General features: G+C 38.1%; 1 protein-coding gene and 1 pseudogene across 1 annotated transcript; both read right to left on the reverse strand.

The window, feature by feature from the left end:
* Nucleotides 1-15,049: 15,049 nt before the first annotated feature.
* Nucleotides 15,050-17,397, reverse strand: LOC127445690 (serine/threonine-protein kinase pim-3-like; annotated as a pseudogene).
* A 17,350-nt stretch (nucleotides 17,398-34,747) lies between these two features.
* Nucleotides 34,748-91,577, reverse strand: hs6st3a (heparan sulfate 6-O-sulfotransferase 3a). The gene is made up of 2 exons (XM_051707657.1): nucleotides 90,804-91,577; nucleotides 34,748-38,593 (listed from the first exon to the last, which is right to left on the reverse strand). The coding sequence occupies exons 1-2, from the start codon at nucleotides 91,337-91,339 to the stop codon at nucleotides 37,849-37,851; spliced, it is 1,281 nt and encodes a 426-aa protein (XP_051563617.1). The 5' UTR covers nucleotides 91,340-91,577; the 3' UTR covers nucleotides 34,748-37,848.
* Nucleotides 91,578-120,514: the final 28,937 nt, after the last annotated feature.

A 120,514-nucleotide genomic window follows, 5' to 3' on the forward strand; every position in this document is an offset into this window, starting at 1 on the left:
TACCCGCTCAACACTAGTTTCATGTACAACAGTAAAGAGAAGACTCAGGAGTATATGCAAAGAAATGGCACTTTTGAAACAGTAAAACAAAAAGAAAAGGTTAGAGTGGGCAAAGAAACACAGACATTGGACAACAGATAATTGGAAAAGAGTGTTATGGATCTTAACCCCATTGAGCATTTGTGGGATCAGCTAGACTGTAAGGTGCATGAGAAGTGCCTGACAAGACAGCCACATCTATGGCAAGTGCTACAGGAAGCGTGGGGTGAAATGTCACCTGAGTATCTGGACAAACTGACAGCTAGAATGCCAAAGATCTGCAAAGCTGTCATTGCTGCATGTGGAGGATTTTTTTGATGAGAACACTTTGAAGTAGTTTAAGAAGTTCTGAACATTTTTTTTCAAATTGTAATAGCAATTTTTCACATTATTTATGTCCTGAGTATACATTGTGATCAGTTTAATGCCACTTTGGTGAATAAATGTACCAATTTCTTTCCATAAGAGCAAAATCTGTACATTATTCCAAACTTTTGGCTGCCAGTATATATATATATATATATATATATATATATATATATATACAGTGGTGTGAAAAAGTGTTTGCCCCCTTCCTGATTTCTTATTTTTTTGCATGTTTTTCACACTTAAATGTTTCAGATCATCAAACAAGTTTAAATATTAGTCAAAGATAACACAAGTAAACACAAAATGCAGTTTTTAAATGAAGGTTGTTATTATTAAGGGAAAACAAAATCCAAACCTACATGGCCCTGTGTGAAAAAGTGATTGCCCCCTAAACCTAATAACTGGTTGGGCCACCCTTAGCAGCAACAACTGCAATCAAGCATTTGTGATAACTTGCAATGAGTCTTTTACAGCGCTGTGGAGGAATTTTGGCCCACTCATCTTTGCAGAATTGTTGTAATTCAGCCACATTGGAGGGTTTTCGAGCATGAACTGCCTTTTTAAGATCATGCCACAGCATCTCAATAGGATTCAGGTCAGGACTTTGACTAGGCCACTCCAAAGTCTTCATTTTGTTTTTCTTCAGCCATTCAGAGGTGGACTTGCTGGTGTGTTTTGGATCATTGTCCTGCTGCAGAACCCAAGTTCGCTTCAGCTTGAGGTCACGAACAGATGGCTGGACATTCTCCTTCAGGATTTTTTGGTAGACAGCAGAATTCATGGTTCCATTTATCACAGCAAGTCTTCCAGGTCCTGAAGCAGCAAAACAGCCCCAGACCATCACACTACCACCACCATATTTTACTGATGGTATGATGTTCTTTTTCTGAAATGCGGTGTTACTTTTACGCCAGATGTAATGGGACACACACCTTCCAAAAAGTTAAACTTTTGTCTCGTCAGTCCACAGAGTATTTCCCCAAAAGTCTTGGGGATCATCAAGATGTTTTCTGGCAAAAATGAGACGAGCCTTAATGTTCTTTTTGCTCAGCAGTGGTTTTCGTCTTGGAACTCTGCCATGCAGGCTATTTTTGCCCAGTCTCTTTCTTATGGTGGAGTCATGAACACTGACCTTAACTGAGGCAAGTGAGGCCTGCAGTTCTTTGGATGTTGTTGTGGGGTCTTTTGTGACCTCTTGGATGAGTCGTCGCTGCGCTCTTAGGGTAATTTTGGTTGGCCGGCCACTCCTGGGAAGGTTCACCACTGTTCCATGTTTTCGCCATTTGTGGATAATGGCTCTCACTGTGGTTCTCTGGAGTCCCAAAGCGTTAGAAATGGCTTTATAACCTTTTCCAGACTGATAGATCTCAATTACTTTCTTTCTCATTTGTTCCTGAATTTCTTTGGATCTCGGCATGATGTCTAGCTTTTGAAGATCTTTTGGTCTACTTCACTTTGTCAGGCAGGTCCTATTTAAGTGATTTCTTGATTGAGAACAGGTGTGGCAGTAATCAGGCCTGGGTGTGGCTAGAGAAATTGAACTCAGGTGTGATAAACCACAGTTAAGTTATGTTTTAACAGGTGGGGCAAACACTTTTTCACACAGGGCCATGTAGGTTTGGATTTTGTTTTCCCTTAATAATAACAACCTTCATTTAAAAACTGCATTTTGTGTTTACTTGTGTTATCTTTGACTAATATTTAAACTTGTTTGATGATCTGAAACATTTAAGTGTGACAAACATGCAAAAAAATAAGAAATCAGGAAGGGGGCAAACACTTTTTCACACCACTGTATATATATATATATACACACAGTTGTGTTCAAAAGTTTGCATAGCCTGGCAGAAATTGTGAAAGTTGGCACTGATTTTGAAAATATGACTGATCATGTCTTTTATTTAAGGATAGTGATCATATGAAGCCATTTATTATCACATAGTTGTTTGGCTCCTTTTTAAATTATAATGATAACAGAAATCACCCAAATGGCCCTGATCAAAAGTTTACATACCCTTGAATGTTTGGCCTTGTTACAGACACACAAGGTGACACACACAGGTTTAAATGGCAATTAAAGGTTCATTTCCCACACCTGTGGCTTTTTAAATTGCAATTCGTGTCTGTGTATAAATAGTCAATGAGTTTGTTAGCTCTCACGTGGATGCGCTGAGCAGGCTAGATACTGAGCCATGGGGAGCAGAAAAGAACTGTCAAAAGACCTGCTTAACAAGGTAATGGAACTTTATAAAGATGGAAAAGGATATAAAAAGATATCCAAAGCTTTGAAAATGCCAGTCAGTTCTGTTCAATCACTTATTAAGAAGTGGAAAATTCGGGGGTCTCTTGATACCAAGCCAAGGTCAGGTAGACCAAGAAAGATTTCAGCCACAACTGCCAGAAGAATTGTTTGGGATACAAAGAAAAACCCACAGGTAACCTCAGGAGAAATACAGGCTGTTCTAGAAAAAGACGGTGTGGTTGTTTCAAAGAGCACAATATGACGATACTTGAACAAAAATGAGCTGCATTGTCGAGTTGCCAGAAAGAAGCCTTTACTACACCAATGCCACAAAAAAGCCCGGTTACAATATGCCCGACAACACCTTGACACGCCTCACAGCTTCTGTCACACTGTAATTTGGAGTGACGAGACCAATATAGAGCTTTATGGTCACAACCATAAGCACTATGTTTGGAGAAGGGTCAACAAGGCCTATAGTGAAAAGAATACCATCCCCACTGTGAAGCATGGTGGTGGCTCACTGAAGTTTTGGGAGTGTGTGAGCTCTAAAGGCACGGGGAATCTTGTGAAAATTGAAGGCAAGATGAATGCAGCATGTTATCAGAAAATACTGGCAAACAATTTGCATTCTTCTGCATGAAAGCTGCGAATGGGATGCTCTTGGACTTTCCAGCACGACAATGACCCTAAGCACAAGGCCATGTTGACCCTCCAGTGGTTACAGCAGAAAAAGGTGAAGGTTCTGGAGTGGCCATCACAGTCTCCTGACCTTAATATCATCGAGCCACTCTGGGGAGATCTCAAACATGCGGTTCATGCAAGACGACCAAAGACTTTGCATGACCTGGAGGCATTTTGCCAAGACGAATGGGCAGCTATACCACCTGCAAGAATTTGGGGCCTCATAGACAACTATTACAAAAGACTGCATGCTGTTATTGATGCTAAAGGGGGCAATACACACTAAGAACTAAGGGTATGCAGACTTTTGAACAGGAGTCATTTCATTTTTTTCTTTGTTGCCATGTTTTGTTTTATGATTGTGCCATTCTGTTATAACCTGCAGTTGAATATGATACCCATAAGAAATAAAAGAAATGTGTTTTGCCTGCTCACTCATGTTTTCTTTAAAAATGATACAGATATTACCAATTCTCTAAGGGTATGCAAACTTTTGAGCACAACTGTATATATATATATATATATATATATATATATATATATATATATATATATATATATATATATATATACTGTATATGCAGTACTGTGCAAAAGCTTTAGGCACTATTTTTAGCACAAAAATAATGACATAAATGGCTTTATGTCATACAAAGTCCAGTAAACATAAAAAAGCTAAATCAGTATTCAGTGTAACCACCTTTGCCTTTATAACAGCACCAATTCTCCTAGGTACACCTGGACACAGTTTTTCTTGGTTGTTGGCAGATAGGATGTTCCAAGCTTCTTGGAGAATTCACCACAGTTCTTCTATCTGTTTAGGCTGTCTCAATTGCTTCTGTCTCTTTATGTAATCTCAGACTGACACGATGTTCAGTGGGGGGCTTTGTGGGGGCCATGACATCTGTTGCAGGGCTCCCTGTTCTTCTATTCTAATCTTTTCTATTTGCAAAATTAATGTTTGGGAGTCTAACATTTATATTTCCTATTGACACACTAAAGCTGAAGATATAAATAACCATCTTAAGACAAATGCTTTTGTGACACTATATATATATACAGTACTGTGCCTAAGACTTTTGCACAGTAATGTATATATATATATATATATATATATATATATATATATATATATATATATATATATATATGCAGTTAGTAGTCATCACTCAGCAACACATATGCGGTGGGAGAGGTACATGAGGCTGGACCTGAAGCTGGAGCTGGCAGGTTCTGTTAACCAAATGGTCGTCCCGAGGTAGAGACAGGGAAACAGATGAAAACATGTACTAAATGTAAATTAAAACAAATGCACTACAATCCTTTATTTTCTAAAGTGCTTTTAAAAACTATTGAAAATGTATGTAAATTAATAGAAATACCACTATTGTAATCCATAATCGTTGGTAATCTCATGTGTTGGTCTTATCAGTTAAATTCCAGTTGTGTCATCTTAGTTGCTCAGCAGTCATTCCCCAAACAAGTAAAAGTAGGTTTAGGGTAAGGGTTGGGGTAGGGTTGGGTTTAGGTTTAGGGGTAAGGTTAACAGTGTAAATACAGATGTAATTATATGCAGTTACTTTAACTGTAAGTACAATGCAACAGCACGTATGTCATAATTAGTACATTATAGCAAATGCTTAAGTAGATACAGTAGTTAAAGACACCTAATATAAAATGGGTCCTTATTTACCTTCAGTGTTATATTAAGGTAGTGAGTCTTGCTGTCACTGTCTTGGCGTAGGTGGGTAGAGACATCATGGTGGTGGCAGGACAGAGGACTTCTGCAAATAATATAAAAGCATGTGTTAAAACAGCTGTGATTTTAAACATTCTGTGTAGTATGCAACATCACTCACTGTGATAAGCAAAAGGAGAAGCAATCTATCTACAGGAGTCTGCAGTTGCATGTAAGTGTGTTTATTCATTGTTTTACTTTGTTGAAGAGTGGTATTCATTGCTAGACTTGTGCTGTTTGTTTACTGTCTTGAACTTGTGCTGTTTGTTTACTGTCTTGAACTCGCGTCACTTAAACGTAGGTTGGTGTGTGTGTGTGTGTGTGTACTATATTGTTTTGACTTGTCCCAGGTTATTCACTGCTAGATTTAGCGTTGGTTGTCCAGTGTGTGTAAAACTATTGTGGTTTTTAGTGTCTATAAACAGTGCTTCACTTGTTTTAGGGTATTATTTATTGCTAAAGTACAGCATAATTTATTTGCAGTGCACGGAAGTTTCTGTTGACCACGTGACTAGCTTTGTTGTGCTAAGTAGCATTAAGGCGTGTCCTGCTCTTTTCCTTGAACGGCTCATTATCATCGCATATATATTTGACTTGAATGCTGACAAGGAAGCGGCAGCGGAAGTGGTAGCCCTCATGTAAAGCCCTCCTCGTGTGAAGACCTACTTGTGTAAAGACCAACGAGTCTACCTGTGCGAGTCCACCGAGCAAGGACACCGACAAGGCACCACTCAACATAGCACTTAAGTATCTTGTTATTGTGTCTCTTTTCTTATTGTCCTTCTATATACTAACATGCCTACTTCACGAATAACACATGCCTTCAAGCACATCCCTGTTATCTGTTACAGACCGTTTACACGATATCGATGCAAGACCAAACGCAACCCACACAACCTACGGCCACTTTGCACCTCAGCACCTGCTCCGCTCTCTTTCTCAGTGGGACTCTGGAACTGCCAGTCAGCTGTGAACAAAGCTGACTTCATTCCAGCCTTTGCCACGTAGTCCACCCTCAGCATCCTGGCACTGACAGAAACATGGATACGTCCAGAGGATACAGCAACACCTGCTGGTCTCTCCAACAACATCTCCTTCTCTCACATCACTCGACACACCGGTAGGGGTGGGAGAACAGGTTTGCTCATTCATAACAACTGGACTTTTTCACCACACTCTTCACCATGTAACAATACTAGTTTTGAATTCCATGCTATTACTACAATTCAACCCACAAAGATACATGTTGTTGTCATCTATCACCCTCCAGGTCAGCTGACAAACTTTCTTGAGAGTTGGATGTCCTGCTGTCCTCCTTGCCGGAGGATGGTAGGTCACTTGTGGTTCTTGGTGATTTCAACATACACCAAGATAAGCCCCAGGCCACTGAACTGAATACTCTCCTGGCCTCATTTGACTTGGAAAAACTACACACCACAGCAACTCACAGATCGGGCAACCTCATCTTTACACGTAGCTGTACCAACTGAAATATTTTTGTTACTCCTTTACATGTCTTTGATCACTACTTTGTTCAATTCAACATGACCTTCCCATCTACATTAAAACAGACTCCACCTTTGGTTTCCTTTCACCGTAACCTCCGTTCTCTTTCACCCTCTTGCCTTTCCACTGCTGCCTCTACCTCTCTTCCTACACAAAATGTATTTACCACGCTTAATGTAAACACTGCCACAGACACACTAAGCTCTACTTTAACAACCTGTCTAGACAACATCTGTCCTATCTCCTCTAGGCCAGCACGTGCTACACCACCCAGCCCCTGGCTCTCTGACGTCCTTCGTGAACATCGGACTGACCTCAGGGCAGCTGAGAGGAGATGGCGGAAATCTAAACATCCAGCAGATCTAGGTAAATATCAGTCCCTGCTTGCAACTTTTTCAGATAACGTTAAATCTGCAAAAACCTCCTATTACCAGAACAAGCTCAACAGCACCACAGACACTCGCAGCTTGTTTAGAACATTCAACACACTTCTCTGCCCTCCCCCTCCACCACCAGACACATCACTGACAGCAGATGTCTTCGCCACATTTTTTACTAATAAGGTTACAACCATCAGCAATACATTCTTAGCACCACACCCTGTCAAACACCTGTCTCCTGTATGCAACTCTTTTGTCTCTATGTTCTCTCCTCTGACTGACACTGAGGTCTCTAAACTCCTCCTCTCCAACCACCCCACCACCTGTTCTCTTGATCCCAATCCTTCTCACCTTCTCCAGGCCATTTCTCCATCCATCCTACCTGCACTCACACACATAATTAACACATCTCTACTTACAGGCACTTTTCCCACTACATTTAAGCAGCCTCGAGTAACCCCGCTGCTGAAGAAACCCACACTTAATCCCACACAAATAGAACACTACAGACCAGTCTCTCTCATCCCATTCATGGCAAAAACTCTTGAAAGGGCAGTTTTCAATCAAATCTCTGCCTATCTCCCACAGAACAAGCTGCTGGATGGCAATCAGTCAGGCTTCAAAAGTGGACACTCCACCGAGACTGCCCTGCTGTCTGTCACTGAGTCGCTGAGACGGGCGAAAGCTGAATCCAAATCATCCGTCCTGATTCTGCTGGACCTTTCTGCAGCCTTTGACACAGTCAACCATCAGATCTTACTCTCTACCCTCTCCTCGCTGAGTATCACAGGAAATGTGCTTGACTGGTTCAATTCCTATCTCTCAGGTAGGTCCTTCAAGGTAGCCTGGAGAGGTGAGGTATCCAAGCCACATCAGCTACTTACTGGGGTACCTCAGGGATCAGTGCTTGGGCCACTTCTCTTCTCTATATACACAACATCACTGGGACCCATCATTCAGGCACATGGTTTCTCTTATCACTGCTATGCTGATGACATGCAACTCCACTTGTCTTTCCAGCCCAACGACACCACAGTGACTGCTCGAATTTCTGCCTGCCTGGCGGACATCTCGGCCTGGATGAAGGAGCACCACCTGCAACTCAACCCAGCCAAGACGTAACTCCTTGTCTTTCCAGCCAACCCTGCTGTTGAACACAACATCACCGTGCAGCTGGGTGCAACTACAGTAACGCCTTCCGAATCGGTCAGAAATCTAGGGGTAACCATAGACAACAGACTAAATTTCACAGACCACATCTCAAAGACCGCAAGATCATGTAGATTTACACTCTACAATATCAGGAAGATAAGACCCTTCCTCTCTGAACATGCCACACAACTGCTTGTCCAGTCACTTGTCATAACTGACTGGACTACTGTAATGCTCTCATTGCAGGCCTCCCTGCATGTGCAATTAGACCCCTGCAAATGATCCAGAATGCAGCAGCACGTCTGGTCTTTAATGAACCAAAGAGAGCACGTTACACCACTCCTTGTCTCTCTCCACTGGCTGCCGGTTGATGCACGTATCAAATTCAAGGCTCTGATGCTGGCATACAGAATAGTTACTGGGTCTGCTCCAGCATACCTAAAATCATTTATGCAGAGCTACGCGCCCACTAGAAGCCTGCGGTTGGCTAAGGAACGTCGCCTTGTTGTACCAACACAAAGAGACACCAAAACACTTTCCCGTACTTTCAGCTGCATCATACCACGTTGGTGGAACGACCTTCCCAACTCCATCCGTGAAGCTGACTCACTCTCTGTCTTCAAAAAATGACTAAAAACACATCTTTTCCATGAGCACTTAACCAGTCATTGAAAAAAAAATAAAAAATAAAATAAAATAAAATTCCTCTTGTACTTTATTCTGTTTTGAATACTATTATGATGCTAGTGATACTTTGTAATACAGCACTTTTCATACCACTGTCTCCTAAGATGATTATGTTTTCCTCTTTTGTAAGTCGCTTTGGATAAAAGCGTCTGCCAAATGAATAATGTAAATGTAATGTAAATGTTTGGCTGGAAAAGTTATGCCAAAAGACTCAACGCAGCAAGCTTATTTCATGGTGACTGCAGGACAGAGGACTTCTGCAAACATCATAAAAGCATGTGTCCTAACTATTGCAATTGTAAACACTTTATTTGTGTATTTTCCAACATCATTCACTGTTTGGCTATAAGTGTAACCAAATGACTCAAGGCAGAAAGTGTATTTTCAGTGTTGAAGGTGCCCGCTGAGTCTTGCTGTTACTCCTTGGCATAGATGGGTCATGGCATCATGGTGGTGGCAGGACAGAGGACTTCTGCAAATTGCACAAAGGCGTTATAACTAGTGCACTTTTAAACAGTCTATATGTGTAGTCTGCAACATCACACCCTGTGGCTGGATGTGTTATGCCAAATTATGTAATTTTTTTTGGATGGAAGAATGGATGGATGAAATGTAATTTTCTTGCCTCATAGAACCTAGAAAAACTAAATGGTAGAAGTAAACAGTTTAAAGATAAACTCTGTGAACATTAAAGTCTTTCTACAAATTCTGTGTCATTTTGTTTTCTGTTCATGTACACAGCAGTGGGCAGGTGGATATGGATGGACAGACAGATAGATAGATTGAGATTCATATTAACAGTATATCAATAAATGGTGCAAGCTTCACTTTACACAATACTATTCTAAAAGAATGTGTATTAATTTTTAAGAAAGGAGAGATACCACTCTTTGACAGAGGAACAATGTAGAGCCTTATGAAAATGGAACTTTAAGTCGCATTATTTAACCAATCAGATCACAATAAGCTGGTCAACGAAAACCTAATCTGATTGGTTACAAGAAGCAGGTAGACCTGTCTTCCCCCTCATGCTTGCAAAATGTATTTGAGTGAAAATGTTCTGCAAAAAGTGTAAGCACAATAAAAAGAAAGATGGAACAATATATATCAGATTATTTCTGGAAAATATTTTCAAATAAATACATGTCCTTTATACTTTTGAAATAGTTTATTTTTACACAGACAGGTTAATTCTACATGGTCAAGCCATTTTGCTGTTCGATATCCTTTCTTTGCTTGCACATTGCTGTTTATAGGTTTGCAATATGTTTGGCCATTTTTTAGGTGAAAAACAGTGCCATAAATGTAAGTGTGAAAAAAGGAAGTCAGAAGAATACAGATCAAATATATTTTGTGGTAATATCAATTTACAGATTCACAAAACATGAGTTACACTTGTGCAAAACATAAAAATACTTACGCACTCTGCATATTTTATGCTTGCAATTTGATTTACACTTTCACAAATCTTACTATTGCATACATTGGCATAATATTATCACAATTTTTTTTTTTTTTTTTTTTGACTTGCCCCTCCTGTTCTTTATAAAAAGCAAAAATCTGGGTTACAGTGAGGCACTTATAATGGAAGTGAATAGAGTGCCTACAAGACACAAACAATATGCATGATAACATGATTTTATTGTGATAAAATCGCTCACTAACCTTTTCTGTGTAAAGTTATATCCAATTTCAAGCAGAGCACCTAAATGGACGTCATATATCAAATGAAAGCTCTCATTCTCAGAAATGCAACTGTATAGTTTATTTTGTTGCCCTAATACTACAGTTTGAAAGATTTCCAAAAGAATCACAAAGTGAAATATGATTTCTGTAAGTCATCAAATACAAACGTCTCTTTTATTTGCTGATCACTGCTACTATAAGCCCCAAATAGCTAAACTCTGCTTTTTACCTTAGGCAGTTTTCTAAAAAATTAGCCTTTGTCTACTTGTCTGTGAGCTTGTTTGGCTGAACAATCTAATGTTATATCTTAGATGTCCAGAACAAAATATGCCATCCAGCAGAAAAAGCATGCTAAACAAATCATCAGAAAAATTCACTACTGGTCAAAATTTTGAAACACTTGACTGAAATATTTCTCATGATTTTAAAAATCTTTTGATCTGAAGGTGTATGCTAAAATGTTTGAAATTAGTTTTGTAGACAAAAATATAATTGTGCCATCATATTAATTTATTTCATTATAAAACTAAAATGTAATAAAAAAATTAAAAAAAAAGTTTTTGAAATTGATGACTTGGACCAAATAAAGAAAAGCAGCCATTAAGTGCCCAACATAGATGGGAACTCCTTCAATACTGTTTAAAAAGCATCCCAGGGTGATTCCTCAAGAAGTTGGTTGAGAAAATGTCAAGAGTACATGTGTGAAAATTCTAGGCAAAGGGTGACTATTTTGAAGATGCTAAAATATAACACAGTTTTGATTTATTTTGGATTTTGTTTAGTCACAACATAATTCCCATAGTTCCATTTATGTTATTCCATAGTTTTGATGACTTTACTATTATTCTAAAATGTGAAAAAAATGATAATAAAGGATGAGTAAGTGTTTCAAAACTTTTGACCAGTAGTGTATGTTTTCGACTATTGATGATGAAATGTTATATCATCACAAAGGGGAGGATCTAGTCCACTCAGAGGCCAAGATATTCGATGAAATAACAGGGTGGTGCATGTACTGAAAATAGACTGAATTTCTATTTACAAGCACATCTTTGAGGGCTAAAATGCATTAGAGCGCCACCTACATTTCAGATCTGTATGTTATGATGCAAAGTGATAGAGAATAAAATATTTTTTCTAGTGCTTGCTGCCATCTAGTGGAATAAAATAATCCTTTTCAAATTTAGGGCAACAACAATTAAAAAAATAAATACATTTTTTTGTTTATCATAAGATTATAAACACATACAATATTTTTTATATTAAGTAATTTTTTTATTTTATTTGGGGGAATTTTTAAAAAAAATAGACCAATTTTTTGCAAGTAGTCCACAGTATATGTGAATGGTGAGCTTTTAAATTTGAGTGTGAAAAACTGCGGGCTGCAGCCCAAAAATGCACCAGAGTTTAAGGGGTTAAAATAAACTTTGAGAGGCAGTTTCAATCCAAGGACCTTTAAAGTCCAATGCCACTACTGTACTTCCTGAGCCACTGAATGCACATGAAACTGTGGTTACCCAGTTACATGCAGAGGTGAGTAGAGTAGTCAGAAACTGTACTCAAATAAAAGTACAATTACTTAAAAAAAAAATACTCAAGTAGAAGTTAAAGTACTAACATAAATAATTACTTGAGTAAGAGTAAGAAAGTTTCCAATTAAAAGAGCACTCAAGTAGTGAGTAACTCGTTACTTTCACAAATGAAATAATGGATGTTAACTCCCCTATATTCCATTACATAATACACATTTAACATGTATTACAGAATTATTTATATTATTATTATTATTAATGGAAATTCTGTCATCATTCCCCATCAGGTTGTCCCAAACTCGTATGACATTTTCTTCCATGCAACACAATAAGTACTATTTACTTTCAGTGAATGTGTTTTTTTCTCTCCATATTTTGAAAGTGAATGGTGACTGAGACTGTCAGTCTCTAACATTCTGTCTAACATCTTTTGCATTCCACAGAATACAGAAGGTCACACGGGTTTGGAACAACATAAGGGTAGGAATATTGATGATGAATATTAAATTATGGCTGAGCTATCACTTTAAAGGGAAAATTCTCTCATCATTTTCTCACCCTCATGCCATCCCAGATGTGTATGACTTCCTTTCTTCTGCAGAACACATATTATGATTTTTAGAAGAATATTTCACCTCTGTAGGTCAGTACAATGCAAGTGAATGGTTGCCAAAATTTTGATGCTCCAAAAAGCACAGAAAGGCAGCATAAAAGTAATCCATAAGACTTCAGAAGTTAAATCCATATCTTCAGAAGTGATATAATAGGTGTGGGTGAGAAACAGATCAATATTTGTCATTTTATGCTAGACATTCTTCTCCCTGCCCAGCAGAGAAGAATGATATGAAGAGAAGAATGTGATTCAACAAAAACACAAGAAGAAGAATGAGAAAGTTATCTGTTTCTCATCCACATCTATCATGTCGCTTCTGAAGATATTGATTTAACAATTGGTGTCTTATGGATTAATTTTATTCTGATTTATGTGATGTTTTTTTAGCTTTAAAATGTTGGCACCCATTCACTTGCATTGTATGTACCAAAAGAGCTGAGACATTCTTCTAAAAATCTTCATTTGTATTCAGCACATGAAAAAAAGTCTTACACATCTGTGATGGCATGAGGGTGAGTAAATAATGAGAATTAAAATTTTTGGGTGAACTATTCCTTTAAGGGCTCTTGTCAGATCTGGATGAATTTGTCATTAAGAAGAGAGGTTTGGAAACATTTCTAGTAATTATTACAGTGAAACCGTGAGCACGAGCGTGTGAGAGAGAGACGCCAGTTTACAGCTTCGTACACTCCTGCAATGTTTTATTTCATGCTGAATGTATTATGTATTGTATGTATTTTTGACAAATCATTACTTGATTAAAATAACATAATAACCTATAGAGAGGCAAACCATACAGATACATTTTAAAACGTACTCTTTTTTTATATTTATACACAATTTTGCCATTAAGCTGAAGAATTATTTTTTTTACTAAATAATTCACTGAGGTGATATTATTTTAACTCAGGAGACTGCACACAGTGGAAATGATAATTCTATGGATGATTTAAATATTCGGTTATAAGATGTAGGTTATAATAATTTGGTTGGATGAGAAATGCTACCCAGCTTGTATTGGAGTTTAAAGATACTAAAGTGTAACAAATAAATACAATAATGTACATTTGATAAAATGTGTTACTCTTTATATTAACATATATATTAAAAACTTACAAACAGAATGAAGATTTATTGTATTAATATATTATTTAATAAGAATAACAAATAAGGCCCAAGTATTTTAAAAGTTCATATGTGACGTTGTTTCTGCGACAGCCCCACAGCTCCGACGCTCAGTGTATATGTCAGCGTCCGAATTCACTCACTCATTTTGTTCACTTGATTCTGAGATATAGTGCACTCACTGCCATTCACTATATAGGAAAGAATGAGTGAACGATTTCGGACACAGCCACTCTCTTCGCCATACGATCACCTCGCGCCATATGATCACACATCTCTCACGCGCGCGCCCCATGCACCTCGCTGTGCAAGCAAAGAAATGCTTTCTGCTCGTGCTCCAGTTGTCAATCACGCGAACGGCAGAGCAAAAGGCATTTATTTTCACTTAACTTGGATGTTTACATGGATTTATACAGTTCATCAGCCCGAAGTAGCCATGATAGTTTCCAGTACCCCCGTGAGGGCGTGGGTTAAATGCGTAAATACTGCTCATGACATGCGGGACGTGGGACAAAGAGCACTGATATATTGCTGCACTGATTTAAAAATGTACACTTAAAGATTTATGTCTGAAGAGCCAATATTTACAGAATCACCCTGAAAATGACCATCACCATGTTCCAGAAAATCCTGTGTTATCATTAGGGCCACAGCTTACCTTAAAGTGCTGCCTTAAGTTGGAGCTTCAATTTAGTCTTGAAATTTCCGCTTGTTTTGGTGTTAAATTAACATATGTGACGTTGTTTCTGCGACAGCCCCACAACTATCTTTTTTTTTTTACTGTGCAGAGTGAAGAAAGTGTTTCTCTTAGTTAGAAGAGCATGATGGTGCAGCAGTGATAGACTCGTCTTGAGTGACAGTCTGTGTCATCGCGCGCAGCTGTGTGAACTTCCGCTGTCGTAAAAGTCCCATTCAATAATTTCTCAATAAATTACACATTAATTAAAATTAAAATCAGTAATGTAACGACAGGAACACTGCCCATTGTAATGAAGTAAAAGTAAATTTTTTCATTAGAAATTTACTTGAGTGAGAGTAAAAAGTACTCACTTTTAAACCTACTCTAAAAGTACATTTTCAGAAAGTTACTCAAGTAAATTAAGAACCGCCAACTTAGATAAGAAACGGACTGATAAAATCTGTGTACCCTTACTTTCGGACCCCCAATCAGTGTAAACCCGCAATCAGATTAGGGCTTAGACCGAGAACGTGATTTCTAGTTTTGTGTGCAATATGTATCAGACAGTCAAAGAATGGACTGTGGGTGGTCCGTGGGCATGCAGTCTGAAGCTGAGTCTACCAACCTGCAAACCCTCTATATGCAAAGTCATTCAGGAGGTCTCCACAACCAAAATCCAACAGCTTGACTTCATAGGAGTCTGTGCAAATGAGCAGGTTTTGCGGGTTGACGTCCTCAGCTCTTGCAGTGTTTAAGTGCATAGATTAGCTTCACCATCACCCTCTTGGCCAGGTTCTTGTCCAAACAGCTGTTTTCCTCACAGAACTTTTCAAGATCTTGGCAAGGATCTTGGCATGTTCCAGGATCATGATATAGCGAGTGGGATAGTCAAACCACTCCACAAGCTGCAGGACATTGGGACAGGCCGGAACTGAGTTGACCTGGTTCATCAATGCGTCCTCGAGGGGCAGAAAACCTTGGCCTTTCTGCAGTGGCAGAGGAATTTGGAAAAACAAATGCTGTTATAAATCATTTTATCATTGGTTAATGGCTGAATGCTGATGTGTATGTTCAAACACCCAGTGTTGAGTAGTTACATATTTAATGTAATCTGAATTACAAAAATCATTTGACCAAATGCAGAAACAAGTGAACTTTAAAGGTGTCATGAAATGCTCTTTTTTTAAATAGTTTTCTTATCTTCCCTGAGGTCCACTGATAATGTTATTAACTTTTATTTTTTATTTTTTTATTTTTTATTAAAACATTCATATTTAGTAATAAATTATCATTTTCCAGTCTCTGGCCCTCTGTCTGAAACGTTTGGTTTTGTCCTAAGCGCCTCCTTAAAACTGCAATGTAAATACCCACTGTTGTGATTGGCTAACATCGTGCAGCCCCTCAAATTTTTAAAACTCAATCTGAAGCGAATGAGCAAGCTCCACAGCATTATAAAACTAAATTTCAGGGGTTATAGTCATATAAACCCATATATAAACCCATTATCATCACTGATGCTGTCTACTATGGAAGCGTCCATTGTGACGCATCACTTTTGTATTTGTTTAAATACAAAAATAATTTAAAATAGTCCAGATGGGTCCCCTTTGGTGTTCAGGAATAGTTTGGCTAATTACAATAAAAGCTTTTATTGAATTGTTTTTGTAGTTTATTTTATTGTAATTTAAAGGAATATTCCGGGTTCAATACAAGTTGAGCTCAGTCGATAGCATTTGTGGCATAATGTTGATTACCGCACAAAATAATTTCCAATTGTTCCTCTTTTTTAAATAAAATAAATAAAATAAAAAATAAAAAATCGAGGTTACAGTGAGGCACTTACAATGGAAGTGAATGGAGCCAATTTTTGGAGGGTTTAAAGGCAGAAATGTGAAGCGTATAATTTTATAAAAGCACTTACATAAATTCTTCTGTTATTTGTATTATTTGAGCCGTAAAGTTGTTTAAATCGTAATTTTTACAGTCGTATTAGGGTTTGTTAACATTACATCGTCATGGCAACAAAGTTGTAAAATTGGCTATAACTTCACACAGAAAAGGTTAGTAAGCGATTTTATCATACTAAAATCATGTTAACACGCATATTGTTTGTCTTGTGGTTATACTTTTGAAACAGTGAGTATTTTAATGTTTACGGATTGGCCCCATTCACTTCCATTGTAAGTGCCTTACTGGAACCCAGATTTTTGCTTTTTTTTTAAAGAAAAGGAGGGGGAAATCAAAACTAATTTTAGTGGTAATCAACATTATGCCACAGATGTTGTCGATAGAGCTTAACTTGTATTTAACCCCTTTTAAGGAATATTTTCATTCTTCACTCTTCCTCATTTTTCTTGCAACTGACACCAAAAAATGCCACAGTTTAATTACTTTGTTTGATACTATACAACATTGAAACAGTTTGGAAAAGAATAATAAAAAAAAAATAAAAAATAAAAAAATAAAAAACAGGATGTAAAATTGAAAAAATCAGAACTCTCCTGTTTATCATCTAAAACCTGGACAATATTGTGAGGGAATTGAGAATGTCTTACTTTCAGTCCATCAGATCTGCGGGTCACAGCAAACACGGAACCAAACCCTTCTTCACCCAGCAATGGGTTAGATGAATGATACATCCTACAAATGTGCTGGGACACATAATCAGTGATGTAACCTGGGGTCATTGGGTGTTTCAGGTCTTTCAACATCAGACACCTTCGCCCAGGTGACCCAACCGTGGTTGATCAGACCCCAGCTTGTGTCCCAGCAGCATTCGCCCATGGATCTGCCCTCTTAATCCAAAACCACTTAGTGGTTTTCTCTGCAGCTTCAGTAGCGGATCTGATGGCTTTCCTCTTTGCCTTCCCAGTGATGCACAGTAACGTAAACGCTTTGCAGAGTAAACGTCCTGCAAATCCTCGGCAGCCCACCTCCACAGACTCACAGCGAGTTCGCCAGCCATGCCTTCTGCACTAAGATTGCATCTGCAGCTCAGTAAGATTTAAAGTAATATGTGTCTTAATATGAACTTCTGTCAAAATATTACTGAATCCTAAAAACATGGATGCTATATGAGATTTCAAGAAGATAACAGGATTTCTTAATACTAATAATTATAATAAGGCAGAGGCTATTTGCACTAAGTGGAAATGGCAACATCTTCTTTGCACTAAGTCCAAATAGTGTCAGATACTATTTGTACCCCTAATTAAATACTATTAGGCCATCACTGCAGTGCGTTTATTGTGTTTATTTAGAGTCCCACAGACACCCTACACCAACCCCTACCCCTAAACCTAACCTTAACCTTCCCTTACAAAAATGAACCATGGTGTTACTACAGTAACCATATTATCAGCGTGGTGTTTTATAGTAACCACAACATTAAACATGGTTACTATGTTAACACCATATTACTGTTGTAACACCGTGGTTAATTGCATTAAAACTATGGTTTCTGCCAAAAAACATGGATCAAACCTTTCTCTCAACTCTCTGACCTTCACCGTGACCAAATCACTGCAAGAAAATAAACCTTTATGTTAATTTTATTTATTATTGTAAGTATTATTAAAGAAAAATATTAAGAGTGGAGAGAGGAAACAGAAAGTTGATTTTTTTTGTACCCAGGTCATCTGCATGGAAAAAGCACATCTATACCTTCTTTTGACACTAAGCCATTGCAGCGACACTTGAGCATGCAGTTTGTCTTTAATTTCATTGTTTCCACTTGACTATTTGAGTGCAAATAGCCATTGCAGGTGCTATTTACATCTAGTGCAAACAGTCACTCCGTAATAACACTAATAATGTTGGCTAGAGTGTATTGTTTCAAGCTGAGTTTTTCAATGTTAATAATTTTCAAAAGGAAATTGTTGAAGATGAATGATTGCTTAAATCAACAGGCTATTCAATGCAAACATTTCCTTACTGTACTGTAATAAATTGTCTCCCTGAGCATCTGTCTGAGAACACGAGAAGTATTCGCCCAAACATTTTTATATGTACATTTTAAATGACTTTAGTTAAAATTATATTGAGTAAAATTAGCAATATTTGTAAGATTTTTTCTGCTATTTAAAATTTAAATATAGATTCCAAAGTGCACATTGTCTTTTTAACATGGATTAGCCTTTCTATGTTTACAAAGCTGAATATTGTATCACCGACATAAGTATAATTCATAATTATCAATTATGATAGATTTATGTTGTTGTTGTTGTTGTTGTTTTTTTTGTTGTTGTTGCTGTTATTCTAAAAATAACACTTATAATTACACAAATAACAATCTCATCTTTGATTTCTACAGTTCAGCTGTCCACACTGTAGATTGCTTGAGTAGTTTTGCTGCTGAGATTGCACACCGATTGGCAGGTATTGGTAACATCCTGGCTACAGCCTCTTTGTGGTCATTTTTGAGGCAGTAACAGAGGCAGACATCCTGATGAATAGAGATTTTAATTTGTATAGACAATCAGTGTGAATGGCCTCAGGCAGACAGGAGATGGTGCCTCTGTTAGACTGTTCCAGGATCAGCCAGGCCAATCAAATAAGTTGAATCAGCTCCTCCATTGCATTAGTTAACTACATTAATAAACATGAGCTAGCAATGAACAATACATTTACATAATTTATTAATCTTGGTTAATGTTGATTTCAACATATAGTAATACATTTTTAAAATCAACTGTTGTATATGTAAACATTATTTAATGCACTATGAACTAACATGAACTAACAATAAACAATTGTATTTTTATTAACTAACATTAACAAAGATGAATAAATGCTGAAAAAATATATTGTTCATTGTAAGTTAATGATACCTAATGCATTAACTAATGTTAAACAATGGAACCTTATTGTAAAGTGTTCATTAATATGTGTAAAAACATTCATCAAAGTCAGTATGGCATAACCAACATGTAGGAAGCCTTTTTGTTGTCATGTGACAACAAAACAATAAAACAGGAAATTATGTCAACGAGTATTGCACTTCTGCAATTATTTCAGCCTGAGCTGCTTAACGTAAAAACTCAATAAAAACTGGCAGTGACTTTGCATCCTTAGGTGTGCTATCTATTTTTTTTTTTATTTTTTTTTTTTTACATTTTAGACTTTTTAAGGTTTTAGGAAATTTAAGATTAAAGTTGAAAAATCACTCTTTAACATTTATAGAATGTTCAAAATCTAACTCACCATTATAAAAGCCAAGGGCTCACATACTTTTTCCACCTTGCATTGTAAATGTTTTCAGTGTGTTCAATAAAGACATGAAAAATGTCTAATTGATTGTGTGTTACTGGTTTCAGCAGACTGTTTGTTGTGACTTAGTTCAGATCAGATAAAATTTTATGACAAATTCATCCAGGTAAAATCCAACTTTTTTCCTGCAACTGTATTTGCATAAAAATATAATTGTCTTGTCTTCCTTGCATATATTTAAGGTTTATTTTATTTTTTTCTCATTTAAAAAGTTTTACACATAAATAAATAAATAGTACTTTTGAAAAAATAAATAAAAATAATTATGAAGTGAAAACAAATTATTGTTAACATTATCAGTCATTTCAGTAACCTAATTAAAGCTGTTATAGTACATGGAACGGGTCGCCACATGGTGGCAGACATGTTGAGATCATATATCTCAGCAAGACCCTACATTTACGCCAACCACTAGGTGTCAGTATAAGTCGCCCAAGACGACTTAATCAACTACTGTTGACGACTGTATACCTATACTCGTGGACAGTCAAAAGAAAAGGTGTGTGCTGAGTGTCATACTTGGCAAAGCAGCTCTAAACTAGCATTTCATTGACACAGAACCAAAGTCTAAAACCTAAGCTTTCTTAAAACTTTAACACTATTCTTTTTGCTGCCTTGCAAGCACACTAGAAATATCTTGTTAACCTGTTTTCATCCAACTTCCAGTGTTCTACCATCATTTGACTCATTACTCACAGAAAATTTGCCAAGCTTCCCACATGGTGCAGTGGAAAGCAGAGAGGGATCAAATTAGGGGGCTATTTCGGTCTTCTGTGTCTGGAAAGATGATATCTTCTGCATTCTGGTGAAAAATAAATCAGGGATAGGTGGCTGGTGTTGCTGAAAGCAACTAGAACAATTCATAACTCATAAGGTCTGTCACCTGTACAAAATTCACAGTGAGAAGCTCATTAATAGGATTTTATAGATTTGCCAGGAGAAAATGCTAAAGTGTGTGAGGATGACAGTCTGGACATGCTGCTCCCACACTGTCTGAAACTTTACCTTGTTTTCCTGTAACTCATTGCATTTAAAACTTCCCCTCGTCCACCTCTTCTTCAATTTTGTATTTTTTTTAACATAAAAATAAGATATACATCAGGGTTGTTATCACATCATTTTAGCACAAATAAATATGGTTTATATGAATTTATAGTGTTGCATAAAGTATTCTGATAGTTTCTAGTATATAAAGTATATCATTTAGTTTCTGATCGATCGAAAACTATAGCCAATTTCATTGCTAGCATTTTATGTATGTTAAACACACAAAATTAAATAATATTTTCATACTTTGTCAAAATTACAACTTTATTTAAAAAAAAAATTCTGTTGAAATGTTATTTACTTTGATTTTTATGTTTCCCTTTACACACTGTATATCATAATATATCTCAAGCATGCTCTTTACAAGTACAGTAACTTTTGAAAGACCTTTATTAGGGACTAAACTAATGGTTGTGGTGGAAATGACAAGTAAAAATAGATAAAAAATAATTTTCACACAATAAATATTGAAATGGTTTATGTTTGTTTTTATTTATTTTTTTATTGGTTTTAAGATTAAAAGTCTGGGTCAGGGACAAGGGTAAACAATAAAATCTTTTGAGTAGCAAAAACTAAAATTATGAAGGCAAGTTTCCTGGACAAGTCCAAGTTTAAACCTGGCTTTAAAAAAGTAAATAAAATTAAAGAAATCTGGGACAATAAAGTGCCTATAGATAAGAAACACTCACCTACATGAATCTTTATGAGGGCCTGTTGACGTTTATTTAATATATGTTTTGGGACTACCACCCCTGGGGTTGCAAGTTCGAATCCAGGGTGTTCTGAGTGACTCCAGCCAGGTCTCCTAAGCAACCAAATTGGCCTGCATGCTAGGGAGGATAGAGTCACATGGGGTACCTCCTTGTGGTCGCTATAATGTGGGGCGCGTGGTGAGTTGTGCGTGGATGCCGCGGAGAATAGCGTGAAGCCTCCACACACGCTGTGTCTCTGCGGTAATGCACTCAACAAGCCACATGATAAGATGCACGGATTGACAGTCTCAGACGTGGAGGCAGCTGAGGAAGAGGACCTAGAGCGTATTGGGAATTGGGCATTCCAAATTGGGAGGAAAAAGGGGAGAAAAAAAAAAAGAAATATATATATGTATAGTTGCAATCGAAATTATTCAACCCCCCCAAGACAGTAAGGATTTACAAAGGTAAGCTTTTCTGATGACCCAGAATTTGTAAACTTTACATCTATATCAGTTGAGTGACACATTCAAAGTCATAGTGTGAATATATAACCTAATATTTCTAAATAGCAGGAATTTTTAAAAATACAGCCATGTCATAATTATTCAACCCCTATTGCATGTAGCTGTTTCTTAAATATGTAAGGCTACACAAGTAAAAGTAAAATGTAAGTTTAGCGTTGTAAGCAAAAATTTATTTCTATGCAAAAAATGCAATTAAAAATAAGCTGTCTCAAAAGCTAATAGAGGAGATTATTTCATTACACAAGAAAGGTCATGACTAAAAGTACATTTCCAAGGCACTTCAATTTCCAATAGACAAAGTTGGCAGCACCATTCATACTTTTTTTAAATATAGTACAACAGCAACCTTCTTGGGTTGTGGAAGAAAGCAAAACTTCACCAAGGGAAATGTTGACTTGAATATTCAAGAAATAATTAGGAAAGACCTGTGGAGTCCTGGAAGAAGGTTTTATAGACGTATGACACTAAACTGAAAATGAGTTTTAGACCCATGGGTCAGCAGTACATATAAGATGACAAGGTGATGACAAGAACGACACCATCCCCACAGTCAAGCATGGAGGTGGGTCAGTCCTGTTATGGGGATGTTTTGCGGCTGCAGGAAACGGCTATCCTGACTATGTGACTGACACCATGGATTCTTTCAGGTATCAGGCCATTTTGGCATGAAAAATGTGATGCCTTCAGTGTAAATTGAAGCTCGGTGATCACTGGACTTTCCAGCAAGACAATAACACAAAGGATACATCCAAGCTGTCCAAAATCTGGTTCAGGGTTAGGTCGTGGAATGTCCTTAAATGGCCCTTTCAGTCCATCATTAAAATCCCATCGCAAACCTTTGTTGGGATTTCAAGGAAGCAGTGGCAGCACAGAAACCAAAGAATGTCAATGAACTGGAAGCTTTTGCTCATGAGAAATGTGTAAAAATTCTAATAGAGAGGTGTCCGAAGTCTGAGAACACTCACCTGAAACATTTATTTGCTGTTATTAAGGATAAAGGATAATCCACAATTGATTGACTTTGGGGGATGAATATTTTTGACATGACATTTGTGGAGAGAATTACTTATTTTTTATTTTAAAATTGGGTAAACTGAACTCTTTGTTCTCAAAATCACTCAAATGTGTATTAAAAACATACTTTGACTGTTTACTGAGGTTTTAGTTGATGTGTTTTAATTCACATCACCAGAATGTATTGCTGGTCAGGGGGGTTGAATAATTTTGATTGCAACTGTATATACTGTATATGTTTTGGGAAAAAGTAGACAGGCACTAATCAGGTAGGTAACTGGTGCAAAGATAGCTAATTTTGTTTGGAAATTGTGCTAGTTGTGCTAAGTGTGCTTTTTTGTAAGAGACCTATATAAATGTTTCTTAACACAAAACAATTGTTCCTGTGTAGGAACAGCTCACTGCAGCATTTCCCAAACCCCCCAGAGCACCTAGAACACTCCTAAGAGAACAGTAGAATGAGTAATGGTTGTAGTGGGTCGCAGTAGCCACAGGAGAGGGGTCACATCCTGTCGTCCATATTCATGAGCAGATTCTATTTTATACTGCAGTTCGGCTGAAGTCTACCCTGTTATTTATAACCTGTTTAATGTTCCCCTTCAACTGGAAATGGATCGACTATGTTTTTAAAGCTGTTGAAAAAGAAAGAGAAATTTTGTTCATTTCTCAAAATATTTTGCCCTCCACCATAGCTCAAATTTGGGCATATTAAGTTTGACGACACCAAATGCCATTGGTCCGTATGGTCTTGAAATCATATGCAGAGGCACGAATGAGATTTGAGAGATTTTCAGTGACTTATATTTTGGTCTGTTTTACACATAAATCTATTATATATCTTCAGAAGACTTGGAATATAATGCAAAGGTCATATGGACAACTTTTATTGTTTTTGTTTTGTACTTTTTAAAGCTTGACAGCCCCTGGCTACTTTCTGCTTTTGTTTTATCGAAAAGAGGAATAAAGGAAAACATAGCGGTTTGAACTGACAGAGGCTGTTCAGACAGGATCTGTTATTACGTTAAAAACAGAAGAAAAAAAATGTAAGTATAATATGTTACATTTTTAAGGGTGCAGTAACCAAATATAGAGGCAAGATGTCTCACACACAGCTTTCGAATTGACAGAATTGTTGGATTGCCTTCTTGAAAATTTCATTTTCCTTGATCTGTCTGTAAGAGTGAGTACTTAATTTAGTTTTCAGTTCGCTTCTGCAGTCTATTTTGGGAGTCCATTTCTCAAGGTTTTTAGAGATTTGAGCTGTGAAGCTGGCTGTGCATGACCACGTCCAGCCCATCAGATACCACACATCTCTGCCCAAATACTCTGCCTACATCCAGACACGCATGCATACTTTTTAAAATGACAGGTTTTGGAATGTTTATAGGGAAGTCCAACACCTTCAAAGATCTTAAAGGAATAGTTCACCTAAAAATGAAAATAAAAGTATATATATTAAAGAATGTCGTAGTTGCTGATTTTGTCACAATAGCAGTCAATAGTGACTCACTTTATATGTTAAAAAAGCAACCAAAAGTCTCATAAAAAGTAGTTCATGCGACTCATGCGTCATTTTCCAAGTCTTCTGAAGACGTACGATCCCTTTGTATAATGAACAGAAACTCCCTTTGGGCAATACTTTAAAAATGTAAGGAATGTTCTGGGTTCAACACAAGTTAGGCTCAACTGACAGCATTTGTGGCATAATTTTGATTACCACAAAAAATTTTTTTACTCATCCCTTGTTTATTTAAAAAAAAAAAGGACAAAATGCAGTTAAAGTAAGGCACTTACAATGGAAGTGAATGGGACCAGTCTATAAATGTTAAAATACACAATTTTTCAAAGGTAAATTCACAAGATATAAACACTATTTTGTTAAATCAAATTATAACATATAATTTTAGTGTGGTAAAATCAGGATTTTCATCATCATTGCAACAAAATTGTAATATTGGATATAACTTTACACAGATGACGTTAACAAGTGATTTTATCACACTAAAATTATGTTAACACGTATAATGTTTAGGTCTTGTGGCAATACTTGTGGAAAACATTGTGTATGTTAACGTCTATCGACTGGCTCCGTTTACTTCCATTGTAAGCACCTTACTTTTTGCTTTATTTTAAATAAACAAGGGCCATAATGAGAGTCAAAATTATTTTTGTAGTAATCAACAATATGCCACAAGTTCTGTTAATTAATAGTTTTGAACCTGGAACATTCATTTAAGAGTGTTGGGTATATAATCCATGTAATCCATAAAAATGTAACTGTAATTTAAAAATGCACATTCAAAAACTTTTATGTAATCTAATTACAAGTACTTGATTTTTGCAATCTGATTACATAATCCAGATTACATGTAGTCCATTACTACTAGGGGTGTAAAAATGCATGCATTGATTATGGAATTTAAGAAACGATTATCATTATTATATTAATACACAATTTGATACTGTTTCAGATCACACAAGCCTTCTTGCAAACGATGCGGAGCACGCAAGATTGAAGGGAAAAAGTGCACTTTAAATTAAGAAAGTTCATGCTGCCGAGTTCACTCCCTGCAACACGTAAGCGGGTAAATGGATGGAGACTGCCCAGTTTGGCTTTCTGTGTCATTATTCATAACTGTTTGCGTCCATTTGACCAAAAGAAGTTAATTGTCATTGCTTTCCTCTCCAATTGTGATATATTATTTTTATTTTGCTTTATATCTCATCATAAAATGAATTATTTCTCCATAATCACGAATAGAAAACAGCTTGAATAAATATGAATGGGCGAATTCACCAACTCGTTCACTCACTCTTGTTATAGTAAATGCTGCATGGTGCACTATGTACTGTGCATAGGTAATAGGGAGTGATTTCAGAATGTTCTAAAGAGAACTAACCAGTTAAGTGCTAAATGCCGGTTAATACTGGCACAATTTTTCACACTCAAATCTCACCATTCACACATACTGTGGACTAATTGGTCTATTTTTTTTTTTTCAGAAATCCCCCCAAATAAAAAAAAAATCCAATTATTTATAAATAATATTGTATGTGTTTATAATCTTGTGATAAACAGAAAGTTTTTGTAGTTGTCCTAACTTTGTAAACATGTAATTCTGGTTCTGATCACTCTACCTCACTTTGAAAATTCTTATTTCATTCCACTAGATGGCCGCAAGCACTAGAATTTTTTTCTTCTCTATGACATTCCATCACAATATACAGATCTGAAATATAGGTGGCGCTCTAATGCATTTTAGCCCTCAAAATGTGCTCATCCATAGACCTTCAGGTTAATTTTCAGTTCATGCACCACCCTTGTAATTTCATCGAATATCTTGGCCTCTGAGTGGACTAGAAGCTCAATTTAAATGTCATTAGAAAACTGAGATTTTATCATCAATAGTCAAAAACATACTTTTCTGATGATTTGTTTAGCATGCTTTTTCTGCTGGATGGCTGTATTTTGTTCTGGACATCTAAGATATAACATTAGATTATTCAGTCAAACAAGCTCAAAGACGTAAAAAATTGCTTTTTTTTTTTTTTTGGAAAAATGCCTAAGGTAAAAGCAGATATAAAGTTTTCAGCTATTTGGGGCCTACAGTAGCAGTGATTGGCGCATAAAAGAGAAATCATATTTCACATATTGTGATTCTTTTGATTCTTTCAAACTATGGTATTGGGGAAACAAAATTGTTTTAGAAAGTAACATAAAAATTAAAGTAATTAGTAATGTGAATATTTTTCAATTAAGTAATTAATAAAGTAATCTGATTACAATTTTAGAAAAATAATTAGTCATTTGTAGTGGATTACTATTTATAAGTAACTTACCTAACCGCTTCCGTTCTGCTGACTCTCATTGAAATTGAACAGGGAACTTGAAGGTACATCATACCATGCAAAACTGCCTTTATACACTACTTATAGATAGTTTTTAATTCTATGACCCTGCTTGTTTTAAAAATGGGTCTAATTTGTCTGCACATAGAATATTTTATTTGTAATTATTGGAGCAATAACGTTACATGATGTGCAATTCTATAATGCTTATTCCATGGTTTACATACTGTTTGTGTGCGTGTTTACATCGTCATTATGCTGCATCAAACATTGTATCATATTATATCAGATCTATAATGCATGTAACATAAGTAATATTTTTCTGTTTACACAGTATATGCAGCCACACACAAGCCAAACCCTACTTGGCCCTAAATGCATCTGTGACTAGTGCTTAATTCTGGCTATGAATTATTCTAAAATAATCAAATTGGATCAAATCAAATCGTGACCAAATTTCAGATTTCTCAATGCATCATAATCGTTAGGTAAAGAATCTGAATCAGATCCAATTGTTGTCAGTGCAAATATTTACACCCCTACTTTCTATCCAACACTGGCAACACCTAGATGAGCTCTTTCCGAGTCTGCTCGACATAACAGGCCATAAGCTGGAAATCGAGCGAGCTCACAGAGTCCCAGCTCACAGATCGGCTGAGGGAGACAGGCCCCAATCAATTCTGGCCAAATTTCTGAGATCATCCGATAAAGATCTCGTGTTGCGTGAGGCGTGGAGCAAAGGAAGGCATTCTTGGAAGAATCACAACATTTTCTTGCTCCCAGACTTTGCGAATTCGACAAGAGAGAAACGTGATTGATTCAAGGAATGCAAGAAACTCTTACATCGGAAGATCACTTTTGCACTGATGTTCCCGGCCACACTGAGAATAGATACTAAGGATGGCCTCAAAATATTTATATGCCCACAGCAAGCATTGTCTTACAAAGAAACAATGGGTGAGTAAAGCATTTGGTGATTTTCATGTGGCCCCCGAGTGAATTGACTCGCTGTACATACACTCGACTGTCTGAGGAAGCTGGGCGCATTTTTGTTTCTTTTTGTGTTAGTTCCACCTAGTGGCTGGAGTTTGTTTTGTGGAGTAACTCTCCTTCAAGAAACTTTTGCATCAATGGAAGGTCGCGTTTACACTGAAGTTCCCAGCCAAATTGAGAATAGATACTAAGGATGGCCGCAAAATATTTACATGCCCACAACAAGTGATGTCTTCCATAAAATCAATGGACTGAGGAAGTCATGGTGTGTTTCTCATGTGCCCCCGAGTGAACTTGACTTGCTGAATATACTCTTGACCATCCGAGGAAGCTGGGTGCCATTTTTGTTTCTGTTTGTGCTGGTCCCTCCTAATGGCTGGAGTTTGTTTTGTGGAATAACACTCCTTTGGGACAGTTTGTGGATGAATCTGCTCATTCTTTGTGCTTATGCCTCCTGTTGGCTGGAGTTTGTTTTTGGCAGGACATTGGAATGATTACGTCATCTGCTACACTCGTGAAACAGCCGGCTCACTGAGCATTTGTTTGCCTGTCCGAGGAAACTGAACAAATTATTATTATTATTATTATTTTTTGTGCTAGCGGCTGGAGTTTATTTTGTGGAGGAACATACCTTTGATACAATTTTGTGAATGAATCTACTGTTGGGCCTCATGTATTCAGATAGAAGACAAAGGCAGGCCTAATACAGTCGTTAAAAACCTAACTCAAGCCCCCACCTTCCAAGTCGTAAATCTTACTGATAAAAATCGCACCAAAATCAAACAAAGGGAGTCCAAAACAGACTACAAATCCATGAATCCTTGCTCACTAAAGGATCGAACTCTCAACTCCTATTGGATGAGGCACACAACAGAACGTCCCTCAAACATAACATCATCAGGAGTTGAAATACCTCTGAAATGCTTCCAGAATTTGCTTTCAGCGACTTTGTTTGCAGCGTGTGGACGCAGCTCTTCGCTGCTCTCCGGTGCAACCTCGTGGCACAAGGAAGTAACGTCCGACTTGAAACTGTAGCCATACAATCTCCATCTCGCTGGACGAGTTGAGATTACTCTGTGTTCAACCGAACACTCTAACGGATCCGAAGGAGACCGCCGAGCAATTCGCATCTTCATCCGTTTGCCTACAGAAGTGAAGAGATTAAAGATTTCTCTTCCATCTTCAATCAAGTCGACATTTCTGAGTTCTCCGCCAGCCCGCCGAGAATCAACAGCCGTACCGCCCACCGACAGAGTGAGGAAACGGCCTCCCGTCATCACCCGAGCCTCAAGGAACCGGGTCAGAGTTAAAGGACGGAGGAAAACACATTCTACCTGTGTCCTCATGCGATTCAAGTAAGAGGTTTACGTCTGGGCAGAGATAGAATATTATAGTGTGTTATTCTTGTGTTTCAAGGTTTTTGCTTGTACAGTTTACGGACCGCCATGTCCGCTCATTATTAATACTCAGGGTATTAATTATCACAAATTTGTTTTGCTGTATTGTGGTCCAACCAAATTGGATTGTTGTGCAATTTCGCCATCGCGGGTGAGACAGCAACTGAGTTCATCCATTAAAGAGTCGAATAACGCGGGACTTTTACGAGCCCCACTCGTAAAACCGCGTCTCTGAGTGATAAACTGAGAGCTGCTTTCTCTCCCACTATCGCGAAATCGGCTTTAAGGCTGTCACTTCTCTCTCTCTCTCTCTCTCGTACTAATTACACACACACTGTCACACACACACTGTCACACACACACACCTTATGTGTTATAGGATTATTTTATTTCCATATTTAATCATATCACTGTTTAGTTTGTAGTTGTAAGTCGGAAGTTTATTGACTGCATTGTATTGATTATTAATTGATATTACTGCATAAATAAACTTTGTTTATATTACAAAGAGAAGTGTTTTGGTTTGTTTTGCATACGCCTGTGTCATGCTGACGGGATGTCAGTGCTCGGATTCAAACCTTCATTTATTGTTTTTTCCCGAAAATCGATATTCTTCGGATGTCGATTTTCCTAAGAAAACAATCTAATATTGAGACTGTTTTACTGTTTGGTTATTAGTCCCTGATTCCAGGGTGGTGCCCCGACAATGTTAACCCTTATTAATATTCTATTGATTTTTGATAATTGATAATTATCTTTGATGATTTCTGAATTTGAATGATCAATAAGCTAGTGTTAATTTCAATTAATGTTTCATCGATATTAACAATTAACGATTATCTTTGATAATCGTTGATTTAAAGGATTAAAAAAAGCTAACATTGATTCTCATCAATGTTCTATTGATTTTAATAATTAATAATTATCTTTGATAATTATTAATTATTGCTAATAACCAAACTTGCTCCTAAACGTAGCACACTACATTTACTAGAGCCCCATATGAGGTTTTAATGAGTTAGATTCAATTAATTAATTTAAATATTAATTAATAACTTAAGAAATAATTATTAATTATTTCTGATAGTAATACTGATCTAAACAACCAGTAAAGCCCTACACTACACATTCTTTGTGTTTATTCTGCCTATTGGCTGGAGTTTGTTTTATAGATTATTTTCTGTTATGTAAATCTGTCTCACAAAATTTGTACAGAAGCACCAGACATAAGCAATCGAACGGCAAAGTTGTCACGGGGGCTCTCGTAGGCGTACATGGACTGTTTGAGTTTAGAGGGATGGACGCCAGTTGGCGCTGTCGTGCACGGGGTTAATGCGCATGTTTTTCTTTTTCAGCTTGTTTGGTTTGGGGGGAAGTTCAGGGTTTGACTGTTGCACTAATGGGGAATGTGGTCTTTATAATTTTATTTTTGATACACAATCTATTTTTTCTAATATGTCAAAATGTCAAATGTTAATATGAGCGGATTGTCTCTCTCCACGTGGAAAGTGAATGGGTTGGAGCACCCCATAAAAAGAAGGAAAGTTATTTCTTTTCCTAAATGTAAGAAATATGATATAGTGTTTCTTCAAAAAACACATCTTTCCCCACTAGAAGCTGAAAAATTTGGGAAAATATGGGGTGGGCATGTTTTCTTTAGTGCTGGCTCAAGTAAGAGCAGGGGAGTCATTATATTGGTATCTACAATTCAAATGTCTCAAACTGATTAAAGATAAATTATGAAGAGTCATTATTGTTTTAGCAGAAATTCAGGGGCAAAGGTTGATTTTGGCTAATATTTACACACCTAACATTGATGATCAGGGCTTTTTTATTGATCTTGAAGGGATGTTGCAAGCTGCTGGCACCCCTCATGATATAATATTGGGAGGAGACTTTAATCTTTTGATGGACTCAGTCCTTGATTATAATGAAGTAAAAGTGTGTAAGCCCCCTAGAGCAACATTGATGCTTCAAAGGATGTGTAAAAATCTTGGTCTTACAGATATTTGGAGACTTTTGAACCCATCTGGTAGGGACTATACATTTTTTTCATCAGTCCATAAGATTTATTCTAGGATAGATTTGTTTGTTTTTGTTTTTTTTTTTTTTTTTGTATCTTAGTCCCTCATTTCATCTGTTTTTGATTGCTCAATTGGAATATTTTAGTGTCAGATCATGCCCTGGTGTGTTTAGAGGTGAAAAATTAATCATATAGTGCTTTAATGTATCCCTTTTGCAAAATCCTGATTTCCAACAAATGTTAAAGGCTGAAATCAGTGTTTATATAGAGACCAACTGGTCCTCAGTATCCTCTGTGGGCATGGCTTGGGAGGAACTTAAGGCAGTTTTTAGGGGTCGGATCATACACTATGCCTCATTCATCAAAAAATCCAAAGCACGAGAACTCGTGGAGTTGGAAGGGAATATTAAAAGTGCTGAGGCAGAGCTGAAGCGCCTAATGTCATCTGATGGCCTCAGAGAATTGACCCGATTGAAATACACATATAATACTATTTTGTCTTGGAAGGTAGAGTTTTGGTTATTCAGGGCAAGACAGTCATACTTTGAGTTGGGGGACAAAGCAGGGAAGCTTTTGGCTAGATATATAAAGCAGAGAGAGTCTTTTTCTACCATTCCCTCAGTGAAATCTGCTGGTGGTGAAATTATTACCTCGGCCATTGATATTAATAACGCCTTCTTGATCTTGATCTCTATAATTCCACGTCTTCATCGACTGATGAGGATATAAGTTTGTGGAGCAAAAAATTTATCTTGATTCTGAGATAAACTTGGAGGAACTGGCTCCACTTTTGTTAGAAGTTTATACGGAATCATTAAAGAATGGAAAGCTTCCGCCAACCATGACACAAGCCCGGATCAGTCTGAATCTTAAAAAAGACAAAGATCCAAGCGAGTGTAAGAGTTATCATCCAATTTCCCTGATCCAGCTAGACATTAAAATATTGTCAAAAATTTTGGTTTACCGATTAAGTAAAGTTGATATCTCTTATACATATAGATCAGGTGGGGTTTATTCAGGGCTGCAGCTGTTCTGATAACATTAGGCGTTTCATCAATATCATGTGGTCAGTGGCGAATCATCAGACTCTGGTCGCTGCCATCTCACTTGATGCCGAAAAGGTATTTGATATGGTAGAATGGGATTATCTTTTTAAGATTTTGGAAATATATGGGTTCAGGAATAGTTTTATTTGATGGATTAAATTACTTTATAGACACCTGGCAGCAGCTGGATTAATTTCAGATTATTTTACTCTGGATAGGGGCACCCGGCAGGGTTGCCCTCTTTCCCCATTATTGTTCTGTCTTGCCCTGGAACCATTAGCAGCCGCGACAAGAAAGGAGGATGATTTTCCAGGGGTGATGGCGGGAGGTGTGGCGCATAAGCTTTTGGTCTACGCAGATTATACTTTATTATTCGTCTCCAACCCCACTAGATCTATGCCTTGCCTCCACAGAATTATTAATTCCTTTTCTAAGTTCTCAGGATACAGAGTTAATTGGTCTAAATCTGAAGCTCTGGCTCCGACAGCATACTGCCCAGTAACGGCTTTCTAGCTAGGCGCCTTCCAGTGGCCCAAAAAGGGCATTAAATATTTGGGCATTTTATTCCTGGCAAATTTGTCTGATTTAGTTAGAGTTAATTTTGATCCCTTAATAAAAAGTTTCTCGAGCAATGTGGGCAGGTGGGCTTCATTACATTTATCTATGATTGGGAAGGTTAATTTTATTAAAATGAATTGTATTCCAAAATTTAACTACCTATTACAATCTCTCCCTGTAGATATCCCCCTCTCTTATTTCAAGCAATTTGATAGCACAGCGAAGTCCTTCATTTGGAATGGTAAGCGTCCCAGATTACATTTTAACAAGTTACATAGACCGATTGACAAAGGTGGGTTAGGTCTACCCAAGATTTTGTTTTATTAATATGCATTTGGACTCAGACATTTGGCTCACTGATCACTTGCACCTGAGAGAGCCCCTCCTTGGTTTTGTATTCAACAGGAAGTTCTTGCCCCTATTTCGCCATTGCAAAGCCTTTCTATCAAACTAATTGGAGAAGTTAAGTTACACCCCGTTATCTCGCATTTGCACTCGGTATGGACAAAAGTGCCCAGAGTGTTTAATTCAGACATTTAATGTTGCTTCAAGCAATATGGCTGAACCCAAAATTATGTATTGATAAGTCCCCTTTCTGCTGGTTAGAGTGGATTGTGAGGGGGGTTGCTACACTCGGTGACCTATATGTGAGTGGAGTGTTGACATCCTTTGAAAATTTGATTCAACATTTTGGGATTCCCAGATCTCAGTTCTATAGGTATTTACAGCTGCTTTGAATTGTTTTTGGGAGTAGCATACACCCCCTTAAAGCGGCAGATATTCTGGGAGAGGTGATTACTGCTTTTGGAAAAGGTCATGAGGCATCAGTGTATTATTCCCTGTTATTTCAGGGTATGGGGGACAGAGCTCTAACTTCTATCATGAGATTGTGGGAGAAAGATTTAAACTTGGTATTGGAGGAGGGAGTGTGGGCTAGGATTCTAAAAAAATTAAAGTCTGTATCTAGAAATGCATGGGTTTGCCTTATGCAGTTCAAGATTTTACATAGATTCTATTGGACCCCTTCTAGATTGTATAGGCTTGGTCTTAAAGACACACCTACCTGCTGGTGATGCCAGTCGGAGGATGGAGACACAACCCATGTTTTTTGGAGGCGCGTTAAGATCCAAGGGTTTTGGTTGAGGGTTCAGAATTTTGTATGTGATGTCTTGGGCACTCAGGTTTAGTTTTGCCCCAGACTCTGTATTTTGGGAGATGGGGAGAGTGGCAGCCTTAGAGGAGGTGTCTTATAGAAGATTAGAGAATCTGGATTTGTTTGTTGGAAAATGGGGTGTATATTTAGCGTTCTTGGAGGGTTCTCGAGTGGAATAGTGGAGAGAGAGGGATAATAGTCAGTGTGTGTGATTTATATATATATATATATGTTTTCCCTCTCTTTATTAGTTGTTTGGTTTTTGTTTTTGTTTTCTTTTGTATGTGTTCATGTAAGACCACCTGGGTGTTTGTTGAGGTTCGGGGTGGTGTGGGGGATGGGGAGGAGGAGGGCTGGTAGTGGGTGTTAAAAGTTGATTTTGTGTATTTATGTTTTGTTTTTCTGTGTTTTAATAAAAATGTTAATCATAAAAAAAAAAAAATTAAAAAAAGAGGGATGAGTCTAAATTATTTTAATGTGGTAATCAACGTTAAGACAGAAATGCTGTCGACTGAGCTTAACGTCTATTGAACCCGGAATATACTTTTAGGTGTTAACATGCAGTTATTACCTTGTTTTTACTTGATCTAACTCTTACAAATAAACTTTGTTGGTGTAACCTAATGTATTCAGGTTGAGTTTCAAATAATATTTCAAATAATATTGTTGACTTTACAGTGTAGACACTCAGACAGTCCAAATACATTTGTAAGGAAATGGAACAATGCAGGTACTAATAATTGTCAGATATACTGTATTTTTTTATTTGACTCAGTAAGTACACTTGGACAACAAATACACTAACACCTGTAGTTGTGACCATGCAAACCTCATTCTCATTCTATTAAATTAAAATATCTCGTGATTTCACCTCCTTTACAAACTGAAGAAAACAAGCAAACATAAAGATTTTCAAGTGGACAAAATAGTCAAGTCACACCTCTTGTATGTGTGTGTCCATTGTGTGTTCACCTGTCCCTTACACACACTGTTATTTTTCAAAAACAGAAAAATATACATCAAGTATGACTGTTTGGTACAGTACTGCAAAAATATGATGAACCACAAGGTTTGCAATTAAATAACATTCATCTGTTCCTTTTCTTAGATCATTTCATTGGCCATTATATTCATTTTAAATCATATTAAATCTAATCTGTTATCATTATTGATCATTGTCTCTCGGTCAAGTCTCACACATGGACAAAAAAAGTATACAGCCACATTTATTGTGATGTGTGGAATAGAAATTAAGCAGATTGAAACATGTTTCCAATTTCCTTTGAATGGATTAAAATTACAATTTACCCTTCACTAAGCTCGGCCCTGCTTGGTTATTATTGCTAGCACAGACGCAGAATGTCCTATTGGATGATGAATTTGAGAGTTCTGTAAACAGCGCAATTTTCAGCCAAATATAAAATAAATGTTATATATATTATTTATACTTTATGTATGAATGCTGGAATAAAGTGTGCCATTGCAAAGCATCTTTTATCTTTCTTAAAAAAGAATTAGTTAAATTATGCAAGCTGTGGAGACTCCAAGCTAGAATTGAGGAAAACGCTTACCACAGTCAACTAAAAAGAGATGCCTCATCTTGTGTAAGTGAACATAACGTTTCTTCAAACGTACAATAATGAACTCTTTAGTTACTATCACCTCTACTGTAACCTAAATCTATACATAAATGAATTAAAATTAAATTAGTAACATTAATTTACCTTGGAGCACATGTAAGTGTCCTTACTGATGTTATACATGTTTATTTGGAAATGTGGGCTAAAAGCATGCAAGATTTGGATACGGATTTGAATAAAAAAAATAACAAGTGTTCGGTTTCTTGTGTCATCGCCTGACAACAACATTTAACCGTATTTTTTTATACTTTCGGTATAAAATTTAATTTAAAATTTAATTTAAAACTGTCCAAACACATAGCCGTTCCAAAGACTGATAGTATGACAGGTGGCTACACATGCTGAGTATGATTAAGGGCTGTACAATATATCTATTTCTAAATATAAATTGCGAATGATCTTATCGCTATAAACAAACTGCCAGGTTAGCAATATGATTTGAATGTATTAACCCGTAAAGTTTATAAAGATGCAGAGATATATTTATTAGCGCTGTCAATCGATAAAATTTTTTAATCGAATTAATTACATGGTATGCAGATTAATTAATTGCATATTTAAATATTCACTGAGAAATCACCTCAAATAACAATAATTTCAAAATGATTATTCAATAATTATATATAGTTATATTTAAATAATTATAAATAATATATACGTATATATTATAAAAAATTATATTCATATAATTAAAATGCATTACATTATTTTGGCAGATGAGTAAAGCATTAAGACAATACAAAAATGAGCTTTAGAGTCCAATATATTATTTACTTCCATATTATTGAACATAAGCTTATCATTGGCCTACAGTTAACAGCAATTAACTCATTTTGCAACTGAATTTGTCAATCAGTCCGAGATTTAAGGGCTTGTTTAAGGACTCGTCAATGCACACCTGCGTCAGACATATGCTTTTGGAGCATCTCACTTTGGTTGCGTTGCCTCATAAACATACTGTTTTTAGGTTGCTGTGTCAGTTTAAATGTAGTTTAAAACTTGGATGCGTTCGGATTTGTGTACTATAAAGCTGTGTTTGAATACAAGAACGCGTCCGTCCTCATCTTGTGTGGTGAGAGTGGTTTGTTCTCTGTATAAGCTGCTTGTTGCCTATACAGCTGGAGTTTTGCTTACTGCCCCCTGGAGAAAACAGGTGGTACTTCAAGCTTAAATTGATACGATGGTATGAATATTCCTTATTACGGTCCGGGGACATGATTAAATGCGGACATTTTTTGAACGCATTATTTTTAATAGAATTAATCACACTGAATTAACGTGTTAAATCGACAGCCTTAATATTTATCTTGAGATGTAATTTTGCCAACCTGATATTATGAAAATCACTTGACTGTGTCAAAACATTTTTTTAAATGAAATTATATGGTACATGTATTGCGGCAGTTCCCAGGTGAAATGTCCACTGTGTGGCGTTAAAAGCGAGTTAAATGTTCTCCCAAATAGATGAGGTTTTTAAGATTAGTGCTCTTGATCTTGTGTTAAATAATAAAAATAAAAAACATTTCTACCCTAAACCTTAAACCTAACCGATACTATCATAAAAAGCAAATGTGAGGTGAAAAACGCAATTGCTGAAGCAACCACGTCATTTTGTGGTGCTTTTATGACACTATCATCTCAAGTTGTTATTGTAGCACCTCTAGTGTTTTACTTCACTGGGAAAATGCCGCGATACATAGAACGAGCCACATAAAAGTCATTTAGCAAAAACGTAGTTATAGTAGCATGATTCTTTGAGACCAGGTTGCATTTTGCACATGTAAACAGTTCATGTTGCTTACCTTTTGTTTAGATTTCCATTTGATTGCCATTAATGCTGGATAATACCTTTTTACAGAATGTCACTTCATGTCCATTGGATTTGTCAATGTTTTTGGGATTTAAATCTACTTGAAAATAATTTTATAACATTTTGACTCATTAACCTTAGGTTTATTGCATCGCACTTCGCCATCGCAGTATCCAGCACGTTTATCGCATATTGTCTTTTTCCGCCATATCATGTAGCCCTAGAATGATTGGTCAGTAACCTTATTAGGCAGGGCTTAGCGAAGGGTAAATTGCTGGTACAAAGTTGCTCCTAGATGGACCTGTACTCACTGACCATCAAACAGAAGATGAGGTGGCCTGTTGGACAGAATGCAGATGATTTGAAGGGGAAACAAACAGAAAAAGCATCAGATTGGCATCACCACCTCACCACCTGACTACTATAGTCCTCTGTCACACCTGTTCCCTCTTGCGTTATCTCCATTTCCTCTTCTGTGTCTCCTTCGTCCTCCTCCTGTCCTTTAAACTGTGATGCTTTTTGTTCCTTCATTCTCCTGCGTTCTTCTCGCCTCCTCTCCCGCTCCTCCTGCCTCTCCTGTTGGTGGCAGTATTGCACTCGTCGCAAGAAAAGCTCCCGCGCATACTTGTACAGCTTCATGTCCAGTGCATTCAACTCCTCTATGCGCCGGCGAGTGGGAGCTCCTACCGTGACCCCGGCCGCACGGGTACCGTTAATCTGAGTGAAGGCGGCAATGAAGTGCAAGCCGAACGTCCTTTCAAAAAGGAACTGTGTTTTGCGTTGGAACTCAGTCAGACCGAAAAAGGCCATGCGACGCAAGTTGCGCTTAGCGCTGCTCAGGAGCAGCTCGGCTCGCCGTTCTTCGCTCATGGAGGACAGGTTGTAGCAGCCCACCAGACTGAGATCGGCCAGCATGCGAGTCTGGCGGTTGTTGGCTAAGTTTGACGGGCAGGCCATAAACTCCTGTAGAGACACACCGGTCCAGTCTTCACTGCTGTAGCAGGCCGGCAGCTCGTCTGGGGTCGGTGGACGCCCGTCGCACATGTGTAGCGCCGTCTTCCAAGTGGCACCGCGCTGCACGTGCTTCCACTCGCTCAGGTAGCGTGACACGGGGTCCCGCAACAGCGTGATGTAGTAGAAGTTCCTGTCAAGAGAACCAAGAACCAGTTTTGAGGGACTGTACTTCTGTACTAAATCTTCAATAAAAAATGTTTGTTTTTCATACAATAAAAGTGGATGGTGATTTTTAATGCCAAGCTCCAAAAAGGACAAAGAGCACAATGAAAGTATCATAAAAGTAGTCCGTATGACTGGTGCACTCTAGTCTTTTGAAGCCATACTAAGCTTTGAAATTTAGCTTGAAATTTAAACCCCAACTGTGTTTGGGTCATTTTTGACCCAGGAGGGGTAGATAATAATTTTTAAATACAACATCATTTTTAATACGGGAACCAAACTTTGTGACTTTGTCAAGACTATCAAAATACACATAATACATTTTTTTCAGATTTTCTAATAATATAGTTACATTTTTTACATTTGCGGGTCAATTCTGACCCAGGCATCAATTGTGACTTTACACATGTTGTTATGTAGATTTTTCTGTACATTTATGAATTAGATTTTGTCTTATTAAAAACTTGCTACATTACAAAAACACTTACATTTAGCCTCTTTCCCATACTCTTTCACACATTTTTTTGTCTCTCAATGAGACTGCATCTTGTTTACAAACATGCACACACATACACACACACACGTTCCTGTAAAAAACAGACAGGACAGATGTAACAGACATAACAAATAAACCAAATCAAAGTTACTACTGTCTAAAGGGGGTGTGGTGAGAGCAAAATTTCATGCACACATGAATCTAAATTGGGCTTGAAAGAGGAAATTGTCCACATTTTACTCTGCAGCTATCTGATGCCGAACTAGCTTACAGCATACTCACACATCAACATTCGGCAGTTCATGAAAGTAAATAGAATAGATTTTGCTTTAAAACATAGTAAAGAAGTATTAATGTTGTATTCTTGAGTTGAACAGTTGTTTTGATGATGTTTTGTTAAAAAGAATACATTGGTTTCATAACTTTTGACCACCAAGTTGTATTGAGTAATAGAAAATTAATTCAAATTACTAGTAATTTTCACATTAGATTTTAATATTAATTGTGTATTATGTTATATTTAGATAAAATTTCACAGAAATGTTGATAAAAAGTTGTCTTCACATGTATCACACTGGTTTTACTGTAGTTAATGTATATTTTGAATTGGTAAAGAATTTCTACATTTTATTATTTCATATGGACAGTTAAGAACTTATAAATGACTTACAATATAGTTTTGGATGAAAACCATCAGTTATGAATGACTGAAAGCTTGAATTCCAATGTGTCAAAATTGACCCACGAATGCAAAAGGTGTATGCAGATTCTGAACGCAACAGGAGGGTTAAGCCATTATTCACTGATAACCTTCCCCTCTGCCAATTCACACAGTCTGACTACAATAGAGACATGAAAATATGTGCTAGTGAACAACATTCTTCCAAAAATACTAAACAACTGAAAAGAGAAAATAAGTCCAAAGGGTATTTATCAGAAATTGAGGCCAATAACAAGGCCAGTAAAACATCGATTTTTCAGCTTGGCAATAAAACCGCTCTGCGCTCAGAATAACATGCTCATGTTGGAGCAAAAGCGTGGTGATATGTGGCTTGCGCATTGTCACAGAGGTCCTCATCATTTTTCTAATTTCCTTTAGCAGCGATTGACACATCCTGCACAAGCATCATGTTATTTCCAATCAGCTAAATGCTGAGTGCCATTGAGTGCATCTCTAGACAGCTGAACACAACTCATTCTGAGATTACTGAATTCAGAAAAACAACATGAAAAAACAATTTGCTTCTATTGGAAAAAATTTTGTGAGCGTACAAGAGTATTCTGAGAAACAATGTGCAAAACAAATACCAGAACAGCACGTGAACATGCTAAATTCAACATCATGTTGCTCCAAACATGTATTACTTTTTTATTCTGTGGAACATAAATAAAAAAAAAAACATTTAATAGGTCGCTCTTTTCCATGCAGTTTCATTGAAAGGGGACTAGAGACTTCTCAGATTCAGAGAAAACAGAGTGAGACTGTTTCATAATCCTCATTTGGCTGGACAAATCCAAAAACCATTAAAAGCCATTTTCTCAGTTTCAGTGTTTGTGAAGCATGACTGTATATTATAATGAACTTTTTTTTTTATTATTATTATTATCAGAATACATGCCTACTTTTGAATGGTCGCCAATGGAGAAAGATGCTTTTTACCCTCATAGTGGTGTAGCTGCAGTATCTACCAGCAAAACCCCTGACCACTTGAGTCAGGGTCAGCGGTCATGGGTATGAATTTCACTTGCAGAACATGCAGGGAGTTGTTAACAATTCTTGGTAAATGGGATATGTTCGGATGTGATGTCATGACTGGTATCTCGTCTAAGATCCATTGAATGATCTGTCACATCATGGTCCAATTATGGCCCAGAATGTCATACTGGGTATGGAATTATAATACAGTGAAATCAATAACGCTTCACTATGGTAATCCATCTGCACATCAGCACTGACCTATTGGAGAAGCACTGTCAAATGCTAACCCGCTCAATACAGTCAAGCCAAGCAGGATATGATATGATAAGGAAGGTCAAAGTCATGATCACAGGCTCCACAGAGGTCTGACTGCTGTTGCTAAAGAATCTACAGAGCATTACAAATTTTTTTTAATTACAGTTCAGAATAATAACAGAAATCATATTCTGAAAGTGATAAAAAAAAACAGGGATCTCACACTTTTTAAGCAATGACCATGACCTTTCTATATTTATATAATTATATATATATATAATACTGTGTGTATATATACTGTATATATATACTGTATATATAATACTTTGTGTGTGTATATATATATATATATATATATATATATATATATATATATATATATATATATATATATACTCACACACACACACACTGCAGGTCAAAAGTTTTGAAACACTTGAACCGAAATGTTTCCCATGATCTTAAAAATCTTTTGATCTGAAGGTGTATGCTTAAATGTTTGAAATTAGTTTTGTAGACAAAAATATAATTGTATATTTTAGTTATATAAAATATAACTTTTTTCATTATAAGTCTAAAATGCAATAAAAAAAATAAATTAAAAAAAGTTTTTGAAATTGATGACTTGGACCAAATAATAAAGAAAAGCAGCCAATAAGTGCCCAGCATATAGATGGGAACTCCTTCAATACTGTTTAAAAAGCATCCCAGGGTGATACCTCAAGAAGTTGGTTGAGAAAATGTCAAGAGTACATTTCTGAAAATTCTAGGCAAATGGTGACTACTTTGAAGATGCCAAAATATAACACAGTTTTGATTTATTTTGGATTTTGTTTAGTCACAACATAATTCCCATAGTTCCATTTATGTTATTCCATAGTTTTAATGACTTTACTATTATTCTAAAATGTGAAAATAAATTATAATATAGAATGAGTAAGTGTTTCCAAACTTTTGACCGGTAGTGTATACTTGTGGGATGCTCCCAGTCAGCAATGGTGAGTACCTACCGACAGTGGTCCAACGAGGGACAAACCACAAACTGGTGACATGGAGTTGGGCACCCAAGGCTCATCGATGCACGAGGGCAACAAAAGCTATCCAGTCTAGTCCAAACTGACAGAAGGTCTACTGTGGCACAAGTCACCGAAAAGTTTAATGATGATTACGGGAGGAATGTGTCACAGTGCATTGCACCCTGCTGTGTATGGGGCTGCATAGCCGCAGACCAGTCAAAGTGCCCATGATGACCCCGTCCACTGTCAAAAGCGCCTACAATGGGCACGCGAGCGTCGGAACTGGACATTGAAGCAGTGGAATAAGGTTGCCTGGTCTGATGAGTCCCGTTTTCTTTTACATCACTTTTACATCCATGTATGTGTGCACCGTTTACCTGGGGAAGTCATGGCACCAGGATGCACTGTGGGAAGACGACAAGCTGGTGGAGGGAGTGTGATGCTCTGGACAATGTTCTGCTGGGAAACCCTGGGTTCAGCTATTCATTTGGACGACAATTTGACACGTGCCACCTACCTAAACATTGTTGCAGACCAGGCACAACCCTTCATTTCCCTGATGGCAGTAACCTCTTTCAGAAGGATAATGCGCCCTGTCACACTGCAGACATTTTCCAGGAATGATGAAGAGTTCAAGGTGTTGCCCTGGCCTCCAAATTCCCCAGATCTCAATATGATTGAGCATCTGTGGGATGTGCTGGACCAACAAGTCCGATCCACGGCAGCTCCACCTCACAACTTACAGGACTTGAAGGATCTGCTGCTAATGTCTTGGTGCCAGATACCACTGGACACCTTCAGGGGTCTTATACAGTCCATGCCTCAGTGGGTCTGCACTGTTTTGGTGGCACACGGAGGACCAACAGCATATTAGGCAGGTGCTCATAATGTTTTGGCTCATCGGTATATATTTATATATATATATATATATATATATATATATATATATATATACTGCTTACGCAACTCGCATCTGGTCATGCCACAAGGAAAGGTAACATGCTGGAGCAAATGTAAAATGTCTGATAGGAAATGGCACTTGTCAGTGTATCTGCATATTGTGGATGATCCTAGGGTACCGGAACTCTTGGAAACAACATGCAGACTTCCCGTGTGATCACTGAAGGCACCTTTAAGACTAGTTCTCACAGAATACTGATTAAATATATACAGTACTGTGTAAAAGTTTTAGGCACTTGTAAACAATGTTGCGTAGTGAAGATTTCTTAAAAAATAATGCCATGAATAGTCCAGTTGTCAGAGTTCAGCCACTTATGTTGGTTGTGTTTTTGTTGTCATTGTGGCTGAGCTCTGACACCCCTGTTTAGTGTTGTGTCTTGTTGGTTATTGGCACGAGTGCTTTGCTCTTATGTCATCCTTGTGGCATGCACTCGTGTCAATTGTTTCGTGTTTGCCTCTCACGACCTCGGGCACGCTTTGCGTTGCGCTCGCTTTGCGCTGCGCATACGGGATGCGACCCGTTGTCATGTTGTGCTGGGGTTCATCCACTTCGGCCTTGGTGCCTGTTTATCTGTGGCCAAGCCCTTGCACAAATGTCCCTGTCTTGTCTGTCGCTTGGCATGGGCGCATGTTGCCTTTGTCTCTGGCACTTCATCCGGACCAGGCATTAGAACTCCCTCTTTGGCCACCAGACTCTGGCCTTGGTCCGGATCCCCCATCCTGTTTTCCCCCTCCCTCCCACCCTTGGTTGGTCCTGTCGGCTCTGCCCTGGTTTGTCCTGCCAGCTCCGCCCTGGTTGGTCCTGCTGGCTCCTCCCTGGTCTGTTCCGCCGGTTCCATCCTGATTCCCCACCCTCCCGTCCCTATTTTATGTCTGTTTTGTTCTGTGTTTGAGCCTGTTCTGTTTGGTCTTGAGTCATGTTTGATGTTTCCCTTGGGATGCCAGGAGGCATCCCATTAGAGGCGGGGTAATGTCAGATTTCAACCACTTATGTTGGTTGTGTTTTTGTTGTCTTTGTGGCTGAGCTCTGACACCCCTGTTTAGTGTTGTGTCTAGTCTATGTGAGAATGCATGGCTCGCCCTTTTGGTGTTGTCATGCATTCTCTTGTCTTGTTGGTTATTTGCACGTCAATTGTTTTGTGTTTGTCTCTCGTGACCTTGGCGCACTTCAAATTGCACTCACTTTGTGTCTGTTGTCATGTTGTGCTCGTGTTTGCTGTCTGCATTCCATGTTAGTTCTGTAATTCTTGTTTATTCTAGTTTGGTTTTGTTTTTTCTCCATAGAGATAGTTTTGTTTTGTATGTTTTCTGTTTGTTTTCCCTTTTCTCCCCAATTTGGCATGCCCAATTCCAGCGTCTGTACTTGCTGAGCTACCCAGGACCCCGTTTTCTGTTTTTGTTTAATAAATGCTCATTACTGCCTATCTGCGCTTGGGTCCTTCCTTAAACATAAGGAACAGTAAACATAAAAAAGCTAAATTAATATTTGGCATGACCACCTTTGGCTTCAAAACAGCACCATTTCTCCAAGGTACACCTGGACACAATTTTTCTTGGTTGTTGGCAGATAGGATGTTCCAAGCTTCTTGGAGAATGTGTCACAGTTCTTCTATCTATTTAGGCTGACTCAATTGCTTCTGTCTCTTCATATAATCCCAAACTGACTCATTGTTCAGTGGGGGGCTCTGTGGGGGCAATGCCATCTGTTGCAGGCTCCCTGTTCTTCTATTCTATTCTAATTGCAAAAGTAATGTTTGGGAGTCTTACATTTATATTTCCTATTGACACACTAAAGCTTAAGATATAAATAACCATCTTAAGACAAATGTTATTGTGAAAAATGTTATGTGCCTCCGTCGCTGAAAATGCTGGCAGCGACTGGGGAGCGGCTTCCGTGGCCGTGAGCGCTAGAAGCAGCAGGGAAACGGCCTCCGTGGTCGGGGATGCTGGCAGGAGCAGTGGAACCGCCTCCTGGCGGTCGGCCACAGGAACGGGTGGGGGGGCTGCAGCTAACCCATTCTTCCTCCTCCTCCTTCATTTACAGGTCATAGGAGGACTAGGGATTGGGCTTGTTGTGGGTGGGAAGACTTTTGCACAGTACTGTATGCATATGAATATAAATATATATAAATTAATTAATATATATACTGTATATATCGCAGTGCAGATGACCATTTGTATCTCCAGTCCTTGGAATGTAAAGATTTCAGTGGTCTGACGGATGGGGAAGGCTATGTGTCCCATAACCGTTATTAGCTTGAACCATTTACCAGCCAGTAAGTCACAAAGTCAGTAGCCTAAATGGACAAACTGATGCTTTTATGCTAACTAGCTTGTGAGAATTTTACTGTAAACAAGCACTCACAAAAAGAGCATTGTGATGATAGCTAATGATATTTTGGATCAGATCACAGCTAGAAAAATATAAAACTAAAGTAATTTCCATGACTTTTACATAACTTTTAAGATTTCATTTCCATGATTTTTCCAGGCCTGGACCCAGTTGCAAGAAACCCCTTAAGAAACCCCATAGTTTTGATTGTAAGTGTATTGTCACTTGAAATTAAGGGGTTTCTTACAACCAGCTGCTGGAAAGCACAATTTTAATCTTCCCTCAATTATCCAGCTTTCACATAATCGTGGGAGCCCTGTAAACACATGTCAGACTACAAGAAATATTTCCAAAAGCTGTTAAAAGCAAAATCTTGTGCTTTTGCAGAGGTGTGCTAATTAATCTCCTGAAATTGTTTTTCAGCACACCATCTAATTAGTCAGCTCTAAGTCTGTTAGTGAGGCTTAGAGGAAGGCAGTCTTTTCTCATTACTGATATACAATAAACGAAACCATTACTTTCTATCAATCTGGCAGACTAGCATATTATAGGAATGCATCACCATAATGAACTCGGTCATTTAATTGAACATTCATTTATATACTTACACTTTTTCAAATTAACAAACTCATTTGTAGTGGAGACTGGAGCTAGCTGTCACAATTTCTACTCCAGTGAATATTTCTCAGGGTGGAAAGTTTTAAAAGCTCTGTAATTTTTTTGTGATATCAAAACCTTAGCTACAAAAAAAGCAATTGAACTTTTCCACCATTATTGCATTATTGTCACACTATATTACAGTATATTATATTTTTTTAATTGTTTCTTGTGTTTCTGTAAAATGTTTCTGTATCATGTGCCGCAATTAATCCAGAAACAAAACAATCACAGAAAACCGTGCGATTAATTAGTTAATATATACACTCACTGAGCACTTTACTAGGAACACCATGGTCCTAATAAAGTGCCCAACATGGTCCCAACATGTTGTAGCCCATCTGCCTCAATGTTCGACGTGTTGTGCATTCTGAGATTCTATTTTGCTCACTACAATTGTACAGAGTGGTATTCGAGTTACCGTAGCCTTTCTGTCAGCTCGAACCAGTCTGGCCATTCTCCGTTGACCTCTCTCATAAACAAGGCATTTTCTCTGCAGAACTGCTCACTGGATGTTTTTTTGTTTTGTTTTTGGCACCATTTTGCATAAACTCTAGAGACTGTTGTGTGTGAAAATCCCAGGAGATCAGCAGTTACAGAAATACTCAAACAAACAATGGACACAAACAATCATGCCACATTCGTAATTACTGAGATCACATTTTTCCCCATTCTGATGGTTGATGTGAACATTAACTGAAGCTCCTGACCCATATATGCCTGATTTTATGCATTGCACTGCTGCCAGATGATTGGCTGATTAGATAATTGCATGAATAAGTAGGTGTACAAATGTTCCTAATAAAGTTCTCAGTGAGTGTGTATACAGTATATTTTTTATATATATATATTAGGGCTGTGAATCGATTTAAATTTTTAAACAAATTAATCGCATTACAAACATAGTTACTTTATACTTTGTCTCAAAGAACTTGCAAGAAATTCGTTAGTCATCATTTAATTAATTATTTAAATATGTACGTTAAAATGTTCATGTTTTTGTGGATACCGGATAGAGTTAATTAGACACATTTTTACAGGTATAAATCTCTGATTGAAGTACTGTAAGATACTGTATATATACATGTCAAAAAATCAGTGGATATGCTGTATTTAAAAGTTAGGCAAAATCTTCTGCCGTTTTATAGTGGACTTTTTTAAAATAACAGGATCAAATGGGTAGATTCAATTAATATCTTTGTTAATTTGCTTTATTAAAGTGTACATTGCCAGTGCATTATTAGACACTACATACAGATATAAAACAAACTTAATGCTTGAAGTTTAATTTGCTGAAGTTTAAAATCTCAAAACTATTATTTTCTCTGGCTGCCATTCAGTATCTACAAGTATACCTGCTGCTGCTTGCTGACTGGCCAGGCTCCTTTTTCAGTCTCATTTCTGACACTGGTTCAGATGAAAGTGAGTGAGCATTTTCTGGCAATGCGAAGAGATACGGCAGCTTTCCCATATCTCTCCCACACCTGGCTCACAACTTGTGGCTGATGTCTCCATTTTCCGTACCGTAAATCTGCTCCTGTGTTTATTATGCCCGGGACATGCTTCGCACTCAGTGAACAAGCATGCACTGCTCAACACAATTAGCTCGAACGTGTACCTCCTGGAAATTTAAATATGCCAATTTTAGCCAAAGAAAGTGGCATTGTAAAGTCTCTTTCATTTCAAAATAAGAGTGTGTTTCAGGCTTGTTTATAGTTAAAAGTCCCGCGTTATGCCAAACCTTCATTTTCTCTGGTTATTAGTATTATTATTAGGGCACAGATTTTGGTTTGGCCTTTTCCTTCTCCTTAGTTCCACTACCACACACCAAAATCCACTATCAGTCGACTTCAAATATGGAGTGATCCAGAGGTTGCCATTGATTGACACTGTATAATGCAGAGGGATGTAAAACTGACAGGCAGAGAAAATATACAAATTTCATTATTAGTTGGTGCAGGGCATGAGTGAGTGAGTGGTCTAGTGTAGGATGCTAATTTGGTTAGCAAGTAAAAGGTCTTTATGGCTGACAGAGCAGCTAGCACATTAGACCACTTACTTAAATGACCAGAGGAGTGAAGGATAATGTGTTTTCTTGCTTCTGTGCAGCTGAACTGACAGCTAAAACACCGTCTAATACCAACTAGATTGAATTACTGGAGGAGGCAGTGTGCTGGAATTCCAGTTACTCTTTTTGCAAACACTGAAGAGCTTTTTGATTAAACATCAAATCAAAACCACATGAGTTTTTTGAATGATATATAAACCAGTCAAAATTTTAGGATCCACTTTATATTAGGTGTCTTTAACTACATTGTACATATGCATTTGATACAATGTATGTATTATGTACATACGTGTTATTGCATTGCACTTACCTTTAAAGTACCTGCATTTTATTACATCTGTAGTTACACTGTTAATTTTATCCCTAATCCTAATCCTAATCCTAACCCTACCCCAACCCTTACCCTAAACCTATCCATACCTCAACCTAAGCAGCAGCAAATGTGAATCTTGTGAGAATTTTGCAGAACAACATGTAGTTACACAATAAGTCAATTGTATTGTATGTATTTTTATGTTAGTTCAAAGTGGTTAAAGACACCTAATATAAAGTGGGACCAAAGTTTGAACACACATACTCGTTCTCTATTACTATTTTCCACGTTTTAGAAAAAGTCATTAAAACTATGAAATACAACTAATAAAAAAGAAGAATGGGGATTAGTTAGTAACTAAAAAATGTTAACGCTGAAGTGTGTCATTTCTGCACCACTAGCATAAAAAAACAGAATTGCAGAAAATTTCCTCCGTCTACCATTGGTTATAAAAAAAGATTGGCATTCTCTCAACCAAGTTCAAGAGGTGAATCCTGGGATGCTTTTTAACTCTTGGAATGGATAGTGGGGGGAAAAATATCTAAACTTTTTAAATGACATTTTTTACTTAAGTTTTACTTTTTATAAATTCACATTAATTCAGTCAAGTGAGTTTGTCTAGTATGTTTTATTACAAGACAAAAGTCAATTATGTGCTAAATATGCCTTGAAGGCCACAGATATGCAAACTGAAACCTTTAATAAATATTTGATAATGTTCTAATCTTCACCGTGCCCTGCTGATGCCATTGCATGGGGACAGCTGCCATTCTGCAGATAAATTTATCTAGAGAGCTCTGTTATCTAACTAAGAACACAAGATGTCTCTGCTATCTCAGGCATTTATAAAAAAAAATTGATATGTGTGTGTCAGCATGATTCATAAGACAGATAATATATCAGAAGACCCACATGAAGGTCTGGGTGCCATTTAAATGTTTCTGAGTGGATACGATTCAGGTCACATAATGTCACTTACCTTGGTGTTTTTATTGATATGGCCCCAACAGATTACTTCTGTAATCTAACCTATATATATCTGAGTGAAACTCGGCGAGAAAAATGTTGAAGGGATTCATTTTATTTATTTATTGATTTTGTAAGGGTAATACAGAAATACAAAGAAAAACGGCTGATGTCTGTCATACCAAATTACAATTTAAAACAACAACAGCAAAAAAAAAAAAAAAAAAAAACAACAACAAAAGCAAACAATTTTTTTTTATAAAAATAAATAATAATAATAATAATACACATACACATAACCAAAAAAAAAAAAAAAAAAAAGTATACACTTGTACACTTGTACATCTCTCTCTCGAACTGGCGCCTCCGGCTCCCCTTTATCTCGCTCTCCCGCTGATCAGCAGATTCAGCGCCAGTCGTGCATCATCATGGCCCGGCCATGCCCTCCTCCTCGTTACACCATAAAGAGCTAGCATGAGCTTAGGTGAAAGTCAATGGAACCTATAGTCAAGGGCCGGGTAGCTGCATGTGATCCCTCATGTAGTCCAGAAATGGACCCCATGCTGTGTTGTACTTCTTAGAGAAGCCTCTTATAGAGTATCTGATTTTTTTTCTAATTTAAGACAATAAAGCACATCCTGAACCCAGCGTCTGAATGTAGGTGGTCTGGGGTCCTTCCAATTAAGCAGTTTTAAACATCTTACTATAAGAGTTAAAAATGCGACACAATCAGCTTGAACCTTAGATTAGGAGTAGGAGTCAAAAGTAACTCCAAAAATGGCCACTATACGACTCTGGGAAATTGATTGGCCGAGAAAAACAGAAATTGTGTCAAATATGGAAAACCAATATCGGCTTAGCTTACTACAGGACCAGAACATATGTGCATGGATTGCTGGGGTAAATTTACATCGGTCACAGGCATCATCTATGTTAGAGAAATATTTAGACTGCTTTTGTTGCTGTTTCTGTTGCTGACGGCATGCTGCACAAGTGTTTTTAGCCTGCTAGCCTGCTTAGCATTGCTTATTCTTATTCTCATACATTCGTCGTTTTATCCACGTTTCGGGTTTTTCCGCTTTTCTACTGTTTCATCTGTGTGTATTTTACCAGTTGCTGCTGGCGCCTAGCTCAAGTCTGTGTTTGTAGCCTGCTAGCTTTTTTAGCATCACTAATCTATCTGTTTTCAGCTTTTAATCCTTAACATCTGCCATTTTTCATCACGCATCGGGTTTTCACCTGCATTATTCTCTTATCGCGATTCAACTGCATGCATTTTCCGCATGCATCCACTTTCTATTTTTATCGCAGTTAAACTGCGTGCATTTTACAGCGCACACCCATTTGTCTCCTCTGTGTTACACAGATTATTGCATCGATCTCAAAGCACCACTTATCAAGAACAACCATAACAACAAACAATTGCGTGAGGGATTCACATCGATCTCAAACCCTCACTGCTCAGGAACAACAAACAACAACAACAATCAATTGCAGTAAGTAAATGGCATCCGCTCATGTTATTTCGTCCTGCATTGCATGTCACATGTTTACAATAGCTTCTTCCATCAGCAGTGAGGGATTCACATGTGATAAATGTAAGGAATTAGTCAGGCTGACGGAGAAGGTTAATGAGTTAGAGACAAGCATCTGAATGCTAGTGGAGGTCAGTGAGAAAGAGAAGCCGGTAGATACTGTTTTGGATGCGGGCAGTACAGACAGCAACACACACACTTTGGTTCCGGCTGTAGAGCCCCCGCAACAGGACATTTGGGTGACGTCTGAGCGGCATACTTGCTCAGCAAAGCGACAGCACTCTCCTGTTCCTGTTAGGGTTTCCAATCGATTCTCCCCCACTCAGTGATGCACCCACTGAGAATCATGTTGAAAGAGCCCTAATAATTGGTGATTCTATTGTAAGGAACGTGGAAATAGAGACTCCAGCCACTATTGTTAAAAGCATTTCGGGTGCCAGAGCATCTGACATCAGATCAAATTTACAAGTACTGGCTAATGCTAAATGTAGATTTTCTAAAATTGTTATTCATGTCAGCGCTAATGATGTCCGGCTTTGCCAGTCGGAAATCACTAGAGATAATGTTAAAGAGGTGTGTAAATTTGCAAAAACGATGTCAGACACTGTAATATGCTCTGGCCCCCTCCCTGCTCGTCGTGGTGACGAGGTTTATAGTAGATTAGTGTCACTGAATGACTGGATGTCTGAGTGGTGTCTGGAGAATAGCATAGGATTTATGGACAATTGGAAGAGTTTTTGGGGTAGACCTGACCTGCTAAAGAGAGATAGACTCCATCCCTCCAGGGAAGGTGCCGCTCTTCTCTCTAGTAATTTGGCTTAATAATGATGGTATTTGACTAACTGGGGCACAGGTCAGGAAGCAGACAAACTGGTTAATCTGAACGTCTGCTAGTTGCCTTGAGATGTCACACAGGTCACATAAACTACGACACATAGAGACTGTATCACTTAGATATCACATAGAGACTGTATCTGTTTCCCGAACTACCAAACACAAAACTCTCACTAAATCATTTAGAAAAAATATGATTAAGGCCAAACTTGAACAAAACAAAGAAATTAAAGTTAATATGAAGGTAGGGCTGCTTAACATTAGATCTCTTTCTACCAAAGCACTAATTGTAAATGAAATTATTACAGATATAGTTTGGGTGCACTCTGTTTGACTGAAACCTGGCTTAAGCCGGATGAATATATTAGTTTAAATGAATCCCCAGGTTATTGTTATAAACATGAGCCTTGTCTGAAGGGTCGAGAATGAGGTGTTGCTTCAATTTACAGTGAAGTTTTTGGTGTTATTCAGAGGACAGGATATAAGTTTTAAGTCTTTTGAACTAATAATGCTTAATGTGACACCGTCAGATATAAATACAAAAAACTCTGTCGTCTTTTACCCTTGCTACTGTATATAGATCACCCGGGCCTAATTCTGATTTCCTTGGTGAATTTGCTAATTTTTTTATTAGATCTTGTAGTTACTGTAGATAGAGCTTTAATTGTTGATGACATCAACATTCACATAGATAATGAAAAAGACACATTGGGATTAGCATTTATCGATATTCTCAACTCTCTTGGAGTCAGACAAAATGTGACAGGACCAACTCATCGCCATAATAATACGCTAGCTTGAATTCTGTCATATGGAGTTGATGTTGATACTGTAGAAATTCTGCCACAGAGCGATGACATCTCGGATCATTACCTCGTCTCTTGAATGCTGCGATCAGCTAATGTTACTCAATCTACACCACGCTATCATTCAGGTAGAACTATTGTTTCGACCACTAAAGACAGCTTCACTAATAATCTTCAAGATCTATCTCATACACTCAGTAAACCCCAAAGCCTAGAACAACTTGATGAAATAACAGAAAATATAAATACAGTCTTCTCTAGCACTCTTGATAGTGTCACCCCCCTTCGATTAAAGAAAAAAGCCCTGTACCATGGTACAATGCTCACACTCATGCTCTCAAGAGAGCAGCTCGGAAAATGGAGCGCAAGTGGAAGAATACAAAATTAGAGGTATTTCGCGGTGCATGGAAGGATAGTGTCTGTAGCTACAGACAGGCACTAAAAGCTGCCAGGTCAGCAATATTTGAGCAAACTCATAGAAAATAACAACAACAATCCTAGGTGTTTATTCAGTACTGTGGCTAAATTGGTTAGGAATAAAGGCTCAACAGAACCAGATATTCCGTCGCAGCACAAGAGTAATGACTTCATGAATTTCTTTACTGATAAAATTGAAATAATCAGAAATAAAATTGGAATTATGCAATCATCTGTCACAGTACCTCAGAAAACAGTGTCTCATAATTTTCCTCACATTCAACTTCAATCCTTCACTGTCATAGGTCATGAAGAGCTAACAAAACTTATCGAAACATCAAAAGCCACAACATGTATGTTAGATCCAAAACCAACCAAGCTCTTAAAAGAGGTATTCCCTGTAATCTCAGAACCTCTTCTTAATATTATTAACTCCACGCTATCCTTGGGACATGTCCCAAGAAACTTTAAAATGGCAGTTAACAAACCGCTTATTAAGAAGCCACAACTTGGTCCTGGAGAACTGGCTAATTATAAACCGATTTCAAATCTCCCGTTTATGTCAAAAATACTAGAAAAGGTAGTATCCTCCCAACTATGCTCATTTCTACAGAGAAATAGTATATATGAACAATTTCAGTCAGGATTTAGGCCCTATCACAGTACAGAGACTGCACTTATCAGAGTTACAAATGACTTGCTCTTATCATCTGATCGCGGCTGCATTTCACTTCTAGTGCTTTTAGATCTTAGTGCTGCATTCGACACGATAGATCACGACATTCTCTTGAATAGGCTAGAGAATTATGTTGGCATTTGTGGAGTTGCATTAGCATGGTTTAGGTCCTATTTAGCAGACCGCTACCACTTTGTCTATGTAAATGAGGAATTGTCAAACCAAACAAAAGTAAAGTATGGAGTGCCACAGGGATCAGTTTTAGGTCCTCTGCTTTTCTCCTTGTATATGCTTCCCCTGGGAGATCAGGAATCGTGGAATAAGTTTCCACTGTTATGCTGACGATACCCAACTTTATATTTCTTCAAAACCTGATGAAATTTCACAATTCTCCAAATTAGCAGAGTGTACCAATGAAATAAAAGAAACTTCCTTCTACTCAATTCCAACAATACACAGGTACTAATTATTGGACCAAAACACCTCTAAAAACAAGCCACTAAAATATAATTTGACTCTCGATGAATGTACTGTTACATCATCTTCAACAGCAAAGAAATTAGGTGTTATATTTGATACCAATCTGTCCTTTGAAAATCAAATTACCAATGTTTGTAGAACAGCATTCTTCCACCTAAGAAATATTGCTAAATTACGACACATGCTCTCTGTTGCTAATGCCGAAAACCTAATTCATGCGTTCATGATCTCAAAACTAGATTATTGTAATGCATTACTGGGAGGATGTTCAGCAAGGTCAATAAATAAATTTAAATTGGTTCAAAATGCAGCAGCCAGAGTGCTGACTAGAACCAAGAAATATGATCATATTAGCCCCATTTTATCGTCGTTACATTGACTACCTGTTAAATTTCATATTAATTTTACAATTCTATTAACTACGTACAAAGCTTTGAATGGTCTAGCTCCGCAGTCCTTAAGTGACCTTCTACCACTTTATATTCCATCACGTTCATTACGATCACAAAAGTCTATTATGATGGACTTCAGAGGATGAACTGATGCCAACTCCAACCATAAGACATGGGATACTTCATATGCCATTGCCTGAACCTTGGACTTAGGACAGACCTCAATGAAATTACTGGCCAGTTGAACTGTGATGCACCTAACTGATCTCTGCCTGCATCACCTTGGTCTACTGATGGACTACACTCTTGAAATTGAATACACAGACTATCAATTAATTGCCAACAAAACCCTTCATCAGCCAACTAACAAGGATCTATTTGAACTGCTGCAGTTAATCCAGGATGGACTTCAAAGACATTTGTCATTAATCTTACAGTTCATACAAAATTTTTGTTTAACACTTACTTAGTTTAATAATTTTAAACCATGACTTGCACTATACATAAGTAATACTGGCATTATATTCATGATGTTAGCCAGAGGGGAACTAGCCCCCACAGTGAGCTTGGTTTCTCCCAAGGTTATTTTTCTCCATTAACCAACATCTTATGGAGTTTTGTGTTCCTTGCCACAGTCGCCTTCGGCTTGCTCACTGGGAATCTAAATACAATTATTATTGAATTACTTATTTTTAAACACAATTCACAATCGTATTTTACCAAACTACAAAATGATGACTCTAAGACATTATAGATATTACAGTTTCATTTTCTGTTAATGCATGATTTTCTGTAAAGCTGATTTGAAACAATGTGTGTTGTGAAAGGCACTATACAAATAAAAATGACTTGACTTGTTTAGTCCAGTGTACACAATGTACTACTTTACATTGTTGTCAACCATGCCTTGCACTTACAGATGACCCATGCACCTTATATATTATAACTTCCAAGCACTCCTCAGAAAAGTCATACCCCAGGTCCTCCTCCCATCGGACCTTAGTTGTGTGAAGTGAAAGGCATTAGAGAGAAATTAGTTTACTATAAATACCAGATATTGAGCCTTTTAGGGTTTGGGAGCGATCAAAAATTTTATCATAAGGAGTCTGTGGGGGTTGAGATGGGAAATGAAGAGAGATTTTAAGGATAATGTTGCAAACTTGTAAATAACAAAATAAATTATTTTTCGGCAACTTAAACTTCTGAGCTGCTGAAAAGAGGAAAATTTCCCTCATCATATAGATCATTAAAATCTTTGACACCAAGGTTTTGCCAGACCAGAAAGACTTTGTCTGTTGTGGACGGTTTAAACAGATGATTAGGGTAGAAAGGAGACCAGAATGAAACAGATTGCCACCCAAAATGTTTCCTCATTTGAGTCCAAATCTTTAAAGTGGACCTTACTACAAAATTATTAGTATATACGACATATGAGGAGGGAAGAGGGGCAAACACAAGGGTGGCCAATGAAGATGGTTTTCAAGAGGCTGACTCAATAGAAAGCCATAATGGAGCGTCCACCCCTGGGTCTTCAAATAGCCAATGTAGTATCACACGCATATTTGAGGCCCAGTAGTAACACTGGAAGTTAGGCAGAGCCATACCACCTGAGATTTTGGTATGTTGCAGAAGACTCCTTCGAAGCCGGGCAGGCTTGTTACCCCATATGAAAGAAATAAGGATACCATCCAGCCTACGGAAATAAGATTTGGGGATAAATGATGAAATGCATTTGAACAGGTACGAGATTTTGGGTAAGATAGTCATTTTGATCTAGTTTATATGACCCGCAGGAGATAAAGGAAGCAAGGACCAGCGTTTTAAAGTCTTACTAATAGTGGAAGGACATTTTCTGTAAACAACTTTGGAAATGTCTCTGTAAAACAGACACTGAGATATTTACAGATTACCTTAAAAGGAAATAAACTAAAAGAGCACTTATGTGATGCAAAGTTGATAGGAAATAGTTCACTCTTTTGTAAGTTAATTTTGTATCTGGACAACTTGCCAAACTGTTCTATAATTCGAAGGGTGCTGGGTAGTGAAGTAGAGAGATTGGACAGATATATAAGAGAAAATCGTCTGCATATAAGGATAATCTGTGTTCTTGTTCTCCACTAAGAATGACACTTAGTTGAGTACTTTGGTGTAGTGCAAGTGCCAAGGATTCAATTACGACAGCGAACAGTAAAGGCGAAAGGTGGCAACCCTGTCTGGTTCCACAAAAGATTGGGAAATAATAAGAAGATATGTTGTTTGTACAAATCAATATAACCAGGGCACTGTATAATAATTGAATACAAGAAATGAAAATTTCGCTAAAACCAAAACTTTTAAGTGCGTAGAACAGATAATCCCACTATATCCTGTCAAAAACTTTGTCCGCATCTAAAGAAACAACAATTTCAGGCGATTTTGATTGCGAAGGGTGATAGAGTATATTAAAGAGACACCAGATGTTGAAAAAAGAGAAACTGTTTTTAACAAACCCAGTTTGATCAGATTAAATAATATTAGGGAGCACATTTTCCAAACGCAAGGCCAGTACTTTCGCTAGAATCTTTACATCCAAGTTTAAAAGTGAAATTATAGAAAGAATTAAAGAAATAGAAGCCTCTCTGAGTGTCTGAGGAAGAAGGCCAGTATCGAAGGACTCGTTATACATATTCAGAAAGATAGGTATTCGTTTTCCTGAACATTTCTTATAAAATTCGCTGTAAAGCCATCAGAGCCAGGGCACTTCCTAATAGCCTGAGACACCTCTTCTGGTGATATCGGACTGTCTAGGTGTCACACTAGATCTGGGCTAACTTGAGGTGTGCTAAAACTAAAAGAAATGATCGAAGGCCTTACAGTTGGATGTTTGTTCAGAAGAGTATAGTCCCTAAACGCAGAATTATTCTCACTGTGATCACGGGTGAGACCGAAGACTGTCTGAATTTCCAGAGTAATATGAGATGCAGCAGATTGCCTAAGCTGGTGGGCGAGAAGCCTGCTCACCTTTTTGACCAAACTCATAGAATGTGTGTCTAGATTTAAGCAGCATTTCCTCAGCCTCCACAGTTGTAAGGGCATCAAAGTCCGCTTGGAGGAGAAGATTTTGTTTAAACGATTCAGAGGTAGGGGTTGTTGCATATTGATCGTCAAGGCACACAATATTGTCTGTCTTTAGTGTGAGAGCCTGTGCTCGCTGCCTTCACTCAAATGACGAGTGAGATATTATTAGCCCCCATATGTAGGCCTTATATGCTTCCCAGATAGTACAGTAGGGCATGTCTGGGGTGACATTAACGCTAAAGTATATTTCAGTCTGGGAGAGAATGAATTCAACAAAACCCTCACTACTGAGTAAGCAGGCATTAAGCCTCCAGGGTGAGTGGGTTATAGGTTCACATGGGAGAGTAAGAGACATTGACAGCGGCGAGTGGTCAGAGATGACTATTGCATTATAATTACAGTTCCGGACAGCCGATATGAGCTTGGTGTCCATCAGGAAGTAGTCAATTGGGGAAACCATCTGATGAACAGGGGTAAAAAAAGAATAGCTACGTGCAATCTGGTTTAGAATGCACCACACATCAGAAACAGCGTATTCAGAGAGGAAACTTTTAATAACACACACAGATTTATATTGGGTTATCACTTTTTTTGAGGACCTATCTAAACTTGGATTTAAGCGTCTGATCATTGGGGGGTGTTAAGGTCCCCCCAATGATCAGATGATAAGAATTAAGGTTAGGAAGAGATTGCTAAAAAAGTTGTCATCGTCATAATTAGGTACATAGATGTTAACTAGCAACACAGGAAATGGTGAATAAATTACCTACAACTATGACATATCCCCCATTCTTATGAGAGATGCCATTCGAGGGGTTAAACTACATGTTTCAATGCACAAGAATAGTGACTCCCCTTGCCCTACCAATAAATGTAGAGTGAAAAGACTGAAGCACCCATCTCCTGCATAATTTGACATGATCAAATAAAGTCAGACGTGTTTCTTTAAGGAATGTAGATAAGACCTTGTTTAATTTAAGGGGGCGGCACAGACCCTTGACATTCCAACTTACAAAATGATGTGCCCATAAATCTAGGATATTATTCTGGCAATACAATTTCCTCCATACAGATAAAGCAATATTGTAAACATAGTGTAACCACAATATGAAAAGGTACCAAAAGGAATGCCATTTGGTGATAATACAGCATTGAAAAACAAAACAAAAACAAACCTCAACCTCTTAAGAACACTATCCACATCTACACCTCCCGAAACACGGTACATGAATCCCAACTGCAAGAAAAAACACAGACATTGTACTATAAGTCCAAAAGAGCACTTGCAGTTACGATAGGTCTGATGAATATAAAACACAACATATCATAGGTGAGTTGAACATAACATAGAAGAGTCCATAGTTTTACAGAGCCCGCAACTAGCATTCAAGGCTCAGACACCTGGACATAAAAACCCGTACTACATGACTACAGAACGATTATTAGGTCCGTAAAAGAACCAATATAACAAATATACGTAGGGCTTACTAAGCCAATGCAAAATGTCTATTAAATCGCTCCATCTGCACTTACGGAGGATGGTAGGCCACTTGTGGTTCTTGGTGATTTCAACATACACCAAGACAAGCCCCAGGCCACTGAATTGAATACTCTCCTGGCCTCATTTGACTTGGAAAAACTACACACCACAGCAACTCACAGATCGGGCAACCAGCTGGACCTCATCTTTACACGTAACTGTACCAACTCAAATATTCTTGTTACTCCTTTATATGTCTCTGATCACTACTTTGTTCAATTCAACATGACACTCCCATCTACATTAAAACAGACTCCACCATTGGTTTCCTTTCGCCGTAACCTCCATTCCCTCTCACCCTCTCGCCTTTCCACTGCTGTCTCTACATCTCTTCCTACACAAAATATATTTACCACGCTTAATGTAAACACTGCCACAGACACACTAAGCTCTACTTTAACAACCTGTCTAGACAACATCTGTCCTATCTCCACTAGGCCAGCACGTGCTACACCACCCAGCCCATGGCTGTCTGACGTCCTTCGTGAACATCGGACTGACCTCAGGACAGCTGAGAGGAGATGGTGGAAATCTAAAGATCCAACAGATCTAGGTAAATATCAGTCCCTGCTTGCAACTTTTTCAGATAATGTCAAATCTGCAAAAATCTCCTATTACCAGAACAAGATCAACAGCACCACAGACGCTCGCAGCTTGTTTAGAACATTCAACACACTTCTCTGCCCCCCCCTCCACCGCCTGACACATCACTGACAGCAGATGCCTTCGCCACATTTTTTACTAATAAGGTTGCAGCCATCAGCAATACATTCTCAGCATCACACCTTGTCAAACACCTGTCTCCTGTATGCAACTCTTCTGTCTCCATGTTCTCTCCTCTGACTGACACTGAGGTCTCTAAATTCCTCCTCTCCAACCACCCCACCACCTGTTCCCTTGACCCCATTCCTTCCCACCTTCTCCAGGCCATTTCTCCATCCATCCTACCTGCACTCACACACATAATTAACACATCTCTACTTACAGGCACTTTTCCCACTACATTTAAGCAGGCTCGAGTAACCCCGCTGTTGAAGAAACCCGCACTTAATCCCACACAAATAGAACACTACAGACCAGTCTCTCTCATCCCATTCATGGCAAAAACACTTGAAAGGGCAGTTTTCAATCAAATCTCTGCCTATCTCCCACAGAACAAGCTGCTGGATGACAATCAGTCAGGCTTTAAAAGTTGACACTCCACCAAGACCGCCCTGCTGTCTGTCACTGAGTCGCTGAGATGAGCGAAAGCTGAATCCAGATCATCAGTCCTGATTGTGCTGGACCTTTCTGCAGCCTTTGACACAGTCAACCATCAGATATTACTCTCTACCCTTTCCTCGCTGGGCATCACAGGAACTGTGCTTGACTGGTTTAATTCCTATCTCTCAGGTAGGTCCTTCAAGGTAGCCTGGAGAGGTGAGGTATCCAAGCCACATCAGCTACTTACTGGGGTACCTCAGGGATCAGTGCTTGGGCCACTTCTCTTCTCTATATACACAACATCACTGGGACCCATCATTCAAGCACATGGTTTCTCCTACCACTGTTACGCTGATGACACGCAACTCTACTTGTCTTTCCAGCCCAACGACACCACAGTGACTGCTCGAATTTCTGCCTGCCTGGCGGACATCTCGGCCTGGATGAAGGAGCACCACCTGCAACTCAACCCAGCCAAGACTGAACTCCTTGTCTTTCCAGCCAACCCTGATGTTGAACACAACATCACCGTGCAGCTGGGTGCAACTACAGTAACGCCTTTCAAATCGGTCAGAAATCTAGGGGTAACCATCGACAACAGACTAAATTTCACAGACCACATCTCAAAGACCGCAAGATCATGTAGATTTACACTCTACAATATCAGGAAGATAAGACCCTTCCTCTCTGAACATGCCACACAACTGCTTGTCCAGTCACTTGTCATAACTAGACTGGACTACTGTAACGCTCTCATTGCAGGCCTCCCTGCATGTGCAACTAGACCCCTCCAAATGATCCAGAATGCAGCAGCACGTCTGGTCTTTAATGAACCAAAGAGAGCACATGTTACACCAGTCCTTGTCTCTCTCCACTGGCTACCAGTTGATGCACGTATCAAATTCAAGGCTCTGATGCTGGCATACAGAACAGTTACTGGGTCTGCTCCAGCATACCTAAAATAATTTATGCAGAGCTACGCGCCCACTAGAAGTCTGCAGTCGGCTAAGGAACGTCGCCTTGCTGTACCACGTTGCACGTTATTCTATTTTGAATACTATTATGATGCTAGTGATACTTTGTAATACAGCACTTTTTATACCACTGTCTCCTAAGATGATTCGCTTATGTTTTCCTCTCTTGTAAGTCGCTTTGGATAAAAGCGTCTGCCAAATGAATAAATGTAAATGTAAATGTAAATGTACGGAGTGGGTCTTAACGAAGTCCATCGCGACCTGAGGATCCATAAAACGCTGCTCAGCCTGTCCAGGAAGCGTGATTTGAAACGTTGAAGGGTGACGAAAGCCAAATCGGCTCCAGGAATACTCCGTAGAAGTTTTCTCACCTCTCCGAAAGATGCCCTTCTCTTTGCTTCAGCGGCTGTGAAATCAGGGTGTATGAAGATGGAATTCCCCTAAAAGGTACACTGCCCCTTCTTGCGAGCACATCTGAGGATCTGCTGTCGGACATGAAAGAAGTGGATCCTAGCAAAGAACGCTCTGGGTGGGTGTCCACTTTTGGGCTTTGCTTGTAAAGTCTGATGAGCTCGATCCACGAGAGGCACCTCATCTAGGCCTAACTTATCCCGAAGAAATGTGGAAATAAACTCAGTCGGTTGGATGCTTTCCTTTCCCTCAATTATGCCCACCAGTCTCAGAATATTCCTTCCTGATCTGCTTTCCAGGTCCTCACATTTTGCCTGTAGCCCTTCAATCTAAGTTTGAAATGTAGCCACGGTATTTTCAAGCTGATTTATGCCATCATTGGTCTTCGACACCGACTCCTCAGAAGCTTTCAACCTCTCATCATGCGAAGACAGAGTGTGTTGTAGAGCCGCAATTGTTGATGACAGTTCTTCTTTTACCGAAGCTATATCAGTCTGCAGACCACACACTGCTGCCTCAATTGAAGCGCAAATGTTGGTTTTAAGCAATTTAGCAGTCTGCTTGAACATGTCTGCAGTGAGTTTATCGGCATCAGAAGAGCTTGCGTCAGACAAGTTGGCTTTAGTTGAGTTGAATCGATTTACAGTCTGAAATTAGTCAGCAAAGTTAAGACTTTGTGCTGGCTTAACGAAAAACAGCAAAGTCACTAAACAATATGCCTTTTTTGCTAAATGAAATGTCTCCTCTCACGAGCATGCTGAAAACACATTTACATCTCCTGCGGATTGTTTTATAGTATGATAATCCTGGATTTGGAAGGTTGGTCCAAGAACAGAATATAGAAACCCTTAGTTCATTATGCACGTTAAGCCATTTCCTTTGGAGGAACAATTTATCACAAATCATCGGTTGACCTAATTAGCTTTTTGCCTCAGTCAGAGGTACACAATGGCTTTATCTATCAGGATAAGTGTCGTCTGAACATGATGCTTTGTCTCCGCCTTGAATCAAAAGAGGAGCTCCATAGAGGAAATGAAACCAGAGGAATCAATATGTGTCGAGACAATTTTCTTTCATTAACATTACGGGCACAAGCGTAATTAAAGAGTAGGGTCCATATGCTTACACAAGCATACTTTTAACATTCCCTTCCCTTCTTTAACATTAAGTGTCCCTGAGAAATTTGGTCACTTTGCAACACAATTAAGAAGGCTGCCACAGTTCATTTAAGGATAGCTTTCAGGAGCAACATCTGCTGTGGTGATTATTCTCTACTGGGTGAACATTATCTGATAAATTTAAAACATTAACATTCTGTTTGACTAAGCAGGGTGTTCGCTTGAATGGAAACCAATTTTACAGCCAGAGTGACCTCAAAGTGAAATCAGAAACCATAGGTTGACTTTTCTTTGGTTAAAATTGTTCTATGCTTACCAAAATTCAAAACACTGCCACCAGTGGCCAAAGCTGTAAGTGTTGTTGGGCATATGGGAGCTTCATTTTCCGGGTGTAATGTCCACAGAGGTGTGCCAAAAGTGAGTTGTTAAGTGTAAAACTGTTTTGTACTGACAAACTGTACCCCCCAATCCAAACCCCAAACCTAAACCTAACCATCAGTGGAGTACAAATTTAATGTTAAAGGGAAAAATGCAACCTCCGAATAGCACTCATCACTGATTATGCAAATGTGGTTACTTTCTCATTTTAACACAGGATCCGAATGCTGCTGATGCAACGCGCATTTGGTCACGCCACAAGGGTAGGTAAATGACCCATGAACCGATGCAAAAATGTCTGAAGGGAGATGCCACTTGTCAGTGAGTCGGCATTAATTGTCCAATCCTAGGTTCCTGGAAGTTTCGGAATGCCGACTTCCCGTGTAACCATGTTGTTACAGCACACTTAAATTACTCTGATCTAGAATGCCAAAGATGAGGGTCCACTTTAGTGGAGGACATTGCAAAAATTATTTTAAAGGAATAGTTCATACAAACATGAGAATTCTGTTATTATTTACACAAACTCATGTTATTCCAAACCCGTATGCTGGTATTGTTTCAGTGGAACACAAAAGTAGAAATTTCTGAAGAATCTTTCGCAGCTCTTTCCGAACAATGACATTTCATAGTGACCATGTCTGTCAAATAAATAAAAAACCCCACCATAAAATCACCATATAAGTCCATATTACTTGTGCGCTATATTCCAAGTCTTCTGAAGACATACCATATCTTGGCGCGAGGAACACCTGAAATTGAAGACGTTAATGGAATCATAACAGAACTGTTTCTGGTATGTGTAGTGACCAATTTTGAATAACTCATGAGGGTGAGTTAAATGGATAGTTCACCCAAAAAATGATTCATTTACTCACCCTCATGCCTAGGGTTGCCTAGGTTACTGTCCCGTATAATACGGAATCGTCCCGTATTTGAGGGAACAAAGTTGCATTCCGTATTAAATGGATTTTAGTGTCTCACACCCAAACTGCCGAGACTGTTTCACAATGAAAATCAGCTCACGTCTTCTGTCGTGTTTTCAGTCAGAAGCAGGAGAATTTTGTCAAACATATAGCATTCGAATGCAAGATAACTGTTTCGCACCATTGCGATTTACACAATAAAAACACCAGTAATTCATGACATTACATTACACTGCATATTTCAGTGCTCATTCTGGAAGACAGATTCAACTAAATGATGGTGAGAAAAATTGCAGCATTCTTTTAAAGTACAATAAAGTACTTTAAAAAAAAAAAAAAAAAAAAAAAAAAATATATATATATATATATATATATATATATATATATATATATATATATATATATATATATATATATATATATATATTTTTTTTTTTTTTTTTTTACATTTCCCTTGAGATAGGCACTATTTATTGCCAAAAGAATGACACTGTAATCTAAAGAAAAATATTCTATTCCATGTTATGCATTTTCTCTCCCATAAAAATCCATTATAATGCATGGTTACTACTAAGACTTGTACTGAGACAAAAAAAAGTTGTGTGTTAATTTATTATACTAAATATAAAATACTATTTTTGACACATTAGTCATTTAGCCTACTGTCTACAAAATGATAACCCAAATTTTTAACAGGAAGCTGGTTAAAAATGGTAAAGGATTAAGCTGATTATGGAGAAGAAAATGCTTGACAGAAAAACATTGTCCTTCTCTATTGATTGCACCTTCATTATTTAGGCAAAAAGTTGTGTTTAATAAAAGTGAAGATTGATAGAAATTAGTTTTTTCCTGGATGTTGTATTAAAGCGGTTTTCATTTTAAGTGTATTAGGGGCTGTTCACACCGAACACGTTATTATGTCCCTCCGCCCTGTTTTCCAATTGTTTTCTATGTAAACAAGCTTTAGGTGGCCCTCTTTAACCTTTGCACAGCGTCTCATGCTGGAGCCCCGCTGGAAAAAAGTGTTCCGTATGTAAAGCTGGAATGTCCCATATTTGGCTGGTAAAATGTTGGCAACCCTACTCATGCCATTCAGATGTGTATGGCTTTCTTTCTTCAGTTGAACACAAATGAAGATTTTTAGAAGAATATCTCAGCTCTGTTGGTCCATACAATGTAAGTGAATAGTGACCAGACCTTTAAAGCTCCAAAAATCACATAAAGGCAGAATAAAAGTAATCCAATGGTTAAATCCATATCTTCTGAAGCAATATGATAGGTGTGGGTGAGAAACAGATCAATATTTAAGTCTTAAACTTTTTTCTATAAATCTCTACCCTTGACCAACCCCGACCAGTAGGTGGCAATATGCACAAAGAATGCAAATTGCCCAAAAAAAAAAAAAAAAAAAAAAAGATGAATGTGAAAGTGGAGATTTGTGGAAAAAAAGGACTTAAATATGAATCTGTTTCTCACCCACACCTATCATGTCGCTTCTGTACATATGGATTTAAACACTGGAGTTTTATGGATTACTTTTATTCTGATTTTTGGAGATTCAAAGTTCTGGTCACAATTCACTTGCATTGTATGGACCTAAAGAGCTGAGATATTCTTCTAAAAATCATAAAATGTAAATTATTTTAAATTTGAAATGATACATTGTAATTTTTGGGTGAACTATCCCTTTAATTATGACAGAATTTTGTTTTTTGGGTAAACTTTTCCCTAAAAGATTGCTTAGGCATGTATGTTTATGTAATCCATAGAACACAGCTCAAAATATGATGAACAAAAGACATTGATAATATTCAAGGAATGTTAGTTCTATTGAGACAGTCTCTTGAAGATAATCACAGCAGCAAGGTTAAGGCTACCCAGTGAATGGCTCTGCAAGACAGCCTCACGAATCGTTCTAACTGCGTTGCTTTCTATATTTTCTCGACTGCAGCATATTCAGATAGTGAACATTACTTTCAATTGCATTTTCACTTAAGAGAAGCAGATGGAAGCTTTTGCAGGCATCAGGCATGCAGAAGCTCTAGTCATATCATCAGTTGCAGAGGTTGTGGCAGGAACAGCTTGCCATTTCCATACAGACAGCAGAGCATGAACGCCCCACAGGCTGTTTGTGACTAAATGTGCTGATATATCGGCCTCTCGCTGCAGTTATCCCCTCTGCCCTGGGCTCACAAATGTGATTGGGTGTAGATGGAGAAAAAAATATAAAAGGATAAAAATGGTAAACTTTGTTATACCGGATTCACTTAATGCTCTGTGAAATCAGTAAGGAAAGTTTAATTACCTCTAGTGGTAATTTTGCATTAAAACGTTTTACCACAGGTGCAGAATGCTAATTGCCACTTGCTTGTAATACAAGGTGGTCAAATGTACCTGGTGGAAAATATGGAAGTTTATTAAGGACTATTTTCTAAAGGAAATGCAAATTGCATTTGAAATTGAGTTTGATGTTTGCGCATGTATACATCGCAACCCACAAACCACACTCTTTCCTTTTCTTGTGACTGACATGACTTCCAGTTAAAAATACATGCCAAAGTGTCAACTCCCGCCCCCGAGGCTGACTAACAAGTGTCCGTCTTTGGCAAAGGCAATTGTAAAAAGGATTCCATTTGAATTTTGGCAGGATTGGAATGTGAAACTCTGAGAAAACGAAATCGCAAATGCAGACATTGCCATTACTATCTCAATATGACAGGGTCATCAACCGTAAGACACAGGAAATTCCATTGCAAATTAATTTTGCATTTCCATTTAAATTTTGACAGACATTGTGCGTCTACTGTGAGGAAACGCAAACAAAAATAAACAATTAACAATTGCATTTGAGTTTGTTGCAATGTACGCGTGTGTAAATAGAAAACTCAATTTCAAATACAATTTGCAATTCCTTTAGAAAATAGTCCTGAATAAACTTCCATAGGAGAAAGCATGTAAACTGTACAATGCCATCTTTGCTTCATGGGCACTCAGTCAGTTGAGTCAATCATCTGATTTGTAAATACCACGTGACTGCGGGGAAAAATACAATTCCATTTGACATTGTTAAGAGACTTCCAAAAAATAGGTCACAAAAACATTTACTTTAATATAATGACTTTTTTATGAGTTGTATGTAGCTTGCAAAAGATTTTATTTTGTTAGAATTTTTATTTTATTTTATTTTTTGGTATAATTGAAAATGGTGGTCAAGTAAAAGGACAGAAAATTGAATTTTGTCAGACAGGCAGACAGGCGACATGGCCAATCATGGCAAAATCCGTCTTGTCGGATTCAGTATGAGCCAAGCAAAGAATCGTAGATACGTCATGGTTTTAGGCCAAATGTTACTTCTAAATGGCCATCAAAAGAAAAACAATTTTGGCTGCATTACGTCTTCAACAAGCCAACATGATCACACAGGAAGTCGGCATGTTGTTTCCGAGAGTTCTGGTACGCTAGGATCAACTACATTATGCAGACTCACTGACAAGAGCTATCTCTTAAAAATCTCCTATTTTTGCATTGGCTCCAACATGTTTACCTTCCCCTGTGGTGCGACCGGAAGCGTGTTGTAACAGTGCCTTGGAAGACCCGGGTTTAGATCCCACATTGAAACCAGGAAGTAATTGCGTTCGAATAATCAGTTATAAGCGCATTTTGGAGGTTGTATTTTTCCCATAAATATTACAGTTTTACTCCACTGATGGTTTGGTTTAGGTTAGTGGGGTACAGATCTGTGTACAGATCTACAGAGATCACCTGTATGGGCCACTATATAATGATCAGCCGCATCAGCAGTGCTACAACTGTATTACAGCCTGTACAGCTGAAAACAACTCGCTTCACTACTGCGAAAAAATACGCCCAATAGCTGTCACCGCTTTGGCCACTGGTGGCAGTGTTTCACATTTCGGTATGCCAATTTTAGCTTGAGAAAAGTCAACCTGTTTCCGATTTCACTGTGAGATCAGTCTGTACAAGAAGGGGCAAACTGCCAAAGCTAACCAGCCAATCTCGACACATATTTTAAATTATAATTGAGGCTGACATGTACCACCAGAACCACAAAAATCACCATAGGTATTATCTGAATATGCTAAGGCATTACTCTAACTGGACACTTAAAAGCGCAGTGAATAGCCTACAGTATTTTCCACTTCGTGTCATATTTTCTTGTATAGAAGCACCAATTCAAGACCAGGCCTTTAAAAAAAATGAATTGGCAGCCAATAAAGTTTAGTGTCTTCTATGCCACTAGCATCACCAAATGCAACTGGGAAAAACAGATTGTTTTCCAACAGGTTTTCTGAACACTTCCCAAGCAATGTTTACATTTCTGCTGGTGCTGAGACCTGCCTTAATCCCATCTCATCATCCTGTTAATAATTGGTTCTCTGTAATTACAGTTGTCTTCTTCATCCTTTGAGACAATCGTCACATATCAAAAGCTTTTATGATTCTGATTAGGCAACCCTAACAAACCTAAGTTCAGGTTCCACTATATAGTTAATCATTAGCATTTTCTAAAACACTGCATGGAGGACAAAATGTTGTTTATTGCAGTAGTGTAAATCAAACTTGATGCTAAACTGTCACCACATTCACCAACAGGATCAGTTGCTAAGCAGCCAATTAAAGGCATGCTGACTTGAGCATAGCAGATTTCTCAGATAGTATTACACAGTTTATGATCTTGCAATTCACACATTGTTGAGCCTGTAAAGGACATATTTGCTTACTTTGGTTTGATAAACAATGTTGGTATAGTCTTGGGTTGCCACTTGATGTCCAATGAAGCAAATGCATTTGCTATTGATAGAGGTTAAAATTTTTAGAGGCCAGATTTTATGCCATTCCTCCTTCTACATGTGTCACTCTGATAATGAGCACCTGGTGAAAGAACATAAGTAGCAGCAGAAGAAAATGCACCTACACACATGCTAATATAAGAGCTAAAAAAGAAGACAAGGGTAATGCTAGTTCACTCATTTTGCTCATTTTGCCAAAACAAAAGGCTTTTGATGATTAAAGATTTTGATTTGATGTGTTACCATCACATCTGAAGCACAGACAAGACATATACACCGTGATACCCTTGCTGAGTCCACATATACAAAAAATATGCAGTCTACTTATCCCTATACCTCAAAGTAATATGCATTCCTGTGTGTGTATGTGAATTTTTTTTGCATGTGCATTTTGACCATTGAGGTATTCATTTTCTCTGATAGGTCCTTCACCAGGACCTAGTTTTTATACAACAGAGGGAATTCAGTAAATGAAACATTTTTTTACCTCAGATTTTACCTCACTATGTAGGAACTCAGTGGACTGAATATCTCCCATGAACAAATGAGAACAGTGCAAAGCCCAAGCAAAATTTTAGTTTTGCACCAGCTATATGTAAGTTACAACTTAGCCTAGTTGTGGCATAAATGGGCACTAAGTCACAATTTACGCACTACTAAATATTTGAGCGTTGCACCATTAAACTTATGTAGAATGTAACCCTACGTAAAAACGAAATATTTACAGAGGCCTCCAACCAGGAGTAACGGTTGGAATAAAAAAGCAGACTGATATTTTATGACATCAATGAGCTCATGTTTTGAGTGACAGGCTTCAATCCTTTTAACATACAGTATGATGTTGACATTTACACTTGTTTACATATACGAGAGTGAAAAAAACGTACTTTTAAGTGGCTCTTCAGCATGAAACCGTTCTAACGGTGCCGTTTTCAGGGTGCATCGCCTGCTGTCACGTTTCAACACATTCAAAATATACATAGGATTTTAAAATGAATAAATGTCTATTTTTCCAGCCTGTACTGGTTGCACCCTATACTATTTATCAAATCTACTTTTATTACATATCTTATTTTAATGGGGATATCATTTTATTAAAGCTGACAGTTACGTGAGCAAACGAGGTTTGAACATCAACCGTAACTAAATCGAATTGAAATTCACGGATTTTTAACACTTCTGTGTACAAATTTGAAGGCTGTTAATTGGATAAATACAGGTAAATGTCATATTATGCGACTACGCATTACTTTATGGAGAGCTTACGACCTACTAGCTAAGTCTTGCCTTAAGAACAGGTGATGCAACCAAATTAAGCACTGACTTAGTTACAAGCTAACTAGTAGTTACTAAGCCCTTAGTGTGAACTTTACATCCCAACTTACGTGAGACCTTACGCACAGCTGGTGCAACCCTACCCTGATGACCAGTATTTGCTATTTAAAATGTTTAAAATGTCTCCAGTCACAACCTACAGAAGGAAAAGTAATCTGCTATTACTCACTTAGTCAAAATGTATGCTACTACATGTCTACACTATGCATAGACAATGGTGTTTTAATATAGTGATGGATGAGACTTATACAATACATAATATAACAGCACGTCTCTCTAGCTTAACTTTTGTGTATGCATCTGCTGAACATGCAACTGCAAAACTGTCTAATAGGAAGATTGTTCTTCTGAGGTGAGACTTTTTATTTAAAAAATTAATTAATTAATGGCTTTAGTTGTGAAAACATTAGAATAATGACATATTTATATATACTGTAGCCTGACAGGATCTCGGGAGATGAACAGGACAATGCGTTAGCTTTAGCTTAGCTTAGCTAATTGTAACCTAGCTAGCTAAATTTTTTGAGTATCTTGCCCAAAACTAGCAAGATCAGTCATGAATATTTTGCAGATCACTGCCCCTCACTGAAATTTACACTGGAGTTAAATTAGGTAAATAACAGATGTAAATAACAGATGTAAATAACGGAATAAATGGATGAATTATTTGGTGTATGGTACCATCGTTAGGCTCAGAGCTGTACTGTCAAAAGTGCTTGTCACCCTGTGACAAATGAAATGCTCATGTTCAATGCCACCAAGGCCCCAAAGTAAACAGTCTGTGCTCGAATTTCAATTTCCACTCAGACATTTGACACTTCACTTTTCATGACCTTGTTTGATTTAATGATGTCTTATTTATTTACTTGTATTTTGAAGTGGTTATCAGAATCAGAATCAGAATGAGCTTTATTGCCAAGTATGCTTACACATACAAGGAATTTGTCTTGGTGACAGGAGCTTCCAGTGTACAAAAATACAAAAACAGCAGCAAGACATAGATAATAATAAAAAATAAAAAATAATTATACACATACGTACAGACACACACATACATAAACACATACACATGGGTAGTGCAAATCTAATACAATCTGTTATGTACAGTGTAAATACAAATCTGTTATGTACAGTGCAAATGTTTTTGTTTTTTTTCCCCAGAGGAATGAAATGGCAGAAGAGGTTGGATGTGTTGGATAAATATAAGAAAGACTAAACTGTGTATTGCACATAGTTATTGCTCAATGGGGCAATTAACTGTTCATGAGATGGATAGCCTGAGGGAAAAAACTGTTCCTGTGCCTGACGGTTCTGGTGCTCAGAGCTCTGAAGCATCGGCCAGAAGGCAACAGTTCATAAAGGTAGTGGGCTGGGTGAGTGGGGTCCAGAGTGATTTTTCCAGCCTTTTTCCTCACTCTGGAAGTGTATAGTTCTTGAAGGGGGGGCAGGGGGCAACCAATAATCCTCTCAGCAGTCCGAACTGTCCTTTGTAGTCTTCTGATGTCTGATTTCGTAGCTGAACCACACCAGACAGTTACTGAAGTGCAGAGGACAGACTCAATAACTGCTGAGTAAAACTGTATCAGCAGCGCCTGGGGCAGGTTGAACTTCCTCAGCTAGCAAAGGAAGTACAACCTCTGCTGGGCCTTTTTCACAATGGAGTCAATGTGGATCTCCCACTTCAGGTCCTGTGAGATGGTAGTGCCCAGGAACCTGAATGACTCCACTGCTGCCACAGTACTGTTTAGAATGGTGAGGGGGGACAGTGTTGGGGTGTTCCTCCTAAAGTCCACAATCATCTCCACAGTTTTAAGCATGTTCAGCTCAAGGCTGTTTTGACTGCACCAGACAGCCATCTGTGGGAGCTGTCACAATCAAAACACAAGTGGCCACACAGAGCACTAAAATCTGAAATTATTCTATTTTCACACATACAAATACATAAAAGAAAGAGACTGTGATTTAAAACTGCAATAATTTTAACTGTCTGCTTAATTTTGTTAACAAATTTAACCTACATCAAAGGAATAGTTCACCCCAAAATGAAATTTCTTTCATTATTTACACATTGTTCCAAATAAGTATGATGATTTGTTTGCGTGGAACACGAAATTAGAAATATATGAAAAATTGTTATGCTGCTCTAAACATACAATTACACTTCACAGTGTAGCTGCGGGAGGTGAAGACTTTGATCAGTAAGTAATGACTTAAATTTTGGTCTGTTCCTCACACAAAACTACCATATAACTTCAGAAAATTTGGAAAATAGCACACAAGTCGTATGGACATCTTTCATGCTGCTTAAAGGGATAGAATTCTGACATCATTTAATCACCCTCATGTTGTTCCAAACCCATATTACTTTCTTTTTCAGCAGAACACAAAAGGAGAAATTCTGAAGGATGTCCCTTTCGCTGATGTCCACGCAATGGCAATTGATAGTAAATTTTAAGCTTAAAAAAGCACCCAAAAGTGTCAAAAAGTTAGTCCATGCGACTTGTGCATCATATTCAACCCATTCTCACTCCCAAGGCGTCAAATACAGACGCTTGTGCAAAAGCCTTGTGTGTAAACATGTGGACACCAAAAGCACCCTCTAGCGTCCGTTTCCAACGCATCTGGCAAGACATTGCTTTCAATGAGAAACCTTTTGCTTCAACAGACTGACGCAAAGAGCATCAGAATTTTATCATCAGGGAATTATATGTTGGGGTACAGTTTTGTCATCGAGACATGATATTTTGGGGTATGATTTTCATTTCATTTGAACTGAGCAACATTTATTCACAGTGGTTAAAGTTTAAATTAGCAACATTTATTAGTCTGCAGTGCTTAGTGTTTAATCTGTTGTTTTCTGTACATATTCTGCTCTGCTAAAGTGACCTGTTTCGTTACGGGTGTATTCCGTGTCTTCCGAATGCTTTTTGTAAAGAACGGACCCGAATTTTTTTTTAACGATCACGGTCCCCCCGCATCCACCATAACGTCGACTCATTCTTCTAACACATTCAAAAATTGCCAACTCGCTAAGCATTATGACACAGGTTTGATGTCAGTGGTGTCAAACGGCATTGGCTCTCGCATGTCTCGTGACCGATTGCAATGAGCTCAAGTTCAGATGTATCTTTTAAATGAGATGTGACCAGCAGAACTCAGGATGTCAGGATGTCTAGGATCAAGATGTCACTGCATTCATGGAAGGGGAAAAAAATCTAGAAACTGTTTGCAAGGAAAATCGCAGGAGATCAGCAGTTACAGAAATACTTATACCAGTCTGTCTGGCACCAACAATCATGCCACGGTTGAAATCACTGAAATCAAATTTTTTCCCCATTCTGATGGTTGATGTGAACATTAACCCTTCTGTTATGTTTAAAAATAATGACACCTGTGATGTTCGGGTCAAAAATGACCCGTATTGATTTTCAGGAAATTTACAGCACACTTATATATAAATTATAGACTTGAAAATTGGCATAGGCTTACCTTCATGTTTTCACACTGAATAAAGGCTTCTATAGTAGCATTTTAACTGGAAATATCGCCACCTATATGTGAGTTGTGGTACTAAACATGTAATATATATATACAGTAAATCTTTAGCCTTTACTGTAAGGATTTACAGTACATAAAATAAGCTGATCCTCATATTACTTACAAATTTCATTAGTCAGAACGAAAGAAAAACAATCATGGTTTATATTCTGCAACATTACAACCATAGGTATATTTTTAAAAAATTATAATAAAAAGAACATTATTGTACAGCATATACATTGTCAGCATTGTCAAATCAACATTGTGCAGTTGAACAACAACATATAACTAAGTGTGTGTGTGTGTGTGTGTGTGTGTGTGTGTGTGTGTGTGTGTGTGTGTGTGTGTGTGTGTGTGCACTACACACAGTTTTGGCAGTATGTGCTGGTCTGTGTACAATATCTGCAAATATTATCCCTATAAAGCTGTGCATATCATATATCATAAATTATTTTCTAAAGACTCTACATCATCAACATTATAAATATTTTGCTGAAACCCTGTTGTATGCAGTGTTTTAGATGTCCACTGCCTCCCAGTGAAAGTTTCTATAATTCTGGAAGTAAAAGACCTTGAAAAATGGTTGCCTAAAATGATTTTTTAGGTGAAATTTGCTGATTTTGATCAAGTCAAAGTAACAATAATGTTTATTATCTCTGAGAGAGAGAGAGAGAGAGAGAGAGAGAGAGAGAGAGAGAGAGAGAGAGAGAGAGAGAGAGATATCTTGTGACACTCTTGACTCAAGAGAAGCTTCACAGCTGCATTGAAAACCAGCATTAGTTGCCCCTGGGTCAGATTTGACCCGAACATAATAGGTGTAGGCAAAAACTTTGACATTCCATAAATATAAACAAATATTATAAAAACCTAAAAACTTTTTTTAACATATTCATTTTGTCAATGTTGAGGATAACCCAAAAACATTTTGACCAAACTTAAGACTAAGTCCATTTTTCACTGTTTTTAACTCTTAAACGGGTCAAAAATAACCTGAACATAACAGGAGGGTTACCTGAAGCTCCTGACCTGTATCTGCATGGTTTTATGCATTGCACTGCTGTCACATGATTGGCTGATTAGATAATTGCATTAATAAGTATGTGGTCAAGTTTTTCTAATAAAGTGCTTAATGAGTGTAGATAATTTACATTTAGGAAGAGGGCTGGGATGTAAAATATCTATATGATTGCACAATGTAACTACACTGATATATTTATAGGTAAAATAAAACATATTGCAGCTGCTTGCATCGGTAACAAACGCTAGAGGGTGCTTTTGGCATATGCAGATTGACACGCTGGGCTCTTGCATAAGTGGCTGTATTCGACTGAGTAAGAACGGGTTGTCATATTTCAAGTCTTCTGAAGGCATACGGTTTTGGTGAGAAACAAACCAAAATGTAAGTTAAACTACAGTGAATATATTGACTTCAACAGAGGTTCGTGCTTAAACCTTGCAAAAAGCAAAAACAGTTTGAGCTCTCGTGTGAACACGTGAACAAGCTTCTTTCATGCACTTGCAAGGCATAACTATGGTGGGAGTCAAGATTTTTAACCAGGGCTTGGAGGAAAAATGCCACTGAAATTCAATATGTGGGGCTCAAAAAATGCCCCACTACTGAATTTCTTTTTTTTATTCGTAATATCTGATGTATTTCTTAAAATTAACGCCCTAAAAATATATTTTCAAAATATTTTCACTCAATAGAAAAGTTAATTTCTGACACTGTTATGAACTGTCGTTGTATACCAAGAAAGGCAAAATGAGAATTTTCATTTTTGGGTAAACTATCCCTTTAACTTTAATGAACAACTGATCAGTGAAGTTCAAGTTTGCAATAATGGTGTCAATAAAAGTAGCATACATTTTTTTTTCTTGGTGTTTTAGTGACGGAAAACATGGATGCACTGTTCTTTATCCACATACACACACAACATATAACTGCGGCAAGCCACAAAACACGCTTTTCTCTCTCTCTCCGTCTGTCTCCCAGTCACCCGTCCACCCACACACACACACATAAAAGCATGTCTTTCAGTCTCTCTGATAAGAGGTCCGCAAAGGATGTGATTTTTCATGGCTGATGCCAACTGCTTGACTGAAACTCAACTTTAAAAGCTGCACAAAGATGCTGACACTTGCTTCTGCCCGATTTGATCTGTGATACTATTAGGAAAACACAGCACAGTGAAACCCCTCAGTAAAGGCCTGCCACAAAGATCCCTGCCTCATATTGCACTAACACAAGACACTGTTAGTGCTATGAATAACAAACAGTGATGTTCATATGTTATGCAGGATTTGAGCAAAGTATGTATACTGTATGCAACATATTTTAATTTGTAGGCCTAAAACAAGGGACAATAACAATATTTAAACCCCTATGAAAGCAATGTGAAAAAATATTTGATTCATTTGGATGAAATGGACTGAAATAAAAAATTACTCTTGAAGCACTCTACAATAAGGTTGTATTTGTTAACATTAGTAAATGCATTAAGTATCATGAACTAACAATGAACAATCATTTTGAACAGCATTTGTTAATCTTGGTTAATGCTAATTTATACAAATACAATTGTTCATTGTTAGTTCATAATGCATTAATGTTAACATATACAACTTTTAATAAAAATGTTGAAATTAACAAAATAAATAAGCACTGAACTTAAAAGCATCGTTTATTGTATGTTCATGTTAACTAATGTTAACTAACACAACTTTACTGTAAAGTGTTCAAATATTTAACTATTTGTGGGCAATTATTGTGTACTGTTAACATTAACTGCTACATGCCAGAATCAAATACTGAACTGGCTCCTAGCTTAATGTTTAACTTTTATTACATTACGTACAGAATCCATCAGATCCATATTCACATCTGTAGCTATATCCATTCCACTCTCGCACAATGTTGTTTTTAGGCAACAAACACATTTAAGCAATTCCTCGTATCATACAAATAATTTAAGTGACTCATTTAAATGTTTTAAAATGAAGTTTACTCACTAACAAATATGAATCATATTTTGGATGGATAAAAAAAATCACATACAAATTTGTGAGGGCAGTTCATGCAAAAATGTATCTCATGCACTTGGTGCACAATGACAGAAAATAAGTTTGTTTGTTTTTTCAACCAAGATAAAGAATTATACTGTATACGCATAATGTGCTTGGTTTGTTACCCAGAGGCAACATTGTGCAATAGAGGGTTAAATTAGTTTAAAGCGAATAAGGATCATGCTGTTTTAAATGGGAAAATATTATAAAAAAGGGGGCAAAAACTTGAAGGAAATCTACCTGAAAGAAGAAAGCAAGAGAGAGAGAGAGCGGGATACGCTTTTTCATTAAGTCTACTGGCCTTTAAATGGAAAAGAGGCCACTACTTTGAGCAAAACATGCCAGATGTGTGTGTGAGAAAGAGAGAAAGTTAGAGAGAGTGAGACACAAAGACTGTGTACTACACACATATCGGTTTCACTGCAGCCTGTACAGTGAGCCTCATTACTGATCCCAAACCAAAGTGCAATCTATTCTTGGAAGACGATGGAAACCCCAGGGGATGCGGGACTGGAAACGGAGTTAAAGGAGAATTTAACAAAGGGACTGTGTGTGTGTGAGTAAATGCGTGTAGTGTGTTCATGCATAAATCTTCTACTGACTTTGCATACCCAAGGACTCGGAAACTAGATAGCCTTTAAGAGCTCTTGCATCAAACCTCAAAAGCTCTTGGACCAGATTCAACACACCTCTGCCATCAAGCTCTATACACTGCACTCACTGCATATCCATCTGCATCGGCTCTTAAGTTGACTGGTGGCCCACATCACAGTGTTTCTCCAAGCTTATAATATATCACCTGTCCTGGAGTGTTTAAAGGTATCTTGTGCCACAAGGCCAATGTTTCTTTTCTTTTCACTAGTTGTAGAGGGACAACTCTTTATATTGGTCTGATGTTGTGTGTCCATTCATTGGATTAAAACATCATAAAATTGCACTTCTTTCCATGGGCATTTTGTGAAAAATTATGAATGTGGCCAAAGTAAAGAAAAAAAAGAGTGAGATGTAAAATCTCAGGGTTTTTTCTTTTTTCCCTAGACAACAAATATATTGAGAATCGGTGTAGACTTTTGCTTTCAGACTGATTGCACTGTTTATTCGGTGACTGTATGTTTAATGTTTTGCTGCTGAAATCGGTCTGTTCTTACTGAAATTGACTTATTGAAACACTGCCCCCAGCGGCCGAAGCTGGAAGTGTCATTGAACATATCTGTACGTGTGAGCTCCAGTTACCAGGTGAAGTGTCCACAGAGTGGCACCAGAAGCGAGTTTTATTATTAGTAGGGCAATCAATAATTTTTTTTTATCAAATTAATTACATGATATGCCGATTATGAATCAAATTAATCGTAATTAATTACATACAATATATCACTATTTGCTGGAAAAGGCTCCCAAATAAAGAATATTCAATATATAATAATTAAAATATTTATAAATATAATAGTATTCATTTATAATTCATTTCAAAACATATAAATTAATAATAATTCAGATAATTCCATGATATTACATTATTGTGGCAGATGAGTAAAGCATCGATTACAACAGTGTTTCCCAACCTTTTTTGCCGTAAGTACCCCCACAGCACCATCAGTAAGGCTGAAGAACCCATTCATCGACACAAAACCAAAGATGTGTACTAAAGACTATATATCATTTAATATTATCATTAATATTGATTACTGTTGATCAGTCAGTATTGGTTTGATCTATTGACATCCCTTTTTCAATACCCAATAGGGCCGAATAATTTGGGTATACAGTATTTTTTTGATTTCATGATTGATAATAAACTGCACTTGGGTTCATCACACATCATCGTCTTCATCGTCTGCCTATCATTGCCAGCATCGTTACAGAATACCTGACCGACCTAAATTAACCCAGCAATCCAGCTTCTTCATTTTCACCAGGGGAATCGTTCCCTGGAAAATTATGTGGAGAACTTCTGCACTCTGGCCTACCGGGTGAACTTTAATGAAGTCGCTCTTAAGGACATTTTCCGGATGGGATTGAATGAGCCAGACTCTTCCCTGATTACTGTTGATCAGTCAGTATTGGTTTGATCTATTGACATCCCTTTTTCAATACCCAAATAGGGCCGAATAATTTGGGTATACAGTATTTTCATTTATAATGTAAATTTTGCTTATATGTGAAAAAAAAAATATCTCTCAGTTAATGCTGTTGATTATACAGGGGGCCTTATAACTTGGTCACATTTTAACTTTTTTTTAAATTTACAAATTCCATGTATTCCATCAATAATAATATGATGTCTTGAAAATGACTGTATTATATTGTCACGTCTAGATGTGTTTTTGTTCATGTTTTGTGTTCACGTCTTTTATTTTGAAAAGTGTTTCCATGTCATGTTATTTCCTGTTTCCATGCCATGTTTGTTCCTGTTTCCTTGGTCATGTTATTTCATGTTTCCCTCCATGTTCATGTGTCTTGTTTTCATTGGTTTATTGTCTTGTTACCTTGTTATCAATTCTGTCTTGTCATTGGTTATCATTGTCATGTTTCTCCCTTGTCCATGTATTTAAGCCTCATGTTTGCCATTGTTCATTGTCAGGTATTGTGAATGTAACTTTGTTGTCATGTCATGTCATGTCATGTCATGTCATGTCATGTCATGTCATGTCACGTCAAGTTTAGCCAAGTCAAGTTAAATTCAAGTTCATGTTTTTGTATTTTTGTTCACATTGGGAGTTAAGGTTTTTTGATTTCATGATTGATAATAAACTGCACTTGGGTTCATCACACATCATCGTCTTCATCGTCTGCCTATCATTGCCAGCATCGTTACAGAATACCTGACCGACCTAAATGAACCCAGCAATCCAGCTTCTTCATTTTCACCAGAGGAATCGTTCCCTGGAAAATTATGTGGAGAACTTCTGCGCTCTGGTCTACCGGGTGGACTTTAATGAAGTTGCCCTTAAGGACATTTTCCGGGTCGGATTGAATGAGCCAGACTCTTCCCTGATGCCTGGCGGTTGCAGTCCCCTCAATCTGGCTCAGTATATCGACCTTGCCCTGCAGATAAGTGGTTCTACGTTCACAGTGGGAGAGGCGGATGCCGAGCCCGAGTCCCATGTCATGGCCGCCGAGCCTGAGTCCCACGTCATAGCCGCCGAGCCCGGGTCCCACTTCATGGCCGCCGAGCCCGGGTCCCACATCATGGCCACTGAGCCCAGGTCCCACGTCATGGCCACCGAGCCAGGGTCCCATGGTTGCCACCAGGGTCCCACGTCATGGTCGCAGAGCTTGCGCCACCTTCTGCTCCGGATCCTGAGTCAGCTCCATGCCATGTCACAGCCAAGCCAGAGTCAGCTCCATGCCATGTCACAGCAAAGCCAGAGTCAGCTCCATGCCATGTCACAGCCATGCCAGATTCAGCTCCATGCCATGTCACAGCCACGCCAGAGTCAGCTCCATGCCATGTCACAGCCATGCCAGATTCAGCTCCATGCCATGTCACAGCCACGCCAGAGTCAGCTCCATGCCATGTCACAGCCACGCCAGAGTCAGCTCCATGCCATGTCACAGCCACGCCAGTGTCAGCTCCATGCCATATCACAGCAACGCATCAGCCTGCTCCATACCATGTCACAGCAACGCCTCAGCCTGCTCCATGCCATGTCACAGCAACGCCACAGCCTGCTCCATACCATGTCACAGCAACGCCTCAGCCTGCTCCATGCCATGTCACAGCAACGCATCAGCCTGCTCCATGCCATGTCACAGCAATACCTCAGCCTGCTCCATGCCATGTCACAGCAACTCCTCAACCTGCTCCATGCCATGTCACAGCAACGCCTGAGCCCGTCACAATAACGCCTCAGTCTGCTTCACGCCATGTCACAGTCGAACGCATTGTAAATTATGTAAAACGGTCAACAGGAATACATATTTTATCAACTCTACTCCCTAACCCAAACACCAACCTCAAACCTAACCATCAGTGAAGTAAAATGTAATTTTAGAGTGAAAATGCAACCTCCGAAATCGTACTCAATATTATTTGTGTGAACACATTTACTTCCTGGTTCCCATGGGACCAGAACCTGTGTCTTGGAGACTGCTCTTGTATTGTGTTATCATTAGCACCAGAGGGAAAGGTAAACATGGCTGAAATTGAGCAAAAACGTCTGATTGGGGATGGAGCTTGTCAGTAATTCAGCAGTATAGGGTTGATTTCAGGGTGCATGAACATTTGGAAGCAACATGTTGATTTCCTGTGTGATCATGATGGATAAAAGTGGCCTTAAGTGGCAAGTTTCAGTGGCATACCCAAAATTAAAGGCTAATAACTCAAAACAACAACAACAACAACAACAACAACAAAAACAAGGAGTGTCAAGTGTTTGGTATCATTTAAAAAAATATTTACAAAATCAAATTTTTTTTATGATATATATTATGATAAATTCTAAGACTCTCAGCCTAAGAAACTGCTGGGGGAAAAAACATGAGCCAAAAATTTACTTTTTTTTTCTTATTTTTCTGATTTGACATTATATACCTCAGGATGTAAATAAGATGGCTCCAAAAAACTGCATTTGCTATGTTCTCAATCATATCACCTGTTATTGAGTAAAATTTTGTGTTGATACATGAAAACAATCAAAAGTTATAGCATTACAAAAATAATTTCTCCTATTGTCCAAAAGCCTCTCCAAACAAATAAAACATAATAATTGTACATAAGAACTAATTACACATGCAAATACATCAATGACTAAAGGTTTGCATAATATGCAAACATGATTTTAGTAACGAGAGTTCACAGAATGCATTTCATTCTGTGCCATCTGAGTCATCATTGAGTCTGCATCATGTACTTGGCACCATCTCCTGGTGGCCATATTTAATTGGAGTGATTGATCATATGACACTCTGCCCAAACATGGAGGAATATCACCACTAGATTACGCAATCTGAAACCCCATCTGACTGATATAGCATTCCATGAAGCTACAGCATTTCCGATGACAAAGCTATTGTGTTTGTAGCCTGATAGCAGGATGCCAGATAGCCAGATGCTGTGTGCCCATTGTGCTTTGTGTAGGTTATCTAATGATCTATAAAACCGATTACTTTGTGTGTGGCCTCGTTTTGAAGATAAATGCCTCTTCTAAGTAATGGTATGTGATACTTTATGTTCTGTTTATTTTTCATAAAGTTATAAGCAAAAATGCGACATATGAGCAACACCTGTTCACATGAAACATGTATGTCAAAGACACTATTACTATATGCTATTACTCATTATATTTTTGTCTGTGAGCGAAACAAATGGGCTGATTGTATTCTACTCTTTGAGAGCTTTCTAACAACATATGACACATCATGGCTATTTGATGAGTTTGATGTTTTACCGATTACAATAATAGGTACAGTGCAATTTTTTTATTTTTTTTTATAAATTATCAAAACACAACACTTCTGATTTGTCTGCAAATTTCAAAGCACTTCTTAAGTTTTGGTCATAATGCCCACATGCATTGTAAAGCAGATCTTCTAAGCTTTAAAATCATACCTATTTTGTGTTGGTTAAGACTGTAATTATTAACATTTTGATAAAACAAAATTTCTTACAGGCCCATCCGAGCTTAAAGTGCTAAAAAACACGTTAAATCAGGTAATCATAGTGTGAAAAGCCAAGAAATCTATGTTATAAAAGAGCAACCTCTGAACATCAGTAGTTTCCTCTGGATAAAACTGAAGAATTTTAAAAAGACATTGATATGTTTTGATATTGAAAATGAAAACAGTTCTTGAGTGCTGGTACCAGTAATGGGTATCAGCTCAGCTTGATTTCTATTATAAAACCCCATGCTCTGAATTTTCCAGAAGTGAAAGGGCATGACATAAAAACACATTAAGAGTAAAACCGTGCTGATGGCAGTGATCCTTAGAGCAGTGGGGGACACAATACTCATATTAAGCCAGAGATGTCCTCATAAATCTGGATGGTAATCTCTCGCTCATATGATAAGATTGCTGCTCTCGCTTGCACTAATCTTCCTCAAGGAATCTGAAGATTACAAGCATCTCAAGAATTTCATGCTGGAAGCGATCGCTGCCTCTCTGATTAGTGTCTTACTGCAACAAGGGCTTAAACACAAGTTTGATATGTAGAATGGGATTTAGCTACACAAATGGAGGGCAGGGGATGGAGAGAGAATGAGAGAGAGAGATGGTGGCATCAGGTTGGTTAAAATAATCAGTCCAGTAACAATCATATTATGTCATAGTGATTATTTTGGTTGAACGGGACAAATAACTGATTATACTATTCTATGAATGAAACAAGGGCATTTCAAGCATGAGAGGCATAATAAAAAAGATACAACATTTAATAAATGTCATGACAATGTGACAACAATTGGTACAGAGAAGAAATAATTTAAATGGAGAAGTCATAGTTTGAGAGATAAGGATTAGAATTTAAATGAACACCTGACATCATGCTTTCACTATCCCTTCATGAATAAGTTTTTTATTTATTTTTTTATTTTTTTATCAAATATATAAGCATTATGCCATATGAGTGTATTGTCTTAAAAGGGTCACTTGTCTAAATAAGAATTAAATAGCTAATTATTTTGTTTAAATAAAGTACAGGTCCATTTGTCAATTACCCAAATTCAGATTATAGAAACGCAAAACACATTTTGTCAACGGATGGTCAAATTTATTAACATGGTGCATTTTGTACTTCTACGTTTTAGAGAAATGCTTGACCAGTGCAGGGACTTTCCTCTGTTGCCAGTGTGATCTTGTGAGTATTCATATGAATAGTGTGGTTCAAATCTAGCATGTACATTTGCTTATGTTTGCACAGACACTGAAATTTACAATATTGACAGTTAAATGTAAATCAGTTCACTTCTGAACAATTTAAAGATGTAAACATTTTTACGAATTCTTATTTATTCCATGAATATTGAATTCATGGAATTAATCGGTTGATTTTATTGCATTTATAAATGTTCAGTGCCATCACATTTAATTAACACAGTTGATGTATTTACCTAATTTGACATTGTAATAGTTTCAGTCTGTTCTGTGTGATTTCTTCTGCCGCATTGAACTTGTTTAGAAGGATTCCATTACTTTAAACAGCACTGAATGAAAATGTTAAAACAAATAAAAAAAAAATGTGTTTCATTTGATGGCTTTGTGTGAGGAATTTAAAGTTATAGTTCACCTAAAAATTACAATTCTCTCATCATTTACTCATTCTCATGCCATTCCAGATGTGTATGACTTTCTTTCTTTCTCAGCTTTGTAGGTCCATACAATGCAAGTGAATGGGTACCAACATTTAGAAGCTCAAAAAAGCACATAAAAGCGGCATAAAACAAATCCAGTGGTTGAATATACTGTACAGTTGAAGTCAGAAGTTTACATACACCTTAGCCAAAAACATTTAAACTCAGTTTTTCACAATTCCTGACATTTAATCGTAGAAAACATTCCCTGTCTTAGGTCAGTAAAGATCACTACTTTATTTTAAGAATGTGAAATGTCAGAATAATAGTAGAGAGAATGATTTATTTCAGCTTTTTTTTCTTTCATCACATTCCGAGTGGTCAGAAGTTTACCTACACTTGCATTGCCTTTCAATTGTTTAACTTGGGCCAAACGTTTTGAGTAGCCTTCCACAAGCTTCTCACAATAAATTGCTGGAATTTTGGCCCATTCCTCCAGACAGAACTGGTGTAACTGAGTCAGGTTTGTAGGCCTCCTTGCTCGCACATGCTTTTTCAGTTCTGCCCACAAATTTTCTATTGGATTGAGGTCAGGGCTTTGTGATGGCCACTCCAATACCTTGACTTTGTTGTCCTTAAGCCATTTTGCCACAACTTTGGAGATAAGCTTGGGGACATTGTCCACCATCCTGGAAGACCCATTTGCGACCAAGCTTTAACTTCCTGGCTGATGTCTTGATATGCTGCTTCAATATATCCACATAATTGTCCTTCCTAATGATGCCATCTATTTTGTGAAGTGCACCAGTCCCTCCTGCAGCAAAGCACCCCCACAACATGATGCTGCCACCCCCATGCTTCACGGTCAGGATGGTGTTCTTTAGCTTGCAAGCCTCACCCTTTTTCCTCCAAACATAACGATGGTCATTATGGCCAAACAGTTCCATTTTTATTTCATCAGACCACAGGACATTTCTCCAAAAAGTACGATCTTTGTCCCCATGTGCACTTGCAAACTGTAGTCTGGCTTTTTATGGCAGTTTTGGAGCAGTGGCTTCTTCCTTGCTGAGCAGCCTTTCAGGTTATGTCGATATAGGTCTCATTTTACTGTGGATATAGATACTTGTCTACCCGTTTCCTCCAGCATCTTCACAAGGTCCTTTTCTGTTGTTCTGGGATTGATTTGCACTTTTCACACCAAACTACATTCATCCCTAGGAGACAAAATGTGTCTCCTTCCTGAGTGGTATGAAGGCTGCGTGGTCCCATGGTGTTTATACTTGCATACTATTGTTTGTACAGATGAACGTGGTACCTTCAGGCATTTGGAAATTGCTCCTATGGATGAACCAGACTTTCGGAGGTCTACAATTATTTTCTGAGGTCTTGGCTTATTTCTTTTTATTTTCCCATGATGTCAAGCAAAAAATACATCCACAGGTACACCTCCAATTGACTCCAATTAGCCGATCAGAAACTAACTGGCTAATTGCCTAAAGGCTTGACATCATTTTCCAAGCTGCTTAAAGGCACAGTTAACTTAGTGTGTGTAAACTTCTGACCCACTGGAATTGTGATATAGTCAATTAAAAGTGAAACAATCTGTAAACAATTGTTGGAAAAGTTCTCGAGTCATGCACAAAGTAGATTTCGACTTGTCAAAACTATAGTTTGCTAATATGAAATCTGTGGAGTGGTTAAAAAAATGAGTTTTAATGAATTCAGCCTAAGTGTATGTAAACTTCTGACTTCAACTGTATATCTTCAGAAGTGATATGATAGGTGGGGGTGAGAAATAGATCAATATTTGTCATTTTCTCGCTATAAATCTCCACTTTTACATTCACTTCACATGCAGCACATTGTCGTTTGCCAGTTTGTACTGCTTTTTGCCATTTTTAGTAATAAATTATTGTAATTAAATGTGTCTGTCTGTTTTTTTTGTTTGTTTTTTTGTTTTGTTTTTTATAGTAAAAAAATTAGATCAGGCTGCAGTTGCATACAGTATATGATGTCAAAGCATTCTGTCACACCTCCAGCTCATTGCAGTTCTCCCACTGGTATCTTAGGGACAAGGAGCGATAAATACAAAAATAAAAATAACGTAACTTGACAATGCATTAAGAGTCCTAAATATTCCAGAAGCAGTCGGGTTAATGGAAGACACCAACAGAATACACTTACATTGTGAAAATGCCAATCAGTTGATATAAAGGATTGTTGTTCTATCGCTGCACAAAGGATACACTGCACTCCTTCATGCATTGCTAATGTAATGCCTGTAGTGCTCCATTTCCATACATGCTTGATCTCACTATGCATTACAAACTTACGAGGGCCCCTCCTGCACATCACAGGTCATCTCTCTCTTTTCCACTGCACACATTAGGACACTTTCTACAGTCCTGCTATAGTCTATACTTACCACACAGTTATCTCAAATGCCACCGTAATAATACATGATTATAGAGGATGTGCATTGGAGAAGCACTTGTCTACACAAAGTACCCCATAAAATGCTATTAATGTGCCTTTTTAAGTTGGATTTCAGAACTATCACTCTATATCACATCTAATTTTGCCTTTACCCTCTTGAATTCTGGAGTGCTTTTTTGACGAGGCATCACGAGTAAACAAAGGATTTAGAAGATAAGAAAATCAGTGTGTTTGTGTGCTGTGCTGCTGGGGGGTGTACGCAGCAGATGGGATATTTTTCATTACTGTCTGCCATAGACCTCTCAATGTAACATAATCTTGTAAATGAAACCACATCCATTGTTGCATGGGGCAAACTGAGAAGCTGCGCTGGGATAAATACAGTGTTCCATTGCGTTCTGCACTGTGCAACGCAACATTTCTGCAACATTTCTGCATGCACTTTTCAACCAAAAATCAAAACAAAACAGCTGTTCTTCTGGCATTTAAAGACACCAAGAAATGGTTTGACGAGCACAGTTTTCTGTCCTATGTAAACGTATTTCCTGTTGAAATAGAAAGTTTGGGCAGGACATTTCAAAGGGCTCTCCCATTTTTATAATAGCCAATAAGCTTTAGTCATGTAACTGCCATTAACCATGATTTTCTTCTCGGTGGTTGGTTGAAGAGGGAGGGACAATGTCATTCTAGTGTCATCAATATTTTGTTGTTCTGTTCTCCAGAAGAGAAAGACTACACATTTTTTAATGCATTTATCAGCAGAAAGTGAATTTTGTCAACATTTAAAGGGATAATTCACCCAAAAATGAAAATTATCTCATCAATTACTCACACTCATGCCATCCCAGATGTGTATGACATTCTTTCTTTTGCTGAACACAAACTAAGATTTTTAGAAGAATATCTCAGCCATATCTCTCACCATACAATGTGAATGGTGGCCAGAACTTTGAAGGTCCAAAAAGCATATAAAGGCAGAATAAAAGTAATCCATATGACTCCAGTGGTTTAATCCATATCTTCAGAAGTGATAAGATAGTTGTGGGTGAAAAACAGATAAATATTTAAGTTTTTTTTATTATAAATTCTCCTCCCTGCCCAGTAGGTGGCAATATGCATGAAGAATGTGAATAGCCAAAAATAAAAGAAGAAGAAAGTGAAAGTGGATGTGGAGACTGATGGTAAAAAAAGGACTTAAATATTGATATGTTTCTTACCCACACTTATATCGCTTCTGAAGATATAGATTTAACCACTGAAGTCGTATGGATTACTTTTATGCTGCCTTTTTATGCTTTTTATACTTTTAAGAGCAAACAAGCATGAAGATGGTTTCAAAGCAAACACATGGAACACTCTAATTATATTTTCATTTGGTCTTAGTCAATTTCAGGTGTCTTATCAGGTTGCAACAAAATACATGCACATCATAATGCGGTGCTCTGGTATTCTTGGCCATAACATTATTATGATATAGTGGACAAACCCCGTGCAATAGATCAACACCTCTGACTCGCTAAGCTTAGAGTATCGATTTATCTTCTGTTGTAAGGAGACTCTTTAGCAGAGGATCATAAACCTGCACACTTGAAGTATCTCTGCAAGGCCAAGAATAAAACATAAGGAATATTCATGTGGTCACTAAAGCAAAGCAGTTTTGGTACAGAACTAAATGTCTGAGTGTGTTGTATGATACCTTGAACAAAATATTAATATCTCACAGGCCACTGAATTAAATGACACCTAGAAGGCACGGTAACCTGAAAGTCTAGCGACCCTGCCCATCAGGAACAATCACAATAAAAACAAATTTCTGTGTTATTACTGAACAAGACTTAAAGACTTTATAAAATCAAAAAGGGTTTGTGGATTTTAGTCAATTTCTGTTAGCTTTGAGGCCATCTATATGGGAGTGTACTCATAAATGTTGACAAAATTCACTCATACTGCACTCACTCATTTGTCCAATCAAAAGCTCTCTAGAATAAGCATGTCCCTTAACCTAATAGCACCTATTTCTGACTAGCAAAAATACCAAATCCTGTTAATGGATATGATGTAAACTAAAGGCTATTGGCTATTGAAAAGAAAACGGATGAAACTTCCTGTTTCAATAGGAAATTTGTCAACACAGCACTTGTAAAGCCATTTCATGGGGTCTTTATCTTGGATCATTAGGTGAAATCATACAGTACACATTTCATTCCTACTAGCTTTTTATGTCCTGTCTACATATTATGCAATAAGCAGTTGCAATATATTTACAGCTGTCTAAAGCTGTCTCACACTCAGTCACACATATACTGTATTCAAGACAGCGTGACTCAGAGTGGCCTACAGCAGGTAGCTTATATTCACAGATGTGCATCATGTTAAGACAGTGAAGAATCCAAACTCATGACACAAGCAAAAATGCTGTGTTCAAGCAAAAACTTAAGTTATGTTTTGCGTAGCCAACACATTCTACATAGTTTTCCCACTATAATGATGCATACTAAACGGTAGCACTTTATAATGTGATAACACTTTACATTAAAGGGATAATTCACCCAAAAAATCAAATTCTCTCATCATTTACTCACCCTCATGCCATCCCAGGTGTATATGACTTCCTTTCTTCAGCAGAACACATTTGAAGAAAAATTGAAAAATATCTCAGCTCAGTAGGTCCTTATAATGCAAGTGGATGGTAACACGATTTTTGATGCTCCAAAAAGCACAAACAATCAGCATTAACGTCATCCATACAACTCCAGTGGTTAAATGAATGACTTAAAAAGCATTATGATATTTAAGAACTTTTTAACTATAAATCATCGTGTCCGTTAAGCAGCAGTATGCGCGTTGACGAGAGGGCTGAGATCTAGCGATGGCATGGTAACGTTCCATTCGTTGCAGCAGATGCTCTCTGCCTCTGTTGGCATTGCTTGGCATTGCCTGCATGTGCACCACCACGTCTCCTGAACTCTCTGTCTCTCTGAGGCTTGTTGGTCCAGCCTCTTTCATCTCCCTGTGCTCCTGGTCAGAGTATTCAGGTTCAAATAAATATGGCTGTGCAAAAACTTGTATCTTCTCTTCTCCTCTTAAATCAATATCTTCTGACATCTTTGTTTAAATTTACTTCAGTTTGTTTACGGCATTCGGTCTGTACAGTGTTCTTCCTACTCAGTTGTAAATGCACATGCGTCACTTCTCACGTGAACATGCCTACGCCAATATATCACACAAGAGACCACGTGACCTCAGCCCTCTCGTGAACGTGCATACCGCTGCTTAACAGAAGCGATTATTTATAGTATAAACGTACTTAAATATTGATATTTTTCGCACCAAATGCAATCGTATTGCTTTATAAGACATTCATTTAACCATTGGAGTCGTATGGATGACGTTAATGCTGATTGTCTGTGCATTTTGGAGCATCAAAAATCGTGTTACCATCCACATCCATTATAAGGACCTACTGAGCTGAGATATCTTTCTATTTTTCTTCAAATGTTATCTGATGAAGAAAGGAAGTCATATACATCTGGGATGGCATGAAGGTGAGTAAATTATAAGAGAATTTTCATTTTTGGTGAACTATCCCTTTAAGGTTGTATTTGTTAACATTAGTTACTACATTGAACTTTGAACAAAATATTTAAGTATTTAAGTCCTTTTTTACTATAAATTCTCCTCTCTGCCCAGTAGGTGGCAATATGCACAAAGAATGCAAATTGGCAAAAACAACAAAGAACAACCCTTAAGAGAGAAGATTGCTTAAGAGAGCTTAAGTAAAGCCCTCCTAAGCCCAATATTTAAGTTAAAAAGGATTTAAATATTGATATGTTTCTAACCCACACCTATCATATCGCATCAGAAGACATGTATTTAACCACTGGTGTCGTATGAATTACTTTTATGATGCCTTTCTATGGTTTTTGAGCTTCATTGAATTGTATGGACCTACAGAGCTGAGATATTCTTCTAAAAACCTTCGTTTGTGTTCAGCAGAAGAAAGAAAGTCATACACATCTGGGATGATATGAGGGAGAGTAAATGATGAGAGATTTTTCATTTTTGGGAGAACTATTCCTTTAACATGAATGCATTATGAACTAATATTAACCAATGAAAAATTTTAATAAAATAGCTCTAACCAAGAATAAGAAATGCTGTAAAATACACTATTTTTCATTGTTAGTTTATGATGCCTAACAGAACCTTATTATTATCACTTTTATAAGCTTCATCTGGTCAACAATACACTTACCGTCGCTTCAACGGCGCATCATTCTTTTGCTTTTTATTCATCACAGCAGGCACACAGCTCGTGAGCTCGGTCCAGTCCGCGTGGAGACCGCAGGTCCAGCCCGTGGAGAAGCGCGAGAAGAGCCACGACTCCGCTTTCCCGGGCCGGTGGCACGTGCACTTCTTCTGGCCGGAGCGGCAGTCGCACGGGCGCTCCAGGTGGATGTTCCTCACCAGGTGTTTCCCGAACGTGGTTCCCCCGGTCTTCTGGATGTGAAGGAACACAATAACGTCGCTCCCCTTGATGTCGAAATCCACGTGGCGTTCGAGATCGTCGCGTGAGAAGTTGAATTTGGACCGGAATCGAAGCGAACCGTCTTCATCAGGATGCTGAGACTCCCTTTTGACGTCTGCGGGATGTTTGGAGAACGGAAAACTCTCTCCATTCCCGAACCGACAAGACGTGCTGCCTGCTGGACAGATGTACTGATAGCCGATCATGATGAATAAAACGGTCAAAACAGGAACTAAAAGGAGTTTGTTGGATTTATCATCCATTGCAAAGACAATGAAGCGGGTAATCACGCCATTGGTGATGTTCTATTCATTGAATGAGTCCTCCAGGTGCTTCGTTCAGGCAAGGTCTGGTCCAGGAAATGTAATCCAGTTCAGAACAGCTTCTCAACGCAGAAGAGCCTAAAATATCTTCATATTCATGTAAACAACGCTGTCTTTGAAGATCCATTTGAAGTCAAATGCAGCTCTGTCTGAGGTGAGATGTAGGAAGTTAAGTTCCACTTGCAACTTGCTCATCCTGTCAATGCATGTGCTGGGGGGGGGAGAGAGAGAGAGAGAGAGAGAGAGAGAGAGATTAACTTCATGTAGAAACATCTACATTAACTGTAGATGTAACTGTTTTATTCAATTCAAAAATGTTATTTAACATCAATAAAAAAAAAAATTAAAAAAATTTCAAACAGCTTTCCGAATTCGCTGCTTGTGGAACAAACAGATAGTCCTGCCCCCAGCTTATGCCACTAGTTGAGTCAATGTTGTTGGGTTTGGCTGGAAGGGCTGCTCAAAACAAACTTTAAAGGAATAGTTCACCCAAAAATGAAAATTCTCTCATCATTGACTCACCCTCATACCAACCCAGAAGTGTATGACATTCTTCTGCTGAACCCAAATAAAAATTTTTTAGAAGAATTTCTCAGCTCTGTAGGTCCATATAATGCAAGTGAATGGCGGCCAGAACTTTGAAGGTCTAAAAAGCGTATAAAGGCAGCATAAAAGTAATCCATAAAACTCAAGTGGTTAAATACATATCTTCAGAATCGATATGATAGGTGTGTGTGAGAAACAGATAAATATTTAAGTCCTTTTTAACTATCAATCTCCACTTTCACTTTCATGTTCACATTCTTCATGCATACCGCCAATTTATAGCAAAAAAGTGCTTAGATATTGAAATGTGTAACTTTATCAGTGTTAAAGTACTTTCTCCTATCCCCGCTTAATATGCATAGACAGCCATTTGTAGGTTAATTTTCTTGAAAACTGTAAATACTGTGTCTCTTTGGCGCTATCAAAATTGCTCTCGACAAAATGACATTCATTCAACAAATGGCACGAGTTGAGGGTTGGACTGTCTGTTTGTTTGATCAAAGACAAATGGGAGGACGTATTCGGGAAAACTGTTTGAGAAGAATGTTTATTTTTGAAATTACATTCGGTGACACTAATGGCGCAGAAATTGCACACTTCAGCTTTTTCCAGTACCCTAGGATCGGCCACATTATGCCGACTCACCGACAAACACCATCTCCTACCAGACCTTTTTTGATCGGCTCCGGCATGGTTACTTTACCTTGTGGCACGACTGGAAGCACATTGTGTCAGCAGCGTGGGAGACCTGGGTTTGGATCCTGTGTTGAAACCAGAAAGTAATCATATTCTCATAATCAGTGACAAGCACTATTTAGAGGTTGCATTTTTACCTCTAACGTTACATTTTCACTCCACTGATGGTTAGGTTTTTGGGTTGGGGGTTACAGTTTATAATATATGCATTCCTCTTCACTGTATTACATCCTGTACTGCTGAAAACAACTCACTTCATAGCTCACTTTTGCCGCCCCTCCATGGACATTTCACCCGGAAAATGGAGCTCATATATGTCCACACGCCCAACAACACTTACTGCTTTGGCCACTGGGGGCAGTGTTCCGCATTTCAGTTATCACAGACCCAATTTTAGTTACAGAAAAGTCAACCTACTGTGTCCGATTTCACTTTGAGATCAGTCTGAAAAGAAGTCTGTATATAGTAAGTCTGCTTATATGACCTTTAACATTTGTAAATATAAAAAGGCGAATTCATGTTGAAAAGACTTAAACTAAAGAAACTGAAAAACAAAATACTGTTAATTGTACTGTCATTGTAAATGCAGTCATTGTAATTATATTACATTTCAGTTTTTGAAACACATGCTCAAGGAAGCAATTTTATAACAGTGTAGTGAAGCTGTTTTTGCACTTTTGGCCTTGAATTGCCAATTGAATGATGCAAACATCCATAGTCTTTTTGAAATTGATTAACAGTGAAAACCTCGGCACAAAACTGAGATCATTATATTTAGCCATCCGCCTGGCAGCATTTCAGCACCACAGACAGCTCAGAACAATAGACCTGTTTTAGCACAGGCTGTTGCTAGCCCATGCCATCAAATCAAAATGTATTGTTCTTATCAAGACAATCTAGTATTATAGATTATCAATATCAAATCTTATCTTTATATTAGTCTGCTCAGTCAAATGGAGCACGAAAAAAACACCACAGAGCTAAGAGGAAATCAATCTACAAATGGCTTACTTAATGTTACTGCATATATTAAGCTGTGCTAGCAGAACATAGAAAAAATACAAACAATTACACACATCACCTTTAACATAATGGCATTAGTAATATACTAATAACTCACAAGCATCTATAGACCCAAACCTTTTTCATAACAGAGCACCAGCACTTAGCTAAAATGCATCCTTTTTGATAAGTTTGGGTCTATTTTTGTTTTATTTATTTATTTATTTTTTTTTCTAATGTAGTTTTTTACAAAAACTTATATTCAAAAAAATGTTATTTATTAAAGAAAAGTGCAGATCATTTTTCACAGAATGAACTTAGACACATCCTGCTATGACAAGTTCAAGATTATTAGAGAGGGAATGGCTGTGCCTGTGTAGATTCAAGGAAGCTGCTATCTTTGGAATTATAAACATGTCATAAACACAGAGCCAGTAAATTTGCTTTCTGTTGAGTGCATTTACATACATTAGTCATCAAGCACCACAGGAGCACAGTCTGACAGCTATTAAAGGTTAGCTTCCTCAAGTGTCACAGCTGCCTTCTTATGTTCTTCAAATGTTTGGCATGTTCAAACGGCAAACTCAAACTTCGTGTACAAGAACGTTTGGTGTGGATGCCTGAGAAAATAAACTTCAAATTTGGCAAATTCTGCAGTGCAAATCTTTTAAACAGCCATGCTTTATTCAAATGAGTTGAAATAGTTTATATTCATGAACCAACAAGCCAAAAATTGATTAACTTCTACAGAAAAATTACTGAATGCATTGTGAATTGGTAACTTGTCCTCTGGAGATTAAATGTATTTACAAATAGTATATTACCATTGAATAACCAATGTCAATCTCATTAGTATTTGTGGGTATGTATACATTTGAATGTACAACATCAACATTGGTATCTAGTTGGTATGCAGTTATTAACAAACTTATATTTCCCATAAGCTTACCTATGTTACTACAATGAATTGAATATCAATTCAATAGATTTTTTAAAAGTTAACTATATAAAGTCACTATACTATGTATATAAGCTTTATGAAAATAACTATTAAAAGGATATAAAGTGAAAAATAAATTGACACCAAATTTCATACCATATTCGTGGAATTTGCCTTTTAACAACTAAATTGACAAATGTTTCCATTTATCTTCCCCCATCTTCCCTTATGTGTACACTTTATGTAAGAATACAAATGAGTTCACCCTGGAAAAACACACGGTAGCTGTTAGGATGGATATGTGATATCAGAGTTTGATTTGATATCATAACTCGGAGCAATAATCAACACTGACAACATAAAAGCTCTTTTGCTCACAATACGCATTCCTCTAAAGCAGCACTTTTGTGAGAGATATCCATAAAGGACTTTGATTAATGCAGCTGCTATGTTCCTGCATTCCCCCAGTTGAGAGAAGTAATCACTGTTCTTATTCCACTTGCACAGAGAAAGTAACAAAGAGAGAGAGAGACTAGAGAGATGGGGGGGGGGGGGGGGGGGGGGTGTTAATGCATTCTATTAGACTTCCCAGGGAAGCTTAGCGAAAGTGATTGAAAGAGTGAGGTTGCTCAGCGGGGGGTTACTGACTTATTGTAAAAGTCTAGCACTTAATGCTTCAGTGCCTTAGCTGCTTTTAAAGGAATAGTTCACCCAAAAATGAAAATGTCATCATCACCCATATGACTTTCTTTCTTCTGTGGAACATTTATAGGTGATTTTTGAAAGAATATCTTGCCAACTCTTTATCATATTATGAATAAAATTGTATTAGGTCTATCAAGCTCCAAAATGACAAAAAAAAAGAAAGCTCCATAAAAGTAGTCCATATTTACTTGCACTATAGTCCAAGTTAAACGATATCTTTGTGTGACAAACAGTGTGTAATACCCTCAACAATTGCATCACTTAATGAATTATCAAAAATAATGGCTTTTTAAAAACTTGTTTCCCAAACACAATTGTATTTCTATTCATAAGATTGTAAACACATACAATATTATTTATGAATAATTGGAGACTTCTTTTTTTATTATTTGGGGGCTTTTTTAAAAAATAAGACCAATTTTTGGCAAATAGTTGTGAAATATGTGTAAATGGTGAGCTTTTAAATTTGAACAATTGCAGACAGCAGAACAAAAATGCCCTAGTGTTGAAGAGGTTAAACGAATAGTTCACCCAAAAATAAAAATGATGTCATCATCACATTCTTCTTTGGAACATAAGAGGAAAATTTTTAAAGAATATCTTGCTGACTCGATAATATAATGTGTAAAATTGTACTGGGTCTATCATGCTCCAAAACAATAAATACAAAAAATCCATAAAAGTGTCATAAAAGTTGTCCATATGACTTGTGCACTATATTCTAAGTCATACAATATCTTTGTGTGTCAAACAGTGTGTAATACCTGTGACAATTGCATCACTTAATGAATGATCAAAAATAATTGGCTTTTTTAAAAACATGTTTCCCAAACATCCAAACGAATAGCCCCACCTCAAACTCACGCCACTGGTTGAACCAATGTGGCTTTGTCGGTTTGGTCAGGACGCTCAAAAAAACGGAGCAATGTTTTGAGAGTGTAAAGGTAGCCAGCTGGGTGATACGTAGCTGTGCAGTGTGTAAACCTCACTCTCCTGGCCTTAAGAGATGCACTAGCGACAGAGGCTAGAGGCCATGGCTTTTATAGCCTCCTTTCTAGCGCGTCCGACTACCATGCCAGGGATCACTGGTTCGAATCCCGCCCGGAGAGGGTTGAGGATGACCGGTGACAACAACACCACAGAGTCATAGTTTTTACACATTTTCATTTACAATTTTTCGACTCAATCTACAAATAGATAATTTATAGTTGTTTCTGCGAATTAAGCTGGGATAGTGGGGGAGTATTTTAACATAACGAATTATACACTTCACCTTTAAATTAAATAAGTTGCCAGCCAAACAGAACCACAATGGTGACTTTAATGAAACTCAAATATTATTATTTCACAATTTCATGCAATGTGGTTTTGGTAACACTTTACATTAATGTTCCCTTTGTTAATGGTTTATAAAGGGTTCATTAATTACTAATAAATAATTTACAAAACATTATAAATCGTTGATATGTGGTTATGAGAACATGAATAAAAAAGGCGAATTTTGCAATACTTGCTAAATAGTGGGCCATTTACCTGTTATAAATACTTAATTACACTTATTTAACATTAGTAACCGATTAAAATAAACCTTTATATAGTTTGTTTATGTATTTATTTGTTTGTTTATTTCTTAAGAGTTGCCAACATTAGAAACCTATTTACATAAAGTTCTATATGGTCATCAGGCTTTATTAGATATGTGAATGAACATGAAGACCTGAAAGGTCATCGCAGATTGTAGAAAACTGACACAATCCCTCATTTTAGTCACACAGTAATAATCTATTTTTGCTGCTTTGTGACATTTATCATGAATTAGGGCATTTTATGGGTTTGATTAATACAAGTATGAATTAGTATGTTTATTAAGCATTTGTAACATGTAAAATGCTCACTATTTTGAAAGGATTGCAAAAATGTCACCCTTTTTATTTACATTGTTATAAACGCATATTATTGAGTTATAACACATTTGTAAATGACTTATTAGTCATCAAAGAACTCCTTTATAAAGCCTTAACATAAGCAATATTAATGTAAAGTGCTACCATTTATTTTACAGTAATTTGTTGTTTTACTACAGAAAATTACCTAGTCTTCAATGAGTTCACAGCAAAAATCAGAATACAGTATTTTATTGTAAGATATTAACATAAAATCTTGTAAATTCAGAATTCTTTTACAGTATTATTTTTTATAGAATGATGTTACAGTATTTAACTGGGGTTTATGGATTCTATGAAAGTAAATGGGAGCGATTAAATTAAAATGATTTATCAGGTTTAATCAGAGACCCACTTATAACATTTAAGAGTTACCTGTATTACAGTCCAGAGATTTTGAAACTATCCAAAAATGCAACACATGCTCCACTGTAATGTGGGTAATTTTTTAAAACTCTGAGCATTTTTCCCATTCTCTTGACAGCTTGAGAAGGATCATACAGTCTTTCTGTTGCTGAGGAGGAATGATGGATTGCTGACGCTAGTACTACAGCCTGTATGTCTCATCACAGGCTGTTTGCCCACTCTGGTAATGCGCCATTCTGCTCTTCACTCTGCTGTGATTTTTATGGTGCTGTCAGCCAAGAAAGTGTGATGAGGAACAGTTCACCAAAGATCACTGAGTCAGCACTGAGAGGGCAAGCTTGAGATTCTTGGAGAAATTAAATCGCTATAAAGTGCTGTCTTGGATAGGGCTTGGAGATGCACTGCATGAATAACTTCCATTATCATGAAGATAACTGAAAATAATTATTTTCTCAATTCTGTTTAGTGATGCTAGAGGTGGAGAAATGAAAAAGCTCTCCATTTACAGTACTTGGGCATTTTACTACAATGATTTTGAAATGAAGAAATAATAATAATACAAGAAATTAATGCTGCACACAATTTGAGCAACATGGTTGCTTGAATCTGGCAGAACTAAAGTCTCTAGCAGAAGCATTTATGTGTGACAGAGACAGGTGTAATGTGATGACTGATAGCTGTGTGTGAGCTTGACAAACATCAGTGCTGACTTCAGATTTGTGCTGCAGATCCAATAAGCCATAACCTTGACTCTGACTTATGTGTAGTGTAAGGGTGCTCTTTTATATTTGACTTTTTTCAGTCTTCTGAACTGTTGACATGTTCTCTTTTAAAATTGTATACAGATAAAACATTCGCAGACAACAAAACATACCTGTCTGCTTTGATCGAGAAAACCCCATTCACCTAAAGGCCTACATATGGTACAATAGAGCAAAAGACCCCCTGCAGAATTTTAAACAGCCTCTGGAGACGGCGAGATCACGCTGTGTGCGTACCTTCATAGAAAATAATTCTTTTGAATTTTCGAACGTCAGCCAGACACGTCTGGTGTGCGACCCCCTTTAATTTATTCTGCTGCTCACACTTTACCAAAGTTGTGTTGAGAAATATGTTTGAAAAGACAAAGACTGTTGTGCAACGGGTAGCAATGATCTATGATCGCTTGGATTGCTACTACAGTACAGTATCAGTAGCACTAAAGGGAAATGTGTACACACCTGTATTGATGCCATTAATGGTAGAATGGGGCTGATTTCAGGGTACATGAACTTTCGAAAGCAGCATGATAATTTCCCTTGTGATCATGTTGCAAAATCAACTGTTTTTCATTGAATGTTGAATAAGTGAAAATACAGTATTTGGGGTAAAAAGGAATTTTTTGTAAAAACAATGTTTTTTAAAAATGTTACTTAAAACATCATAGTTACTTTCATAAGCTCCATTCCCTGATGGAGGGAACGAGACATTGTGTCGATGTAGTGACACTAGGGGTCACTCTTGGGAGCCCGAAACACCTCTGATCTTCTGAAAAAAGGCCAATGAGAATTGACGAGTGGAATTTGCATGCCACTCCCCCGGACATACGGGTATAAAAGGAGTTGGTATGCAACCACTCATTCAGGTTTTGTGCTGAGGAGCCGAGACAAGGTCCCGGCCATTTCAGCGGGTAGTTCAGCGTTGTGGCAAGAGGGACACAATGTCTCGTTCCCTCCATCAGGGAATGGAGGTTACGAAAGTAATCATGACATTCCCTATCTGTCACTCACTCGATGTTGTGTCTACGTAGTGACACTAGGCATCCCTATACAAAACGCCACAACTAGCTGAACTGTGTTACATGGACTAGCGGTGCAAGACGGGCAGACCTTCGTGTGCCTCGTAGCCAGCACATCAGGCTGTCACATAACCTTCCCCAATGCTGCTATGAGCGTCAAACGGTCCTTCAGGAACAAGTCGACTGCCCAACAAATAGGGACAGGCTAGCCCAGCAAGGGGGGTGTCACTCCCAAGGGGAAGACACCACGGAGACCACACCCCACCCAGAGAAGGGTGGGGGGGTATTTTGAGTGGAAATACGTCACATGGTCTTTACCAAGCCTTGTCGGAAGTATGTCATGTGGAGAGGTCCCATGGTAGGTCCTACCCAAAGGGGGAGGAGTTTCTACAAAGCATGGCGATCGGGGGCAGGGGAGTCCCTGCCCAAGGAAGATGCAGTTTACCAACAGGGAAACGATTTTGCGGAAAATATCACATGGGGTTGCCTTCGGTGGAAACAGCACATGTGGAGCACCTACCTCAGTACAGGGCCTCATTAGTGCACTTACTGAGCCGGCAGCGAGTTTCTCCGCAAACTCAGCTGCCACAGGGCAAAGGAGGAAAGTCATCCAGGGATCACAGTCTGTGAACACTACTGGGAATCAAGAGTGCACGTCTTCCCCTCAAGGGAGGGGAAAGGTGCTATGCGCAAGCGGTACACCCGGCCAGTTGTCCCGGAACTTACCTGCTCATGCCTGCCACTACTCGGGACGAGACCAGCTCAACCCGGAGATTGTAGAACCTCGCAAAGGTGTTGGGTGTTGCCCAGCCCGCTGCTCTGCAGATGTCTGCCAAAGAGGCGCCACTGGCCAGGGCCCAGGAGGCCGCCACACTCCTGGTAGAGTGGGGTCGTAACCCTGCAGGGGGTGGCACGTCCTGAGCTTGATATGCCATAGCGATGGCGTCAATAACCCAGTGGGCAATCCTCTGTTTGGAGACAGCGCTTCCTTTCCGCTGTCCCCCAAAGCAGGCAAAGAGCTGCTCGGAGCTTCTAAAGCTCTGCATGCGATCCAAATAGATGCGTAAAGCTCACACCGGACACAGCAACGCGAAGGCTGGTCTGCCTCCTCCTGGGGCAGCGCTTGCAGGTTCACCACCTGATCGCTAAAAGGGGTCATGGGAACCTTGGGCACATAGCCCGGTCAGGGTCTCAGGATCACGTGAGAGAAACCCAGACCGAACTCCAGGCACGATTCACTGACAGAGAATGCTTGCAGGTCCCCTACCCTCTTGATGGAAGTGAGCGCAGTCAGGAGGGCAGTCTTCAAAGAGAGTGCCTTAAGCTCAGCTGACTCCAAGGACTCAAAGGGAGCTCCCCATAGACCCTGAAGGACTACAGAGAGGTCCCACGGGGAACGAGGTGCGGTCTAGAGGGGTTCAACCTCCTAGCGCCTCTCAGGAACCAGATGATCAAGTTGTGCTTCCCCAAGTACTTACTATCTACCGCATCGTGATGAGCCGAAATAGGGGCTACATACACCTTCAAGGTTAAAATTAAATTAAATTAAAATTAAAATAATATGAAATATTATTACAAATATTAATTCAACATTTTTATAAGACACCTTGCCAATATTTATACAGTTTTTAATCAAGACAAAATTATTTTATAATTTATATTAACACAAATCGTGTTGCTCCATCATTACTGAATATTGAATATTGATTGTTATACACATATAATATATGGCTGATAACATTTGGTTGAATTAAATCCTGTGCACTGAAGGCTAACTGTGAGTAGGATCTTGGCATCGGGCCGCTATCGCATGGGTTTGTCCCTGGCCTTGCTCTGCTCTCTCTCAGCTTTCTGTGCCACCCTCCAGTCTCACAGAACTAGCTTTCCGCCACCACTGGCCTGGTTGCGTGCCAACTCCATCCCCTCTCTTGGGGTTGGCATGGCATTAAAGCACTCTCACACAGCATGCCAACTGCCAGGGCACTAAGCCAGAACTCGGTCAGGCCATGGTTCTGTGCCCGCCCTACTCATTGGACCCTGGCCTGCCCTGAACATACAGTAGTCAACCTGATCCAGCTCTACATGCAGGAAATGGAGGTAGTTCTGTACTTCCATTCTGTACCTGTTATCATTTCTGTGCATCTACATTACACATACAATACTAGCCAAAAGATTGGATACATTTGACTGAGTTTATGTTTCTCAGTTTCTCATAATCTTAACAAATGACATCCCTGACAAACGTTTGTGCTATATTCAATGCAGTAAGATTGTTGGAGTACAGAGTGTAAGTGTTGTTTTCTGTCCTCGATTCGATCTTAATAAGTCTGATGAAATGTTTTGCTATCCCTGTTTAATCTTAGGCAGATGGGTATTATGGGATTGCCTGTAACAGCTTACTCTTTTTTGGGCTAGTGGGAAGCTAATAAGCATGAAGAGTTTCTGAAGAATTATTAAATTATCACACAACATCACCAGGATCTTATTGTGTCTGTTAGCCTATACAACAACTTTAGTGAACTGTGAGATTATAAATGTCATCAGGCGGCGAGTTTATCAGTATGAAGGAGTTCTAGAGTGGAGTTCAAGATAGATAGGGTTAGAGAAATTAGGGGCCATGCCCTTACACTCATTATTTTCACATGTAAATGAGTTTTGCACCAAACTCTTCATTGTTGCTGTAGGTTTGCCATAGACATGTTTGCCTGCAGTGGCAAATTGTCCATTGTTACCAAAGATTTGCTTTACATCTGGCAATAATTTGCGGCAAATTGTTTTGTATGATGCAGAATTACCCTATATTAACTGCCTGTCTGTCACAAATAAGCAATTTTTGCAAGGACATTCTGACTGAATGCGTTCTTGCAAACTTATGTTCGGGTCATTTTTTCCGGCTTGGGAGTTAAAAACAGTGAAAAACAAAACAAAAATTATTACATTTTTATGATACTGTTTCATATATATGCAATGTCAGGGTGTTTTGAGTGATTACTAAGGCGTTGCTAGGTGGTTGCTATGCCATTAATAAATAGTTGCCAGATATTTGCTTACTGGGCTAAGTCAGAATAGAGCATCCCCAAGTCTCTATGACGTCCTCATCCCTAGACACCTGTGTGGGGACCTTTTCAATTGAAGTCTATATTCTGAAAATGTTTTTGAATAATTCTCCATTTTGTATTTTTTTGTAATTGTTTCAAATAGATACAAATTGCAAGTATTCTAGTTATCATCTTTTTTTAACTGAAAACTTACTGTTTAAGAATACTGTAAAAGAATAGTACCACCACTGACATATAGGTGGCACTCTTTCCAGATGAAATTAATTTAAAGCTTGTGCTTAGTGTGAAAAATTGGCAATGTTTATGTTTATAATCAGCAGGAAGGTGCTGTATATCGACTGTACTCTACCAAACTTTTTTGATCCAAACAAAACTGTTGTTTGGAATTTTCGTACAAAAAATAAGCGTTAAAAAATCTAGTTAGCGCAACAAATAGAACAGAATGCATGTGCTCCGAGATGCGTTTTTTCTCCCCAATTTGGAATGCCCAATTCCCAATGTACTCTAAGTCCTCGTGGTGGTGTAGTGACTCGCCTCAATCCAGGTGGTGGAAGACAAATCTCAGTTGCCTCTGCGTCTGAGACCATCAAACCGTGCATCTTATCACGTGGCTTGTTGAGCGCGTTACCGCAGAGGCATAGCGTGTGTGGAGGCTTCACGTTATTCTCCGCGGCATCCATGCACAACTCACCATGCGCCTCACCGAGAGCGAACCACATTAAAGAGACCACGAGGAGGTTACCCCATGTGACTCTACCCTCCCTAGCATCCAGGCCAATTTGGTTGCTTAGGAGACCTGGCTGGAGCCACTCAGCACGCCCTGAATTCGAACTCGCAACTCCAGGGATGGTAGTCAGCGTTTTTACTCACTGAGCTACCCAGGCCCCCCGAGACGCGTTTTTTAAGGTTCATTTTAACTAAAAAATGTGGTGCTCTTACAAGAGATGCTGAAAAAACAGAGAGATGCGGCACACCGGTCAAAGACGTTCATCCAGCATATTTTTAAATTGAAAAACAATTAAATACAGATGGATGCTCTTAAAGGAATATTCCGGGTTCAATACAAGTTAAGCTCAATCGACAGCATGTGTGGCATGATGTTGATTATCACAAAAATTTATTTTGACTTTAAAAAAAAAAGCAAAATACTGGGTTATAGTGAGGCACTTACAATGGAAGTGAATGGGGCCAATCCGTAAACATTAAAATACTCACTCTTTCAAAAGTATATCCACAAGATGTAAACAATATGCATGTTAACATGATTTTAGTGTGATAAAATCACTTAATAACCTTTTCTGTGTAAAGTTATAGCCAATTTTTCAACTTCGTTGCCTGATGATGTAATATCAACAAATCCTAGAACCCTAAAACAAATGTAAAATCAATGATTTAAACAACTTTACAGCTCAAATAATTATCTAGTTTTAACAGAAGCATTCATGTAAGTGCTTTTAGAAAATTATAAGCTTCACATTTCTGCTTTTAAACCCTCCAAAAATTGGCCACATTCACTTTCATTGTAAGTTCCTCACTGTAACCTCAGTAACCTTTTTTTTTTTTTAAAGAAAAGGAGGGACAAGTTACTATATAGAAACTATAAGGCTGGCACCAGAATGTCTACGCCCAAAAGGCGCTATTTCCAGTAAAAGTCAAAGAACTCTGCGAGAACCAACGTCATAAAACTCTCACACAGAAGAGCATCTCCACCTGGGACAACACACCCTACTGAGCAAGGACCATAAAACACAAATTTCACTCACATCTGCCCCCTCTCTCACCTCAGGTCACTTTCGGTTCACCAAAAAAAGTTATGACTTATCCTGTTCTGTAATGTAAAAGGTTTTCTGATCATACATGTTTGGTATCATTCAAGAGGTCTCGGTGCAACTGGTAAAACGGTCTCATTCCCGTTCAGCAAAGTTAAATCACAAGTAAGATTTAAGAACTTAGTAAAATACTGCATTCTATCAGGGACTAGATGCTGTATGCAGATTAGGTGCATTCTTTGTAAACATCAAACAATCTACTCAATCACAAGTTTCAAAGGTCTACTTACAACCTCCTAAATTGTCATCACACACATCTGAAATAACAATAGAATCGTTTGGTCCTTAAGGAGAGATGACAAAGGAATTGGGGAGTCTGTAGTCAGATATCCCACACAGTTGCTGTGTGTAGTTTTCTCTACCAGGAATCTATAGTCAGATCTCCCGCACAATTGCTGTGTGTCACTTTTTATTGCCATGTATGTTACTTTGACTTTTATTTTAGAAACGTTTGTTTATTCTGATCATGTGTGAAATTGGCTTTGATTGATTTTGTAACTTATGTTTTAAATCCTACCTGGCAAATAAATTGTTACTTTATGATTTATTCTGTATTCCTCCGAAATCATTTATCACCGATAGATTCGAGGGACGCCTTTTGTTACCGCAAACCTATGTCCAGGATAATGATCATTACTGGAGCTTATGAATAGGAGAAAACCACGTAAGACTACCAGTCACTGCTTATCACCGTCTTAGCAAGTTGTATGAAACGTAACTAAATAAAACTATCATCTGGTTATGAGCAAGCAGTAGGCGGCCGAACCAGATGATATTAGTAAACCCTGCAACCACTGACTATGAACGGACTGGCGATTTTGTGTTTGTGAGATCTATGCAATTAATCGGCCGGCATATGACTCTAAGCAACAATCGGGCCCGAATGAAAGGATAATGAACATTAAGATGATTCAGTGTAATCAATAACTTAAAAATATTAAATTAAAAGAATGATCATAAATCAATTAGAGATTAAATCTAAATTAGAGATTCAACTAAAATTGGAGTCAGATTAATATAAAATTGGAGTCAGATCAAATTAATAATGGAGTCAATTGATAAAGTGCAGATTAATAATAAGTGTTTTTGGTACAACGCTCAGAAAAGACAGAACAATGCAGTAACCTTCAGGGGCCATTCTATTGGAATCCAACATCGAACCAGTAGGTTTGGCAATACCCCCTATTTTACAGAACTGACGCCATTCACTTTCATTGTATAGAGAAAAAAGAGTGTATAGAACAACATGAGGGTGAATAAATGATGACATATATAAAGAATTATAAATGGTAAATTATAATTTTTGGGTGAACTAACTCTTTAAGATTGCATTAAACAAGTGCAGGTTAAACTAAATAACTTGTGCCAACTCAAATATTCAGTGCATTATCCTGAAGCTCAAAGTAAATGTGAACGTATATAATCTCCCTGACCCATGTGTTGGGGAGTAGTTTTGGAATTCGTTTTCTTGTCATCTGAAATGTACGGTATATTTCTGAATACTGCCATATTTCCAGAGAGAATCAGTTCAAATTCCTTCCTCACAATCAGTCGATACACTTTTCGTCTATAGACACAAGTGCAAAATGTATTCCTCTTACAATTTATTTGATGTATTTTTAGAATGTTTTTCTACAGCTGAATAATCTTGTCCTCCAGTAAGTATTTGTTATCTAGAACAAATTCGGTCAGCCCATTTATGTCACAGAAACTCAGAGCCACTGAAGTATCATCACGCCTAACTCTGTGCTATTGAATAAGTAGACTGTCGAAACTCTGCTCAGAGTCATTATTTTGTCTCATGAATGTTCATATGGGGTATTTTTGAGTTTACAGGAGTTTTAGAAGATGTAGGCTAGGTGAGCTGCCAAAAGGTTGAGAATGAATCTGTATAAATCATTATCTGTGAAAAACACATTGGGGGTTTTCTATCCCAAGGGAATTCTTCAAAGGGAAACTTTATAGTGAGCACAGGCCCACACTCGACAGGCAGAGATTTCTGGGGTATAGATTTGAAAAAGAAAAAACGTGTTATTATATCATCCTTCCCTAGGTAACTTCAGCAGACAACCGTACATCAAAGACTGCAAATGCTCAATTACTGAGGAAACACTGAGAATGACAACCACTTAAGTTTTGAATTCCCTAAAGGCAAACACTCTGAGGTGTTTTCTATGTAACTGTAAACATAAGACGAGGGAGACGTTTGACTTTTGGCATGAATTACAAAATCAGTATTACATTATATTGTATTGTTGCTCATATTGCTGCATACTGTATCACTTTCTGCAGGAAGTAGAAGTTCTGATAAATTACAGTGCAGCGTTCTGCTCTGAAGGGAAAAAACAAATACAAACCTGTTTGTTGACTTTGCAGAGCAAATATGGAGACTTGCTACTGCTAGAAAATACACCGACATACTGAGTTAAGCATGTGGACATGCTTCTGCACAATTAGACAAAACGGAAGACATGCTGTATCCAGCATGTATGAATACGCTGCTGCTAAATAGACATTACAAACTGCCCCCATGTAGCAGATCTAGACAGGTGCAGCTGGGGTGGAGGTGGGTTTCAGAGAAAAAACTCTTGCAGCATGCTGCAGTAAAACCAACTTGTCTGCAACACTCTGCCATTTAAATCTTACACAAAGAGATAGACACAAGATGATTGGCTACACATTTACATGTTAAAGGACCAATCAGCTTACACCATGCGAGCTGACTGGCTTAACATGTCACATGTGAGCGTGCTGATTGGCTAACAGATAACAAGCTCAAGAGCCTGTCAGCTTGCGCCACATATAGTTTCATCAGAGCCCTTCTGAAGGGGGAGCCTACAAGGTTAGCATAGAATAGCATAACGCAGCAGTCAAATAGACATTCTATGGGCGGTACACTGGTGAGGAGACAGAGGCCATTCTTTTTGAATGAATGTCTATGGAGGAAATGCTTCATTACACTGAATAAACTGCTTTTGTGAGGAAACAGCTCATCCATGGAAGTAGATTCCAGGGGGGATGGGGGGAGGTAACTTCCCCATTAATTAAAACAAGCTAGTACAACTAATACATACACACACACACACACACACAGTATTTATACCATGATCAATGGAAACAAATAAATCCTTTACGCTTCAAACCCCCCAGTGTTCAAGCCAAATCTACACCCCTGAGCTCATCACCTAATGAATTGACCGCCTGTTCACTTATCTTCAACATGTTTTACACTAAACAATGCTTTTGGAATGAACTATGTGTGGAGTTTTACTATGATAAACTTGCTGTTTATAAGGGAAGTCACGGAAGATGCGCTCAAACTGTGGGTGTATTGTATGTAAATGAAGTGGTGCAAAGCACAATTTTCTATTTTCTTAAGTAGCTTAGCGAGTATTGACACTGACTACCACCCCTGGAGTCACGAGTTCGAATCCAGGGCGTGCTGAGTGACTCCAGCCAGGTCTCCTAAGCAACCAAATTGACCCGGTTGCTAGGGAGGGTAAAGTCATATGGGGTAACTTCCTCGTGGTCGCTATAATGTGTGGTTCTCGCTCTCGGTGGGGTGCGTGGTGAGTTGTGTGTGGATGCCGCGGAGAATAGCGTGAAGCCTCCAAACGCACTACGTCTCAGCGGTAACGCGCTCAAAAAGTCACGTGATAAGATGCGCAGATTGATGGTCTCAGACGCGGAGGCAACTGAGATTCGTACTCCGTTACCTGGATTGAGGCGAATCACTACGCCACCATGAGGACCTAGAGCGCATTGGGAAATGGGCATTCCAAATTGGGGAGAAAATACATTTTCTTTTCTTTTCTTTTCTTTTTTTTTTTATAAAAAAAAGACAAAAGAAATAGGTAATTGCGCTAAGACATTTCAAAACCATCTCTGTTTTCAGCGCAAAGTGCAAATTTATACATTTATTTCCTACATTGCAGTTTGGAGATTCCAAGTCACTGCAAAAGGGACTGGTGGAAGAAGTTGGAGAGGGTAAAATATTTGGATTTTATTTTTTTACCTCTTCATTATTTTTTTTTAATTATATTTTCATTTCGTTTTAAGTGTAATTTGAATTTAGAAATATTTTTGCTTACATTTTTTTTGTGTTTCAATAAATGAATGAAATTTTTTCAATATCAAAATAGATCGGTAAAAGTGAAGTACGTTCAGATACAATCACTGTTAATACTAGCCATGATTTATTTGTCAGTAGATAAAAATAATTAATAATACCTACATTCTCTATAATTTAACAGAGCGTAATTTCAAATCTTGATGAGAACCACATTTTCCATGCATGTAAAAGGAGTGTGCCACTGTCATAGAAATATGCCTGACATTCTTTTGTTTATGCACAAAAGAGGTAAATCCATATTTCTATTCTTCTAATTCATTGCATACAGTCCATTTACACTACCAATGTCTTATGAATGTGCTGTCTTTGTTTATATCGCTGGTGCTTGAGGGAATGGACTATATAATAGGACGCTGATGCTACAATTACCAGAGAAGAATGAAATTGCACTTGTCCCAGCCCATTAGCACTTTGCACTCATAATTTTGCCAAACCCACTTGCACCTTGACTTAGCGCATGCTTGCACGAAAATACCAAACTTCATTGCCATGCCCATTGACTTTGTGCTTCTGTCTTAAAGCATAATGCCGCACTTAGCACTAGCACTCTTAAAATAGGGCCCTAGATGTAATAATCACCAAATACTTCACAAACATATAAATACACAAAGGTCTGGCCTAAGCTCTGAATAATAACAGACCCTAGAACCTCCACTGGCCTTTACTGTTTAATACAAATATAACGTTTGTTCATTGGACACATTGTATGTTCCAGGTTTTGTATTCCCCATTTCACCAATAGTATTTATTATCATCCTCTAGTATCTAGACGAATCAAATCACAGGTGCAGTTGAGCTCATAGCATCTCTAGTGCATTTAGAGCAGTCAGAGGTTATGGGTCTCACTCAAATAGGTACTGGAGGGGGATTTGAATCTTAGTTGCTCTTGGTTTACAGGAGGAAATTTCAGCTGATCAGACAAGACAGATGAACAGATAATTGTCCTGAATAGACTGGGCCAAACAAGGGAATGACTAACCTCATTTATTATGCAAATCAAACGCCATATAAAGATACCACACAGGACCACTAATGCACTAATGTCGCGTTAATTACCCTTTTTCATGCATCGTGTTGAGGTTTAAGATTCTCAGAAATGCACAGTGCAGTGGGGGTTTTTTTTCTTTTCTTTATTTATATTTTATTTGTTGCTCTGTGCACTTTTGAAACAACCTTTTAAAACCAACCACGCTCATGTCAAACTGGTGCTTCTTGCAGAAAAAGATACAAATAAGTATTTCTTCAGAGAGTTGGAAGTACAAGACAAGACATTGTTCTCTGTTTAGTGAAGCTCAGTGTAATAAAACTGTTAATCTCCTGTCAGTTTGCAGAGATGAGACTAATGTCTTATAAAGTTTTATTGGGTCATGTCTCTACTTAAGGGTAAGACTCATTCTTAGTTTATCAGGAATGAAGGAGTCAGTGGGGATGAACAAGGATAGACAGACCATTTCTCATTTCTGACAGCAACAGAATGTTCCACACCACTGCATTTTCTTTACTCAGCGACCACAGGTCACTCTTTACACACACATACAGAGTAAAGCTATTAAAAAAAAGTGTCAAAGAAATCTCAAAGTCATCATTTCTGGCTCTTTGTGTAAGGATGTGTATGAAAGTGTCACCACTGATATGATCTTGACTGATATAGATAATATTTCTATCATCGGTGCTGTGAGAGTCAGAGCTGGGTCATTCAGTGTTTATCCGCAGGTCTTGTTTTATTTAATAAAAACTGATGTGTCATGGGACATTTCTAGACTTTTGCTTATGTTCATCTTAATGAAATATCGATACTGTTGTCACATGTTTATTAAAAACTTCATCCACATCATGGCTCACCCTGGGATGAAAAGAATGATTTATACTGTGATGCATTTAAGAACAATTTTAAGCACTGAGGAAAATGAAAAGATTTCTGAGTTTAGTTTAAGTTAACTAGATATACACAGAAGAACTGTATATTCCACTTTGTTTTATATCTGAGAAATAATCAGTACTTATTACTTTTGGATGGCTAGAAGTTCTGATCAGAGTCTAGACACTTTTTTCTGCTATTTTTCTAGTGAAGAGACTGCCATGAGGACCAAACTAATGTATACTTATTATATATGAACACTTTATTAGGAATACCTGTACACCTACAGTACTATTCATGCAATTATCTAATCAGCCAATCATGTGGCAGCAGTGCAATGCATAAAATCATGCAGATACAGCCAGGAGCTTCAGTTAATGTTTACATCAACCAGATGGTGGAAAAAATTTTATCTCAGTGATTTCGACTGTGGCATAATTGTTGGTGCCAGACGGGCTGGTTTGAGTATTTCTGTAACTGCTGATCTCCTGGGATTTTCATGCACAACAGTCTCTAGAGTTAACTCAGAATGGTGCCAAAAACAAAAACCAGAAATGCCTTGTTGATGAGAGAGGTCAGCTGAGACTTGCCAGACTGGTTCAAGCAGACAGAAAGGCTACGGTAACTCAGATAACTACTCTGTACAACTGTAGTGAGCAGAATAGCATCTCAGAATGCACAACATGACGAACATTGAGGCGTATGAGCTACAACACTTTATTTGGACCATAATGTTCCTAATAAAGTGCTCAGTGAGTGTATATGCCATTTATTCAAAGCTCTGGCTACACAAGACTGGTCTGGTTAACAACTCAAAGGCTCTTCTGTTCATACTGCATTTACGTTTTTTCCGATCATTTTCTTTTCTCCAAATGAAGCTCCTTCACTACAAACTGCTCTCTTGCAAAGAAACAAAGAAAAGTTTAATATACAGTTGAAGTCAGAAGTTTACATACACCTTAGCCAAATACATTTAAACTCAGTTTTTCACAATTCCTGACATTTAATTGTAGAAAACATTCCCTGCCTTAGGTCAGTAAGGATCTCTACTTTATTTTAAGAATGTGATATGTCAGAATAATAGTAGAGAGAATGATTTATTTCAACTTTTATTCCTTTCATCACATTCCCAGTGGGTCAGAAGTTTACATACACTTTGTTAGTATTTGGTAGCATTGCCTTTCAATTGTTTAACTTGGGTCAAATATTTTGGGTAGCCTTCCACAAGCTTCTCACAATAAGTTGCTGGAATTTTGGCCCATTCCTCCAGACAGAACTGGTGTAACTGAGTCAGGTTTGTAGGCCTCCTTGCTCGCACACACTTTTTCAGTTCTGCCCACACATTTTCTATCAGACTGAGGTCAGAGCTTTGTGATGGCCACTCCAATATCTTGACATTGTTGTCCTTAAGCCATTTTGCCACAACTTTGGAGGTATGCTTGGGGTCATTGTCTATTTGGAAGACCCATTTGCGACCAAGCTTTAACTTCCTGGCTGATGTCTTGAGATGTTGCTTCAATATCCACATAATTTTCCTTCCTCATGATGCCATCTATTTTGTGAAGTGCACCAGTCCCTCCTGCAGCAAAGCACCCCCACAACATGATGCTGCTACCACCATGCTTCACGGTTGGGATGGTGGTCTTCGGCTTGCAAGCCTCACCCTTTTTTCTCCAAACATAACAATGGTTATTATGGCCAAAAAGTTCAATTTTTGTCTCATCAGACCAGAGGAAATTTCTCCAAAAAGTAAGATCTTTGTCCCCATGTGCACCTGCAAACTGTAGTCTGGCTTTTTTATGGCAGTTTTGGAGCAGTGGCTTTTTCCTTGCTGAGCAGCCTTTCAGGTTATGTCGATATAGGACTTGTTTTACTGTGGATATAGATACTTGTCTACCTGTTTACTCCAGTATCTTCACAAGGTCCTTTGCTGTTGTTCTGGGATTGATTTGCACTTTTAGCTCCAAACTACATTCATCTCTAGGAGACAGAATTTGTCTCCTTCCTGAGCGGTACGATGGCTGCGTGGTCCCATGGTGTTTATACTTGCGTACTGTTGTTTGTAAAGATGAACGTGGTACCTTCAGGCATTTGGAAATTGCTCCCAAGGACTAACCAGACTTGTGGAGGTCCACAATTTTTTTTCTGAGTTCTTGGCTGATTTCTTTTGATTTTCCCATGATGTCAAGCAAAGAGGCACTGAGTTTGAAGATGGGCCTTAAAATACATACACAGGTACACCTCCAGTTCGGTACACCTCCTATCAGAAGCTAATTGGCTAATTGTCTAAAGGCTTGACATCATTTTCTGGAATTTTCCAAGCTGCTTAAACGCACAGTTATCTTAGTGCATGTAAATTTCTGACCCACTGGAATTGTGATGTAGTCAATTAAAAGTGAAACAATCTGTCTGTTAACAATTGTTGGAAAAATGACTTGTGTCATGCACAAAGTAGATGTCTTAAACAACTTGCCAAAACTCTAGTATGCTAATAATAAATCTGTGGTGTGGTTAAAAAAATGAGTTTTAATGACTTCAAACTAAGTGTTTGTAAACTTCTGACTTCAACTGAATACAATGGGGTCCATAGGTCTGAGACCACTAGTGAAAATGCTTATATTTGCTTTTTTTTTATCATTTAATATATAATCATTTAAAATGAACACATTTCATAGTTATTTTCTAAGTATTTGGAACAGCATGTTCCCCTTTCGCTTTAATAACAGCATGCACTCAAGCTGGCATAGCTGCCATAAATTTGAGCAAAAACCTGATGATCCCTGTTATCACAGCATAATCTAAGAAATCGTGGTTATTTGATTAGTGACCTAGAAATAGTGAGGAATCTTAAATATTTCTTGTTCATTTTACATCATTATATTTTTTGTTTAACATTTTTCAAAACCCTGAAGCATTCTGTTTATTTCCAGGTTTAAATGAGATTTTTACACCCAGATTTAATCCCAGATTTTCAGAGTAGTAACAATGTGTAACAATTCAAGGATGGGAAAAGAGGAAGGTGGGACCAGCTTGACAAACATGTAGATATTTAATAAACACTTTTCAGTGTATAACAAAACAAAAACACTCACTGCTTTTCAGCCAGCTACAGATGAACACACATATACACACACACACACACACACACACACACACATGTTGGTGTGGCTATCCTTATGAGGACTCTCCATAGACATAATGATTTTTTATACTGTACGAACTATAGATTCTATCCCCTAACCCAAACCCTCACAAAAAACTTACTGCATTTTTACATGTTTAAAAAAGCATAGTTTAGTATGTGTTTTAAGCAATTTGATTCATGGGGACCCTAGAAATGTCCTCATAAACCACATTTATAGCATAAAACCCTTGTAATTACCAGTTTGTAACCTAAAAAATGTCCTCGTAAACCACCCAAGCCCGCCCACACACACACACACACACACACAAACACACACACACACTCACACACACACACAGAGACAAGCTTCGTGCATCTCTCTCTCCTTGCCTCTGGCATGGTTCCTTCTTATATCACTCTCCCCAGTGCTTACTGCAATCAGAAACAGGTGTTAGACTGTATAGTGCTAAGGTGTGTGCACCCTTATCGCTTTATCTTTCTCCAGACGAATGCTCGACCACGCCCCTGTCGCCACAGTCTGCATATTGTGTGTGTTTATTTTTCTGCAGTTGATGTCTTCTTGTAATCTTAAAGGAATTTTTCAGGTTCAATACAAGTTAAGCTCAGTCGATAGTAATTGTGGCATAACGTTGATTACCACAAACAATACTTTCAATTCGTCCCTCCTTTTCTTAAAAAAAGAAAAAAAAAGAAAAAAAAATCAAGGTTACAGTTTGGCACTTACAATGGAAATGAATGGGTACAATTCTAGGACGGTTTAAAGGCAGAAATGTGAAGCTTATGATTCTATAGAAGCACTTACATTAATTCTTCTGTTAAAATGCAAAAAGTTGTTTAAATCGGGATTAGAGGGTTTACATCGTCATGGCAATGAAGTTATAAAATTGGAACTTTACAAGAACAGCTTAGTTAGTGATTTTATCACACTGAAATCATGTTAATGCGCAATAATTTTAAAACAGTGAGTATTTAAATGTTTACAGATTGGCCCCATTCACTTCCATTGAAATTTAAACTGCTTTTTTTAAAGATAAGGAGGGACAAGTCAAAATTAATTTTTGTGGTAGTTAACATTATGCCACAAATGCTGTCGATTAAGCTTAACTCGCATAAAACCCTGAATATTCCATTAACCAGAGTAGAAATGCACCTTGCATCCCAATTAAGGGTCTCAGCAGCCTCATGAAGGCAACAGAATAAAGCATGTCTTGAGCCCTGGGACCATCTATTGAAAGAGTGTAAAGATCTGACTCTTTTGTTGCTAATTTTTGTATGTTCGCTCTAGCCACCCTGATTCCCTCCGTAAGTGTGATTCATGCTGCTAATGTCCAACATGTCTTCTCTACAAATCTGCTTCACAAAGAATGTTTTTCAAGCCTTCAGGGAGGAAATGGCCCTGAATTAAGCCCTAAATGTGGACAAGTAGCAGCATGTGCTGTAAGTAAATGATGCGTACATGTCAGTTTGATGGGTGTTGGAGTGCTTGGGAGGAACGTGAGAGGCTCCATGTTAAGATTGATCATTTTAAAGCTGTATTTTATCAAATAAGGGGCAGATAATTGAGTATTCCAGGAAAGGATAACGAGAAGAGCCGTTTGAGAAATGATGGCTGGCCGCTGATGTCAGTTTGGTTTTAATGGGAACACTTTAGCTGGCTGGAGTGAGTCCAGTAGCAGTGTACGGGATATTCTGGGTGACATTTAAAATCCAGGGTGTCCAGGGTCACGTGACGCCATGCAAGGAGCAGATGTGTGAGCGACAAGCTCTGCGCACTTTGCTGAATCTTCGATTATTTTCATATTATAATCTGGTGAAATTTGATACACCCAGTTACACATTTGCCCTTTGTTGCAAAACATGGCAAAGAAGTAAAAATTCTCAGACTCTGGAGACATTAAAAGACACTTACGTGTTCAGGATGAAAGCCCCGACAGGCCTACAGACCGTGGACTCGATTTGGATGGCATGGCAGGAGAAGGAATCCAGCGTCAGTTGTCCAACATGTCGGTGATGTTTACAAAGATTCTTGCTGACTTGGAGGATCTCGCTCTAATTCGTCGATCGATCACGGCGGGAATTAACCACTAATCCACCCGCGACCAAAGTTGATCTGGAACATCTCCTTGAAAAGCTTGAAGATCTTGAAAATAGAAGCCGCAGGAATAACGTTTGAATTGTTGGAATTCCTGAGCATGAGGAGGGCATAGATATGGTGAAATTCCTAGACGAGTTTTTCCCGAGTCTGCTCGACATATCAGGCCACAAGCTGGAAATCGAGCGAGCTCACAGAGTGCCGGCTCGGAGATCTGCTGAGGGAGATAGGCCCCGATCGATTCTGACCAGATTGAGATCATCCGATAAAGATCTTGTGTTGCGCCAGGTGAGGAGCAAAGGGACTTTGCGAGTTCGACAAGAGAGAAACGCGATCGGTTCAAGGAATGTAAGAAACTCTTACATCAGAAAAAGATCTCGTTCGCTCTAATGTTTCCTGCCAAACTGAGAATAGAAACGAAGGTCGGTCGCAAAGTATTTACATGTCCAAATCTGGCAATGTCTTTTATAGAATCAATGACTGAGTAAACCATTGGGTATTTCTCATGTGAGTGGGTCGACTCACTGTACCTAACTCTTGAGGAAGCTGGGCAACATTTTGGATTTTTTGCATTGGCACTGCCGAGCGGCTGGAGCTTGTTTTGTGAATAACACTTTTCCTTAAAGAAACTTTTGCATTGAAGTTCCCGGACAGATTGAGAGTAGACACTACGGATGACCGCAAAATAGCTACATGCTGCTCACACAAAGGATGTCTTTTATGAAGTCGACGGATTATGTAAGTCATGGTATATACTTTTATGCAGCCTCCGAGTGAATTGACTCGATCATCCGGGAACCGGGATGCCGGTTTTGTTTCTTTTGGTATTGGTTCCGTCTAGCGGCAGGAGCTTGTTCTATTGAATAACACTCCTTTGGAACAGCTGTGGATTAATCTGTTCGTTCTTCGTACTTATTCCTCCTGCTGGCTGTAGTTTGTTTTGTTGAGTTTTTTTTTTACGAGACTTTGGAATGATTACGTCATCCGCTGAACTCATAAAAGCTGGCTCACTGAACATTCGTTTGTCTGTCCGAGGAATCTGAATGGTTTTATATCAGCTGAAATTTGTTTTGTGGAAGATCACACCTTTGAGACAGTTCTGTAAATGAATCTACACATTCTTTGTGTTCATTCTTCCAATTGACTGGGTTTATTTTACAAAGTATTTTCTGTTATGTAATTTTGCCTCACAAATTTGTGAGGCAAAATTGAGCAATCCGATGGCAAAGTTGTCGTGGGGGCCCGTGTGCATTCATGGACCTTTTGATTTTAAAGGGATTGTCGCCGGTTGGCGCTGTCGTGCGCGGGGTTAATGTGCACGTTTTTCTTTTTTCTGTTTGTTTTGTTCGGGGGGATGTTCGGGGGTTGATTGTTTCACTAATTGGGAATGTGGTCTGTATAATTTTGTTTTTGACACACAATTTATTTTTTCTACTATATCAAAATGTCAAATGTTAATACGAGTGTACTATCTCTCTCCACATGGAATGTAAATGAGTTGGGGCACCCCATAAAAAGAAGGAAGGTTATTTATTTTCTTAAATGTAAGAAATATGATATAGTGTTTCTTCAAGAAACACATCTCTCCCCGCAGGAAGCTGAAAAATATGGGAAGATATGGGGTGGACATGTTTTCTTTAGTACTGGCTCAAGTAAGATCAAGGGAGTCATTATATTGGTAAATAAACATCTATAATTCAAATGTCTCAAACAGATTAAAGATAAATTAGGGAGAGTAATTATTGTGTTAGTTGAAATTCAAGGGCAAAGGTTGATTTTGGCTAATATTTACGCACCTAACGCTGATGATCAGGGCTTTTTTATAGATCTTGAAGGGATGTTGCAAGCCGCTGGCACCCCTCATGATATAATATTGGGAGGAGACTTTAACCTTTTGATGGATTCAGTCCTTGATCATAGTGAAGCAAAAGTGTGCAAGCCCCCTAGAGCAACATTGACGCTTCACAGGATGTGTAAAAATCTTGGTCTTACAGATATTTGGAGACTTGTGAACCCATCTGGTAGGGACTATACATTTTCTTCATCAGTCCATAAGATTAATTCTAGAATAGATTTTTTTTTTATATCCAAATCCCTCATTTCATCTGTTGTTGATTGCTCAATTGGAAATATCTTAGTCTCAGATCATGCTCTGGTGAGTTTAGAGGTGTTGCCACATATAGAGAAAAAGAAATCTTATAGTGGGCGCCTTAATGTGTCCCTTTTGCAAAATCCTGATTTCCAACAAATGTTAAAGACTGAAATCAGTGTTTATATGGAGACCAACTGGTCCTCAGTATCCTCTGTGGGCGTGGCTTGGGAGGCACTTAAGGTGGTTCTTAGGGGTCGGATCATACAGTATGCCTCATTCATTAAAAAATCCAAAGCACAAGAATTTGTGGAGATGGAAGGAAGTATTAAAAGTGCTGAGGCAGAGCTGAAGCGCCGTATGTCATCTGATGGCCTCAGAGACTTGACCCAATTGAAATATAGATATAATACTATTTTGTCACGGAAAGTGGAGTTTTGGTTATTCAGGGCAAGACAGTCATACTTTGAGTCGGGTGACAAAGCAGGAAAACTTTTGGCTAGATATATAAAGCAGAGAGAGTCTTTTTCTATCATTCCCTCAGTGAAATCTGCTGGTGGTGAAATTTTTACTTCAGCCATTGATATTAATAATGCCTTTAAAGAATTCTATATTGATCTTTATAGTTCCACGTCTTCGTCTACTGATGAAGATATTAGAAACTTTGTGGAATCATTAGATCTTCCTAAACTGACGACTGAGCAAAAACACTCTCTTGATTCTGAGAGAACCTTGGAGGAGCTTGTTGATTTAAATAAAGCCTTGCCTACAGGCAAGGCTCCGGGGCCTGACGGCTTTGCCTCTGAGTTTTTCAAATCTTATGCTACAGAATTTGCTCCACTTTTGTTAGAAGTTTATACTGATTCATTAAAGAATGGAAAGCTTCCACCAACCATGACACAAGCCCGGATCAGTCTGATTCTAAAAAAGGACAAAGATCCAAGCAAGTGTAAAAGTTACTGCCCAATTTCCCTGATCCAGTTAGATGTAAAAATTTTGTCCAAAATTCTGGCTAATCGATTAAGTAAAGTTATGATATCACTTATACATATAGATCAGGTGGGGTTTATTCGAGGCCGTAGTTCTTCTGATAATATTAGGCGTCTCATCAATATCATGTGGTCAATAGCAAATGATCAGACTCTGGTCGCTGCCATCTCTCTTGACGCCGAAAAGGCATTTGATATGGTAGAATGGGATTATCTTTTTAAGATTTTGGAAAGGTATGGGTTCAGGAATACATTTATTGGTTGGATTAAGTTACTTTATAGACACCCTGTAGCAGCGGTGCAAACAAATGGGTTAATTTCAGATTATTTTACTCTGGATAGGGGCACCCGGCAGGGTTGCCCTCTTTCCCCATTATTGTTCTGTCTTGCCCTGGAACCATTAGCAGCCGCGATAAGAAAGGAGGAGGATTTTCCAGGGGTGACGGTGGGAGGTGTAGCGCATAAGCTTCTGCTTTACGCAGATGATATTTTATTACTCGTCTCTGACCCCACTAGATCCATGCCTTGCCTCCACAGAATTATTAACTCCTTTTCCAAATTCTCAGGATACAAAGTCAGTTGGTCTAAATCCGAAGCTTTGGCTTTGACAGCGTACTGTCCAGTAACGGCCCTCCAGCCGGGTGCCTTCCAGTGGCCCAAACAGGGAATTAAGTATTTGGGAATTTTATTCCCAGCAAATTTGTCTGATTTAGTCAGTGTTAATTTTGATCCCTTAATAAAAAGGTTTTCGAATGATGTGGACAGATGGGCTTCATTACATTTATCGATGATTGGGAAGGTTAATGTTATTAAAATGAATTGCATTCCAAAATTTAACTACCTGCTACAATCTCTCCCTGTAGATGTCCCTCTCTCTTATTTCAAGCAATTTGATAGCATTGTGAAGTCCTTCATTTGGAATGGTAAACGTCCCAGGTTAAATTTCAATAAGTTACATAGGCCGATTGACAAAGGTGGGTTAGGCCTACACAAGATTTTATTTTATTATTATGCGTTCGGTCTTAGACATTTGGTTCATTGGTCGCTTCCACCTGAGAGAGCTCCTCCCTGGTTTTGTATTGAAAAGGAAGTTCTTGCCCCTATCTTGTCACTGCAAAGCCTTTCGATTAAAATAGCTGGAGAGGTTAAGTCGCACCCCATTATTTTGCATTTGCACTCGATATGGACAAAAGTGTCCAGAGTGTTTAATTCTGATATTTATTTAAACGTAGCCTCGAGTATATGGCTGAACCCTAAACTATGTATTAATAAGTCCCCTTTCTGTTGGTCAGATTGGATTATGAGGGGGGTTAATACACTTGGTGACCTGTATGAGGGTGGAGTATTGAGATCTTTTGAAAATTTGATTCAACATTTTGGGATTCCCAGATCTCAATTTTATAAGTATTTACAGCTGCGCCACCTGCTCTGCTCTGTTTTTGGGAGTAGCATACACCCTCCTAGAGCAGCAGATACTCTGGAAGTGGTGATTGCTGCTTTTTGGGAAGGGTCATGAGGCATCAGTGTATTACTCCTTGTTAATTCAGAGTCTGGGGGACGGAGCTTTAAATTCTCTTAAAAGATTATGGGAGAAAGATTTAAACTTGGTATTGGAGGAGGGAGTGTGGGCAAGGATTCTAAAAAATATAAAGTCTGCATCTAGAGATGCAAGGGTTCGCCTTATGCAATTTAAGATTTTACATAGATTTTATTGGACCCCCTCTAGATTTTATAGGCTTGGTCTTAAGGACACACCCATCTGCTGGCGATGCCATACTGAAGATGGAGACACCATCCATGTTTTTTGGGGGTGCCTTAAGATCCAAGAATTTTGGCTGAAAGTGCAAAATTTTGTGTGTGATGTGTTGGGCACTCAGGTCTCGTTCTGCCCCAGACTCTGTATTTTGGGAGATAGGGAGGTCATGGATTTGGTAGATAAGTACATGA

Source organism: Myxocyprinus asiaticus, chromosome 9 (assembly GCF_019703515.2).
Source record: "Myxocyprinus asiaticus isolate MX2 ecotype Aquarium Trade chromosome 9, UBuf_Myxa_2, whole genome shotgun sequence".
Taxonomy (NCBI): domain Eukaryota; kingdom Metazoa; phylum Chordata; class Actinopteri; order Cypriniformes; family Catostomidae; genus Myxocyprinus; species Myxocyprinus asiaticus.

Coding starts and splice junctions, on each gene's coding strand:
- hs6st3a (XM_051707657.1), bottom strand. CDS start 91,339: ATGGATGATAAATCCAACAAACTCCTTTTAGTTCCTGTTTTGACCGTT. Junction 38,594..90,803: donor GATGCGCCGTTGAAGCGACG/GTAAGTGTATTG, acceptor TTCTCTTGACAG/GAACTTCTACTACATCACGC.